The 144179-nt window shown below is 39.0% G+C and overlaps 2 protein-coding genes and 1 non-coding gene across 11 annotated transcripts; 1 reads left to right on the top strand and 2 right to left on the bottom strand.

The window, feature by feature from the left end:
* Window positions 1–37896: 37896 nt before the first annotated feature.
* On the bottom strand, window positions 37897–135880 carry SLC38A6 (solute carrier family 38 member 6). Of its 5 annotated transcripts, XM_055361790.2 has the most exons (17): window positions 135681–135813; window positions 134422–134552; window positions 132258–132331; window positions 101042–101094; window positions 97404–97443; window positions 86465–86543; window positions 79848–79930; window positions 79306–79364; window positions 72296–72361; window positions 72005–72058; window positions 70096–70175; window positions 69338–69438; window positions 64855–64979; window positions 63558–63702; window positions 63354–63448; window positions 42674–42791; window positions 37897–38054 (listed from the first exon to the last, which is right to left on the bottom strand). In XM_055361790.2, the coding sequence occupies exons 1-17, from the start codon at window positions 135783–135785 to the stop codon at window positions 37897–37899; spliced, it is 1566 nt and encodes a 521-aa protein (XP_055217765.2). In that variant the 5' UTR covers window positions 135786–135813. The 5 variants fall into 5 exon arrangements, with proteins under 5 accessions (XP_055217765.2, XP_004055309.5, XP_063553949.1 ...); XM_004055261.5 differs by lacking the exons at window positions 37897–38054; window positions 42674–42791 and adding an exon at window positions 58428–63141 and having other exon boundaries at window positions 135681–135880; XM_063697879.1 differs by lacking the exons at window positions 37897–38054; window positions 42674–42791; window positions 135681–135813 and adding exons at window positions 58428–63141; window positions 135376–135595.
* TRMT5 (tRNA methyltransferase 5) lies at window positions 135690–142053 on the top strand. 5 transcript variants are annotated; one of them, XM_019010013.3, is made up of 5 exons: window positions 135690–136039; window positions 137179–137834; window positions 139427–139551; window positions 140938–141589; window positions 141870–142053. In XM_019010013.3, the coding sequence occupies exons 1-5, from the start codon at window positions 135945–135947 to the stop codon at window positions 141953–141955; spliced, it is 1614 nt and encodes a 537-aa protein (XP_018865558.1). In that variant the 5' UTR covers window positions 135690–135944; the 3' UTR covers window positions 141956–142053. The 5 variants fall into 5 exon arrangements, with proteins under 5 accessions (XP_018865558.1, XP_004055310.1, XP_063553947.1 ...); XM_004055262.3 differs by having other exon boundaries at window positions 135900–136100; XM_063697877.1 differs by lacking the exon at window positions 135690–136039 and adding an exon at window positions 136095–136239.
* Window positions 142054–142630: 577 nt separating this feature from the next.
* LOC115930764 (U6 spliceosomal RNA) lies at window positions 142631–142739 on the bottom strand. The gene has a single exon (XR_004067362.1). It is a non-coding gene; the product is annotated as a U6 spliceosomal RNA (small nuclear RNA).
* Between the last annotated feature and the right edge of the window lie 1440 nt (window positions 142740–144179).

Here is a 144179-nt window from a genome sequence, read left to right as displayed (position 1 = left end):
TTTCGTAATCCCTGCTCAGCCCTTCTAAGGAAGGAAACCGCCTCTCATATTGTCTTTTGCCTATTTGCCTAATTTCTCCCTCAAAGAAAAGAAAAAGTAGGAGTTAAAGAAAAGGCAGAAGTGAAATTCAATAGTCAAACAGCCCGGCACCACACCCCAGGCCTGGTAGTTAAAGATCAACCCCTGACCTAATCGCTTATGTTATCTATAGATTCCAGACATTGTATGAGGAAGCACTGTGTAACTCCCTGTTCGGTTCTGTTCTGTTCTGATCACTGGTGCATACAGCCCCTGTCACGTAGTCCCCGCTTGTACAACGTATCACGACCCTTTCATGTGGACCCCTTAGAGTTGTAAGCCCTTAAAAGGGACAGGAATCTTGACTTCAGGGAGCTTGGATCTTTAGATATGAGTCTACCAATGCTCCCAGCTGATTAAAGCCTCTTCCTTCCTAAAACTGGTATCCGAGAGGTTTTGTCTGTGACTGGTCCTGCTACATTTCTTAGTTCCCGCTACATTTCTTAGTTCCCTGACCGGGAAGTGAGGTGATTAACGGATGGTCAAGGCAGCCCCTTAGGCAGCTTAGGCCTGTCCTGTGGAGCATCCCTGTGGGGGACTCCGGCCAGCTAAAGTGACACGGATCCTGAGAGCACTCCCAGTAGGCCATTGCCCAGGTGGAACGCCTTGCCAGAGCAGTGCGCGGCAGACCCCCACGGAGGATTAACACAGCGGCTGAACACTGGGAAGGAATCCATGCTTGGAGTCCTGACATCTGGAACATGGTAAGACCAGTCTTGGAACTTGCCCACTCCATCTGAGTGGAAGCATGGCCTGATCACCCACGGTGTGCCTTTATCAGCACTTTGGTGTTGGTTTTGATTTTGACTGGATTTGAAATGTTTTGGTTTTGATTTCAGTTCTGACTTTTGGATTTGAACTGTTTTGGCTTTGATTTCGGTTCTGACTCGGCTCAAATTGCTTGATGAATGAGTAACTCCTTATCCGTCCTTTGGTTTTAGTTTTAATTTTGATCTGGTGTGAACTGGTTGGTGAGTGAGTGACTTTTTGCCCCTTTTCCCTTCCCTCCTTGTGGTAAGAGTGTTGTTTTGTCTGCTGAGAGAGGAAAATGGGTAAAACACAGAATAAGCCTACTCAGTTAGGAACTGTGTTAAAGAATTTCAAGAAAGGATCCAATGGGGACTATGGAATTGCTATGACACCTGGAAAGCTTAAGGCTTTGTGTGAGATAGATTGGCCGGCATTAGAGGTGGGATGGCCATCAGAAGGAAGCCTAGACAAGTCCCTAGTTTCAAAGGTATGGCACAAAGTAACTGGTAAATCAGGACGCCCAGATCAGTTTCCATACATAGATACGTGGTTGCGGTGAGTTTTAGAACCCCACAGTGGTTGAGAGGACAGGCAGCAGCAGTGTTAGTGGCAAAGGGACAGACAGCCAAGAGGGGGATCTCGTTCCACCCGCTGAGAGAAGTCAGCTCCTAAGGTTCTGTCTGACCCAACATCACAGGATGCATGGCAGGCAGTGGCACCAGTGGTGACCCCCCTTACCGAGAAGAGAGACTCCCCACTCCTGAGCCCACAGCACCTGAGCCTCCACAGGACACACACACCCCTAGACCACACAGAGTAGACAAGAGAGGAAAGAGAGAGAGAGGCAAAGAGACAAAGAGAGAGAAAAAGAGAAAAAGAACAAGAGACAGAGAGACAAAGGAGTGAAAGACAGAGAGAGAAAGAGAGGCAGAGAGAGAGGAAGAGACAGAGACAACAGGAAAGTCAGAGAGAGAGACAGAAAGTCAAAGACAGAAAGAAAGAAAGAGATATACAAATAGTTAAAACAACAACAGTGTACCCTATTCGTTTAAAAGCCAAAGTAAATTTAGAACCTTTAATTGATAATTAAAGGTCTTCTCTGAGACCCTATAACACTTCAATACTACCTTGTTGTCAGTGTAAACAAGGGTGTAGCCCGAAAGCACTGAGGCCACTGACAACCCGTAGCCTTCCTGTAAAAATCCTTAACTCAGTACCCCTTGGATGGCCTAAATACATTCAATCTGTAGCGGCAACAGCTTTGCTAACAGAAGAAAGTAGAAAAATAACTTTTAGAGGAAACCTCATTGTGAGCACACCTCACCAGTTCAGAACTACCCTAAGTCAAAAAAAAAAAAAAAAGGGTAGCTTACTAACTCAAAAATCTACAAGTATGGGGCTTTTCTGTTAGAAAAAGATGATTTAACATTAACCACTGATAATTCCCTTAACCCAGCATGTTTCCTAATAAGGGATCTCAATCTTAATTAATTACCAAAGGTCTGACTAGACCTAGGAGGAGGAACTCCCTTCAGGACCAGATGATAGATGGTTCCTCCCGGGTGACTGAGGGAAAAAGACATAATAGGTATTTAGTAATTGATAGGGAAATTCTTGTAAAAGCAGAGTTAGGAAATTTGCCTAATAATTGGTCTGCTCAAAGTGCCAGCTGTTTCCACCCAGCCAGGCCTTAAAGTACTTATAGAACCAGGAAGGAACCATCCATACCAATTCTAAGTTAATTTGGACTAAACAAGGGCTTATTAACAGCAAAGGATAATTGAAATCCCAAACTTACAAGGTTTTCAACAAAAGTAAAGTTTGCCAGAAATTAACAGTGTAACATGTATTATCCTAACTTCTAATCTTACGGCCTTAGGCAGTCTAGTCCACAGACATGAAGAAAGTTCACTTTGGAAAAGAATGGTTATCATCTTTAGAGGAAAAAAAGGCGGGAGGCGGGGAGAAGAATTTATGTAAAAGAATGTTATATGGTAAATTATTTTCCTAAAATAACTGGTTATTTAAAGAAAGGGATGTTTGCAAGAAGTCAGAAAGTTGAGGCATGTTGAAGAATTGTCTGTGAAAGTCGTGAAAGAAAAAAAATGTGTTATAAAAAGGAATTTATGCAAGAAATGTTGTATAATTTAAAAGTAATTAGGCCTCCTGAATGTAAAACTATTGAAGAAACAGTTTATGTGCAAGGTGTATAAGGAAAGTAAAACATACTTTTAGTAAAAGGAATATAAGGAGGCATAAGAATGTGGATTTTTACCTATATTAAAAGGTTAAAAACAAATTTTTGTTTTGAAGGTTTAAGCAAGTTTTAAAACGTTAATCGTAACGAAAATTCTGTGTGTCAACATATTGGCTAAAGTTAAAGGGGTATCATCCAGTTTTTCTGTGAACTGGACATCAAAATAAAAACACGATGGGTTTTTCTTAAAGCACTGACGTGCTCTTTAACAAAAATTATAAAAGGTTAAAATAGTCTATAAAAATCTTACCTTATGGTCAGACATTAAAAATTGAATAAATATGTCTACAAAGTTTTATTAAAACTAAGTTTAACATTAATAACACTAACATAAAGGTGAAATTTAGCTTATCTGGTATAAAATCATACGGAAAGCATTGTCAAATATAAAATGGTGTTTGGCTTTCTTTGGTCTAAAAACTAATAAAAATAGGTGCCTTCTCAGTAAGAAGGCACCAAGGACTATAAAGTCCACTGCCAATGTCCCCACATTTAAAACAAAATGTCAATTTCTTATAAATTATATACTTGGTTTGTTTTCCACTTTCCTTTCCCTCAAAACTAAAAGGCTTTTAGCACATGTACCACCCCTAGAATTTCCAGTAAACCAGCACCAGCCTGAAGATCACATTCTCATCAAAAGGTGGAAAGAAGGAAAAATCGAGCCAGCCTGGGAAGGACCCTACCTTGTGCTGCTAACCACCGAGACTGCTGTTCCTACAGCAAAAAGGGATGGACTCATCACACCCGAGTCGAGAAAGCACCAACCCCTTCAGAGTCGTGGGCCATAGTCCCAGGGGAAAACCCTACCAAACTAAAGCTAAGAAAAATTTAACTCTTTCATCTATTGTATTACTCATTTTTCTTTTCTTGCTCTATTGCTGACCATCTAGACATAACCAAGTCAATTTCACCTCAAACTACTGCATTTAATGCTTGTCTTGTTATACACTGTGGGGACTTGCCAAGTCAAAGACAGCTCTCTACTTCAGAAAAGTACCTCTGTCCCTCCTGACTCTCCTCAGACTAGGCAATAATAAATTAGGACCATTTAATCTGAGAAGATTTTGATAAAAACTCCAGTGTCAACCAGGAGTCTTGCCCCCCAGTGTAGAGCTTTCATGCCATAGTTGGTCCAATATTCTGTGGACCACTAAAGAGCAAGGATGGACTGCCCCAACTGGTTTTTGTAATTTCTTAAAACCATACATTCATTTCACTAGAGGATCATAGAAGTTAAAGACTTAAAACAAACTTTGACAATTAAGACAGCATACAAAGATGCAAATGCCTGGTTGGAATGGATCAAATATTCTGTCCCCATGTTAAACAAAAGCAATTGTTATGCTTGTGCACATGGCAGGCCAGAGGCCCAGACTATCCCCTTTCCACTAAGGTGGTCCTCCAGTTGGCCAGGCATGGACTGCATGGTAGCTCTTTTCCAGGATTCTACAGCCTGGAGTAATAAGTCGTGCCAAGCTCTCTCTGCTATATCCCGAAGTTCAGCACCTTGCGGGTCAGCCCCTGAGGGCCATCCAGCTTCTGTCTCCCAACACTAAGTTCACTTCGTGTCTCTCATGACAGGGAGGAAACTCAGCACTCCTTGGAGACCTGAAGGGATGCAGTGAGCTTAAGAATTTTCCAGAGCTTACCAATAAGTCAGCCCTTGTTCATCCCCAAGTGGATGTGTGGTGGTATCATGGTGGACCTTTACTGGACACTCTGCCGAATAACTGGAGTGGCACCTGTGCTTTAGTCCAATTGCCTATCCCTTTCACCCTGGCATTTCATCAACCAGAGGGAGGGCAGGTAATAAAAGAAGGATGGATCCAGTTATCGGACACAAGAATAGCCATGCCACAAGTGCTAGGAACCGCAGTCGTACTGGCTGTGCATGAGACCACCCGCGTAGGCCGAGTCACTTGAAAAGTTGTTAGGCCAGTACTTCTACATCTCGTGTCTGTCAGCCCTTGCCAAAACAGTAGTGCAGCAGTGTGTCACCTCCTGGCAGCACAATGCTGGGCAAGGTCCAACTGTCCTGCCTGGCATACAGGCTTATGGAGCAGCCTCCTTTGAAGATCTCCAAGTAGACTTCACCGAGATATCCAAATGTGGAGATCTCATCCCTAGGTTTGGACTGCCTTTATGAATTGGCTCAGACAATGGGCCAGCGTTTGTCGCTGACTTGGTACAGAAGACAGCAAAGGTGATCGGGTGTAGATCAAGGATTAGAATGCAGCCCCCTTGCGACCACAGTGAAAAGGACCCCAGACTGTCATCTTGACCACTCCCACAGCCGTGAAAGTAGAAGGAATCCCAGCCTGGATCCACTACAGCCACATGAAACCCACAGCACCCGAGACCTGGGAGGCGAGACCAAGCCTGGACAATCCCTGCAAAGTGACTCTGAAGAAGACAACAAGCCCCGCTGCAGTCACACCCGGAAGCTGACTGGTCCATGCATGGCCGAAGCATGAGGAAACTCACCATGGGACTTATTTTCCTTAAATTTTGGACTTGTACAGTAGGGACTTCAACTGACCTTCCTCAAACTAAGGACTGTTACCAGTGTATACATCAGGTCACTACGTTAGGTCAAAAAGTTAAAACTGTCTTTTTGTTCTCTAGTTATTATAAATGTGCTGGAGCTCTAAAAAGAACTTGTTTGTATAATGCCACCCAGTACAAGGTATGTAGCCCAGGAAGTGACCAGCCTGATGTGTGTTATAACCCATCTGAGCCCCCTATGGTCACAGTTTTAAAAATAAAATTAAGAACACTCACCTGGTGAGGTCTAAACCATACTAAAAAGAATCCATTTAGTAAGTTTCCTAAGTTGCAAATTGTTTAGGCCCACCCAAAATCTCCCTGGGACTGGGCAGCTCCAGCTGGACTATACTGGATATGCGGGCATAGAGCCTACACTAAGCTACCTGACCAACGGGCAGGTAGTTGTGTCGTTAGGACCATTAAGCCATCCTTTTTCCTACTGCCCGTAAAAACAGGTGAGCTCCTAGGCTTCCCTGTCTATGCTTCCTGAGAAAAGAGCATAGCCATTGGCGACTGGAAAGATGATGAGCGGCCCCCTGAAAGAATCATACAGTACTATAGTCCTACCACATGGGCACAAAACAGCTCATAGGGATACTGAACCCCCATCTACATGCTCAACCAGATTATATGGTTACAAGCTGTCTTAGAAATAATCACTAATGAAACGGGCAGAGCTTTGACTGTTTTAGCCCATCAAGAAACCCAGATGAAAAATGCCATCTATCAAAATAGATTAGCCTTAAACTACTTGCTAGCAGCTGAAGAAGGGGTCTGTGGAAAATTTAACCTAACCAATTGCTGTCTGCATATAGATGACCAAGGGCAAGTAGTTGAAGACATAAAGATAGATACAAAGCTGGCACATGTGCCCATGCAGGTGTGGCATGGGTTTGATCCTGAGTCCATGTTTGGAAAATTGTTTCCAGTGCTAGGAGGATTTAAAACTCTTATAATAGGAATTATAATAGTAATAGGAACCTGCTTGTTGCTTCCCTGTGTGCTGCCCTTGCTCCTTCAAGTAATGAAAAGTTTTGTTACTACCTTAGTCCATCAAAATACTTCAGCACAAGTGTACTACATGAATTACTATTGATCTGTCTTACAAGAAAACCTGGATAGTGAGGATGAAGATGAGAACTCCCACTAATAAGTGAGATTCTCAAAGGGGGGGATAAGGAAGGAGACCACCTCTCATATTGTCTTCTGCCTAATTTCTGCCTCAAAGAAAAGAAAAAGTAGGAGTTAAAGAAAAGGCAGAAGTGAAATTCAATAGTCAAACAACCTGGCAGCACATCCCAGGCCTGGTAGTTAAAGATCGACTCTTGACCTAATCGCTTATGTTATCTATAGATTCCAGACATTGTATGAGGAAGCATTGTGTAACTCCCTGTTTGGTTCTGTTCTGTTCTGTTCTGATCACCGGTGCGTGCAGCCCCCATCACGTAGCCCCCTCTTGCACGATGTATCACGACCCTTTCACATGGACTCCTTAGAGTTGTAAGCCCTTAAAAGGGACAGGAATCTTGAGTTCAGGGAGCTTGGACCTTGAGACGCAAGTCTACTGATGCTCCCAGCTGACTAAAGCCTCTTCGTAAAACCAGTGTCTGACAGGTTTTGTCTGCGACCGGTCCTGCTACACTTCCACTGGCCTTGGACCATCACTCAGCAGCTGTGTTTTCCTGGGAGACAACAACCTCGACATTTCGAACATGGATTCTTTTTGCTTGGAAATGATGCCTAAGCATAATGGTGCTCACATTCTCAGAAAACAGACACCTATTCTAATCATGCATTTTCTCCTCAGGTCTTCTGAGGAAATGATCTCTTTCCAGACACTCATTTGCTTTTTCCAATCAAGGATCTTGAGGTAGTGAGTAGGAGGCAGTGGAGAGACCTGAGGAATGAAGATAGAGAAGTTAGTTTACCAACTAAGATTCTTCCTCAAATGCCTAAGATCATCTCCCTGGGGTTTTACAGTTAGGATTTTGAGCACTGAGTCAGAAGAAAAGTGCTGGCAAACAGAGAAGTGGAGTTTAGGGGAAGACCAAGCCATGTTCACGACAAGGCCTGAGTAGAGGAAGAAAGCCAAGACACACCGAGGCAGCAGGTGCAGGCTCAGAAGGCCGCCTCACAGCAGGGAGACCTCCCACACAATGAAGAGCACAGTCAGGGAAGGAGCAGCTGGCTTACTCACTGAGGGATTAAAATCGATCCCCATGGTCCAGAGACACAGAGAATTGCAACAAATGGAACTGCTCAAGTGCTTCAATCCCCAAGGGACTGGCACTCTTCAGCTTCCTTACTTCTCTTTTTCTTCTAGAATCCAGTTTGGATGCAAGTTCCTCTTGGTTTCAGTGAGATCCTAGGCCTTTAAGAAAAAAGTTTCAGTGAGGGGTCCCTAAGGCTTGCTGACTGTAAAATAAACAAAGCCCAGTGGTGAGGGACTCCTTCTTCCACACTTCTCTAAAATTTCAAGGCCCTTTAAGAACACTAGATTCTTTCATATACAACTTAAAACTCAAAGAAGCACTAACTGTCTTCATTTTTTTTTTTAAGATGGAGTTTCACTCTTGTTGCCTAGGCTGGAGTGCAATGGTGCGATCTCAGCTCACTGAAACCTCTGCCTCCTAGGTTCAAGCAATTCTCCTGCCTCAGCCACCCAAGTAACTGGGATTACAGGCACCTGCCACCACGCCTGGCTAATTTTTGTATTTTTAGTAGCGACGGGATTTCGCCATGTTAGCCAGGCTGGTCTCAAACTCCTGACCTCAGGTGATCTGCCTGCCTTGGCTTCCCAAAGTGCTAGGATTACAGGTATGAGCCACCTTGCCTGGCCTCCATCTTCAGTTTTACAGATGACAACATTGAGGTGCAGAGAGGTTAAGAAACATTTTTAAGGGTACCGAGGTGATAAATGGCAGAGGCAGGCCTGGAATCCAGGTGATTCCAGAGCCTGGGCTCATACCTCTGCAAGGGTGGATGCCCTGGGCTGGGGCATCGACCTCCGTATTGAATAACCCTGGAGAAGTGAAAGAAAGGGCAACAGAGCCAGCTGCAGAGGGGCTGGAGGAATGGGAAGGGGAAAGCTGCCATAAAGGAGTGTGTTCAACCAGCCAGTGAATGACAGGCACCTTCTGAGACTCTGTCCCCATGCTGAGCACTGAAGAGGGCACGAAGGAACAGAAGCAAGTGGTCCTTCAGCTGTGTGAATGAGGCCGGATGAGGGCAGAGAAAGGGGCAGCCCAGGGGCTGAGCTGGGGGCCCCGCTGTGTGGAGCAGGAGGACTCCCAGGGCCCTGCTCAGGGAGTAGGGACAGCCCCGTGGAGAACACACATCCTGGCTGAGGAGACGCTCCAGGACAGGGCAACATGGGGCACAGCACGATCAGTACATCTCACAGGGAACATGCTGCTGTTCACTTTAACAAACACTTTAGACACTGAGGTTAAAGTGACCTGTGCACAAAGGCTGGGCACAGATCTTTCCCTGAGTAACACAATGGTGTGCAGAGTGACATCTGGGCTGGTTTTCATTTCATTGTTTTTTCTTTTTTTTGAGACAGGGTCAAGCTCTGTCTCAGTGAGGAGCGCAGTGCAGTGGAGTGCACTGGTGCAAACACAGCTCACTGCAGCCTCAACCTCTTGAGCTCAAGCGATCCTCCCACCTCAGCCTCCAGAGTATCTGGGACTACAGGTGTACACCACCATGCCTGGCTAATTTTTTGTATTTCTGTAGAGATGGGGTCTCACTATGTCGTTCAGGCTGCTTGGGTGGTTTCATTTGTACTACTAAAGTAAATATTGAAAAATCTGTGACATAGAAAATAAAAATAAACACCGTGAGACTCTGGTGCAACTCACTGGACAATGACACAGAGCTTCTGACTGCAAAGTCTGCCGATTCTTTGTCTTAGGCACTCTGTCACCAAAGCAGCTCAATGGGGCTGCACCGAGGCCCCCATCCCCACTGCACTGCAACCTTGCCCCCTTGCAACTCTCTAGGCTTCCCTTTGCTGTGTGCAAGACTACCTGTCAACCTGTTCCTCCTCACAGGGGCCTTTATACACCCACCGGAGGCCCGGCCTCGCCACTCGGGAAGTGCCCTGGCAGAGAAGATAGCACTTACCCAGTTGACTATGGGTCTGGCTTTCATCCTCCATTGTAGCTAAGTATCTGTCTCTGAAATTAAAACAGTTTGGTGGATTCTCTCCCCAGGTTTTATATTCTTCCAGGATTGGGCACTGTCACTGCACTCTGGAAACCTCTGTGAACCTGGTCTGGTCTTGTCTGCACACAAACAGAAATGGCTAGATGGAACCAAGGCCAACGGAAAGGCTTTGGCCAAGCCCCAAAGAAAATAAAACGATTCGACCCCAAGGAGGCAGACAGTCCTGATTCCGGGCACACGAGGTAAACGCCAAATGGAAATCCAACTGTTGCGGAGAGTGATTGCTCAGATGGGGCAAATGTGCTGTGAAATCAGCCCTTGGAAAATCATCTGGAGTTCATCTTAGTGAAATCCAAAAACAATAACTGCCTCCCCCAGCCTGCTCCAGAGGGAGCCTCAGGAGCTCCCCTCGTCAGAAGCCCGGAAAGCCGCGGCAGGAGCGAGGCCCCGGGTCTTCCGACTCAACCCTTGTTTATTTACGAACCTGCCCTGCGTTTCTTTCCCACTTCAGTTCATCCCTCACCCCCGCTTCCCGCCGCCCCCGCCCACCACGGGAGGTCCAGGGCATTCATCATGCCTCTTGCATGACAGGCAGCAGAGACACAAATAAAAATGGGACCGTTAACTCCACGGCTACCAGGCACAGGGATGGGGGCCTAAGCTCACACATTTGGGGGCCTTAGCAAATAAATCCTGATGTGTCCCCCAAAGACTTCCTGCTTCACTGGGGGAAGGTTGGGCAACCTAAGATTTTACTCTCAGACATGGCAACAAAAGTTGCAGTACAGAGAATTAGAAGGGGTTGCTGATACTTCCTAGAAAAGAGACTGAGCCTGAGTTGGGCTTTTCATTTCACAGTGCACATTCGAAACCGCCAGGGAAGCAGCTCTGGTCGCTGGCCCCTGGCCCCTGGCCCCTGGCCCCTGGGGCCTATTTTTATTCTGGCAAAGTGGCCTGAGCTCATCTACATTCTTAGAGGTGCAGGAGTTCAGCCCAGGGAAAGACCACGTCCCCACCAGCCAGGAGGCTTCTGAGTCTTTCCCGCACCACACTTTCTATAATTGCTCCTACAGACAATGTTGGAGCTCTGAGTAATTGAGGAGTTAGTTGCCATATGATGGGCTGGGTTTTGATACTGCTAAAGATCAAGGGACATGCGAGACTTTTGGGAGGACTGATGGTTTCTGTCCCCAAACCTCACATCTGCCCTTGACACTCTCCTAGAGTCTGAAGCCAACCCACTCTGGGTCTGTGATCTCACTTGGAAAATTCAGATGGTGGGGCTGAAGCGAAGTTGGAGAGAGTGGAGGGAAGGAGCGGGAGGATGTTTGTAAGCTGCTTAGCAGATCAAAGTGACAACGTGTCACATTTTCCAAGCTGGTTTCCAAAGCACTATGTTAATGGATCTTCCAGAAGTCCATCTCTTAACAACCTGAAAGAGGTTTGGTTCTCAATGTTTTCTGCCACAACACACAAGATGACGATGGTCATAAAAGTGGCATACTTGTGTGGACTAGCCCACTCTTGTGCACAATTCCCCACCTACAGCTGCCTCCTACTCTTTTTCTTTCCCACCCAGGAAAGCAAATCGGAATAAAAGTGAGTGTGACAGGCATTATTATGGGGTATCCTAGAATCCACTCTAGTTAAAAAAACTTAGTGTATGAATCATTCACAGACTTTCATACTTGGCCAGAAGGGACATGACTTTTACATGGGACCATGGTTTTACTGGGACATGGTTTTTCATGGCAGAGAAAGAGACCCACAGCTAGCATCGAGCTTGCTGAGGGCTTGTGTTTGATCCCTGGTCAGCAGGGCTGGCTGTCCAAATTTCAGGGTCTGGCATGTGGGTGTGGGAGGAGAGCACATCATCCTGAAGCTGGTGTCCCCGCTAACTTATGTGAGCATCAGCTCTCTTCACCCCTGGTTGTTGTAGGCTGAGAAATCCCACATCTGGCAGGGTTCAGAGTAACTCAGGTATAATTACACTGTCAAGGCGACCAGGCTTAGGATCACAGGGCTCAAAAGAAGACATGAGACCTGAAAATGGAGCTGCACTGTCAGGCCACACAGAGAGTAGATGAGGCAGAGAAGGGGGCTGGCAGGAAGGGTCTTAGGACTTTGGGAGGAACAAGAGAGGATAGCATGTGGAAATAATGTCTGTGAGAAGAATTCTCAGAAAATGGGGTGGAAGGATTCTCTCAGCATCTAGAACCTGCTTTCTATGTCCCACAACTTGGGCCTCCAGAAAGCTGGTAACATCTTTCCTTTCCTTCCTGCCTCCAGCAGACAGTGCAGTTGAAAGCTCAAATTTCAGGGCTGCAAATTGAGCAAGGAGGGTAGTGACAGCAGTCCACCACACCACACACCAGCTGCCTTCTTCCTTCGAGGCCACCAAGCCCTGTTCCTCACACCACGGCCAGAGGGCCTTGGACCAACTATTACTTGGGAAGGCAGCTGCCCTCATCAACAGGCCCAGGGGTCTTTTAAGTGAGTAAGGTCTTCAGACGTGACTGAATCCAAAATGGGCAAGGGGAGTCAAGGTTTTACTCTTAGTTTCCTTAGCATGCTTTCCACAGGTGTTCCACCGTGGTGAGTGCAACAGACACAGCACAGCCCCCCTCACGAGTGGTTCTTCCTCTGGTGGAGGCAGGCAGGAAATAAATACAGAATCATCAAAAATAAGCTCCAAGATGGCAAGAGTTTTTGTCTGTTTTGTTTCCCCAGAACATAGAATGGTGCTTGGCACATGATAGGCGCTCAGTAAACAAATATGTTAATAACCAAGGGAAAGTGTCGGAGTGCTAGGTGCCGTGGCCAGAATGAGAGTGTGCTGGGACATAGATAGGCCAGAGGTTTTGCCCACAAGTTGCAGCTGCAGTGAGAACACGTCTGATGATGCACTGCTCAGCACAGGACAATTCCACGATGCATGTGTCAGTTTCCTCGGAATACCATAAGAAGCCACAGACTTAAACAGCAGAAACTTACTGTCTCATGGTTCTGGAGGCTAGGAGTCCAAAATCAAGCTGCTGGGGGGTTGTTTCCTTCCGAGGGCTGTGAGGGCAGGATCTGTTCCTGGCCTCTCTCCTTTGCTTGTGGATGTGGCCGTCTTCCCCTCCCTTTGCATCATCTTCTCTCTATGTGTGTCTCCATGTCCAAATTTCTCCCTCTTGTAAGGACGCCAGTCATATTGGATTAGGGCCCATTCTCATTTTAACTCTTCAAAGACCCTGTCTCCAGTTAAGGTCACACTCTGAGGGACTGGGGGTTAGGACTTCAACATACGAATGAAAGGGAGCCCAATTCAACCCATAACAGTAAGGATTAAATACATAGTAGTTATTAATGATAATAAAATCAATAACAAGGAAAAGGTAGAAATAAAAACCAAAACAAAGCCATTAATAACAAAGTCAAAACTTTCGCTTTACTAGCACCAAGCAACTCTTCCAGCAGCTCCATGTAGCCTATGGGACAAAGGCCAAGCTCCCTGGACCGGCAGTCAAGGGCTTCCACGGGGAGCCTTTGCCTTGTTTTCCACCTTCCCTCCCTGCCTAGGCAGTGTCTCCCAGTGCTCACTTCATCTCTTCGTGAACATTGCTGGGGCTGTGCTGCCCCTAGAAAGCCCTTTTTCCTCTTCTCTGCTTATCCAGCTTCAGCTCATCTCAGGAGCCCAGATGCGGGTGCTGCTCCTGCAGGAAGTACTTCCTAAACATTGTCTGCCAGTCATCATCCAAACAACCTCAAGACAACTCTGAAGAAAAAAGGGGCTGCTTCCAGAGTGGGGAGGCTCAGGGAACCCAGTAGGAAAATGGGGACCAGCAACAGCAGGAAGCCATCAAGCTCCCCTAGTCCTGCCAGAGCTGTAGCTCTGGAGGAACCTGCCAGTGCCAGAATCACAGCAAAACAGGGAGGAAGCAGGGAAAATAAATCCCGGCCTCACTTTTCCTCTGCTTTGTGACCTCCTGCCCGCTGCTCCACCAGCAAGGCCACTGGAAGCTGGGGCAAAGGGCCTGTTGCTGCAGCCTGCAGCCATTGCATCCAGGACACATGGCAGGGAAAAGTGGACACAGGGGTGAGTAGGGGGCAGACAGAATAATCAGCACATGTACTGCCTGTGTCAACCTTGCCCTTCTCTGAACCCACATGGTATTGTTTTTTAATCTGGACCACTTGTGTGCCCCATAGTCCGCCAGGGCCACCTTGGCTAGGAAGCTCACTTCCAAGTGTGTAGCCATCAACTATGGCTGGAGTATGAGGCCAAAAGCAGAGAACACATCAGATGCCTCCTCTGTGCCCTGCCTGCTTCCCCGACCTGCAGTGCTGAGTACAGAGCCAGGCTTGTAGTATGTGCTTAGTAAATCAGAGCTGAACACAAGTGGGGGTTTTGGAGATGAAGCGTGGGTGGGATCCATGCAACTACATATTGAAAAATCACTGGCTCTGGAAGAGCAATTGTCAGGCCCATTTCCTGCTGCAGACGGAGCCAGGAGACGCTCGGGGCTTGGCAACCTGACAGCGGAGGAGCAGCCAGGGAATTTAGCAGGAGACAGAGAAAATGAGCCCTGCGGGGCTGGCGAAGCCCCATCAAAAGCAGACTCAGGCAGAGTCTCCCTTCCCCGATTCAGGGGCCAACACCGGGGTGGGGTGCCGGCTCTGCTTGCTCAGGTCCTCTGTGAGCCAGAGCGTGTGGGAGTCAGGGAGAACAATGCATCATTTTGGAAGCTGATGCTTCAGTCTGAGGCCAGGCATAGCTTGAGGGCCACAGAAATTGTCGCCTGAGGAGAGCACAGATGTGTCAGTCCTGGCACCTGCCATGCCAGGTCAAAGCTGGCCTTTGGCCTCAGCGGGTTTGGGGCTGGGGATAACCCCTGTATGCACCAGCAGAGGGCACCTGTCTTAATTGCAACCTATCCATAGGCTGGCCACTGATGTGTGTGGTGGGCATTGCAGCCTCCACTCCAGCATGGTTTTCACCCCAGAGGACCTGCATAGTCACTTCATTTCCCTTTCCAATTCAGGAGTGAGTGTGTGACCCAATTCTGGCCAAAGAAATTTACAGGGAGTCCAGGTGCAGCAGCTCATGCCTGTATTCCCAACATTTTGGGAGGCCAAGTGGGAGAATTGCTTGAGGCCAGGAGTTCAAGACCAGTCTGGACAACAGAGCAAGATCCCATCTCTATAAAAAATAAAAAAAAAAGCCAGGTGTGGTGGTGCATACCTATAGGACTATCTACTGAGGAGACTGAGGTGGGGAGGATTGCTTGTGTCCTAGAGTTCAAGGCTGCAGTGTGCTATGATCACACTACTGCACTCTGGCCTGGGTGATGGAGCAAGACCTTGTCTCTATAAATAAATAAATACTTAAAAAAATGTATAGGGAAGTCTGCTGGGTGCCTTTTGAAAGCAGAATGACAATCCGTCTTCTTCCTCTGAACAATGTGTCTCAATATGATGCCTATGACTGCTGCTACTGCCATCTTGCTACTACCCAGAAGATGAAGCCAAACCTGATGCTCACAGGACTGAGAGGGAGAAAGAATGTCAGTCTTCGATGAGATAATATAGCCTCTAAAACAACCAGCCCTCAAACCACACTATTCCAATATTTCAGTTCTGTGAGACAATCAATGTTCTAATTGTATATATAATAGGCTAAATATTAAATTATATTAATATAATTAGATATAATACACTAAGTATAAAACATTATATATATATATATATATATATATATTTTTTTGGTAGAGATGGGGTTTCACCATGTTGCCCAGGCTGATCTTGAACTCCTAGGCTCAACTGATCCACCTACCTCAGCCTCCCAAAGTTCTAATTCTTTAAATCCGCATCAGTGGGATTCCCATTACTTGCAGCTAAGAGCATTCTATTCAATGCCACCTGAGAGATCATTAGCTAAGCCAGGTAGACTAACTCCCTCCAGGACCTGTTGAGGACAGGCAGCCCACAAGCAGCTCAGGAGATAACTTTAACAGTTACACAAACATGTATTTTAATAGCTATGTGATTGTTTTAACAACTTTTAATTTTTAAATATAAGCAGGATGTCAAACCCATGATACAATATTTCCTTCTGAAATCTGTTATTTAAGTAAAAGCATGAATTATTTGTAAAGGAGAATATTAAGTAAACTACAGTACTTAATGGGGGTCAAGACACACTACACGAAAGTACGGCACCTTGGCATTTGAGGAAACAGCAGAAGCAGGAAAGTCACTGTCAGACTTTCTCCCATCTTTCTCCCTTGAAGAAGGTCATAAGACCACCGTTTGAAAGATGCCTTCCCTATATCCAGAGGAAGTGAATGTCCTTATCTCTGAAGACACTGGGACACAGAGAATATGAACAAATGGGCCTTGCCAAGTCCCCCTTCCCTGTTGATTCCCATTAGATCAAAACTTTTTGTCCTCCAGTCATACTTCTTCATGACCATCCACACTTCATCAAACCTAAGCATAAAAATACACAGGTTTCCCTGTTTCTTTGGCTGTTTATTTCTGAAAGCTCCTGTGTCACATAAAATTTACATTGAATACGTTTGTCTGCTTTTCTCTTGTTAATCTGTCGTTTGTTATAGGGGCTTTGGCCATGAACCTAGTGATGGGTGAAAAAAGAAATATCATCTCCCCTGTAGCATAAATTATATGAAGTGAAATAATGGAATGTGACTGTCTGAAATGCTGGCCAAGTGGATCAAGGCTACTGTGGGGTTGACTGGCCAGTAAGGAGGCAGAGGAGCAGAAGCACCAAGAGCAAAGGACTTTCAATTCAGCAACTATGAATTGAGCATCTTTTATGTGCCCAGCCTGGGCCAAGTACAAGGGTTGCTGCAAAGAAGACGGTGACTCGTCCAGCGGCCCTGATGCTTCCATCTAACCAGGAAGATGGACATTAACCAAATAACTTCACAACACATTATTTAAATACAGAGGTGGTAAATCCATGTGGAAAACAGAGGGGTGTTAGGAGTGCATATAACAGAAACACCTGACTTCAACCAGAGGGAATGGAAAGGCTGTGGAGACAGAAGTGGAAAGCTGTCTGGGGCTGCCCCACATTGGCCTTGCTCAGCTCCAGGCCATCAATATGCTTAAACAGGCTTTTGCTCTGGGAAGCCAAGTAATTGTGTCCTCCCACCAGAAAACTGGCACGTTGAAGTCCTAACCCCCAGTCCCTCAGAATGTGACCTTAAGTGGAGATAGGGTCTTTAAAGAGGCAATTACGGTTAAATGAGGTCACGAGGGTGGAGCCTAATCCAACAGGAGTGTGTCCTTTCAAAAGAGGAAGACATAGACATATGCAGATGGAGGACCACATGCATTTGCAGAGAAGACGGTCTTCTCCAAGCTGAGGAGAGAGGCCTCAGAAGGAATCAACCCTGCAGACAACTTGATCTTGGCCTTCCAGTCTTCAGAACTGTGAGACAATCCATATTTGAGCCATCCAGTCTGTGGGACTTTGTTAAGACAGCCCTAGCAAACGAATATAGCGGCCTAAGTGAGGAGTTTTTGTCCTTTGCAATCGAAAGAGCCCTACTAATACTGGGAGCAAATAGACTCCATTTTGGGAAGGGAAGATCCTGGCTGGGCCTGAAGATGTCACTGGGGCTGTCTGGGCACAGGACAGCTAGCTCCCTTTGTGTCTGTTCAGCCTCATTGTTCTTCCCATCCCCCCACACGGGGAGATTTGCAGCAGACACCCGCTTCCCTGCTGCGTGGGGAGCAAGCTGGTAAGGAGAAACCCCCGCCCTGGGTGGTTATGGGCTCCCTGATGTTCTAACTGTGGATCAGTTATAACAGTCCTGCAGGGAAGAGGGGGTTTACTGCCAGGAAGAAAAACCCCAGGAACCCAGCCTTTCTGCTTCTCGGGACAGTGGGGGCCGTGGGGTGGAGTGAGATTCTCCAGCCATGACTCATGCTAGGTTTCATGAGTAAGGGAAGTTAAGAGAGTCATAATGACTGTACTGAAAAGCAGTTAAGTCCATTTTCACAGCAGCATTACACAGAATTAAAAACTGCACAATTTGATCCTATTTGCAACCACAGCTGCCATAAACTAACATATAAGCAAACTGAGCAGAGTGAACTCAGTGCCCTGATTCAGGCTACACATATGGGCCTGTATCCACAGTGCTTTGAGCTTCAGCAGAAAAGACCTCACCCTTCCATTCCATTCCTATTCCTCTGAACCACTGAAATCACATGGGTGTCTGCCCCTTGGGTGGGGACACCATCAGAGCTGGCTTCTGCCAGGGGAAGAAGAATAGGGGCCTCACTGGCCAGGCCTCAGAGATTCTGAGAATGAGACTCACTGTTGTACCGGTAAGAAGAAAACCCGCAGGCTGCTGGAAAGGTGAATTATTTGTAGCCATGGCTAGAGCTGACTTCCCATTCCCACACTTCCAGCAGAAGAAAGACTTGGACAGACAGCACTGAAAAAGTCCTGGAGAAGTGGCGGGCCCAACAGGGAGAAATGCAGGCTCTTTCACAGAGGACAGGAGATTGACAGGTGCTAAGTAGGGGGTGTGAGGCCCGCCAGGGGCTTGTGCTGCACACCCATAGTCAGAAGTGGAGGGAACCTCTTCCTCTCCATTAGCCAATGCTCTGGACACTGGGTATCTAGTACTTTCAATCCAGCTAGTTGGCACCATTGCTTCCATATGTGTGCTGGAATTTATTGAGTACCAAGTGTTTACAAAGTGCAATATTACCCACAGAAGAAAGCTTCAAAAACAGGAGCAGACTACTTTCGGTGGCTCTGCCTTTGACCTTTGTGCAGATCAGCAGCGGCAACTGACCTCCCTAGGCCCTTTTTCAGTGGAGTAAACAAGAGGCAGGGATGGTCACAGAAAAGGGAGTTAGTCATCCAACCCCTTTAGTTGTCCCTGAGCCCACCCAAGCCCTATTTGCTTTGTGCTAACCTGGCCTCCAAAGGCAACAACCAATATTTGCTGTGTGCCTTGCCAGGGAGACATACAAAGCAGCCCATGTTGGAGTGTGTGCCAGCAGGATTTTTTTCAACCTAACTGGAAGGAGACATGTGCACGTGAACTATTACCAACAGCACAGGCATTGTGGATAAGAGCCAGGTGAGGGACCTAGACTTCTGAGAACCAGGGAGAAGCCATTTGCTCTCCTACTTCCTCAAGTCACCCTTTGATGACACCCATCCCTGCCCCCCCATGAGGCCAAAAGGAGAAAACAGAGCACAATGAAAGAGACCATATTCTCTCAGCAGTCTCTACTCTCATACCTCTACCACCCTGTCCCAGAGTGGGAGGGAAACCTTGAACTGCTAAAGGAGCTCACTTCCCTTCCCTAAACAAGTCTTAACAATGAAAACCAGAACTATTTCTTGAGGGCCTACTCTGTGTCCTGCACTGTTTGGTTATTCTTTCCAATCTTCATAATAATTCTGCAATACAAGTGGTATTTCCCCATTTCACAAGTGTGAAAATACAGACAATGAAATTGTTAAGTCACTGCCAGGCAGGATGTAATGCAGGAGAGTCTGATGACAAAAGTTTCCTCCCCAGCCTGCCTTGAAATTGCTCAATGTTTCCATAATCAGTGATTACAACTCATTCGATTTCAGGAATAATAAATTTAGAGTGTGTCTGAAAAGGAGTTGAGCAGCTATAAATAAATACTTGTGTACGTTCTCTTGAGCGAGATCCAGGAAATGGTCAGGAGCCACAGTTCTTCTACCTGGAATCCATTTTTCATTCAGGACACAAATCGGCAGCCTGCTGATCTCTGTGCATCACAATGCAAGGAGAGTGAGGCTGTCAGCACTGTTTCCTTGAATCCTGCTGTGCAGTGGCAATTTATTCTAGGAAGCACGCTGCAGAGCATGACCAAAAATAGAAATGCAGGTTTTGCATATTTCATTTCCTAATGCTAGTAGCACTATGACCCTTCTGATAGAAGGCTGGGATGGCTGCTATGATGTATCAAACTTTATTGACACTTGATGTGTCCCAAGTTGGCTTGAAATGCCAGGTACCTCAAAGGCGACAGTTTCCTTGAGAAAAGCACTTGCTTGAGAGTATAATATTTGAAGCACATTAGCCTCACCGGATGCATTCAAGTTTCTAAACCTAAATAGGCACCAGGACTAATGTGCTCTTTAAGGCTTGGGCTGTGGTCAAGCATGGGTTTTGACTTCATGTTTTGAAACAATGAGGATAGCAAATTAAGGAGACAAAAGATTCATACAGGTCAATTCCTGACTCGGATGGTTTGGGCTGTCCATCCTGGAGACCAAGGCCCAGTTCTGACAACGGTTACATGCTGGAGGCTGAAAAAGCTGAGCTACAGAGCATGCAGAGATCCTGGAGGCAGCACCCTGTCCATGCCAAGGACACACAGAAAACCAAGACTATTTGTTTCTTCTTCCTCAATTTGTTCCCACTCTGTCCCTGCTGGTGTCTGACTTGCGACCATTAGGTATGCATCCCTTTGAGTTAATGCAGACCATCACAGGTCAGCAGCTGAATAAAGGTAGTAGATTTTTCATAAACCAATTATATTCCATTTTTAAAACTGCATTTGAAATCCTTTTCCACTATTTTATTATTGTGAAAATATGCTTTCTTTTAGAAAGCATGGGTAATATTAGGTGGGAATGCATTTTCTTTTTAATGTTCTCACTTAGCAAAATAAAAAGTTAGCACTTTGTCAGAGGTTACCAAAACTGGGGGGAATTTTACTGGTCTAGGAACCTCTGCATTAAGACATCATTCCCAGAAAGCTTGCATTTTAGGATGCAGACCTTCCATGGTAAGCCTGGGACAGCCCAGTGAGAATGAGCTCACAGGTTCCTTTTTCACTGAAAAGTGGGAGCCCAGCTTCAGTGAGCACAGGGAGAACCCACCCACTGAAACCCCCTGGAGGTGGGAGTGGGGGCGAGGGGCACTGGGCAAAGACACATTGTGATTATTTTGATCATTTCGCTAAGGCTCCTCCTGTCTTCCTCTTCCCCAAACAAAGGGGGAAAAAACCCATGAAAATAAATCCTCCAAGGAAAGAGAAAGGGAACTGGACAGGTTACGGTTTGAAAGTTTTATTATGGGTGATTAACCATCCCTCAAAAAAGATGGGTTATTATCAGGGCATCTCTTATCAGGGTTTTCTCTCTCTCCAAAATCCTGAACAAGAGGAAATTGCCTCAAAATGAAGCAAGAATGGGTCTAGATAGTATTTGCTGTTCCCCTACCTTCTCCATCTTTCGAGGCTCAAATTAATCTTCATTCTGACACCATTCCCGGCTCCCACAGGCAGGCCCAGTGGTTCCTTCCTTGATGCACCCACAGTACTTTATCCATACCTCTAGTGTTGTCCTTCTCATTAGGTATTTCTAAATACTCTATTTTCTTCTGATTACAAAACACAAAAGTTAAAAAGCAGACCCTTTGAAATAACAATAACACTATGTGCCTGGCCCTTTTCTAAGCAGATCACAGTTATTACCCTGTTAATTCTCTCCATAACCCAGTGTCTCAGCAACCCAAGTGTCTCCCTAAATTTATAGCTGGAATCTTTCTACCTCTGATGCCTGACACAGTGTTGGCCTCAGTCAATACCTAATAAATAATTTTGAGTTTACAAGAAAGACAACAGTTTGATTTGGATATTTCACATGTTGCCAAATTTAGGAAAATGGGTCTGTTCAGGTGACATTTGGGAGCTTTCTCTAGCTTAAAGAGCTAGTATTGTGGGCACCTTGTATTAGTCCGTTTTCACACTGCTATAAAGAAATACCCAAGACTGGGAAATTTACAAAGAAAAGAGGTTTAATTGACTCACAATTCTGCATGGCTTTGGGAGGCCTCAGGAAACTTACAATCATGGCATAAGAGGAAGCAGGCACATCTTACATGGCAGCAGGTGAGAGAGAGAGAGAGACAGAGAGAGAGAGGAACTGTCAAACACTTTAAACCATCACATCTCATGAGAACTCACTCACTAGCATAAGAACAGCGTGGGGGAACCACCCCCATGATCCAATCACCTCCCACCAGATCCCTCCCCTTGATACGTGGGGATTACAATTCGAGATGATATTTGGGTGGGGACACAGAGCCATACCATATCACACCTGTAATTTACTTGCACACATTCTCGTCTTATTGGGTGTTTGTATACATATGTGTGTCAATACACTCATAATTTACCAATTTATTAATCATTGACTGGCTGCTATGGGTAATTCTGAAAGTGGGTGGGTGTGTACAAAATTAGCTATATGTGTGTGTGTGTGTCCCAAAAGGATTGGCAAATTAGTAATTTATGTCTCTGTCAACATTTCTATTCTGAAACTAAAATATTTACTTACTTAACTAACTTTTGGCTTTACTAACAGCTGTTAGCACAACAAACTGGTGCTTGATGATGTAGGAAAAATAATAAAGCATGTGGTTATTCAACTGATTTTAAAAAACACATCTTTGCTGGGAAGGCAAATTGGAGCTGGAGGACATCCAGAGAACTGCAACATATGGTCAAGAAAATGGAATGGCTTCTATACAGGCAAAAAAATGTCTTTTTTTTTTTCCTGGAAAGACAAAAAAAGTTAAAGGGGAAAAAAAGCTATAAAGTTATAAAATTGTGAAAGACACAAAGAAGATAAACATGGAGAGTTGGTTTCAAATTCCAAAATAATGAAATTACTTGTCTTTTCTACCTTGGATGTCAGGTAAATTTAGATAAGTAAAATGAAATATTACTTTTTACATATTGGGTAGGAGGTTAAAAAGAAGTACTACTCCATACACAGTGATAACTGGGAGTTGATGATTGGTTTAGGAATGGGTGGATGAGGGAATCATAAGAAATTATAAGAGAAAAATAGGATGTTGGGGGAGGGTGATAGTTTCCTAAACTGATGATGCTGACATTGTGGCAGACAGCTATGCCTCTACCAATCATGCCTGAAACAAAAGACTATGTTGATGGACTATGAGTCAATAGATAAATATTTGTTTAAACTTACATTTCTATATTTCCTATTGTGTCTGTATAGTTTGATTTTCATTAGTATGATAAGTTTGATTTTCATTAGTATGTATAAATTATTTCCCTCTGACCAGTTTCATAGGCTCATTATTTTATAAAAACAATTGGCTTCCAATAAATGGTCTTATTTTGGCCAGGCATGGTAGCTCACGCCTGTAGTCCCAGCACTTTGGGAGGCCAAGGCGGGAGGATCACCTGAGGTCAGGAGTTTGAGACTAGCCTGGCCAACATGGTGAAACCCCCATCTCTACTAAAAATATAAAAATTGGCCAGGCAAGGTGGCAGGTGCCTGTAGTCCCAGCTACTTGGGAGGTGGAGGCAGGAGAATTGCTTGAACCCAGGAGACAGAGGTTTCAGTGAACCGAGATCGCTCCACTGCACTCCAGCCTGGGTGACACAGTAGGACTCTACCTCAAAAAAAAAAAAAAAAAAAAAAAAAAAAAGGCAGGAGTTCCAAGATGGCCTAATAGGAACAGTTCCAGTCTACAGCTCCCAACATGAGCAACGCAGAAGATGGGTGATTTCTGCATTTCCAACTGAGGTACTGGGTTCATCTCACTGGGGCTTTTCAGACAGTGGGTGCAGCCCACGGAGCGTGAGCCAAAGCAGGGCGGAGCATCGCCTCACCCAGGAAGTGCAAGGGGTTGGGATATTCCCTTTCCTAGCCAAGGGAAGCCGTGACAGATGGTACCTGGAAAATCGGGACACTCCCACCCTAATACTGCACTTTTCCAACGGTCTTAGCAAACGGCACACCAGGAGATTATATCCTGTGCCTGGCTCAGAGGGTCCCATGCCCATGGAGCCTCGCTCATTGCTAGCACAGCAGTCTGAGATTGAACTGCAAGGTGACAGCAAGGCTGGGGGAGGGGCGTCCACCATTGCTGAGGCCTGAGTAGGTAAACAAAGCAGTCAGGAAGCTCGAACTGGATGGAGCCCACTGCAGCTCAAGGAGGCCTGCCTGCCTCTGTAGACTCCACCTCTGGGGACAGGGCATAGCTGAAGAAAAGGCAGCAGAAACTTCTGCAGACTTAAACCTCCCTGTCTGACAGCTTTGAAGAGAGTAGTGGTTCTCCCAGCATGGAGTTTGAGATCTGAGAATGGATAGACTGCCTTCTCAAGTGGGTCCCTGATCCCCAAGTAGCCTAACTGGAAGGCACCTCCCACTAGGGGCTGACTGACACCTCATACAGCCAGGTGCCCCTCTGAGACGAAGCTTCCAGAGCAACGATTAGGCAGCAACATTTGCCATTCTGCAATATTTGCTGTTCTGCAGCCTCCGCTGGTGATGCCCAGGCAAAAAGAGTCTGGAGTGGACCTCCAGCAAACTCCAACAGACCTGCAGCTGAGGGTCCTGACTGTAAGAAGGAAAACTAACAAACAGAAAGGACATCCACACCAAAACCCCATCTATATGTCACCATCATCAAAGACCAAAGGTAGATAAAACCACAAAGGTGGGGAGAAACCAGAGCAGAAAAGCTGAAAATTCTAAAAATCAGAGTGCCTCTTCTCCTCCAAAGGAACGCAGCTCCTTGCCAACAACAGAACAAAGCTGGATGGAGAAAGGCTTTGATGAGTTGAGAGAAGAAGGCTTCAGATGATCGGTAATAACAAACTACTCCGAGCTAAAGGAGGATATTCGAACCCATCGCAAAGAAGCTAAAAACTTGAAAAAAGATTAGACGAATGGCTAACTAGAATAAACAGCATAGGAAGACCTTAAATGACCTGATGGTGCTGAAAACCATGGCACAAGAACTACGTGATGCATGCACAAGCTTCAGTAGCTGATTCGATCAAGGGGAAGAAAGGGTATCAGTGATGGAAGCTCAAATGAATGAAATGAAGTGAGAAGAGAAGTTTAGAGAAAAAAGAGTAAAAAGAAATGAACAAAGCCTCCAAGAAATATGGGACTATGTGAAAAGACCAAATCTACGTCTGATTGGTGCACTTGAAAGTGACGGGGAGAATGGAACCAAGTTGAAAATCACTCTGCAGGATATTATTCAGGAGAACTCCCCCAACCTAGCAAGGCAGGCCAACATTCAAATTCAGGAAACACAGAGAACACCACAAAGATACTCCTCAAGAATAGCAACTCCAAGACACATAATTGTCAGATTCACCAAAGTTGAAATGAAGGAAAAAATGTTAAGTGCAGCCAGAGAGAAAGGTCGGGTTACCCACAAAGGGAAGCCCATCAGACTAACAGCTGATCTCTCAGCAGAAACTCTACAAGCCAGAAGAGAGTGGGGGCCAATATTCAACATTCTTAAAGAAAAAAATTTTCAACCCAGAATTTAATATCCAGCCAAACTAAGCTTCATAAGTGAAGGAGAAATAAAATACTTTATAGACAAGCAAATGCTGAGAGATTTTGTCACCACCAGGCCTGCCTTACAAGAGCTCCTGAAGGAAGGACTAAACATGGAAAGGAACAACTGGTACCAGCCATTGCAAAAACATGCCAAATTGCAAAGACCATCGATGCTAGGAAGAAACTGCATCAACTAACGAGCAAAATAACCAGCTAACATCATAATCACAGGATCAAATTCACACATAACAATACTAACCTTAAATGTAAGTGGGCTAAATGCTCCAATTAAAATACACAGACTGGCAAATTGGATAAAGAGTCAAGACTCATCAGTGTGCTATATTCAGGAGACCCATCTCATGTGCAGAGACACACATAGGCTCAAAATAAAGGGATGGAGGAAGATCTACCAAGCAAATGGAAAACCAAAAAAGAGCTGGGGTTGGAATCCTAGTCTCTGATAAAACAGACTTTAAACCAACAAAGATCAAAAGAGACAAAGAAGGCCATTACATAATGGTAAAGGGATCAATTCAACCAGAAGAGCTAACTATCCTAAATATATATGCACCATACAGGAGCACCCAGATGCATAAAGCAAGTCCTTAGAGACCTACAAAGAGACTTAGACTCCCACACAATAATAATGGGAGACTTTAACATCCCACTATCAACATTAGACAGATCCACGAGACAGAAAGTTAACAAGGATATCCAGGTATTGAACTCAGCTCTGCACCAAGTGGACCTAATAGACATCTACAGAACTCTCCACCCCAAATCAACAGAATATACATTCTTCTCAGCACCACAGTGCACTTATTCCAGGATTGACCACATAGTTGGAAGTAATGTACTCTTCAGCAAATGTAGAAGAACAGAAATTATAACAAACTGTCTCTCAGACCACAGTGCAATCAAACTAGAACTCAGGATTAAGAAACTCACTCAAAACCCCTCAAATACATAGAAACTGAACAACCTGCTCCTGAATGACTACTGGGTACATAATGAAATGGAGGCAGAAATAGAGATGTTCTTTGAAACCAATGAGAACAAAGACACAACATACCAGAATCTCTGGGACATATTCAAAGTAGTGTGTAGAGGGAAATTTATAGCACTAAATGTCCACAAGAGAAAGCAGGAAAGATCTAAAATTGACACCCTAACATCACAATTAAAAGAGCTAGAGAAGCAAGAGCAAACACATTCAAAAGCTAGCCGAAGGCAAGAAATAACTAAGATCAGAGCAGAACTGAAGGAGATAGAGACACAAAAAACCCTTCAACAAATCAATGAATCCAGGAGCTGCTTTTTTGAAAAGATCAACAAAATTGATAGACTGCTAGCAAGATTAATAAAGAAGAAAAGAGAGAAGAATCAAATAGATGCAATAAAAAATGATAAAGGGGATATCACACCGATCCCACAGAAATACAAACTACCATCAGAGAATACTATAAACACCTCTACACAAATAAACTAGAAAATCTAGAAGAAATGGATAAATTCCTCGACACATACACCCTCCCAACACTAAACCAGGAAGAAGTAGGATCCCTGAATAGATCAATAACAGGCTCTGAAATTCAGGTAATAATTAAGAGCCTACCAACCAAAAAAAGTCCAGGACCAGATGGATTCATAGCCAAATTCTACCAGAGGTACAAGGAGGAGCTGATACCATTCCTTCTGAAACTATTCCAATCAATAGAAAAAGAGGGAATCCTCCCTAACTCATTTTATGAGGCTAGCATCATCCTGATAACAAAGCCTAGTGAAGACACAACAAAAAAAGAGAATTTTAGACCAATATCCCTGATGAACATCAATGTAAACATCCTCAATAAAATACTGGCAAACCAAATCCAGCAGCACATCAAAAAGCTTATCCACCATGATCAAGTGGGCTTCATCCCTGGGATGCAAGGCTGGTTCAACATATACAAATCAATAATCATAATCCATCATATAAACAGAACCAAAGACAAAAACCACATGATTATCTCAATAGATGCAGAAAAGGCTTCCGACAAAATTCAACAACACTTCATGCTAAAAACTCTCAATAAACTAGGTATTGATGGGATGTATCTCAAAATAATAAGAGCTATTTATGACAAACCCACAGTCAATATCATACTGAATGGGCAAAAACTGGAAGCATTCTCTTTGAAAACTGGCAAAAGACAGGGATGCCCTCTCTCACCACTCTTATTCAACATAGTGTTGGAAGTTCTGGCCAGGGCAATCAGGCAAGAGAAGAAATAAAGGGTATTCAATTAGGAAAAGAGGAAGTCAAATAGTCTCTGTTTGCAGATGACATGATTGTATATTTAGAAAACCCCATCGTCTCAGCCCAAAACCTCCTTAAACTGATAAGCAACTTCAGCAAAGTCTCAGGATACAAAATCAATGTGCAAAAATCACTAGCATTCTTATACACCAATAACAGACAGAGAGCCAAATCATGAGTGAATTCCCATTCACAATTGCTTCAAAGAGAATAAAATACCTAGGAATCCAACTTACAAGGGATGTGAAGGACCTCTTCAAGGAGAACTACAAACCACTGCTCAACGAAATAAAAGAGGACACAAACAAATGGAAGAACATTCCATGCTCATGGGTAGGAAAAATCAATATCGTGAAAATGGCCATACTGCCCAAGGTAATTTATAGATTCAATGCCATCCCCATCAAGCTACCAATGACTTTCTTCACAGAATTGGAAAAAACTACTTTAAGGTTCATATGGAACCAAAAAATAGCCCGCATTGCCAAGACAATCCTAAGCCAAAAGAATAAAGCTGGAGGCATCACACTACCTGACTTCAAACTATACTAGAAGGCTACAGTAACCAAAACAGCACGTTACTGGTACCAAAACAGATATAGATGAATGGAACAGAACAGAGCCCTCAGAAATAATACCACACATCTACAATCATCTGATCTTTGACAAACCTGACAAAAACAAGAAATGGGGAAAGGATACCCTATTTAATAAATGGTGCTAGGAAAACTGGCTAGCCACATGTAGAAAGCTGAAACTGGATCCCTTCCTTACACCTTATACTAAAATTAATTCAAGATGGATTAAAGACTTAAATGTTAGACCTAAAGCCATAAAAACCATAGAAGAAAACCTAGGCAATACCATTCAGGACATAGGCATGGGCAAGGACTTCATGACTAAAACACCAAAAGCAATGGCAACAAAAGCCAAAATTGACAAATGGGATCTAATGAAACTAAAGAGCTTCTGCACAGCAAAAGAAACTACCATCAGAGTGAACAGGCAACCTACAGAATGGGAGAAAATTTTTACAATCTGCCCATCTGACAAAGGGCTAATATCCAGAATCTACAAAGAACTTAAACAAATTTACAAGAAAAAATCAAACAACCCCATCAAAAAGTGGGCAAAGGATATGAACAGGCACTTTTCAAAAGAAGACATTTATGCAGCCAACAGACATGAAAAAATGCTCATCATCACTGGCCATCAGAGAAATGCAAATCAAAACCACAATGAGATACCATCTCACACCAGTTAGAATGGCAGTCACTAAAAAGTCAGGAAACAACAGGTGCTGGAGAGGATGTGGAGAAATAGGAACACTTTTACACTGTTGGTGGGACTGTAAACTAGTTCAACCATTGTGGAAGGCACTGTGGCGATTCCTCAAGGATCTAGAACTAGAAATACCATTTGACCCAGCCATCCCATTACTGGGTATATACCCAAAGGACTATAAATCATGCTGCTATAAAGACACATGCACACGTATGTTTATTGTGGCACTATTCACAATAGCAAAGACTTGGAACCAAGCCAAATGTCCAACAATGATAGACTGGATTAAGAAAATGTGGCACATATACACCATGGAATACTATGCAGCCATAAAAAATGATGAGTTCATGTCCTTTGTAGGGACATGGATGAAATTGGAAATCATCATTCTCAGCAAACTATCCCAGGGACAAAAAACCAAACACCACATGTTCTCACTCATAGGTGGGAATTGAACAATGAGAACACATGGACACAGGAAGGGGAACATCACACTCTGGGGACTGTTGTGGGGTGGGAGGAGGGGGGAGGGATAGCATTAGGAGATATACCTAATGTAAATGATGAGTTAATGGGTGCAGCACACCAACATGGCACATGTATACATATGTAACAAACCTGCACATTGTGCACATGTACCCTAGAACTTAAAGTATAATAAATAAATAAATAAAAGGTCTTATTTTAAGTGATGAATGATGCCTCCTAACAGAACAACCAGCAGAACACTAATTAATGCATAGGCTTCTTGGCTGGTCTCTCTTATAAACATTAGCCCAAGTTCTGCTTTCAGCCATCACACATCTCTCTCTCCTGTGGTTCCAAATCATGTAAGTGATCCTTCTGCTAATAAACTCTCTTTGGCCTTGGGCTGGGCACACTGAGTCCTGGCACCCACTCCCTGCATGTCCCCATAGGGACATGTTCTATATGCAAAAATGGTGACGATGAAAAAGGGCTGGGACTTCATGGATTTTGGTTTGGTGAGCTGTTACCATTCCTCTGGCTTCTCCTGACAGAGGCTTCACTTAGCAGATCATCACATTTCACCCTTCAGAGCATGAGACTTGTCCTAATGCTGCAGCACTACCCAGCAGGGAGCCAGCTTTCCCATGGTCACTGGATGTGTGTGGTGTTCCACAGAGCCAGGGCTGCGCCAAGATCTTCAGCTCCAAGTAAAATCTTGGAGACCTTTGCCTTAAATGGTAATTACTCTGGCAAAGGTCCTTTATACCTTGCCCTAAATGTTATCCCACCCAAAGTAGAAAATGACTTGTGGAAAGTCTTTCTTGTTTTAAAAAATAGCTATAGCTATAGTAAGGGCATAGCAGCTTTAGAAATGGAACACGTATATTTTTTACAGGCCATTATGAAATAAACTTGCAGTAACTAATTCTTTCTCACACTCATTTGCCTCTTTCAGAGACCCTGCAGGATTTAACATCCCAAACCAAATATACTGTTATGTGTTCCCAAACTATTTTTTCTCAGGGCTAAAGGGAAATTCCCATGAAGTGCTATTTTTCCAGAATGCAGCCCCCTGTCAATGCCAAAGAGAATACTTTAAAAATGATATTTCTCAATATTAGGGTACATTATGGATACAAAATCTTAGCCCAAATCCCCTTGGTCATATAAAACATGTCACATAATTGTATTTTCGGTTAGGAAGGAGTGTTACAAAATAAATATTTCCCCATTAGAACATACTGGGAAATGTTTGCTGACACCTACACTCAAACCCAGCACGTTCCCTTGGAAGAGTTTGGCAAAGAACAGGCCCCTCCTTAATGAGGTGCTGGAGTTGGTTGAAAATTCAATATTAATTTACAAAAAATGGTTGCATTTAAGAAGTCAAAACTGAGGCCTGCTTGTGGGCGTCTGTGCCTTCTGCATTCTGGGTCTGTGAAATGTCCTGGGTCAACCGAGGATCACTGTCCTTGATTGGATTGCATCAGTCTTTCTCTTTCTAAAGCAGTCTGTGGAAAACATCAAGAAGGGTTTTGTTTTGTTTTCTCAGAATTTTTTTCCTTTCTCTATTTCTCCTACTGGAAAACTCTTACCAAAATTGTCGATGGTTGTTTCATTTGATTTTAAGAGATGCATGGCCGCAAGGGCCGTGGGAGTATAAATCAACAGCTGTGATCACTGCTGGATCCTCTTGGAGGGTTTTCCCCTTTTTTGCCTCTAGCACACAATCTAGATAGTCCTTGAGGGGAGCCTTATCTGGCCTGGTTTGGGCTTTTCTCTAGCTGCCAGATTGAAGTGTGACAATCACAGAGGTGGCTGTGGGGCTTTTGCTCCTCTCCTCTTGTCCCCAGAAGATTTAGAGTCTGCATTCTCAGCTACTCGGGTGCTCTCAGTTCCAGATCCAGTCATTTCCCCTCCAGCTCCCCTGTTCTTAACAGAGTCCCTCTCCATACTCACTCACTCACTCACTCACTCACTCACTCACTCACTCACTCACTCACTCACTTTATTCACACAATACTTTGTCTAGATCTGTGACCTTAATTTGTAAGTGGAGTGATGGTTGCACATTAGTTATTATGCTGGTCCTTCCAACACAAACTGCATACATTTTCATCCTCTAAGGTCCTAGAACTATTTCTCTGCACTCTAATGCTGGAATTTCAAGACACCAAAACAAAACAGGTGGGATTTAGAGGCAGGCTGGCCTTGGAGGTGGTCTTTCAATCACAACCCGCTCTGACTGCTCTATTCAGATCTTGGGAATGAAGTTTCAACAACATCTGGGACTGAAGTCAGTTTACATATTTTGATACCATGTCAATCCAAAAGGAATTCTTTTGGAGGTGTTTGGGTTTGAGGTACTTGAGCAAATGATTCTAAAGTATATTTAAGAGAACAGATATGTGAGAATAGACAAGAAAATTTTTAAAAAGAGAATAAGGGCAGGGTCCATGCTTGATTAGCTATGAAAACACAGGAGTTCCCCTCCTGCTTACTATAAAGAAAGCTTAAAATAGTGTCTCTCCCACCCTAACAAGAACAACAAAGTCAGATGACCACAAAACCATACCTTTTCTTGAGTCCACCAGAAAGCTGAGATCACACGGAACCCAAAAGCCTGAAATCTAAGGAAAGGCTGCATCCCCAAGAAGAGATGGGACATAAACAAGGGTTTGTGGCTGAGTATGGGAAGAGACACTGGGTGCCATACAAAAATATAAAAAGAATTCATCTAAAGCTTTTAACAAATTACTAAAGGCCAGAAGCGGACTAGCATGAGTGTAGCACCCCTGAGGGCTGCAGACACAAGAGGAATTCGTGCCCACTTGCAGGCTCTTCTCCACTCCCTTCCACCTACTGATTGAGAAAGGACTGAAGGCAGGGTGGGAGAGCAAAGAAGCCTCCCTGCACAGTGCAGGCCCAGGAAAGAGGGGCAACATTGCTGAAGGAAAGGCATAAGGCTACAGCCACACCCTCCTCCCACCTAAGCCACTGCGGAGGGACAGTACAGCCTGTTGCAGTCAGGGCACAGGTGAAGACCTACTGCAGCTTGGGGGAGGGGAAAGCCAAAACACCCTTGATCCCTGGGGAAGGGGCAAGAAACAGTCCTGAGCCCCAGATCCAGACATTCTCTCCTGCACATGACACAAGGCAGGGTTCAGCTGCCACAGGAGGAGGAGGAGGGGCAGGATTTCTGAGAAAGCCTTACTCCTAAGATCCAGGCATACAGGGCCTGCCAAAGCCTGAGAGTGTACTAGGATCAAGCGCACCCCTGACTCCCCAGCACTAAGTAACAAGCAACAACATTCTACCCCAAGGCTGAAGACTTCTCGTTAAATATTAAAACTTCTGAAATCTTGAAATTGTTTAATTAATTGAATAATTTAGCCCTAGCATAGATTAAGGAGACATTAAGAAAAGTTCAGAAATACAGAGTTCACAAATTCAAACATACTTAAGAATTTAGTAACTTTGAAGAAAATGTTAGCTAGTACCTCGTACCTTAAAACAAAATTAGTTCTATATGATTATTTTATTAAAAAAAACACATAAGAGTACCAGTAAAACATGTAAATACTGTTACCATTTTGGGACGGGAAAGTTATTTTGAAGTATCAACCAAAGACAGAAACTATAAAGCATTGTTTAATAGACTATATACAAATGGGGAAAAAATTCAGAATAGAATAAACAAAGCAAAAACACAAATAAAAATTGGGGGAAAATAGCAATATACATGGCCATTATACCTTAATATATATGATGTATAGATCCACAGATGTTAGACAGATAGATTCCTTAATATAAAAGGAGAATCATTTGAACCTGGGAGGTGGAGGTTGCAATGAGCTGAGATCATGCCACTGCACTCCAGCCTGGATGACAGACAGAGACTCCGTCTCAAAAAAAAAATTATATATATATATATATATAATTATGAGCTCTTATAAATTAAATAGACAAGTATGTTCCTTTCCCTCAAAAGAATTATGAACAAAAGACAATAGCAGTCACTCACAAAGCAATAATTAGAAACAGCTAACAAATATTTGCAAAGTCATTGAACATAAGTAATAACTCAAAAATTTCACAAAGATAATAATCTAAGTTGGTAGTATGCCTGGAAATCAACATTGTCATAAAGGCATATGACTGATGGTAGTATAAATTGTCACAAGTTTTTTGAGGGAGAGGTTAAGAAATTTGGCAGTATGAATCAAAAACCTGAAAAACGTACCTACCCTTTGATATAGCAATTCTACATCTAGAACTTTAAGGAAATAATTAGTCAAAATCCAAAAGATTTATATGTATAGATATGCATAGCAGTGTTGTTTATTATAAATAAATGTTAGAAGCAACCTAAATGTCCAGTCATGGGAGATTGGTTAAACAGATTACAATAAATCCCTATAAGTTAATGCCAGGCAATAATTAAAATGATTAAATAGAGCAACATCATGGACATGGAAAAATGTTGACAGTATATATAAGTAATAAAGTAACAGGACAATATAAGCAGTATAATCCCATTCCCATTTTTTAATACATACACACACACATGCACACACACACACACACACACACACATTGTTGATAACAACAGAAGGAATAAACTCTGGATATCAGGTAGAAAATAGCCTTATTAGAAGGTAGCTTATAGACTCAACAATAAGGCTGGTGAACTAGGCTCGGCAACAGGGCAGGAACAAAGGGTGGTGAGGCAACCAAGAACATAGCCAGCTCATATCATGGTCCAGCCTGGTAGTGTTATAAACAAAATCCCACCATCCCCGGACACAAACCTCTGCATTGAGGGACTCCTGATTCACCTGTCCTCATGAGAAATCTCCAACAGCCACCTGTATAATTTCATTACTTCCTTGAAATTTGAGCCCAGCATGGGAGCACCTGATCAGTCAAGATTCAGTCATATAGTTATACCTCCCATGAAATAGAGAGAAGAAATATCTATCTGGTCCCTTTAGCTTGCTGGTAAAGACATATATTTTGAGATTCTCCTCCAATACTGATAATGTTTGAATGCTGGATAGTCAGAAAGCAAGAATGATAACTCCATAAATACACACACAAACACACACACGGAAAACTGGACATTCATAACATGTCATGATTAAGAATTCACATATTAATTAGGTCGGGTTTTTTGGTGATGGTTTGGGATTTTTTTTTTTTTTACATAAACAATCCTATTGTCAGTGAGTAGGGACTATTTCATTTTTTTCATTTCCAATCTGTATGTTCTGTATTTCTTTTTATTGCCTTATTGCACTGGCTAGGCCTTTCAGTAAAATGTTAAATAGGAGTGGTATGAGAGGATATTCTTGTCTCCTAATATTAGGAGAAAACATTCAGTCTTTCAGCATTAGGTATAATATTAGCTGTAGGGTTGTTTTTTGTTTTCATTTTTTTAGATGCCCTTTATCAGCTTGAGGAAATTTCCAATTCCTATTTTGCTGAGAATAACTATCATGAATGAATGCTGACTTTTGTCAAATGCCTTTTCTGCATAAATTAATATAATCATGCAGCTTTTCTTCTTTAGGCTGTTAATATAATGGAATAATTATTTTATTATTTAAAAATTAATTTAAAAAAATCAAACTTGCTTTCCCAGCATAACCCATTTGTTCATGTTGTATTCTTCTTTTCATAATTTCTAATATTTTGTTGAGTATTTCTGCATCAATGCTCATGAGAGATACTCGTCTATAGGTTTCGAAACTGTCCTTACCTGCCTTGATATCAGGGTAATGCTGGCTTCATAAAATGAATTGAGGTGTTACCCCCTCTTTTATTTTCTAGAATATATCGTATATAATTAGTGATAGTTCCTCTTTAAATGTTTGGTAGAATTTTCCATTGAAATATCTAGACCTATTCTTGTTTGTTAACTGTTGAATATTTCAGAGGCTTATAAGTACAATTCAATTTATTTAATATATATCACTATTAAAATTGTATATTTCTTCTGGGGTGAGTTTTGATCATTTGTATCTTTTAAGAAATTAATTCATTCATCTGTGTTGTCCAATGTATGGTCATAGAGTTGTTTATAGCATTCCCTTATTATCTTGTTATTGTCTGTGGGATCTGTAGTAATTTCCCTCTTTCATTCCTGATATTGGTAATTTGTATCTCCTCTATTTTTTGTCAGTCTGGCTAAAGGCTTATCAATTTTATTGATTATTTTATAAGAAATAGGTTTTGGTTTTATTGACTATTGTTTTTCTGTTTTTCAATTTCATTGACTTCTACTTTTATGAACACTTTTTTATGATTGCATTTTATCTCCATTATTTTATACTTTAGAAATTTTTTAGTTGTTGTCCTAGCATTTACACAATACATCTTTAATTGATCAGAGTCTACCTTCAAATAATATACTGCTTCATTCATAAAGTAAGGATCATAAAATAATTTCTTCTCAATTCCTCCCTCCCAACCTTTGTTTCATTGTTACGATACATTTTACTTTTACCTATCCTATACACACATAATACATTGCTACTATGTTTACTCTTGACAGTCATTTATCTTTTAGGATCATTTAAACATTTTACATGTATCTTAGTTTACCTTCATTTAATCAATTTCCAGTGCTCTTCATATTTTTGTGTCTTTAGTTATGCATTTCTATCTTGTTTCACATTTCTCCTACCTGAAGAACTTCTTTAACATTTCTTCTCAAGTATATTTATTGGCAATACATTCTTAGTTCTTGTTTCTGCATTCCTGCCCCTTCCTTGGGACAGAGAGGTATTTTGTTTTGTTCTTCCCTAAGTTTTACCAGTAGTCTAAAGGAAACAGTATTTTTCCCTTTCTCCTGTAGATTAAGGCTTTTTTTCTAGAAAGGAGAAAGGGTGGGGTTCATGCCCCTTTGCAGTGGCTATTTTCCCTTTCCCCCATACCTGCACTGTGAGGGATTCTTTCTCAGGACTTTGGCCAGTCTTTTCTGGTGGGATACAGTGCCTGGTGGAGTCCATGGAGAAAAGTCTCCAAGAAGGTGCAAACTCCCTCTACATATGCATTCCCCAGGGGCTCCATACTCTCACCAGTCCTCACTCATTCGCCACCAATTCTTTACCTACTCCTGCTGAGTTCTTCTATTGGCTACATCTGCTCCAGGTAAGCAAGGGCTTGTGTCCCATGCTTCTTCATAGGCCTCCTCCAGTCCTTAGATTTTTAGGCTAATTGGCTGCCCTGTGACCTCAGCTCTTCGAGGGTCCAAAAAAAGTAGTAAACTTGCAGTTTGTCTGGCTTTTTTTTAAAAGTTGAAGTGACACTCTTCCTAGACCTTCACATGCTGAGATTTTATTCTCTTTTCACCTGTCTAGCCCACAGGGCCATTTCATTCCTCAATAGCTTTTCACACCCACAAGAATGCCTTGTGGTGTAGAATTGGATAGAGATAGTAATAAGCTAACAAAAAAGTGTTCCTATTGCCCTGGAGGCATCATCCTCCCAGGGGAGAACTCTATTTTGTGAAAGGCCAGATGTCCAACTGAGGAATAAGCCTGGTCTCTTGGCCCACTCTGGGAAGGGCCAGTAGCGAGTCTAGCTTGCAGAGAGGGCAAAGACTCTAGCAGCATCCCCACGTTATGTCAGGATCTCCCTCTTTGGAGCTATGGGGACAGTGAAGATTGTGTTTTAGCTTGGGCAGGTGAAAATAACATGGTTGAGAAGCTTCATTTATTGGAAATAGGAATTAGGAGCCAGAAACAGAATCTCATCTTACTGCACACTGTGTACCTATTTAGGTGTCTGAGCTGCTCTGGCCTCCAGATTTGACTTCATTCCCAAACGAAAAGGAAGAAGGGAAAGAGATGCTCCATTCATGGGTTGTATGTATGGGGCCTCTACAGCAGGAGAGTGTGAAGTAAAAGTTGAAATTGATTGACTGTTTGTTTATGAAGAGCTAATGAAAACCTGACTGAGAATAGGTTGGTACACGGGTCTCTGTCTCTGCTGCACTGTGGTTTTCAAGGCTTCCTGGACTTGGGAGGAGGGCATAGAAAGTTGCTGGGCAAATCGCACAGTCTCCCCCATGCTAGACTCAGAGCCGCCTTCCCTAGTAAACATCACCATTTTCTTGCCTTCAAAGATTTCAATGCTTTGTGTGTATGTATCAATGAAATTGTTTACAAATATTGCTATAGAAGAGCAACCTTGTTTCCTTACTGGGTTATCGCAGTCCATTCATATCTGCACCCAACATGTTGCCTCAAAATACCCCAAAAAGGCAGCTTTTGTTACCTATGCTTTACGAAGAGGAAAACTGAAGCTCACAGGGAATGATCAGTCCAAAGTCACTCACCTTCTAAGAAAAGGAAATACCCTGGAGTAGCACTAGGGTACCCAGGTGGGTTCACATGATAGGGAGGGACACCGGTAGCAGGGAGCCACTTCCAGTGACAGATTTTCTTGCCTTTGTCACTAAAACCTCCTGTTGGCATCTAAGCCTGGATATCCATCAGGGTCCCAACAAGAAACAGATGACTTCCCAAAAGGAAAGCCTACCAGAAGGACTTACACACTGTAATAAGCAACATTTAGGGAAATCCCCATGGAATAGTAAGTACCGCTGTATTAGTTTGCTAGAACTGCCACAACAAAATACCACAAACTGGGTGGTTTAAACAACATCATTTATTTGCTCACAGTTCTGGAGGTTGGGAGGTGCAAGATCAAGGTGTGGACAGGTTTGGTTCTCCTGAGGCCTCTTCCCTTGGCTTGTGAACAGTTGTCTTCTTGCTGTGTCCTTATGTGGCCTTTCCTCTGGGTGCACATCTCCATGGTATCTCTTCCTTTTCTTACAAGAACACCAGTCACATTGAATTAGGGCTTAATGCCCTCATTTTAATTTAATTACTTCTTTAAAGACCCTATCTCCAAATACAGTTGCATTCTGAGGTCCTGGGGATTGGGGCCTCAACCTATGAATTTGGGGTTGGAACACAATTGAGTGCATAACAGCTAATAGCAATGAGGGGGGCTACCACCCTATGACTGAAGGGGCAAGAGGAGGTGGAGGTTTCCAGAACCCACAACCTGGCAAGCATGGCTACACATGGGGAGGGCCACCTGAGGTGTAGTCTACCCACAGTGGCCTGGCAGGCAGGGAGGAGGCAGCAGACACCTTGACCTCACTTTCCTCCCTCTGTAGGCTCCTACTGGTGCCGCTCTCTGGCTGAACCCAACAGGAAGCCAGGGGCAAGGGAATCCATTGCTACAGTCCACTAGGTGAACCTCTGGGCTCAGAGCAGGAGGAAATGGTAGAGGGCCAAGCTCAAACTATTTGGTGTGGCTTGCAAACCAAACTCTTAAGTTCTCCTCTGAAGTGATGGTGATTTATGAGAGGCACATTTGATTGCCAGGTTTTTTCAATTATTCCTGGATACGTTCAAAGGTGAGAGGACACGGAGAAAACACTGTGTCTATAGGGTCATTCTGAGGAAACATTGTAATAAAACAGCCTTTAGAGATGACTTCCCTAAGGCTAGGGTCAGGAGTCCCTTCCACAGGGCTCCAGTGGACAGCAGAGAAGGCCCCTGTCCTGGAGTGCAGGCAGAGGCAGCTGCATGGACAGAGGCCCAGAGGCATGATCCCTGCAGTCATGAGAAGGATGTGGCATAGTGACTAGAAAGGGCCTTGAGGAGAGGGGTAAAAACCTAGGGCAGGCCTGACCCTTCTCTACTTTCATCTGAGCAACGTGGAAGGCACCTACAGGCGTCTGCAGGTGAGTCTCTGCTTCAGTCAAGCAAACAGGAATTAAACTACAATGCTACTACAGGGTAATGAATGCTGCAGAAGCACACTGAAGGGGCACCTAAGCTCGGCATGAGAGCCCAGCAAAGGGTTCTGGGAGTGAGTACTCCTCTTGGAGGAAAAGTAAGAGGTGGCCAATGAAAAGGAGTGTGCCCTTCACTTGACTAAAACAGAGACTCATGGAACAAGAAAACCCATTTGCAGAGACCCATCATGGCAACAGGTCTTGGTACAAGTTAAAAAACAAAATCAAAGCAGTCAACAGGATTAAAGACATTCTCTGAATTTCCGGTGAGTAAGTAGGCTCACTGGAGCTGTGACAGGCAGACCAGTTTTACGGTTTCAGCCGCATGACAGAAGACAACAGCAGGGGATAGGGGTGGTTATCCAAAGATCTCAAACTTTTCAGTATGTTTTAGGTGAGGGTGGTGTGGGGGTGCTAATATTCATCCATCCATTGACGCACACTTTGGGGGACACTGTGTTAGGAAGTGTGGGGATGCAGAAAAGCAGAGGTGATGGTCACTGCCCTGCAGTTATTTACAGCCAGGCACCTGGGACTACACATAAACACGAGGCACTACAGCACTGCTGTGCACTCCCATGTGGCATCTTCCTGAGGCACAGCCTGTCTCTCCCATGTTACCGATACCACGTTCCACAGAAAATGTAGTACTACACAGCCTACCCCAGTGGTTCAGAACCTACGCTTGGAATCAGGATTCCATCCTGACTTTTAAAAGTTTGACGCCGGATACATTATTTAACCTCTCTGAACCTGTCTTGTCATCTGTAAAAGAGAAATAATAACGCCTTCCCTTTGGAACTGTGAGGGTAAAATGAGCTAGTCGCACAAATTAAGTACTCAGTAACAAAAGTACTTAGGGATTCAGGAGAGAAATTTTTTTTTGAGACAGAGTCTCGCTCTGTCGCCCAGGCTGGAGTGCAGTGGCGGGTATTGGCTTACTGCAACCTCTGCCTCCCGGGTTCAAGCGATTCTCCTGCCTCCACCTCCTGAGTAGCTGGGATTACAGGCACCCACCACTACGCCTAGCTAATTTTTGTATTTTTATTAGAGACGGGGTTTCACCATGTTGGTCAGGCTGGTCTCGAACTTCTGACCTCTGGTGATCTACCCACCTCAGCCCCTGCTGTGGGATGGGTAGTCAGGAAAGGCTTCATGGAACATGACTTACGCTGGACCTGGGAAGATGGGTCTGGGATTTCTATGAGTGATGAGCAAAAGGACGGGTCAAGCAATGACCCAAAGCACTGGTCAAACTAGAGTAATTCCTGTGGTCTCTGGGCCCAGATCCTTGTCCAATTTACCTTGGTTTCCATTCTTCAATCAAACTTCCTGGCTCAGACAACACCCCATCTATGGCCCCTGCTTCCAGGTCTGGCTAATTCCTCTCCTGCTCAAAACCCCTATGATTTGCTACTTGCCATGTGGCCCTCTAATTCCATCCCAAGGCTCCAGAGGTGCAGATCTGCAAACCAGCATGATTAGCCACCATTGCTGGCTTCCCATTCAGCATATAAATCTAGTGCCTGGGATTACCTCATGCCAGAAAACCGAAATCCAAGTCAGATGGTTAAGGCATTAATAGCAGTGAGTGTTGTAAAGACTCAACAATGTGAACCTTCCCAAAATGAACCATCCTGACCTCCCTCGCGCTGACAATGCGTGTGTGACATCATGTGTAAATGAGCCTTAAATTTGAACCAGGTGCCGAGAGCTGTCTGGCGTCTCCTGGCTGCTGTATTAACCACTAACATGCACAGGGGGATTCTGAGGCAGTAAAACGGAGCGAAACCAACAGCAGTGACCAGGGCCCGGTGCAGCAGCTGTAGCAGAGAACATTCAAATCACACCCACCCGACTGGGCCTGGGCCCCCGGGTCCTGTAAAGCGTATTTCCAGAGGGCTGGGGAGCCTAGGGAATTTGGCTGCCTTCACGCAGAGACAAAAGCTCCCCATGCAAATCAAACCACTTCGACTTGCTTCCCAGACTTGATTCTGAGCTGTTTTGATTTGCATCCATGAGGGTAGAACTCAAGTTCAGACTGAAGCTGCAGTTGGTAAGAACCAAAACCTATTGCATGCAGGTACAGGCAGTGTAAGATATATTTCTGGAAGGCAATTTGCAAAGGAGAGAGTCAGCTCCAAATTCTCAGGTGCTATGATTTTCACCAGGCTGGGACCTGGAGAAAAAAGTGTGCCTTTGTCCATTTGGCATCACAGAGTCCCTCAGCTGAGCCTCTCCCCACAATAGGTCACATAACACGCCAGCTCTAAATAACACGAAATCAAATTTGGAGGGATGGAATTAGGTGTGTATAGTGGGTGGGTGTCCTTATCATTGTTAGTCATAGGTATGAGAAAGTAGATGAAGAAGAGTAAAAGCGAGTTAGGAAGAAATAGTTCTTTAAAAAATTAAGCCTGCATAAAATTAACAGGTTATGTTGTTGTTGTTGTTATTGCCTTTTAATGCTTATTGTTCATGGTGCCCAATCTCAGGTTATTAACAGCTTGGCCATGTTAAAACCTGTATCCTGATCATCACTAGCAGGCCTACAGCAGAGACTGGAGACAGTGAGGATAAGAAAGAGGTGTACCAAGTGATCCTCTCTTGCTGGGGACTGTTCTAGAAGCTCTACACATGCTGGGGAAAGGAGCAGAAGCCAAAGAGAGGTGAAACTCCCATTCCATGGATCCCATAGGATTTCAGCCTCAAAGAAATCCTTTGTTATTCAGGGCGCACTCTTAAACCATCAACACTCACCAAGTATACTGCACTGTACCATGAAGTCTCTGAGGTGGGTGGGTAAAGTAGGGATGGGAGGCAGGTTCTGGATGGAGGATACAAAGGAGTTGGCAGATGTGGAACCTTTCCTAAAGGCTGTCACAGGGTGGTTAGACATAAAAATATACAAGAATTTGTATATTTTATCATTTAGAGAAATTAAATGTAGCATCAAGATGTTAAGCATAGGTTTCCTGAGTAATGGAGCAGTTACATTAAGTCATAGTCAGGTAAGTCCTTCTGGAGGAGGTTGAGTGTGGAAATAGGTTTTGAGAGAGAAGAAATGCTTTGGAGGGGAAAGAGAAAAACAACATGAATGGTTTGTACAAAAGTTTGGAGGCAGGAGGCTGGGCACAGTGGCTCACACCTGTAATCCCAGCACTCTGGGAGGCTGAGGTGGGTAGATCACCAGAGGTCAGAAGTTCGAGACCAGCCTGACCAACATGGTGAAACCCCGTCTCTAATAAAAATACAAAAATTAGCTAGGCGTAGTGGTGGGTGCCTGTAATCCCAGCTACTCAGGAGGTGGAGGCAGGAGAATCGCTTGAACCCGGGAGGCAGAGGTTGCAGTAAGCCAATACCCGTCACTGCACTCCAGCCTGGGCGACAGAGCGAGACTCTGTCTCAAAAAAAAAAAAAAAAAAAAGTTTGGAGGCAGGAACTCATAGGAAGTCTCTTAAGATGCCAGAGGTCTTGACCTGGCTCAGTGGCTCATGCCTGTAATCCCAGAATTTTGGGAGGCCAAAGTGGGCGGATTGCTTGAGCTCAGGAGTTCGAGACTAGCCTGGGCAACATGGTGAAACCCTGTCTCTACAAAAAGTACAAAAATTAGCTGGGCGTGGTGGTGCATACCTGTAGTCCCAGCTACTCTGGAGGCTGAGGTGGGAGGATTGCTTGAGTCCAGGAGGCAGAGGTTGCAGTGAGCTGAGATCACACCACTGCACACCAACCTGTGCGACAGAATGAGACCCTGTCTCAAAAAAATAAATAAATAAATAAAATAAAAAATAAAAATAAATTAAATAATTAAAAAAAAAGATGCCAGAGGTCTTAATAGGATCTGAGGGCATGAGGAATTTTCCAAAACTCCAGAAAAAGTTCCTCATATGCCCAGGAGCTGAGACTTAAGAACAAATCAAGTGTGGTTTTTAGATAACTAGCCCTTGAAGGCCTAAAGCGCTTCTTTTTAGCTTTTGGAAGACAACGATGGCACTAGTCCAATGCAGAGAGGCAATTAATCTTTCTCTACCACTTCTACTTGATGTAAAGTCCAAGCTCAGCCTGGGTCCAGCATTCTCTACATCAGGATCCTACCCTTCAGCTTTACTTCTCAAATTGCTATTACATCTGTGCTCCTGGCAAAATTTTTACTTGTCATCTCCAAAGTATACCTTGTATTTTCCTGTACATGTTGTTAGTATTTTCTTTCCAAACAGGAGTATCTTCCTTTCATTCTCATTTCTACTTTGGTTATCCTTCAATTTTACTTCAGTTGTTGCTTTCTTCACAAAGTCTTCCCCACTTACCCAGAAGGCAGTGAACCCCACCTCTATGAGCTTATCCAGCAGAGCTTTTAATGTTCATATTACTCACCAAGATATGTCATTCTTTCAACAAGCACGCACAGATGGCCTCATGTGCATGTGGCACATGCAACAGCCACACCCTGCGCTTCAGAGTATTACCATCCCAGGTATTGTATAGAGGTCACCTCCACTGGATTGTAAGTTCCAGTAGTTTACCAACTAAAGAAAAATACTGTACCTACCTAACAATGCTTTGTGACAGGGAAAATCATCTATTCACAAATGAGGCTGGAAATATAATTTGAGAATTTGCTCTCGCCAGAATAAAGTTCTAGATTGCTACAGTAGGGCTCTCTGATTTATTAAAAGCAAATTACTTTTTGTTTTACTATAGAAGTAACAACATTATGAAATGTTTAAGTAACTGAATGTGGGAGTGATTAGACATCTTTTGGAAGAGTTGAGTAGAAAAAAAAATTGAGGAAAGCCATTTTACACTGAAATTAAAATGTATGAATGCAAGTCTATTTATGTAGTCTCGTGAGCTAATAAATTGAGAACCATTCTGGATGAATGAAAGCAAAGAATTTATTTGAATGCAAATGAATGACAAATCTTTAGACAAAGACAAGGAGAGGCTCCAAGTATTTTGCTTCCCTGTGAAATGTAAATATTATTACGGTATAATCCTTACTGACTTTTGATATATCATATAAACTTAGGAAGTTATATAGTAAAAATGCCCTGTTTTTTTTTTCTGAATTCTGAAGTGTTGACAAAAATTTTGCAAATTTGTAAACCAGAACTTATTTAGATATTTTTCGCTCCCAAAGGTTAGGATTAGTAATGACTGGGGAAAGAATCAACTAAGTCATCAATGAATTTTGTAATCAAGATCTGTTTTTGTATCTACTTCTTTCCACCTATAAGATAACTGAAGTCAATGAGCATTAGAAGTGAAGAAATCTTTACTGAATTTTTGAATACAGACTGGTTATTTAGACTGGTAGTTTCCAAGTGTTGGTCTATGAGAAAGTTTTCACTGGTCTTTGATGAGATAAATAACTATGTAGCAAGTTTTTCACAAAGGTTATTATAACCTTCCTTAATTTTTTATATTGAAGGTGGCAAGTTTAATATCCTTAATCAATTTATAAAATAAAAAGTTTGCAATCTTATCAATGTCCCAAGATTCATTTTGACGTTCTAAAGTTCCAAAAGAAATCTCAAATCTGGGAAACACTGACTTAGACTACTGATGGTCTAAGCTATATTTGGATTTTTAAAAATTGTGTTTGTAGAAAGTCACAGAACACAGAAATGGATTTCTGAGATTGTTTCATAAGACATCCAAGTTTTCTCAGTCTAGTTGACAACTACTGGAACACATTCCTGCTCTACTTGAAGACCCATATACCTTTCCTTTGTCCAGAATTTCCTCTGAAATACTTAACAAAGGAGAAACAACAGTGCTGTGGCAATGAACCATGACTCAAGAGGACACAAGGCCGGCCAAAATACTGTCTGGCTGGTGTAACAGAACAGATTTAGGTGCCACATTTTAAATGAATAAAGCAGCCTTCAACACAGTCAATATTGACTATGTATCTGCTATGAGCAGAACCTTTTTGTAGAAAAAAACTCCAACAGTTGGATACACTTTATTTACATGGTAATTAAGCACATAGCCTTTATAGTCAAACTTCAGTTTCTATTCTTAGGATGGCATCTTAAGGATGTATAACCTTGAACAAGTCATTTAACCTTACAGTCTCTCTAAACTTTAATTTCTAATCTATTAAATGGGGAATATAACTGTGCTTACCTCAGATTACATGAGAATGTGCTTGGCATAGAACCTGGTCTATACACAGAAGTGCCAGCTCAGTAGTGTCATAGTATTTTATGAGACTAATGATCTTCCATTCATTTAAAATATGAAACTTTCTCAGATTTTAGCAGGTTGGAGAACTGGGTAAGAAAACCAGGGAATTATAAAATTTGTTTCTACTCTTTTTCCATGGGAGTGCCCTTCCCTAGAGGCCTCACTCCCTCTGATTCCTACTGCCACCATCTAAGTAGAAGTTGAGTTGAAGGCCGGGTGCGGTGGCTCATGCCTGCAATCCCAGCACTTTGGGAGGCCAAGACGGGCAGATCACCTGAGGTCAGGAGTTCAAGACCAGCCTGATGAACATGGAGAAACCTCGTCTCTACTAAAAATACAAAATTAGCCGGGTGTGGTGGCTCATGCCTGTAATCCCAGCTACTTGGGAGGCTGAGGCAGGAGAATTGCTTGAACCTGGGAGGTGGAGGTTGCAGTGAGCCGAGATCACAGCATTGCACTCCAGTCTGGGCAAGAAAAGCGAAACTCCGTTTCAAAAAAAAAAAAGGAAGTTGAGTGGCTCTGATCCCAAATACACACACACACACACACACACACACACACACAAACAGGTTGATCTATGGCACGTTCTTGGAGCCTGATTTCTGAACTACCAGGCTTTGTTACAGAGAACCTAGCAAGATGACCATAAGGGGAAATGTTAGAAATTCTAGAACTGCTCCAACCTCCAAGATCTACCTCTGTGGAGGTCTGGTCTCTTGTCTTTAAAAAGAGGCATTCCCCTACAAGTACAATTGATGACTAGTAAATAATGAGCCCTTAACGCAATGAAATGACAATATATTGCCAATGAGATGTCAAGGAAAGTTCAATACACTTTGAGAGTTAGGAAAAGTTGGTTCAATCACATCCCTCATATGAGGATCGTCCCACAACCCTCCTGATGTGCCCACGGACTCTGGGAGGACGCAAGCGGCTTACATTTTTTCTTGGCCATCTCTGCCTTTGAATTTCACTTTTTGAGGTTTCTGGATCACCTGGATAGCATAAGGCTGTATGTGTTCTGTCCCATGTGGGTCTAAAGAAGGGTTTACATGCACAATTCTGTTCACACAAGGTATTTTTGTGTCTACTGACTTTATTAGTTTCAGGAGACAGAGACAGGCAAATTAAAACTGAATATTAAACGCTTCTGTTCTTAAAATGCCCGTCAGCCACTTTTCCTCTAGACTCCCACCACTGGGTTAGCACTCTCTGCCTCTTTCCCTTTGCTTTTCTCCAGTTCCCAAATTCACGTTTTCTCTTTTATGCAGAGTGGTTTAGCTATCTCTGTCACTTCCTCTCCTCTTGCCAACCATTTTCATAGGGTCACATTTTTTTTGATTGAGGTGAAATTCACATAACATAAAATGACCCTCTTTGAAGTATACAATTCGCAGGCATTTAGTACACTCACATTGCTGTGCCACTGTATAAGATTTCACTGTTCATACCTAAATGACTTATCAAGATATTCCCGCCCCACCAAAAAAAAAAAGACATTAAGGATATTTCCCTTACTAAGAGAAGTTCTGGTGACAGCTGCATCAAGCAGCTTCTTATCCTTTTGGAGAAAGGGACAACATTTGTGAAAGAAGAAAGAAAGAAAAGAAAGAGAAGGAAGGAAGGAAGGGAGGGAGGGAATAATAGGCTTGTTCACAGAAAGTTCTGTGGACAGAATTGTGTCTCCTCCGACCCCTCAATTCATATTGAGGCCCTAACCCACAAGTATTTCAAGATGGGGTCTTTGGGAGATGATCAGGGTTAGATTAAGTGATGAGGGTGAGACCCTCATAATGGGATTAGTGGCTTTATAGGAAGAGGAACAGAGATCACTCTTTCTCCACCATGTGAGGACACAAGAAGGCAGCCATCTGCAAGCCAGGAAGAGGCCCTCACCGGGACCAAAATAATTCTAGCCAGCACCATGCTCTTGGACTTCCCAGCTTCCAGAGCTATGAGAAATAAACTTCTGTTAAGCCATCCAATCTATGGTATTTTGTTATAGTAGCCTGAGCTAAAGTAGATGGTGACATTTACAAAAAATAATTTTCAACTTTACTTACTGCTTCATGGAATGTCAGTAACTTACTTTGCAAATTATTCAGCAAATATAAATGTATTTACAGTTGACCTTTGAACAATGTGGGGGTCAGAGGTGCCCACCCACCACACAGTTGAAAATCTGTGTACAATTTTTGACTCTCCCACCAAAACTTAACTGCTAATAGCCTACTGTTGACTGTAAGTCCTACCAATAACAGTTGATTAACACACATTTTGTATGTTATTTGTATTATATACTGTTTTCTTACAATAAAGTAAGCTAGAGAAACAAAAATGTCATTAAGAAAATCATAAGAAAGAGAAAACATATTTACTATTAAGTGAAAGTGGATCATGATAAAGGTCTTCATTCTCATTGTCTTCATGTTGAGGAGGCTGAGAAGAAGGCAGGGGAGGGGTTGGTCTTGCCTTCTCGGGGTGGCAGAGGCAGAAAAAAATCCCCATATAAGTGGACCCACACAGTTAGAAAACCCATGTTGTTCTAAAGTTAACTGTATATTTACATATAAATATAATTTATATGTGAGTCACAAAATAAATATGACCAAATGCTAAGTTTCAGTGGTGGGTATATGGGCATATTATTTCAACTTGCATTCATGTTTAAAATTTTTCATCATAAAAAGATGGTAAAGAACTTACAGAGGAGAGCCTTTCCATTTAGCTAATTTATACTTAATTATTCAAACAAACCAAATTTGATAATTGATCCAAGGATTAGTTGGCCTTTCTGAGTTAATGATAATACAGGATCCTGGAAGAACAATATAAATGAATGGTCTGCTATGGGTTAAATGTTTGTTCCCCCCAAAACTCACGTTGAAATTTAATTGCCAATGTAATGGTATTGGGAGACGGAGCCTTTAAGAGGTGATTAGGCCATGAGGGCTCCACCTTCCTCGGTAGGTTTAATATCATAATAAAAGTGATTTCAGAAGAAAACATCTGCAAACTACCCATCTGAAGTGGGATTAAGAATCAGAATATATGAGGAACTCAAACAACTCCACTGGAAAAAATATAATAATCCAATCAAAAAATGGGCAAAATATTTGAATAGACATTTCTCAAAAGAGGACAAACAAATGGCTAACAGACATATGAAAAGGTGCTCAACATCACTGATCATCAGAGAAATGCAAATCAAAATTGCCATATCATCTCACCCCAATAAAAATGGCTTTTATAAAAAATACAGATAATAATAAATGCCAGAGAGGATGTGGAGAAAAGGGGAAAGGGGACCTTTATGCACTGTTGGGGGGAATGTAAATTAGTACAACCACTGTAGAGAACAGTTTGGAGGTTCCTCAAAAAACTAAAAATAGAGCTACCATATGGTCCAGCAATCCCACTGCTGAGTATATACCCAAAAGAAAGGAAATAGGTATACTGAAGAGCTATCTGCACTCCCATGTTTGTTGCAGTACTGTTCATAATAGCCAAGATTTGGAAGTAACCTAAGTGTCCATCAAGAGATGAACGAATAAAGAAAATGTGGAACATATACACAACGGAGTGCTATTCAGCCATAAAAAGAATGAGATCTTTTCATTTGCAACAACACGGATGGAACTGGAGACCATTATGTTAAGTGAAATAAACCAGACACAGAAAGACAAACATCAAATGTTCTCACTTATTTGTGGGATCTAAAAATCAAAACAGTTGAATTCATGGACATACAGAGCAGAAGGATGGTTACCAGAGGCTGACAAGGGTTGTGGGGTAGTAGGGGCGGGGTGAAAATGGTAAATGAGCACAAAAAAATAGAAAATATGAGTAAGACCTACTATTTGATAGCATAACAGGATGACTATAGTCAATAATTACTTAATCGCACATTTAAAAATAACTAAGAGTATAATTGGATTGTTTGTAACACAAAGGATAAATGCTTGAGGGGATGGATACCCCATTCTCCATGGTGTGACTGTTTCACATTGCATGTCTGTATCGAAACATGTCATGTACTCCATAAATATATACACTTACTATGTACTCACAAAAATTAAAAATAAAAATAATAAAAATAAAATAAAATAAAAGTGCCTTTGGAAGTGGGCTTTCTCTTTTCGCTTATCTGTCATTTGAGGAACAGTATTCCTCCCCTCCAGAGGGTGGAACATTCAAAGGCCATCTTGGGAGTGGAGACAAGGCCCTCACCAGACACCAAACGCGCTGGTACCTTGATATTGGATTTCCCAGGCTCCAGCAACACAAAATAGACTAAGCATCTCGCCTAAGAACATCACACACAATCACACCCTTTCCTGGAAACAGCAAACATGCAAAGGGGACAATTCTCACATGGGACTCATCAGAAACGCCACTCATGGGAAAACTCCCTAAATACACAAGATTTAACAAATATTTACTGAGCACCAATTACTGTGAGAGATGCTAATATGTAATGCCATAGTTCCTGTCTTTGGGTTAATTACAACTGAGTCAGAGAGGTAAAGTATTTAAATGTGAAAAGCTAAATAACAACACAAAATTGAAAGGGTAATTCCTACATAGTTGTTGTAAATATAGATCAGTATATCTTTTCTTTTCTTTTTTTTTTTTTTTTTTTTGAGACAGGATTTTGCTCTGTCACCCAGGCTACAGTGCAGTAGAGCAATCACAACTCACTGCAGCCTCAGCCTCCCTGGGATCATGTAATCCTCCCACCTCAGCCTCGCAAGTAGCTCGGACTATGGCCACACACCACCACACCTGGCTAATTTTTGTATTTTTTGTAGAGAGAGGGATTTGCCATGTTGCCCAGGCTGGTCTTGAATTTCTGGGCTCGAGTGATCCACTCACCTCAGCCTCCCAAAGTACTGTGATTACAGGCATGAGCCACTGTGCCCAGCCAATAAAATCTTTAATGAAGGTCAATGTAGTAATACCTACCAAAATTAAAAATGCACATGCCCTTTGACCCAGAATTCCAGTTAAATTGATAGAAATATATACTACAGATATATTAATATATGTGCTAAATGACATATATATATACAAAGATAACATTTGAAGCATTATATAAATTTGCAACATTTGAAAATAAAAAAATCCCTCAATATGCATTGATAGGAAACTAGCTAATTAAATTATGGTCTATGCATTAATAGAATACTATGCAGCTGTTAAAATATTTAGGGAGTTTTGTGTATACTGATACAAAATAATCTCCAAAACATAATGCTAAATCAAAAATAGACAAGCGGGACAACATCCAACAGAAGAGATTCTGCACAGCAAAAGAAATAATCAACAGAATAAAAATCTTAAGGAGAGAGAAAATATTTGCAAACCGCATATCTGATAAGGGGTTAATATACAAAATATAGAAGGAACTACAACAACTCGGTAACAAAAAAATTAAATTTTAAAATGGGCAAAGGACATGAAAGAAATTTCCCCAAAGACATACAAATGACCAGCCATTATATGAAGATGCTCAACATCACTACTTATCAGGGAAATGCAAAACAAAACCACAATGAGATATTGCCTCACACCTGTTAGGATGATCATTATCAAAATAACAAAAAACAAATGCTGGCAAGGATATGGAGAAATTGGAACCCTCGTGCACTGTTGATAGAAACATAAAATAGTGCAGCCATTAAGGAAACCAGTATAGAGATTCTTCAAAAAATTTAAAATAGAACTACCGTATGATACAGCAATCTCACTTCTGGATATTTAAACAAAATGATTGAAAACAGAATCTTGGAAGAGATATTTGCACTCCCATGTTTGTTGCTGCATTATCCACAATAGCCAAGAGGTGAAAACAACCTAAATGTCTATTGGCAGATTCATGGATAAAGAAATTGTGGTATACACATACAATGGAATATTATTCAGCCTTAAAGAATGAAGAAAATTCTTCCATGTGCTGCAATATGCATAATACTTGAGGACAATATGCTAAGTGAAACAAGCCAGTCACAAAAGGACAAAATACTACATGATTCCTTGGTACAAGATGGCGAAAGCAGTCAAACTCATAGAAGCAAAAAGTAAAATGGCAGTTGCCAGGGGCTACAGGAACAGGGAAATAGGGAGTTGCTGTTCAATTAGGCACAGAGTTTTAGTCATGCCGGATGAAAAAGTTTTAGGTATCTACCATACAGTGTGCATATAATTAACAACACTATATCGTACACTTACAAGTTTGTTAAGAGGGCAGATTTCATGTTAGGTGTTGTTTATTTTTTGTTTTAGCACAACTAAAAAAAGTCATAATGTTAAGTAAAGAGAAGTCAAAGGGGCAAAGGATTTCATGTTGTATGCCAACATTTGCGGGTGTATATCCGTGTATTCTCCTTGTGTTTGTGTATTCTCTCTCTCTCTCTCTAAGAGAGGCATAGAATATACTGGGAAGAACACAGAAAGTTGTAAAAGTGGTTGCTTCCAAGGAGGAAAACTGGATGCTGGGGATAGAATTGGATGGGAGGGTATTTTTGTAAATTTAAAATCCGTACCATGTGCATATTACCCACTCAAAAACTGAATACAAAATTACAAAAGTAGTTTATGAAAAAAATAGGAAAAATCTTACAAGGTACTAATGGTATACCAAAATAATCATATAGATAATAAGGGGTAGACTGGAGTGGAGAATAAAGTGTTTACAGAAGTGGGATTTGAGCTGGGTGTTGAAGAATGAGAAACATTTGGATAGGTGGAAAATAAGTCACATTCTGGGTATGTACCTGGAAGTGGGAGTAGGGAGAGGAGTAACCATATAGAAGAGGGTAATAAAAGGCAAATCAAGTGCTAGACAGAAAAAACAGTTTAAGGGTATTGTAGAACATACATAAGAAAGGGCTCAAATATAGCTTCGTGGATGAGGCAAGGGAATCTGGGATTAATGGGGGTAGTAGCGAGCCATTATCTGGGATTAATGGGGGTATAGCAGTGAGCCATTATTTGGGATTAATGGGGGTAGTAGTGAGCCATTATAGGTTCTTGAGCAAGAGAGTAATACTATGAAAGCAGGATTCCAAGGAAACCAGAGAACAGTAACAGGCAAAATGGGCTGGAAGACATACATCTGCTAGCAGGTAGATATGGCAATCCGGTAGTTGTGCATTGGAGTCATCTGGGAAGCTCTAAGAAGTATATCGATGCCTGGGTCGTAACCCTCAGAGATTTGGATTTAATTGGTTGGGGTGGAACCTGCATGTGGTAATTTCTGCAAAGTTCCCCAAGTGATGCCAAAGAACAGCCTGAATTGATAATCACTGCAATACTTCAGGCACAAAGAGATGAAGGCTGAGATTTAGATAGGAGTCTGGCAGGAGGCTGGGTCAGCATAAAAGCAAATCTAGGAGGCATTTCAAAGAACTGACATTGTGACAGATTAGAGGTAAAGAGTAGAAGGACACAGTCTGTTAGATTCCTTTATGCATTCATTCAACGAATATTAAGCCACTCCAAAGTACCAGGCACTGTCCTAAGCTCTGAGGATTTGGTTATAAATAAGACAGTTATGTCCCAGTTCTTAAGAAACTTTCAGTCTAGTGGACACAGACAACACATAAACAAGATTTCCAGCAGTGACCTGTATAACAGGGTAAAGTTAAAAGCACTACCATGTGTTGGGGGCCATAAGACGGTCATGACCATAAGACAGGCAGGGCAGACCTCTCTGAGGGGGTGACAGTTGACCCGAGGCTTAAATAAGAAGCCAGGCTTGCAAAGGTCTTTGAAAATTATGTTCTAACTAGGGAAAACAGTAAGTGTGAGGGAACAAGCTTGGTGTGTTCAAGTGGCAGAAAGGCCAGTGTGGCTGGAGGATGAAAGATAGATTGATGTCAGAGAAATAAGTAGGTACAGACAAAATTGAGCCTTGTAGGCCATGGCATGAATTTCATTCTAAGTGAGATGGAAAGCCCTTGGAGGAAATTAAGCAGGGTAGCAACATAATCTGATTTGAATTTTTAAACAACTATTTTGCAGTATGAAAGTGGACTATAGGTAGCAGGAATGGAAGCAAGAAAGCCAGTTGGAATGTTGGATGAAAACAGGGGCTGCTGACAGATATGAGAAAACTGTAGTGAGGAATGGATTTGGACATGTTAAGTTTGAAGTGACTGTGGAGCCCCCAAGCAGAAATGTTCTGAAGCAACTAGAAATACAGAAAACAGATAGGAGTTTAGGCTGTACCCACTGATTTGGGGGTCACTTCCAAGGGAAGTGAGGAAATGCAGGTTAGATGACACTACAGGAATATTAACAACTTCATCCAAAGTATAGATTAATAACAACTCAAGAGAAATACTGATAGCGGTGGGCTGCAGGGCCCTCTGGTTAGTTTTGTCTCATTTAACATTTTTATCTGTGAATGGGATGAAAAAATGTTAAGTATGATGAAGAATGCCACAAAAGCAGGGAATCGTGACTGATGCACTAGAATCAAGATTCAAAAAAAAGATCTCAACTGCTTAAGTGGCGCACTGAAGCTAACAGGATGAAATTTAACACATAGATAACAGATACATATGTATGTATGTATATGTGTACCTATACATATGTGTATATATATATGTGTGTGTGTGCATGTATATTCCCTCATATTTAAAAAATGTAAATCAATAGCACAAGTACAGGGTTCTAGAAACCTGGGTAATTTACCTAAAAAAGGCCTGCAGCTTTTCTGACCACATACTTTATAAGCCAAAAGTGTAATGTCATTGCTAAAAATGCTGATGTAAAGTCAAAATATGTGGATAATATTTACTACAAAACTACAAGAATTACTTTTTCTGGGGAAAAATACATCAGTGGTGAAAATAAATGCATTGGTCAGGATATTTCTAGAATACCGTTTTCTAGTCAGGCTGCTGACTAAATGTCTGAAGCAGAGACGGGAGAAGAGACAACATGGTTGGAAGTTATGTGATTTGAGGGACAGTAAAGTAATAAAAGTGTACGTATATTCAATGCTTAACGGCTTACTTGAGTTTTTCCCAAATATGTAATCTCACTTGAAGGAGAGTTTCCTCTGGTTGAGAGAAAACCCAGTCAAATATTGAGTCTTCAGCAAGTTCAGAGAATAGTAACTTGTCCAAAATTAGAAAGATATAGAAAGAGACAGAAGCTGGGATTCGAACACAGGTAATTTTGACTCCAAAATCTTTTTTTAAAAACATATGTATATATTAAAAATACATGTATAATTTTTCATTTAAGCAATTTCACTTATCAAGTTGGTCTGAAAATGTTCAGTCAGAAAAATAAAAGTTGTATCTGAACTTTTTTCAAGCAAGATGTATGTATGTCTTACATAGTTTCATGACCTTGGGATTAGCTCAACTTCTAGGACATAATATGTGCTAAGAATTTGCTGAATGAATTAGCCAGCCCTTTTGCTTGTGTTGTGTATCTGTCCACTGATGAACACTAGATAAACTATATACACAGTTGACTCTTGAACAACATGGGTTTCAACTGCACGGGTTCACTAACACTTGACTTTTTTCAATCAAATATGGATAAAAAAATATAGTATTTTCAGGATGCAAAATCTGCACATGTTTACACAGGGTTGATATTTTGTATATGTGGTTCTGCAGCAGGACTTGAATGTGCATGGATTTTGGTATATGAGGGAGATCCTGGAGCCAATCCCCCAAGGGATGACTGTACACTCAAACAAGTGAGAAACATTTCTCTGCAAATCTTTTTCTTTATAGCATCCCATATTACAATGTCTTTTCATCCATCTGTTTTTGTGTTTTTTTTTTTTCTCCCTGGCAACTCAATTTTCCTTTCTACCCATTTACTTTGTACCACAGGTGAATAAACCTCTTATTCCCACCTGCCCACCTGGCCATCAGCCAAGATGAGTCTTCCTGTTCCTTACAATTGCTTGTCCTGACTGACAGCTTGGCAAAGAAGGACAACAGATTACTGTGATAGTAAACACATTTAACAGATTGTTTAGGAAGGGTGACAAACAGAAAGGATTCTGATTGGAATAAAGAAACCATGTCCACAATATCTTTATTCATCCTCCATCAAAATTTTGTTTTCCTACTTTTCTTACCTCCTTATGGAAAAAATACAGGAAGATTATCAGAAGAATAAATTGTGTATTTGAGTTTTTTTTAAAAAAAATTTCTCAGTACAATAAAAAGATTCTGAAATGTTCTAAGGTCAAAAATTATGACACCTAAAATCTAGGCAGAAAAATTTGCAGGAAGTAAAGTATGTTTAACATAGGGCTAATTCTAACACAGCCACAGAGAGCTGTTAACATGCCAAAAAGAAAAACAGGTTAAAATTAATTCAGTTTGAGTCCCTCTGTTTCTAGCATCTATTTTCTCTCTGTATATACTGTATTGGCAGCGTCAGCACTACAGCCAGCCAGAGTGGAAGTACTCTCCATACCTAGCTACCCACAGATTACCCAGTAACCTGAGCCTGCAAACATGCAGGACAGAGAAGAGAGAAGAGAAAAATCTGTTTACCTTAAAGAGAGATCTTCCAAACTCATTAACATCTTATACAGTGTTTGCCATTTCATTTGTGTTAAGATAACCTTATTCCCAGGCCCTAAAATGAATCATTTCAGGGTGAAATGGCTGTAGCACTTCCAACAATGGGTGGAATACACATTTCAAATACAATATAGAACCGGTTTAAAGGACACATTGAGAAAGAAATGTCTCTTTTTCAACTGATCTCTGCTTACTTCACTACCCCAGGGATATGAGAAAAAATTGTAAAGTTCTTAAAGGTAGATGCTTTATATGTAGGTAAATATAGAACAGGAGATTTTGCAAAGATGAAAATGTTTTAAAAAGGAGCACATGAAGACCAATGCTTAGCTCATAACCCATCTGAAGGCATATATAAAGTTCACCGGAAAATGGATAATTCGTTTCTGCTTTTCCACTGATGGATTTACCAATATACTAAGCTGAAGTTTAAAACATGCTGTGGTAGGAAGAAATACTACAGTACAGTAGCAAACAAAGCCAGAGAGGTTGGGTTGATCTAGTAACATGCTACCCGTCAAATGCCAGATATGCAAGACCTCGATTCTATACCTAGATTGTATTGAATTTCAGATCCTGCTTCTAGATGGAAAAGCACACACACATACACACACATACACACACACACACACACACACACACACACACACACACACACACCCTCCAAAGATTTCCAGACCTTGGGTGTTTAAAGGGCCTTCACACAGTAAATCAACCTACTGCTGTCTTGTTTTCTCTGCAACCAGACTGAAATAATATAGCACCAGCAGAGGTGTGAATTACCCCCATTCATCTTAATGGAGTGTTAACTTCAAAGCCTTGTTTTAACCATTTAAATGCTAAGCTCATGAGTAAACATTCTGCTAAAAATAAAAAAGTACAATTTAAACATTCACCCTCAACATACGAAAGTAATTTATAGTCTTGGCACTTCGTCTTTTAATTTAGCAAACAAGTCTCCAAATGTTAGAAAAGTATCTATTTTCTGCTTTACTTAGTTTTATTTTAAGTAGTTATTACCTAATAAATTATGAACATTAAGCCCATAATGAGAAGGCCCATATTTCCCAGGAAAAATTCTGAGGGGCACCTGAACAAGGTTTTTTTGGTAATCTTGGTTGAAGGGGGCACTGCTCTCACCAGCCATCTTATTAACCTCATCTAAATGCACAGAGAAAGTTGTGACTCAAAACAGGCAACTAGATAAGGCAGAACATTAAAGTAAAATAAAAATGAATACCTGCACAAATAATTTTTCTTGCTACTAAGTTTTGTGCAGAGTGTTCAACAGACTGTCCCTTTGCCAAACCTCCCATGATCCTATCTCATGAGCAGGTGACAAATGTATTAATTGATGCCCAGCTGTCATCACTTAACAATTGCCCCCAGGGGCATCCTTGCATCTGTTGCAGATTTAGGGTTATTTTGGTATTACTGGAGTTAGACTTATTTAAGTAGCTGCACACCTATTTGTATTTGGATCCATAATGTCATAAACAGAAAAAGAGGGTACGAGTAGTAGGATATCGGATTGACTGGCTCTGGCTGACCTGAAGCCACATGGGAGGCCATGTCTGGCTGTGGCCTGGGACCATTCTAAGTGCCTAGTTTCAGGAAGGCATTATTATTATTAGTAGGAGAGTACAGCTGAGGTAAACTGTGGGAAAGCACTCAAAACGTGCACTTGGGGCCAGTTCCCCTGTGAGTGAAGGCTAGAGAAAGATTCTGAAAATAATTGTCATGCTTGTCATGCAAGATGAAGAAATTCAAGGTATGTTTCCATGTCCTTAGTGGAAAGCAAACACATTTCATTGGTCCAGATAAGGGAATGGACAAAGGGGATAAACATTTAATCTATCAAAAGAGTCTGTTTGGTCTGCACCTAATTTATACAGAGCATTTAATTCTATCAATATGACCCTGTGTAATAGGCATTAACTCCATTTTACAGATGTGAACATGGAGGCTTATAGAGGTTACGTAGTGTGCCTTACACTGAGACTTGAATCCAAGTCTTTCTAACCCAAGAGCTTGGTCTTTTACCATTACACTACACTGTTCTCCAGTTGCTAAAGAAGTATCTCGATCTTCTCAAAAGAGAAGCTCAGTTGTCAATTTTTCGGCTTATTTCCTAAGTGAGAAGCAAAGGTGCACCTGCAAAAGAGTGTATTTCCATATATGAAAACTGGCACTTTGCATGCAATTCTCTACTTTACATGTGTACTGGGGTAGGATTACATTTTTACTGATACACCCTGGCTTTAGTAGAATTTCATGGGAGGAGAGCCTTAAGTTCTGGTTCCTAACCTGAAATAAGCCATGTCAATGAGAAGCTGCAATGATTTATAACCTCCAAACAAAATATTATAGAAATGATCAACATTTTGTCTCTGCCAAGTAGAATGTTGCCTGTTTTAGTGACCAACTAAGAAAACTCAGAGAAAGGACTTTCAAGTACACAGGCAGTCATCACAGGTCTATCTCATAATGAACAGAAGAGGAAAGTTATAAAAGTTTTTAGATAGGATTTAGAGGGAGGGCAAAATCCCTCTAAATTCTACCAAGTAGAACAATCTCAGTTTTGTTATTAGTGACTGATGCTAACAAAATTAAAACATAGCCAAGAATCAATTTTGTATATAAATTTAATACACAGATTTCTTAAAACAAACAAAAGATTGACCCAATATATTTAAGAACATTTAAACACTTCTGCTCTTTGAAAGACACTGTTAAGAGAATAAAACAGCAAGCCACAAAATGGGGGAAAAAAAAATCTTTGCAAAACACATATAAAGAACAGAAATTGGCTGGGCATGGTAGCTCACGCCTGTAATCTCAGCACTTTGGGAGGCTGAGGCGGGCAGATCACTTGAGGTCAGGAGTTTGCGACCAGCCTGGCCAACATGGCGAAACCCTATCTACTAAAAATACAAAAATTAGCTGGGTGCGGTGGCGTGCGCCTGTAATTCCAGCTATCCAGGAGGCTGAGGCACTAGAATTGCTTGAACCCAGGAGGTAGAGGTTGCAGTGAGCCGAGATTACACCACTGCACTCCAGCCTGGGTGACGGAAGCGAGACTCTGTCTCAAAAAAACAAAACAAAACCCCAGAAATATAAAATCTAAAAAGAATGCTTAAAAGTCAACAATGAGAAAACAATTAAAAAATGGTGGTATGTGCCTGCAGTCCCAGCTACTCAGTATGCTGAGGCACTGGGATCACTTGAGCCCAGGAATTTAAATCCAGTCGGGGCAACATAGCAAGACCCAGTATTTAAAAAAAAAAAAAAAGGCAAAAGAGAGTTGAGCTAAACAGATACTTTACCAAAGAAAATAAACAGATGGCAAATATGCATATGAAAAGATGCTCAATATCATATTAGGGAACTGCAAACTAAAACAACGAGATACCACTACATGCCAATTAGAATGGTGAAAATCTAAAACACTGATACCACCAAATGCTGGTGAGGATGTAAGACAACAGAAACTCTAATTTACTGCTCTCTGGAATATAAAATGTTACAGCCATTTTGGAAGGTAGTTTGGCAATTTCTCATAAAACTAAATATATTCTTACCATACAGTGTAGGAACTGTGCTCCATGGTATTTACCCAAATAAGCTGCAAATTATGTCTACATAAAAACCTACACAGGGGCTGGGCATGGTGGCTCATGCCCAGCACTTTGGGAGGTCGAGGCGGATGGATCACCTGAGGTCAGGAGTACAAGACCAGCCTGGCCAACATGGTAAAACCCCATCTCTACTAAAAATAGAAAAAATTAGCCAGGCATAGTGGTGGGTGCCTGTAATCCCAGCTACTGGGGAGGCTGAGGCATGAGAATCGCTTGAACCCAGGAGGTGGAGGCTGCAGTGAGCCGAGATCACGCCATTGCACTCCAGCCTGGGTGACAGATTAAGACTCTGTCTCAAAACAAAACAAAACAAAAAAACCTGCACACGAATGCTTAGAGCAGCTTTATTTGTAATTGCAAAGACTTGGAAGCAACCAAGAGATCTTTCAACAGGTGAATGGATAAACAAACTGTGGTACATCCATACAATGGAATACTATTCAGTGCTACAAAGAAAGGAGCTATTAAGCCACAAAAAGACATAGAAGAAACTTAATTGCATATTGCTAAATGAAATAAGGCAGTCTGAAAATGCTACATACTATATGATTGCAACTATATGACATTTTGGAAAAGACAAAACTATGGAGACAGTAAAATGATCAGTGGAAATGTACAAAGACGAGCAGGTACTATTCCTACAGAAACTACTCCAAAAAAATTGAGGAGGAGGGACTCCTCTTCAACTCATTCTATGAGGCCAGCATCACCTTGATACTAAAACATGACAGAGACACGATAAAAAAAGAAAACCTCAGGTCAGTATCTTTGATGAACATCGATGCAAAAATCCTCAACAAAATACTTGCAAACTGAATCCAGCAACACATTAAAAGTTAATCCACCATGATCAAGTACACTTATATGGGATGCAAGGTTGGTTCAACATATGCAAATCAATAAATGTGATTCATCACATAAACAGAACTAAAGACAAAAACCACATGATCATCTCAATAGGTGCAGAAAAGGCTTCTGATAAAATTCAACACTGCTTCATGTTAAAAACTCTCAACAAACTAGGTATTGTAGGAACATACCTCAAAATAATAAGAGGCATCCATGACAAACTCATGGCCAACATTATACTGAATAGATAAAACCTGGAAGCATTTCCCTTGAAAACTGGCATAAGACGAGGATACCATCTCTCACCACTCCTATTCAACATAGTATTGGAAATCCTAGCCAGAGCAGTCAGGCAAGAGAAAGAAAGGACATCCAAATAGGAAGAGAGGAAGTCAAACTATCTCTGTTTGCAGATGACATGATTCTATATCCAGAATGGTCTCCACCCAAAAACTCCTTGAGCTGATAACTTCAGCAAAGTTTCAGGATATAAAATCAATGTACAAAAATTACTAGCATTCCTATACACCACCAATAACCAAACTGAGAGCCAAATCAGACAATCCCATTCACAATTGCCACAAAAAGAATAAAATACCTAGGAATACAGCTAACCAGGGAGGTGAAAGATTTCTACAATGAGAATTATAAAACACTGCTTAAATAAATCAGAGAAGACACAAACAAATGAAAAAACATTCCATGCTCATGGATAGGAAGAATCATTATCATTAAAATGGCCATATTGGCTAAAGCAATTTACAGATTCAATGCTATTCCTATAAAACTACCAATGACATTCTTCACAGAACTAGATAAAACTATTTTAAAATTCATATGGAACCAAAAACGGGCCTGAATAGCCAAGGCAATCCTAAGCAAAAAGAACAAAGCTGGAGGCATCACATTAACCCACTTCAAACTATATTACAGGACTACAGGAACTAAAACTGCATGACAGTGGTATAAAAACAGGCACATAGACCAATGGAACAGTATAGAGAACCCAGAAATAAGGCCACACACCTATGACCATCTGATCTTCAACAAAGCTGAAAGAAACAAGCAATGGGGAAAAGACTCACTATTCAATAAATGGTGCTGGAATGACTGGCTAGCCATATGCAGAAGATTGAAGCTGTACCCCTTCCTTATACCATATATAAAAATCAACTCAAGATGGATTAAAGACTTAAATGTAAAACCCAAAACTTTAAAAACCCTGGAAGACAACCTAGGCAATACCATCCCAGACATAGGAATGGGCAAAGATTTCATGACAAAGGTACCAAGCAATTGCAACAAAAGCAAAAATTAACTGACAAATGAGATCTAATTAAACTTAAGAGCTTCTGCACAGCAAAAAAAACCAAACAGCCTAGAGAAGAGGAGAAAATATGTGCAAACTATACATCCAACAAAGGTCTAATATCCGGCATCTATGAGGAACTTGAACAAATTTACAAGAGAAAAACCACCCCATTAAAAAGTGGGCAAAGGACATGAACAGACACTTCTCAAAAGAAGACATACATACATGCTGCCAACAAGCACATAAAAAAGCTCAGTAGCACTGATCATTAGAGAAATGCAAATCAAAACCACAAGGAGATTATCATCTCCCATCAGTCAGAATGGCTATTAATAAAAAGTCAAAAAATAACATGCTGGTGAGGTTGTGGACCAAAGGGAACACTTATACACTTTTGGTGGGAGTGTAAATTAGTTCAACAATCGTGGAAGCAGTATGGTGATTCCTCAAAGAGCTAAAAGCAAAACTACCATTCATCCCAGCCATCCCATTACTGAGTATATACCCCAAGGAACATAAATTATTCTACCATAAAGACACATGCACGCAAATGTTCACTGTAGCACTATTCACAATAGCAAAGACATGGAATCACCCTATATACCCATCAATGACAGACCGGATAAAGAAAATATGGTATATATATATATACCATGGAATACTATGCAGCCATAAAAAAATAAGATCATGTCTTTTGCAGGAACATGGATGGAGGTGGAGGCTTTTATCCTTAGCAAACACACACAGGAAAAGAAAACCAAATATTGCATGTCTTCACTTATACGTGAGAGCTAAATAGTAAGAACTTATGAACACAAAGAAAAAAACAACTGGGGCTGGTGGGTAGAGGGTGGCAGGAGGGAGAGGAGCAGAAAAGGTAACTAATGAGTACTGGGTTTAATACCTGGGAGATGAAATAATCTGTATAACAAACTCCCGTGACACGAGTTTACCTATGTAACAAGCTTTCACATGTACCCTTGAACCTAAAATAAAAGTTAAAAAAAAAATCAGTGGCTGCTAGTGGCTGCCAAGAATGAAACCTAAGGTAAACTATGAACTTTAGTTAATAATAATAGTTAATATTGGCTCATCAAATGTAACAAATGTACCACATGAACGCAAGAGTTAATAATAGGGGAAACTGTATGTTGGGGTAAAAAGGTATATGTGAACTCTGTACTTTCTGTTCAGTATTTCTGCAAACATAAAACTACCATAAAAATATTAATTTAAAAAACAAAAGATCAACCCAATATATTTAAGGGCATTTCGAGTTTGTTTCTTTTTTTGATTAAAACTGCTACACTCTTACTTCCCCATACCCACTGCCATTTTGTTCTGCTTTTCTGTTAATAATTTTTATTAAAATGTTATTTTTCATCCAGGGTGTCTTCCGGAATAATTCATTCTTGCATCTAGGGGTATATTATTCTTGTAAGAAGTAGGAAAATATTTCTTTTATTTATTAATCCAATCAAAAATGATGAGTGCTAAACTAAAATTCCCAACCAAAATTCCAAAGACGAGCAAAACGAATGCCTGTGGAAATAAGAAAAAAGATAAAAGATAAGAAAGATAAAAGAAAAAAGACAAAAAATACAATTAGATTATTTGTTAAATCTCTACTCTCTGCAATAATGTATTCTATATTTTAAAATATATTGACTTTCTTGATGCAGGTAAAATAATATAAACTGACAAACTATTTCTTAAAATAGAAGTCTTGAAAGAAAGAAACAAAAACAACCTACCCCAAACTTTTTCCATGAGAGAAAATCCTCTCTGCTAAGTTTAAGATAAAATAGTCCTGGGAATATAAAAATCAAACATGTTGATGTACTGGCACCTTTAAATTGGAGGGAAAAAAAAGAGAGGATATTGCTGGATTCAGATGTGAGGCTGGGTAGCAATTTTATCAATTTTATTATGTGAACTTTTTGAAACAGAAAACTTACCAACTACACCAAATACATTTCTAATGTCAGGAACATATATTGCAAGTAAAACAATGATAATATTGAGTGCTAGAGTGATCAAAAAATGGCGAATCCATGAGAATGGAAAATTGGAGAAAAACATCATTGTTACAGCTTTTCTGGCCTGTATTACAGAAAAATAAACATATAGCAAAGAGGAAATGTCAAAGTCCAAATATTTGCTGAGAGAAACATATACAACAACCATGATATTTTTGCCTCCTACATCATTTAGATTTCAAAAATACAGCATAAACTATTATTATAAAGTATTTATACACATAAACTGTTTATATACTAATCCTTTCTGTGTAAGCTTCATAAAAATACTTAGCTTTAATGCTAGAAAACATTTTCACATGCAATTTTTTTAGGTTGCATAATTTTTTAAATTACCAACAATAAAAATATGAAAAAAGTCTCAAGGAATCATTTTCATTAAATGCAACAGATTAAAAAAACAGACAATTTATAATAGAAAAAGAAATCATGCCATGGGAAAGAAATACCACTTATTTTATTTTATATTATATGTTTCACAGCCTGCAAATATGAAAAAATAGTTCACTACACTTCCCATTGCTAAGAGCACAGCAGGCGGTCACATGCCAAAAAATTTATCCAGTCCCTGCTGTAATCTTGGCACTGCAGCCCACACAGGGAGGAGGCTTGAAGCCCCAGCTCTTACAAAACTCAGCATTAGAGATTCAAGACATCCATGCAGATGCATTTATACCCAAAGCCTTTGTTCCCATTTTCTCAGAAATTCTTAAGATTCTTAAGTATAGCAACCAGATGCAATGAAAATCTGTTTTGCCCCTTAAATTACAATTCTAGAGCCAATAAAATATTTTCACCAAGATTGAACTAGAATGCTTATGTGAAAATAAATTTACAATAAACCCAGAAGGAGCTTATTTTTCCTGACTTGACTTTTTCCTCTTCATGCACATTTTTTTGAAAACAGAATACAGAATTAAAGGGGGGAAAAACCCAAAACTTTAGAAGAACTATAGTTTCTAAATTGGAAACAATGCTGTGGGAGAATGTAAATCTAAACTAAATCTCAAAAAGCACAAATTAGCTTAGTGGCTCACTGTTATTTTTATGCTTTTATGGGGCCATATGCAAGTATGAAGTCTTTGATCAATTACTTGACAAGTGAATAAGATATACAAGACTAGATGTGATCCAAACATTCTATTCTGCAAAGAATTAACGTTTCCCTATTAGGAAGCGTCTATACTAGGCAACAAAACCCTTTAAGAGTACTTACAGGGAAGTGGATTAGAGGGACTGTCAAAAGCACAGCAAATAGTATGCATAACTTCACAGTCATGACAACAACATCATGTGATAAGTATTTACTATAACCTTTTAGTAATTCTGACTCCACTTTGTCTGTAAATAAAATAATAAGGATCACGTTATAAAGTACTAAGGTATCAATAGTAACAAAATTGTTTTCCTTTGCACTAATGGATGATAACAGATTTTAGATTCCCATTACCAAATCCTGGCCTTTCCCCTAGCCTATGAAACACAGAGACATTAATTAAACATCTTCTTGAAACCTAACACCCTTTTTCCTTTAATAAAAACCAGAATAAGCAGAACCTCTCAAATTATGACAATGAATATGTATACTAAATTATCTCTTTGGAACTTTTCCATAATCTAAGGGTTTGAACACTTGTGCTGTTTGTTTATAAAGTGCTTTCACACGTGTTGTTGAATTTAGTCCCCATGATAACAATATTAATACGCAGGTAGGTCCAAAAGTGTTAAATGATTTGCCTAAGATCACATAACACAAAGGGGCAGTGCCATACACCTACTTCTTTTTGGTGCTAGAGCCAGCATCTTTTCCTCAATACCACAACGTTTTCTAGAATCTCAGAGTTTGGTGCATGTTACATTTCATCTGTGGATTCATGTTTCATGAAAAAAAGAGAAGTGTTAGGGAAATGTCTTACTTAGTAGGCCAGTGTGTGGTGGTCAGCAATAGGATTTATACATGCCGACCAAGCTTTGCTCCACAGTGTTCTTGCATTCTCACAATGTCTCCCTAACCTCAACCCAGACAAGGGGAAAGAAGACTGAGGGTGCTCAGAAACAGTGGATATCAGTGTTTTGTGGGAAAATATCAGTTTGTACTTAAAATAGAATGGTGCTTTGTAATTTCAGAGTGTTTCAGAAAGGATACTTTGAGGGAAACCAAAAACAAAAGGAAATATACCTCTGTTCTCAGGGAACTTTAAGAAGAGATGAGATGAATACACATAGCTATGATAGAAAGTGTGATATACACATGTAAGTGGCCAGAGAGTTCTAAACAAGCGCTATGGAGATTCTAAACCGTGATGACACAGAACATGTTTAAATCCCACCAGTAACTAGCAACTTACACTGAGTCTCTCAGTTCCTACATCTTTAAAATGGGGATCGCCATATACTAAACTATAGGGTTACTGAGAACATTACATGAGTCAATGAATGTGTGCTGATGTTCAAAGATGTGGGGGAAGAGATTCTCTAGAAGCAAGGAGCAGCACAAACAAAGCAAAGTGAATGTGCATCTGAGAAAATAAGTGGTCTAGTAAGTACTACAGTGGATGAAACAGTGTGTGGGTGATAGGGCTGGAAATGCATTTCAGACCTAGTAATACAGTTCTGCATGAGATGTGGCCTCAACCTGGTAGGCCACAGAAATGCAATAATGACTTACAAAGAACAGCGTATTACGATCTGAACTAAGCAGGAGTACGGATTGGAAGAAAAAGAGACCCCAAACAGGCATAACAGCTACTGTTACAATCACTGAGAGGTAAAGAGAATCTGAACTAGACTAGTGATAACAGAAACAGGAGAGAAATGAATTGTCCAAAGTATCAAAAACATACTTTACACAATGTGGGATTTGGACTAAGCAGGAGACGAAGAAGAGCCAGGAAATCTGGATTCTATTTCCAAATCTGTGAGATACTTGTGAGTCTTTGGAGAAATATGGCAAACTATTTTATTTCCATTTTCTGAATCATAAAATGCGCTATTAACACTTCTTGCTTAACAACCTCATAGACTTTTTAAATGGCCTGGTTATTATGCAACATTTGGGCACTGGCCTGGCTCACCAGGAGAACCCTTTTCTCTTCCTTTCACAGCTGTAATCAGAGCAAGTATCATTAATCTAGGTACATACCTATAAGTCCCTTTAATCTGACAAATTTAGAAATTAAACTTTAGGAGCTCTGGATAAAAGGATCCAAAGCAGCTCCTGAATCTTGAAGAACTAGATTTATTACAAATTCAAAATAGATGTCACATGTCCACTTTCTACTTTCCCAGGATGAAAACACTTCTTCTGAGCCAGTCACTCTGTGTTCTTAACTGAGCCATAACATATGTGAGGGATAGAGTGGTGCATGCTTCCCTGGATTCAGACGAATCTCTACAAATCTCAGAAAGGGCCTAATGGTGATCTGTACAAGTTATATATGCCATTGAAGTCAGGAGGCTGTCCTGTTCAATACACATTGTCAGACAGGGTATTAAGTTTACAAAGATTATCACAAAGTAGCAGAAATAACACTGGATTAGTATTCAGGAAACCTGCCTTTAATTCTGTGACAGGTCACTTCACCTCTCTGGGCTTTAGTTGCTCATCTGTAAAATGAATAGGAAGCCTTAAGTTGAGGCTAGCCCTTATAAGATCTCAGGTGCAACCAGCAATTTCTTCCTATGACACAAAGCTCCTGTTATCCTGATAGAAAGATATGATCAAAGGTTTTTCTTGGTTATGATTCACAATCCAAGAGCAAATCAATATCTGCCTCTTCTGTCTTTGGAGAAGAACTTACTACTTTTGTATCATTTATTCTATTTATCTATCTATGTATCTATATATGTATGTATGTATGTTTATATGTATGTATGTATGTATCTATCTATCTATCTATCTATCTATCTATCTATCTATCTAATCTATCATCTATTCATCCACCCATCTATCTGCCTACCTACCTACCTATTAATGAATCATATACCTACCTACCATGTGATTTTCTTAGATGTGTATTTCTCCATTATATAAAATTTGCATACTGTGAAGAATTTGCATTGGTGGAAAAGGGATTAAATCAGAGACAACATAATGGTTTTACTTGATATTAGACAAATCCCTGTCTAGGAAACATGCCATCTACATGATGAAAACCTTTAGCCTTTGTGTTCAAGCAACAATGTTAGATAGATAGATTATACATAGATACATACATAGATGGATGCCTAGAGCTTAAGTGAGTCATATTTTTCTAAAAGATCACCTTAACAAAAACTTGGAATAAAGGAAATCTGGCTTCTATAGCACAATTTCTGAGTAGACAGCACAGTAATAAAGGCATTGGCTTTGGAGAGAGACAAAACTAGATTCAAATCCCAATTCCACTATTAACTGGCTTCAAGTATCTGGTCTAATTACTCAACCTAAATGAACCTACACTGAGCTTGCAGAATTGTTATAAGGATTAAGTTAGGGAGTATATATAAAATACCTGACACTGTCTTAAATGTTAGCTCAATAAATGTATTAGCTTCCATCCTTCCTCCACATCCCTTTCAATCTAATACAGCTACAATTTAATACAGTTTCTAAGCACCTAATGGTGATTCATGTAACAATTTCTCAGCCAGCCTGGATATTGGCAAGCCTTCTGAGGTTTCTTCCAGATAGTTCTATTTATCCATAGGGAGAAGAAGGAGGTCAGTTTTTTTGGACTTTTTCTTATTGCTGAAGATCCCTAAATATAATAGTGTTTGTGCCAGGTAGCAATTTTAATAAAAGAAATATATAGCTATTCCACTATACAAAATATTTTTGGATCCCAAGAGACCCTGTTACAGTATCTTATTGACACAGAAAAGTCTTATTGAGTTCAAGTCTGTATAAAAACTAACAAACCCAACATCCAAAAATAAAGTTTATATATTTAAGTAATTTTGTTTTATTAATGATGATCAGAAAAGCTTGACAATCTGTTTTAACTTTCTTTGTAGCATCTCTAGCAGGGCACCATGCTCACATTGGAAATAATGCTTTTCCACAGAACTTTACTTTTTCTTGAGGTTCTTATCAGAAGAGGAAAAAAAGTCAACATACAAAGCAGACAGTTTTTGCAAAAGAAATAAAACACAATTTTATTTTTGTTGCATAAATTTAAAAGAACCTGTAAAAATAATTAAGGAGGAAGGTCATGGTGCATCATAGAATGCACATCTGCTGAATCCTGTGATAATTAGATCTGAAGGCAGAGATGTCTGACATCTAAGTATACAGGTACAGTTCCGTGTAAAACCCTTTCCTTTCTCAACTTGTTCTTTTGCAATTAAGATGACTGACTCACCCAACCCCCACGCTTCTGAATTAGACTAATATATTGAATTCAAAATTTAAGAAAAACAGAATCATTAAAATTGCACATTTTTTCTTATAGAAAGAATCATGTCCCTAAGCCTGAAGTTTTACTTAAGTGTTTAAGAAAATTTTCATAAGAAGTCATTAATCTTAAACCTGAACTACCTTTCTAAAAGAAAGATAATCCAATTGTTTAGGCCTCAAGAGCCACCACAGTACTGCACTGTAATTTGGTGACCTGAGCAAATTAACTTAGTAATAAAAGGCATAAGTAAAGTCTATACATTGGCGTGAGGCCATCTATGTAACTATTATTTTGTCATCTATAATTTTAAAATGTACTTACCATAAAAAGTGAGGTACCCAAAGAGTGCAGATATAAAATAAATGAGAAAACTTAAAGCAATTGCTGTATTGGTAACATTCTGCATTCTTTTCTTTGAAGGACTAAAAGACAAAAATGACAAAGGTAGAATAAGTGATCTGAATTATATGTAAAGAAGCAAGTATGTCCTAAGCTGGTCGAGAGAACTCCTCATTCAAGAACAACTCCATCAATAACTATACACTAGAAGTCTTCATTTGAAATTAGTACACAAAGATTACACTTCTTCCTTTTTTTTTTTTTTGAGACAGAGTCTCACTCTGTCGCCCAGGCTGGAATACAGTAGCGTGATCTCAGCTCACTGTAACCTCCACCTCCTGGGTTCAAGCGATTCTCCTGCCTCAGCCTCACAAGTAGCTGGGATTACAGGTGCCCGCCACCACGTCCGGCTATTTTTTTTGTATTTTTAGTAGAGACGGGGTTTCATCATGTTGGCCAAGCTGGTCTTGAACTCCTGACCTCAGGTGACCCACCTGCCTCGGCCTCCCAAAGTGCTGGGATTACAGGCGTGAGCCACTGTGCCCAGCATCAAAGATTACACTTCTAGGAAACATTCTTAATTTGGACAGAACTAACTCTTGTTTGTTTTGTTTTAAACTAACACTTAGGATCCACTGATGAGAGGAAAGGATTAATAAAAGAGGATGTCATTCAATCCGAAAGCCTTAGAGGTAAAAAGATACACAATATATTTAAAATATTCCAGGATTCTACAGTACCTTTGAAGTTCACAGTATATGGGCAATATTGAGGTATGGCAGAGAAATGAAAAAGCCATGGTTGGTAAGGCATAAGCACTCTGAAAAAAATTTTAAAAAGACAAAATTATTAAATGCCACTCTACTGAAACCATTATTTCATTTGACAACAAACTCAGTTCTTCAAAAAATCAATTTGATTACATTTATTTCATCTTTAATGAGTCCTCTCTTTATAAGAATTTTTTAAAAGAGAAAAACACTTGTGATCCAGCAAATATTTTATTTGATAGTGGGCTTGCCTGTACTAGCCAGAATATTTTTTGTTTGGCTGCCCATACCATGCTGCTTTTACTACAATCACCACTTCTACATTATCTGGATAAGATTTTAAAAATTACATAAGATAAATAATATTTAAATGAGATAAAAATAACATTTTAGGAATGTTCTTTTTTAATTCTCTGTCTTCTAAATGTACGCACAATTTAAACGTATCTTATTACTCTAAGCAGCACTAATAGTTAATGCTCTTGAACCTGCTTTCATGAACTCAATCCAAGGGAACATTGAAAATATTAATCACATTTTAATATTGCCAGCATCTTTGATTAGGATCTCTTTCAATGGGAATGAATATCATTTATTCTAGACCTACAAACTCTTAAGAGATCTAATGTAATATACAAGTATAAGGTTTTGTTTTGTTTTTATTATTAGAATACTTAAGAGTCACAGTAAAGCAAAAAAAGTTACCATTTAAGTGAAAATACCATCTTTACCAAATAGACGATGGTGATCTATTTTCTCCTTTCTGCTCTAAAAAAATTTCCACTTAACTAACTTTAGGCTCTTAAACAAAAGAAATTCCAGAAATGAAGACCTATCTTGGGACATAATGCCTAGAGTCTTAAAATATCTGAAGGGGGTTAGGAGAGAGGAAGCTGTAGTGTTTCCTGAGGCTGGACTAGGAAAATGAGAGTTTAATTCACAAATTCTCTATTTCATATATTGCTCAATTTCCTGGCTTGTCAATTATCCTACCTAGATCTTTAAGGCACCTGGAGGTCTTTACCATGTAAAAGATGTGGTAATCTCCCTTTTGGGACTAGAGAGATATTTCTCATTTAAAAACTAGAGATAAAAAGGAAAATTCTGCATGGTGGAGTAACCAAGCTAACATTCTACACTAATAAGAGTTTTACGTGAGCAGGGGGGATTCTAGCATCTGGGACCTATACAAAATAGCATTTCAGCAGAGTCAGAAAGTATAGACAAATAAGCCTGCAGCAACAGGGAAGACTTTGAGCTCTTCTAGAGTGGTAAAGCAGAGACCATCCATGTCACAGTTCTTGTCTCCTCTGCTGATGCTCAGGGGCTCTTACAGGCATTTCCAGTATCCTATGGCTCTTAGGGAAGGCAAATGGACTTGGTCTCCTAGTCTCTACTCCTGGCATCATGAATTTCAACTTTGGAATGTGGGCCAGAAGATATATTGGCAGTGCTCAATCCCTAGTCCAATGATGAGGCTGTTTAGCTACAGACCAAGGTTCTACTCACAGGGGAAGAGTTTTTGATATAATTGGCTATTTAGCTTTACAAGTCCAGAGGGCAACAGGAAGTCTGTATACACAGAGGACCTTATTGGCCAGACCAGACACTCGGTAAATCTGTTCTTTCAGGCAGAGGCCCATTTAAAACAGGCTCCATTTAAAGGCATACCAGGAAAAAAAAAAAAAAGGTGGCTGTTTCATAATAGGCCACCCTGTGTTAAATAATAGTAGTCTTCTGGTAGGCAATCCTATACTTAGCACTTTCATGAAAATTAATTAGTCACAGGTTCAAAGACCTAAGAGACCCTGTTACACAAACCTCTTAAAACTTGAAATGTGAAAAATCAACTAAAAGTATCTGTTAATAACTTACACACCTCTTTGGAGAAATGAAAGAGCTTTGGCTTACAATCATCTGTAGCATTTGAAATCTGTTTAAGAGCATTGAGGGGAAAAAGAGAAACCAACAGCCATTAAATTTCAGAATATATCAATAAAAATGATGAATTTATTATTACTAGGCTTTCAAATCAAAGTATTTCAAAACAAAGTTCTAAAATGCAATATAGCCATTACTTTTTCATCAATCAGAAAAGAATCATTAGTCTTTCTTTTCTTTTTAGTTAAAATAAAAAGGAAGAAACTGAAAAGAAAATATAAGCTATTACCTGGAAGCCTTTCTCTACATAATTTAATGTCAGAGGACAAGGGATGGACCATTTTTTAATTATTACCTAAAAAAGTAAACAGAATCAGCACTCAGATCATTTCTTATAAAATTAATAAGAAACTGAATTGAAATAGGTCAGTATCATTTCAATTAATCTCATACCATATCAAATAAGATGCTAATGGAAGAGTCTCTGCTTCTGTGACTTTTCCCGGTTAGAATGGGGTCAACATTTAACATGGTCACCTGTGGTAGGGAGGCGGTTGGAGACTGCAGGGTGTTAAGTAGAGATCTCCCCCATTAAAGACTAAGGGTACTCCTGTACTCCTGTGTCAACTTTCAAAATTCCAACAGCATCAAGGCATTTTTTTTTAAGTGCAACTCAAAACAGGAACATGATGTTTTCAGTGACTGTCATACAGGAATGTGGTTATTTGTAGAGTAGGTATTAGTGAATAGAGAAACATTTAACAGCAGTTTATGGAAAGGCCACAGGAAGAAATAAGTACAGACTTTATACTCAGGAGGAACTCAGGGATTTCTGATGCACACATTAAGTGCTGCCCCTCCTTACTTTTACAGATCTGAATTATTTTTGGTGAATGTGGAGAAAGCTGGCTGGAATAAGAGCATATAGCTAGGGAACTCCAGCTGGTAAAAATAAATAAAAAAAAAACATTAAAAGAAATCCAGAGGGGTGCTGTTTCCCAGAATTAATCAATGAATATGTTTCATGTTTTTACTCTTAATTGTGGCCATCCTGTTATCAGACCTATAGCTGTGGCTCTGTCAATATTACCATTGTTGCTGTCGTTTCAGGGCACATAATTACTCTGTAAATGTTTGCTCCAGGGTGAATCCCAGTGCACAAAGGGACAAGAAAGAATAAAGGAAGTATTTGTTCTTTGTAGGAGACCAATATGTAAACACAATTTCTATTCCTACTTGGTATTTACCTAGTTTTGGATTTTGACTAATTTAATCAAAATTTTACACAGTGATAAAACAAATATAAGGAAAACATATACTTTTAGGATTAAGTTAATGAGTGAACTAAAGAATCACTCTTAATTAAAAACCTCACCAAGAAAAAAATTACTGTAGAAGGATAAACTAGACAAGCTGCTTTGACATTTCTAGGTAAGTTTTCAATATGACATAAAATGAAACGGTCAACTTACCAAGAGGAAATAACAAAATCAAAAGCAATAATCTCACCATCATTATCTTGATAGGTTTTCAAAGAAAAAAAAAAAGCAACAAGAAAAAACGATGAGGATGGGGTGAGGGTGAAACTGCTCCAAAATCAGTTTCTTTTCTTGCTTTTTTTTTTTGTTTGTTTGTTTTTATTATACTTTAAGTTTTAGGGTACATGTGCACATTGTGCAGGTTAGTTACATATGTATACATGTGGCATGCTGGTGCACGGCACCCACTAACTCGTCATCTAGCATTAGGTATATCTTCCAATGCTATCCCTCCCCCCTCCCCCCACCCCACAACAGTCCCCAGAGTGTGATATTCCCCTTCCTGTGTCCATGTGATCTCATTGTTCAATTCCCACCTATGAGTGAGAATATGCAGTGTTTGGTTTTTTGTTCTTGCGATAGTTTACTGAGAATGATGATTTCCAATTTCATCCATGTCCCTACAAAGGACATGAACTCATCATTTTTTATGGCTGCATAGTATTCCATGGTGTATATGTGCCACATTTTCTTAATCCAGTCTATCATTGTTGGACATGTGGGTTGGTTCCAAGTCTTTGCTATTGTGAATAATGCCGCAATAAACATACGTGTGCATGTGTCTTTATATAGGCATGGGCAAGGACTTCATGTCCAAAACACCAAAAGCAATGGCAACAAAAGCCAAAATTGACAAATGGGATCTAATTAAACTAAAGAGCTTCTGCACAGCAAAAGAAACTACCATCAGAGTGAACAGGCAACCTACAAAATGGGAGAAAATTTTTGCAACCTACTCATCTGACAAAGGGCTAATATCCAGAATCTACAATGAACTCAAACAAATTTACAAGAAAAAAACAAACAACCCCGTCAAAAAGTGGGTGAAGGACATGAACAGACACTTCTCAAAAGAAGACATTTATGCAGCCAACAGATACATGAAAAAATGCTCATCATCACTGGCCATCAGAGAAATGCAAATCAAAACCACAATGAGATACCATCTCACACCAGTTAGAATGGCAATCATTAAAAAGTCAGGAAACAACAGGTGCTGGAGAGGATGTGGAGAAATAGGAACACTTTTACACTGTTGGTGGGACTGTAAACTAGTTCAACCATTGTGGAAGTCAGTGTGGCGATTCCTCAGGGATCTAGAACTAGAAATACCATTTGACCCAGCCATCCCATTACTGGGTATATACCCAAATGACTATAAATCTTTTCTTGTTTTTTTAAGACAGGGTCTCACTCTGTCACCCAGCCTGGAGTGCAGTAACACAATCTCAGCTCACTGCAACCTCCACCTCCCAGGCTCAAACCATCCTGCCACCTCAGCCTCCCGAGTGGCTGGGACTACAGGTGCGTGGCCATCACACCCAGCTAATTTTTGTGTTTTTTGTAGAGAATAGATTTTGCCATGTTGCCCAGGCTGGTCTCAAACTCCTAGGCTCAAGTAATCCGCCTGTCCCAGGCTCCCAAAGTGTGGGATCACAGGCGTGAGCCACCGCACAGGCCCAAATTCAGTTTCTTATATTTTCCCCCAACTAACAGTGGTAGTGTTGGCAGAAAAAATCATTTACCGAGGACTTGCTGTGCACCAGGTACCTTGATAAACTCTGTATGTGAGCTGCCTCATTTATCAGTTGTTATTTCTTAAGCTTTCAAATCAAAATATTTCAAAGCAATGCTCCAAAATGCAATATTATCATTAATTTTTATTAATTTGAAAAAAATAAGAAGTAGCCTGATTTTATATTAATAGACAGTTCAGTTACTACAGCTAATTTCTCTGCAAAGATCAATCCCAACTCCAAGCCTGCATGGTGGTATGGGGTGGATAGAGATGATGTCCCACAAAGCAGAAGTACAGAACAGGAGTGAAAGGAGACCCAACAACAAAGAGGAAAGATTAACAGGAAGTCCTTGCTTAGGTTGGTAAGAAGGTAAGTCTTGGGGTTGGAATGACAAAGGGAAAAAGGAGACTAAGTATTAAAAATATTTGTTCACTTGCACAAAAGGCCTCCCTTCCTTCTCTCTGCTCTAAGCCCTTTGCATCTTTTGTGGCTCAACTCAAGTTGTATTTCCTCTAAAATCCTTCTTTACTCCAGCTCTCAGTGAGCCTTCTCTCCTCTCAACTCTTGAGACTCTTATTCTGAAGCAAATATATCAATACTTATTTATATATTGCACACATTGTTCTCCATGTTTGAAAAGAAATTTATCTCCCCTACTAGATTGACAGATCCTTAAGACTAGTGTCCAGGTTAAATTTCCACACCCTAAAATGCCTAACATAGTGTTCAGTAGAAGGAAAGCTTCTGACTAAAAACCATTTAAATAATTCTCTATTTCAGGCCAATGCAGTGGCTCACGCCTATAATCTCAGCACTTTGGGAGGCCAAGGTGGGAGGATCGCTTGAACATAGGAGTTCAAGGCTAGCCTGGGCAACATAATGGGACTCTGTCTCTACGAACATTTAAAAAAAAATTTATCTGGCCAGGCGTGGTGGCTCACGCCTGTAATCCCAGCACTTTGGGAGGCCCAGGCGGGCGGATCATGAGGTCTGGAGATCAAGATTCTGGCTAACACGGTCAAACCCTGTCTCTACTAAAAATACAAAAAATTAGCTGGGCGTGGTGGCGGGTGCCTATGGTTCCAGCTACTCGTGAGGCTGAGGCAAGAGAATGCTGTGAACCTGGGAGGCGGAGCTTGCAGTGAACCGAGATGGCGCCACTGCACTCCAGCCTGGGTGACAGAGCGAGACTCCATCTCAACCAAAAAAAAAAAAAAAAAAAAAAAAAAAAAAAAAATTATCCAGGCGTGGTGGCATGCGGCTGTAGTTCTAGTGATTCAGGAAGCTGAGGCAGAAGAATCACCTAAGCCCGGCAGTTTGAGTCTGCAGTGAGCTATGATCATGCCACTGCACTCCAGTCTGGGTGACTGGAGAGAGTGAGATTCTGTCTCTTAAAAAAAAAGTTGTCTAGCTGGATTACCGACCTATTAAAACGTTGCTTAGAATACTAATCTGTACTTAAGATAGAACTTTTAGAACGAATGGTAATCCGTTTGTGCTCTAAAATACACCAAAAAAAAGTAAATTTACCAAAAAAAGGTAAATCCATCTTGTTGGTATCATTCTGAGACATAGATATAATTTATTTTTAAAATTGCAAAATATTTTAGAGGGGGCAAAAATTTAGGTTAAATTTTTTTAATGAAAATACAGATCTGGGAGAACAGATAAAATATAGGTTTTAGTTTATATTATTCAAAGAATATAAGAAAATAATAGTTTCTGAACTGATTTTTTAAAAATGTGATATAAATGCTATACATATTTACAAACACATACTGACAAAAATAATAAATGAAAAACTGGTATCCTTCCAAAATTCTGGGTTAATATATATACGTTTCCTTTTCCTAACCACTATGTATTTTAAAAGATAACATTCAGAGAATCTAAAATAAATATGGCAGCTGGGCACGGTGGCTCACGCCTGTAATCCCAGCACTTTGGGAGGCCGAGGTGGGTGGATCACTTGAGGTCAGGAGTTCAAGACTTGCCTGGCTAACATGGTGAAACACCATCTCTACTAAAAATACAAAAAAAAAAAAAAAAAAAATTAGCATGCACCTGAAATCCCAGCTACTTGGGAGGCTGAGTCAGGAGAATTGCTTGAACCCAGGAGATGTAAGTCACAGTGAACTGAGATCGTGCCACTGCACTCCACCCTGGGTGACAGAGCAAAACTCTGTCTCAAAATAAATAAATAAATAAATAAATAATAAAATAAACATGCCAATTAAAAAGAGTATTTAAAAAAGCATACAGAGTATTCTTCATTGCCCCACTGTAGATTAAACTGTGCTCACAGGTAAAAATCTGAGCAGATGGTTTATAAGGCATTACAATAAATGTAGAATATGGGTATTATTTCCATATGGCTGCTACATTAGAAATCTGCATTGAATTAAAGAGTATCTGTCATGACAGAAACAAAACTACAGTAGACATATCATATCAATACATTTAACCTGCTTTAAGCTATTGGCTATGAAAACTAAATTACTCCTATCTATGCAATGATTGCATTGCCAATTATCTGTGGGAGAAAAATTCAATATGTTATCTATACTGATTCTCTTTAATATCCATACATTCATTTGCATATGTAGGCCACTTCTTTTTTTTTTTTTTTTTTTTTGAGACGGAGTCTCGCTCTGTCGCCCAGGCTGGAGTGCAGTGGCGCGATCTCGGCTCACTGCAAGCTCCGCCTCCCGGGTTCACGCCATTCTCCTGCTTCAGCCTCCCGCGTAGCTGGGACTACAGGCGCCCGCCACCACGCCCAGCTAATTTTTATTTATTTATTTATTTATTTATTTATTTTTTAGTAGAGACGGGGTTTCACTGTGTTAGCCAGGATGGTCTCGATCTCCTGACCTCGTGATCCGCCCGCCTCGGCCTCCCAAAGTGCTGGGATTACAGGCGTGAGCCACCACGCCTGGCCATATGTAGGCCACTTCTAACCACACTTCTCAACAATCAAATTATGATGGAAATATTTAGTTTTTTTCTTTTTCAACATGGAGCCTACAAAGTGTATGTTCAATTCACTTATCTGTAAGATATAAGTCAGACAACTGGGGAGAGAAGAAGAGGAATGATTTTAATGTTGTTAAATTCAACAAATGATTAAATGTAAACACTGTTAAATGTTTTTAGTTTTAAGAGCATTCAATAGAGGATAAATGCTTATATATACTAAAATCAGGGTCACTTCCACTTTGTTTAAATAATTTAAAGTTATTTTATCCCTGTGTCTCAGAAGATAGCTTAGCCTAAGTTAAATGCACCCTAGGTTGTTTTGACAGCTTTGAAATCTGGATCTTTAATATGGCTTAACTACTGATGTGCTGTTCTGCTCTTACATATGGCTGTTTCTTTCATGCATTTTCAAAAACAAGAAAGAGTTGAACCAAGCTTATGAAAAGCTCACTTGGACATGTATATTCTTGGAAAGTTAAAAATGTTTATTTCTACTTAAGGTTTGACATTTAGATACTGATTATGGAATAAACTGCTATACAAAGAAAAAAGACTTAAAAAATTTCACACAAAGGTACTATCTTTAGAATGTTAAGATGTTTTAGAAGAATTAGAAGGAAATAAATTTAAATTCTTATCTTTATATTATTTTATAATATCAAAATAAGTTAAATTTACCATCTGATATTTTTATATAATAAAAATGAGCTAATTAAAAAATAAGGAATATATCCCACATGTGAAAAAAATATTTGTAGTAGTGTTTTTATGAGAATTTATCTATGCTGAATAAACCAGACAAAATAGGAGAATTCAGTCAACCCAGTTCTTACTAGATCTCCTCAATGTAGTACCAGAAGCTCTGTTTTTTTCATTAATGGAATAAAGTTTCAAAATTAAGATGACTAGTCTCAAACAGATTTTACAGATTAGAACCAGACTGATTCTTCATACAACATGGTACAGGAATAAATTTACACACCTACACAAAGAATTACACTCCATCTAAGATTTTAACAGAATTGGCACGCTCTCCTCTCTAGTTAACCACAAGAAATGCTGAATTTGAAATGCTGTTCTAGCTAAGCCTCTTCAAAATAGATACAATGAAGGAAATAATTTAATGGAACAAAAGTGCATTTAATAACACAATGAAATAAAATGAGATACCCTTCCCAACACAAAACAGTTAAAAGTAAAAAAGACTAACACAATGAGTCCAATTTTAGTGAGGAGATAAGCAATGTATTATATTTTAAACTTACCACAAGAGCAAAGAACATCATAAAGAAAAATGATAAACTACTTGTGTAGCCAAGAAAGCCTGTAAAATAACAGTAAAATAAAAAGCAATTTATAAGGAAAGTGATTTTAACGTACAACTAAAGCTATACATCTTAGGCATGTTTTCTATTATAGTGGTTGGTATCTGGGGCTTAGGGCTCAGAATAACAACATTCCAACTATCTGTCACAGATCATTTATGTAGCTCTGTACAGCAGAATTGGAACTGGCTTACCACTAATGGTACGCTGTAAGGAAAGGCTGCTCTTTAATGTTCCGCTGTAAAGATTTTATTTTAGTGGGGCAGACAAAATACTACTGCAAACCAAGTAATAGGTTAACTAGGCAGGGCTGAAGGCTGAACAACCTAAAATAAGGCCAAGTTTAAAATTATTCACAACCACCATCCTTCTGCCAAAAATGTGGTACTGTGAAATTTTAAAGCCCCTTAATATTTGTCTCTCTTTCCCTCCCTCCCTTCTTTCCTTTTTCTAAACAAATAATGTACTCTGTAAAGACTTACCTATTTTGGGAAGAAGTGCAAGAGGGAACACAATGCCAACACATATGATTATTAGTAGTGTTTGTCCATCAAGATACCAATATCTATTATAAAAAAAGTTCTACTTTAGGCATGGGACTCCAGTGTTTGTTCTGACACACACACACACACACACACACACACACACACACACACACACACACACACACAGAGTTATAACCATTACAACCAGCCATTAGGAAAAGCCTACTTCCTTTCATTAAAATGTTCTTGTGGGATCCTATTTTTCTTATTAATGAATTTACATTTAGAAATGAATAAAAACAAAGAGATGCCATTTCCAACTACCGAATTAATAAATATTTAAAAATAAGATAATAGTCAACATTAGTGAGGACTGATGAGGTGTGTAAAAAGCTGGTGAAAATGCAAATTATATAAATTACCTTTCTGGAAAGCAATTTGGCAATAGATATAAAGAATTTTCAAATAATTATATACTTGAAAACACTTATAAAAGACTATTAAAAATAATAAGAACATACACTTTTTGTAAATTTGTATTTTATTTAAGTTCCGTAGAACATGTGCAGAATGTGCAGGCTTGTTACGTAGGTATACATGTGCCATGGTGGTATGCTGCACCTATCAACCCGTCATGTAGGTTTTAAGCCCTGCATGCATTAGGTATTTGTCCTAATGCTCCCCCTCCCCTTGCCCCCACCCACCGACAGGCCCCAGTCTGTGATGTTCCCCTCCCTGTGTTCATGTGCTCTCATTGCTCACCTCTCACTTACGAGTGAGAACATGCGGTGTTTGGTTTTCTGTTCCTGAAGAACAAAGACTTTTATAAAAAGATGTTTACTGAAAACATTTAAAATAATAAAAATTGAAAACAAACCTCCAAGACCATGATAATTTTGAAATAACAATATACTGAATATTCAGTAAACATCATGTATTTGTGTGTATATAGCATGATAATTTTGAGGAAAAACATGGATGCATTAAAAATGGAAAGGAACTAAAATATATTGATAGCCATTATCTCTGGGTGGTAAAATAATAGGTCATTTTTCTTCTTTATAGTTTTCTATATACATTTTTCCAAATTTCAGGAAAGGGCATTAATCACCAATTGTAAAATATTAAAATTTTCATATAAAGGCATTAGAATACAGAATGAGAAAAAGGTAGGTTAACGTGATTTTGTATTTGTTCATTGAAAAAAACAAAACTGGATGCACATATAAAGCCAGAAGGATATACTTAAAATACCAAAAAGTAGATATTTTTATGTGATAGCAATATGAGCAATATGTGAGATACATATGTAGACATTTTTAAAAGTTAAAGTTAATTCCCAAGACCTCAATAGATTTGTATGTAAAGGAGAAACAATTCATGAAAGAAATACAACTAGTAAATACACATGAAGAAAATCCAATCACTGGTGCTAATTAAAGAAATAATGAGACTGTTTCAATTAATCTAGCAAAATTAGTAAACAAAAATATTCAAGGATGTGGCACAATTGGACTTCATACATTGCTAGTGATCGTGCCAATTAGTACTATCTCTTGGAAAAACAATGATTATATGTAGCAAGAGCAATAAAAATGTAGTGGCAATCTAAGAAAATAAAATAGAGAAAATTCTATGTATGTGAAGCTGTTGAATACATTATTATAATATTGAGAAGCTGGAGGAAAACTCTATATACCCAACATTTGAAAATATTTAGAACAGCATACTCAATGGAATGTTACGTGGCTTTAAGAAAAAACACAATGAATAAAATGGAAAATGATGATGATATAATTATTAACTATAGTTTTGAAAGCTTTTGGGAAAAATTCAAAAGAATTAAAAGGACAGTGACTAGGTTACAGATGTTATGCATGATTTTTGCTTTTTTTTCTAAATTTTCTTCATCGTAGCTGTCAGATATTTACACTTAAGTGTATACACATACATACACACGCACAATAGTAACAAAGTAAAACTTATGCAAAAATGGGAGCTCGGGGCATCAAAGACCAATAGGGACTTTTTCAAATTGTTTGGTAGATAATCTCAAAATTCCCACTTTGCAATAATGCATCCTCTTTCATTCTCTACCAGATACCAGTCTCCCACTGCCATGTTAAATTAGGCAAAGGTCTTCTACATGGATTTCAACCAGTGGCTTCTAACATGAACTTAATTGTTACTGTTGGGTGCCGACAACTTCCTCTTTAACAGAACAAGAGAAGGAGCAGCTGCAGAAACAGCACCATGATGACACTTTTCCCTTCTCCACCCTAATTTGTATCATTAGGAAATACATATGCCAGAAACTATAACCTATGCATAAGTATTTACAGCTTTAGTGGACCTGAAGCTTTGCTCTCTCCATTTGCACATGCCCCTCAATTCCTGGTATGCAGGAAGTACTAAAAGAGTACACATATCAATAATACAAAAATGATACTCAACGTGTTTATCTTCTAGTCACTCTTGAGTAAGAATCAAAACAGAAACTTCAAAAGATCTTTCATTGAGGAACACCTGGCAACCAAATTTCTGAAGCTGGCAAAAGGCCCAGGGCTCTATGTCTGAAATGTGTTTCCTTCTGGGACCCAATATTAGACCCAGACAGTTGCAGTGCCAGGAGGAAAAATGCCCAAAGGAGTACCAAAGTAGATTCCATCTGTTAGTTTTGCTGTCTCTCGTAGATAACAGTACTGCATTATACACTTGAAAATCTGTTGAGAGTGCAGATTTCATGTCAAGTGTTCTTACCGTAATAAAATAAAACAAAAAATTATTATAAGCCAATTTCACTCTTTAAAAGAAAAAAAAATGTCATGAAGCTAAAGTTGTACAAAAGGGAGCATTTAATCCCCAGGACCAGGACTCTTTTCTCTTGCATAGCAATAAAGGAACACTTTTTGAAATTCTGTACACTAGTTACTTTATACTATTTCAGATCACAATTCATTTATGTCCATAAAAGTCATATAACTGACCAAAGCACTGAACTGTGGGACTGAAGATAACTTTACCTCCTCCCAGCAGTAACTCAGAATCACAGTTATGGAATGTTAGAGCTGGAAGAGACCTTAGAGATCATCTGGCTCAACAACTTCATTTTATATGTCTGTAAAATCAGCAAAAGGAAGGTGACAGTAGCAATGGAAATACTTTCAGATACTACCTCATTTATTTCAAGATCATGCTTTGCATTCTCCTTTTCATAAGATTGAACTTTAAATTCTTAATATAAAAATAATTATACTGTAAAATGTAATTTCTCTATCCTTGTCTTGGCTACTGGTTATCGTTAATCATTTCTTATCCTTAATAATTCATCTTAATAAAGCCAATTTTAAATACAGTGCTTTTCTTTACCATTCATTAACAATAAAGGCAACACAGTAAAGCACAGTAAAATTAGTTTAGATTTCACGTGTGTGTCACAGACAAATGAATTGTGTTTCTCAATGGATATTTTCTAAAGAACAGAAATTATTAAACTTACAAAATAAAACTGCTGCCTGAGAAAAACAAACTAGTAAAAAGAAATCTCAAAAAGTACATATTAAATACATTTATTTTGTAAATAAGCATTTCAGAAGAATGTACTAACTTTAATTTTTTCCTAAGGGGGGAATAAAGAATGATCTAACAGAACTCCTGTTTTCCTACTGTGATCTAAATATACATTCTCTTTAAGCCAAAAGAATTAGAGTAAAAACCTTTATACTTCCTAGAGAACTTGTTTGATCTGTGGATTTAATCCTGTATGATACAAATGTTCCAAGTATGAAATATAGAGTATAAATCCTTAGCTGTATTGCAAATGCTTTGGCATGCAGATGTTTTTTTCCATATTTTAATGAAAACCAGATTTATTTATAAGTCGCTTTAATTTCATTCTCGAAAGGAATGGAACAAGAGTATCATATGTTCTGAATTAGGATCTTACTCACATCCCATATCAATTATGTAACTAAAATGCAAGACAACTTAATTGTGTCAATCATATTCCCCTGACAAGATCATTAAATGTTAACAGAGAGCTTCCAACTTTAACAGCCACAGATTTTAAAAATGTAAGTTATTCTATGAAATATATAGATATATCATGAAAGTTCAGTATAAGTATTATAGCTTCTGACTTCTATTAGAATATTATGAACACAGTTTCATTCTGATATCTTTATAAAGATTTATATTTCAAAGGTACACCAAGCTCGCAGATAACCCAGAAAATTAGCATACCTGAAAGATCTTAATTAAAATTTATTGTACATCAAACCCTAAAATAAAAGCTTATCAATATCATGTTGATCTCATAGAAGAAATACTGCCATGTAAGTCTATCTAGAAAAAAACTGTCCTTTATGGATAGTAAAGTCAATTATCATAATATTTTGTTTCTTACTTATTTTCTAGCATCAAGCTTTCAAGACTAATGATTTATCTGCATTCAAGTAAGTTAATATAATTAGCCAAAATAAATGAATATATATTACATTTAAAACAAGATAAGGTTGTTAAAAAGATGTACAATTTTAAAATATAACAGAGATGATGCAAACTGACCACAGTATTTTGAAGTATATGATTTTAAAAATCCATTTCTAACATGTAAAAATAACATTTTAATCAATTTTCTATTAATATGAATGAGATGGAAGTTTATTTTAATTTTTATTTAAAAAACAAAAAAATCAATGCAACAATGTAAATCATTTGCCAATTATTTAAAATGAAGCTACGGTAAAAATATCACTTTTAGAGAAAGAAGACCTAAATTTCAGTACCAGTTCTGCCACATACTACTTTAATTATTTCTAAAATATTACATATATTTATAATCCCTCCTCTTTCCACCAACATATGACAATAAAAGAATATAAATAGGAGCCACCAAATTCAGGATCAAGAAAAAAGAAAACACTTGTGACAACTGTTGGAATTAACACAGTTATATTAATTCAAATGTGTCACATTTGACTCTGAGCTTCCTGGCAGTCAGGGCAAAAAGGGAAACACCACCTTTAATATAGTAATTATTAGAATTCCTTAATTCTCCACACTGTGCTGTAAGTTTGTGTACACACATGCTTGTTTATACACATGCTATTAGCATGTGTATATATATCTTACTTGATCATCCCAGCAACTTTATTAAGAAGGCAATATTGGTACCCCCATTATATCACATAAAAAAACCTAAGGCTCCAAGTACTTTATATAGTCAAAAGAAGTTAAATTAAGTTCCTGACATTACTGAATATTAAATGAATAGAACACATATCTCCTTACTCTTAGTCTAGCCCTCTTTATTCTACCTCATATTGCCTTGAGTTCTTAACCCTAAAATATAAATTTCTCACATAGAATTTGAGTAATAGAAGGTGCCCTCAATGTTTTTTACAGCAAATACAAAAATGAATTTCACATAGCTATTTCTTATAGGAATTGTTTATCAACCTAAGCATAAAATCAAAATGTAACTAGATAAAGCTGTAGATAAAATAAGGTAGTTTTGAGTATCAGATGTGATAATGCATGTGGAAACCTCATTAACTGTAAAGTATCATACAAAGGAACAATATCTTCTGATGAAGAGAAATCATTTAGGACTTCTACTTGTCTTTTTTTAACTACATTTTCTTGATGGTTTCTATTCAGATCTAAAGTATACCACACTTTTCTTACAAATATGTATTTGCAGTTGTCTAAGCAGAATTCTTTAATGGAAGCTGAATTGTAAAAGCTAAAAACTAATTTTTGAAACCTTTCCTTGCATTCCAGAACAAGTTCAATTATTGAAGCAGAACAACCCAGTATTCAAATCTAAAAGTCTGACAGGTTTTGTACTGTGGTTTGAAACTTAACTATGTGAAATAACTTGATGGCAATTAAAATGATTTATTCTGTCTTTTCAAGTTCCTTTTTCTAGAATGTTCTTGTTCTACACAGTGAAAAGTACAATTAATTTTGTTTTTTCCCTATAAAGAGGTGAGTCAAAAATGTAAGATGCATTTTTTAAAGAAAGATAAAAGAGATACAATGTAGTTTAGTATTGTTTATAATATTGTTCAAAAACAGGAAATGAAACAATTAAGTCCTTGCAAATAATTTATTTTTTTGCCATGGTATATAATAGGAATTTCAAACAGGTATAGTTGTAACTGCCACATTTTTTATCACTATGATTTGCTGAGAAATGACAGCAATATCATTCACTCCCCTCCTTTGTTTAAGACCCGTACTGTCAGTATATTCAACCTTCTCCCATCCCCAACCTGTGTCTTGCATATCCCCAGAAATTTACCCTTTACTCCTCCTTAAGAGCATCTCAATCTCAGACCTGTCTTAGCCTATCTCCCACCCCCAAGGAATGCAAGGATTATATCTGGTGCTTCATATGGTTCACAGAACAGCGCTTTCATATGGGTAATCAAACATTGGCTGAGTAGTTTCTATTCTATTAGTGCTTCACTTCTGCCTAATTTGTAACTGTCTTGAGGGCAAGGACTACATTTATTTTACCTGCCACTACAAGTATTGCCATTTACAGCTTAATACATATTTATCGAATTAATACATGAATGGACACAATGTAAAATACTTTTTCTTACCTACTATAGTCTCCAGTCAAAAATTCTGCAATAGCAGCAGGAAGCTCTGTTTTAATAATTAAAAGATAAGATGACATAGCTGCAAAAGAATAAAAAGTGTTCCTATTAGAATTCTATGATTCTTAACCATTTAAACAATAATCCATCTAGGAAAAGAGATGTCCATTAGAGCTATGACAACATATGGAAGATTAACATATAACACACTATACCAAAGATACATACGCACACACACACACACACACACACACACACACACACACACACAGAAAAGTAACTGTAGAGAAGAATAACAATTGTTAAGTTCATTAAGTATCTTTTGTTTACATTTCAAGTCCAAAGCAAACTAGGTAAGAGAAACAGTCTTGATTACAGGCTATTTTTAAATGAAATTTTGTACAAAGTTTTACAAAAACTCTCTTATATGTTATCACTCCGTCTAAGGCATTAGAGGTTAGTTTAGCAACAACAGACATAGACACAGAAGTTTAATAGGTATGGCTAGTAACTGGATTATTTGTTCCTTCTTACAAGAGAAAGATGCCTCCCCACAACAGAGAAGTCTCATTCCCTCTGTCCCTTTCTTTTCCTCTCTCTACTACCCACTCCTGCATCATGAACACATATAATTATAGGATAAAAAAGAATACATAATGAATTACATTTAAAATTAGTCTCTAAAAAGATTAGAGAAAGTTCAATATAAACCATTAAGTATATTAAAAAGACAAAACTTCCAACTTTTATTCCATTTTATTAACAGGGTTCATCTATATTATGTAATCATAACCTGAAGCTAGCATTATTTCTCACATTTAATTTAACAGAGTCCGATAAATAACTACCTTTTACAGCACTTTAATAACGATCCTAATTCTGATGTAGCTATAAAAACAAATTCTATAAAAATACTAGGAAAAGTTTTAATATGGTTACAGAATACAGAACTCATTCATATGTAAATACTTGAGTTTAAGCTTAAATATATAGAAACTCAGATGATTTGTAGTCAGAACTTCAATTTAACAGAGTAAGATTCTCTTTCCTCCCAGAGATTATGTTTGTGTGTATGTGTTGGGGCCAAAAAGGAAACGCCCATGAAGAATAAAGAGTGTTTGGGAGGCCAAGGCGGGCGGTTGACGAGGTCAGGAGTTCAAGACCAGCCTGGCCAACATGGTGAAATCCTGTCTCTACTGAAAATACAAAAATTAGCCAGGCATGGTGGCGGGTGCCTGCAATACCAGCTAACCTGGGAGGCTGAGGCAGGAGAATCACTTGAAACTGGAAGGCGGAGGTTGCAGTGAGCCGAGACTGCACCACTGCACTCCAGCCTGGGTGAAAGAGCAAAATTCCATCTCAAAAAGAAAAAAAAAAAAAAAAAGAATAAAGAGTATACTTTGTGTGCACATTAATTTTATTACTTATTTATATATCAGGAAACATTTCACTTTCTTCTTACAAAACTTACAAAAGCTAAGAACAAAAATGAATGTCAAGTTTCAATGGCAAAAATCTGGGGAAAAATTGATTAAAAGGCTCAAATAGTTTAAGAAGAATGTATATTTCTCAATCAACATTATTTGAAAGGAGCTGAACTTCATGATTACAATGCTATGTGACCATTTAACTTGAGGAAAAAAAAGGATACATGCTAGTTTGCGTGTAAATTTGTATGGAGATAGATAATACTATAGACACAAAAACATACACACACTCAATTTTTTTTAGTAAAATAACATGTATTTATGTCAAAATAAAATTTAGAACAGTTAAATAATCACTTCTCTGTGATGAAAATATACATATACATATTTTTTCAGTTTACAACGATTTCTTTTTCCCTAGCAGAAGTACAGCTATGTCTCAGTGGGTTGACTAAAATCCACTGAGACATTTCTGCAAAATCTTTTAGTTATGGGGTATTACAACTGATTGTATGTGAAAATGTGTTCTGTATTGTTCATATTCTCATAAGGAAAAATGCTATCAATTTGGCACAGAACAGAAGGAAGGTTTAGACTAACCTTCTCCATTCAAGGATTTGGAGTTTTTATAATATTTTACCGATTCCAAAGAACTCTACACATATGGTGCAAAGATAAAAACTGTGAACTGAATTTTCTGAAACCGGCCTAGACTTACTTAAATATATCTTGTGAGAGAGACAGAAAAGAAAAAGGACAAAATACTTTGAAAACAAGGAAAGCAGACTTCCTATAAAATGTAATTTATTATCTGCCCATCTTTCTTTCTTGCTTGGATTAATCCAACACCACATGCATTTCTAAAGTTTCAGACATTCATCTCTTTCAGTAATTTTCTATTATTTCTTTTGGACCTTTAGCTGTAGAAAGCTTCAGTGAATATGAGATCCTATTTCTTTCTAATATAATATCTGTCATTCTTTCCAGAATTTCTACTAGCCCCTGGCTAATCATCTGATCACTTTTATCCTTTGTTGTACCCTCAACTCTTTGGTTTTCAAATGGGAGTACTATTTCATTAGATTCCAGTCTAAAGAATCATGTATATTTTAAGAAATATGAACTCACCAAACATGTGTTTCTCTCTCAAAGAAGACCTCACATACAAGATACAAATATAATAAAACATGCAAAACATTGCTTCTTTTCTAGAGAATGTTAGTATATATTTTAAGAGCTATACAACCACAGAACTTACTATAGGGGAAAACCCACACGGATTAAGCCAGTAAAACAAAGGCCACCACCATTCTATTCACTATGAAAATTATTTTTTTCTTAATCACAAGTAAACTTTCATGTAAGAACTAGCACTTTAACACATTATATTATATATAATACAGAAAAGAAACAAAAAGATTACCAAATACACATTAAGTTAGGAAATATATCTTAATTAAATTCATACAAAAGAACAATCAGCTCAATAAAATGAACTGGAAAAGTTTTAAAGATATACTATTGATAGGAGCGCTCATATTGCCTTTGTTTTTAACTAAAAGGTTTACTAGATCAAATAGCTGTCTGCCACAGTTTTTGTCTCATGTCTTTTATAAATGGCATAAGAAAGTGTTTAAGCACTTATCTTACAGACCAATCATAAGCAAAAATTTGTAAATGATTTTGGGTGACATGGACACCTAGTATAGATTCCTAAAACAAGACACACCATGTTCTACTCTAAATTAATAGCTGCAACTGGGTCATCCACAAGAGCCATGCATATAGTTAAGTGGCCCCAAACCACCAAAGCCAAAATCAGTGCCAGAAGATATACCTTGATGTCAGGTATTCAGCCATTATAAATCACTTAGTTTTAGCACATTAACTAAATAGGTATTCTTTTCTACTTAATTTTAAACATAACTAATAGAACTCATTTAATAGAAACTTCTCTGGGAAAAAATAAAACATCTGTCAACGGAAAACACAGAAGTTGAAAGCACTCTTTAAAAACAACATGGAGAAGCAACAGTAATATTAAAAAGTGACTAAAATGGGGTAAAATCTGATTAGGTAATAGCAAGTTGCAAGGTGTTAATATCTGTTGATCTAATTATAAAGTGAAATACATGAATTGGGCCCGGGAGGTTGAGAGGAGAGATGTTAGAAACACAGAAACAGGGAAGGGACTCTGGGCAGAGATCCATGAAAACAGCTAACATCTTTGTTTTTTAGATGCCTACTGTATGCTTGGTAGTATTCTACACGAGTTATTTCCTCACTTAATCTTTACACAAACCTGTGAGGTACATATTACTTATTTCACAGAATATAAGGAAACACAAAGAAGTAACTTGCCCAAGCTAGTGATGGTGCAAACAGCCAGCCTGGGTTGAGAAACTCGTTCTATTAACTAGTATGCCATGAGAAAGTGCAGGAGCAAAGTGAAAAAGTAAACCAACAAAACAAAGACAAATAAGGAAAGTCTACCAGAAGTACCACTCTTCAGAATTATTTTTCTTTTTTAAATCAGTATTTAAACAAACTACTTTTGAATGCTGAGATTAACAGTTGACTTCAAAGGAAATGAATCTCTATCACAGAGAACATTAGTCAGAAGCTTTAGTAACACTTAGAATTTTCATTTCATCTTGAGATATATTTTCAATGTATTTCATTTTTCAGTATTGGAGCTGCTCTGGTGATGTGATTAGTTCAAAATTCATGGAGTTTCATGACGAGATTCTATTGCATCTACTGCTATGACTCTACTGTATTTACGGCTGTGATTGTAGTTCTGAAGAGGAAGTTTCCTATTCTCATGTATTTGAAATATTAACACTCCACTGAAATCTAAAAAATAAAAATCAGTCTCTGTGCTTCCAAATACTGTATTCTTATGAGTTATTTTTCGCAGCACTCTGAAAATGCTTCCCAAGTTGTCATTATTAAGCATACAAACTTAAAAAAACAAACCAACCCTAATCGGAGTTTGGGCCTAAGACATCATTACAGTTTATGAAGATAAGAATCTTTTTGTTAAACATGTAAAATATATGTATGAGGATAGAATTACTTACAGCTATTTTTAAAACAGAATTAGGTTTTCAGCACTTGGGGGAAGTTCAGCAATTCTTAAAGGACTACTCAGCCCTAAACAAACGGATGTGCTACGGGGAAAAAATAAGTTTGCCTTTCTGTCTCAGAGAGATTCAATTTTATTTCAAACATGTTTTTAGTCATGGATACTAACTGGTTTATTCTATTCAATGTGTCTTATTAATCTGGTGGTCCCACAAAATATCTAAATGCCACTGAAGTTCTATATGCACTCAAATAGTACAGAACACATGCATAAATGAAAATCAAAATATATGGGGGAAAATGCTCCCCCATGACCCTAGAAAAAAATGTATATCTTTGTCTTATCATTTTCAGGATCTTAAATTTGAATAAAAAATGACCAAAATATCTACTGTTCTGAAAATTTTATAATTTTCAATAGAAATTACTATGAAAAATATTTTCAAAACCTTAAAAAAGATACATTACCAGTAAATGTTGTCAAATGAAGTGCTTGTGAAAAAGACTCTCCAAATTTCCTGTATCTCTCCTATTCTAAGGCAGTGCTTTCTAGAATTTCTAGACAAGTCTCAAGAAAGCTGCAGTTTCACCACAGATAAACTGACCAGCAGATGGCGATGTATCTGCGCGCCAAATCCTAGTTTCCCAAGAGACAATACAAACTAGTATATCTGAAACACTCTTAGTACTTTACTAGCCTACCAAAAAGTAAATAAATAAAATGCATGAATGAATATACAGGAAGAAAGCAAATCCAAGTAGTTTCCAGCATCTAATATTGTGAATTGTTCAAATACTGAGAATTTGAGATTTTTATAATTCTCAATTGAAAATGATCTTATTTATACCTTTCTGAGATTTAGAAATGGGGTTACCAGAGTCCATAGATTACCAAACTGAGGTGTTAATAAAGGCTGCAAGAGTAAGGTGTGTGGATTCTGTGCCAGACTGAAACATCTGGGTCATTCTAGCAATTTCAGTAGGTTTCAGTAAGACTACTAATGTTTATGGTTTTCCTTTCACAATATGTAGTAATGATTAAATTTTTAATCTCCTTTAAAGAACTGGGGCTTTGAAGAACTAAGGAAAGCATATGCTATTCATAGTAATCCTTCATATTTATAAGAGCAAAATAAGAATATGACATCCTCTTAGGAGCTACTCATCTTTCCACATTTTGAATTGGGCAAGTTGTGAAACCAGAAATAACATCAATTGACTTCACTGTTATCATGTGCTTGTAAGAGTTAATAAGACTTTTTCTGGCTTGACTAAGAAGATGGTTGGGATGTAGTGTTTGATTTCTAGTGATATTCTAGCCTACTGAATGGTTTACTTCAGGAGTTCAAATGAATGTGAAACCAACTACTTACCTTAGTTTTTAAGAAAAGAATCACATAATACAACACTGTTACAGGAACTATGTGAAAACTACCTTATACTTATTTTCTACTACAGTTATTAATCTTTTATCTTTAGTTAGGCCGCCAAATTCAAACTCTCTAAGCCAGAATTGTCCCCTATAACAGCATTAAATGTTAAAACTTCCAGACACGTCTTTTCTGACTTTGGGTCCCAGTAGCAGTGGCTCTCAACAAATGCTACTCCAGCACCTGAGGAAATGGGCTGCAGAGGGTTACCTCTGGCTCTAGCCAATGTTGAGCCTGTTATTCATTAGTATTGGGAATATATCAGGAATTGCTTTTAAGTAGTAATTTACTATATGGTTCCCAAATTTCCAAAGCCAAGGATTTCTATAACCTTAGAATAAGAGTGTTAAATTTAGTGTGTTGCATTTTTTCCATTATAAAATTTAGAGATTTATAGACAGTAGATTTTTTCAATCAGTTTGTCAGACCACACTAGAGCCTTGTGACTAATACTTGGTGCCTGATTAATCTTGGGGGAGAAAAACGATTTTCTGTGAAGTTCTAACAGTAGACGCTTTCCTAAAAACTATATGCTCACTTACATATACTGGGCTTTCTCTTCCTGGTCAATCAACTCTCTTTTTGCTCTTGAAGGAGTACTAAGCCAGGTCACTAGCTTTTCCCTCTCTCCCCTCTTAGTCCTTTCTTTCTTCCTATAATAAATGTTATTTACTAAATGTATACTATGTGCTAAGTACTAGGGATGTAAATAAACGAGCACATTAATTTGATTTATGGAATATGGAAATGTGGGAAATAAACTGGGTCTTTGGCGAAAGACACATGAAACAAATATTGATCAAGGGCAATTCATGGTCATTTTGCTTTTAAAGGCCTTCCATTTCAATTTTTTTCATGGATTCACCACAGGAATTGTATCTCATGAAAACTGAGAAGTATTTAAATGTTACAAAGAATAAGAGAGTTAAGAAACATTAAGATATGATTTTCTTAACCTGAAAATAATAGATATTTTACGTGTGTGTGTGTATATATATATTATTATTATTATTATTTTTTTTTTTTGAGACAGTTGCCCAGGTTGGAGTTCAGTGGCGAGATCTTGGCTTACTGCAACCTCCGTCTACCGGGTTTAAACGATTTTCCTGCCTCAGCCACCTGAGTAGCTGGGACTTACAGGCACACAACCCCACGTCTGGCTAATTTTTTGTATTTTTAGTAGAGACTGGGTTTCACCATGTTGCCCAGGCTGGTCTCAAACTCCTGAGCTCAGGCAATCCTCCCACTTTGGCCTCCCAAAGTGCTAGGCTTACAGGCGTGCGCCTTCACACCCAGCCTATTTCAATATATTGTTAACCCATTTTACATAAATGAGATCTAACTCTCCCCAATATTTTGAACTTTTAAATTTTTATATAATTCTAAACTAGAAGTCATTCTATGGTCTTTCAAGTTTCTTTTTTTATCACTTACATAGTATATTCAATTGTCTCTTTGAGGCAAAATCTTAGGCTTTTAAGCAGAACTTTAAAAACTGTCTAATTCATTCAACAAATACTACTTATTGAGCTCTTCTCAGAAACTAGGTAAAGTTAGGAAAACAAATAAAAACACATAGTTCCTGTCCCCAAGAAGTTAGAAAATCTTCAACATTTAATCTTTTCACATTTTTCAAACATTTACTATATCATAGCAGAAAGAATAAAGGCCAACTGAGCAAGGTTTGAATCCAGGCTTCATTATGGGATAAATGTGAGCAAGCTACTTATCTCCACTGCACACTGATCTCTTCTCTATAAAATGAAGATAATATCTATATTGAAGAGTTGTTATAATTAAAGTATCTAGTAGAGTGCTTGACCTAAATAGAATCTATTACATTATTTTTCAGTTTTAATGTAAACAACCACTGCAAAAGTCAGATAATTTATACTAACAAACATTCTTTTAAAAAAAAGTTATCTGAACTACATTATTTGCAGACAGGCACTTAAGATGTGTAAAAATTCAATCTGATTTACACTTAATATAATCTTTTAAATATCCAATATATTTCCAATTAATAAAGAAAATAATCAAAATCCATTTTAATGAAGTAACATTGGTCATTGTACGATTGACTTATTTATTATAATAAAACTGTATATATATATACTTATTTAATATAATGACACAGTATATTAAATATCCTCCCAAATAAGTATGTTATTTGCAAGCATACATGGACTAGAAGTTCCACAGATTCTGTATATATCAATCAAGAAACTACTTTTTAAGGCTAGGGTTCCTAGACTTTAACCTAAGAGGAGGTTCTAAAGGGTAGTCCTAAGAACTGAAGTTCCCTTTTGCTTAGCGACAAAAAATAGCATCCATAAATGCTTTTAGGGCAATAGTTATTGATTTGTTAAAGATACCTAAGAAAGGGCCAAATCATCTTTTGAACCAAGTATAACCCTCTCATTGAACTTTCCTGTAATAAAATATGTTAATATGTTAAAATAATTAATGTGCCTCCCAATGTGCCAAATTTGAATTTAAATTTTGGGGTAAGAAGGGACCTTAAACTCCCTGCTTCCCACTCTACCGTCCAACAATTTAACAAAGAGGGAACTGAAGCCAAGACAGTGAGAGTGAGGGATTTCCACAAGACACATGGTTACCCAATGGCAGAGACTGGAGTAGACAGAATTCAAGGTATCTGACTTCCAATCTAGTGTTCTGCTCACAAGAGCAAGCTTCCAATTCTATTATAATAAAGAAATGGTTTATGTACATCTGGCTAAGAAAAAAGACAGAAAAAACTCTGAAAATATGTATTTGGTTATTACTGACTGGGCACTTAGTACACTTTTAACCAATGTGAAGAAAATCATGAGGATATCATTCTAAAAACTAAATAAGCATTAGTAGCTTTTCTAAATTTAAGGGACATTAAAAACTGCTGTGACCACTCTAAATCACCTTTTTTAAAAAAAGTTCTAAAATAAGCAAGCAAGCAAACCAACAAAATTAAGAGTTGGGAAAACTCATGATTTATCCACCTCCAAATGCAAGAATCCTTTCTAGAATTCTGGCAACTGACCAACCAGCTCTGTTTGAATGTTTTCAGGGCTAAGGAGCATTTTCAAAGGGATGTAGGCCATCCTCATCATCACACAGCTTAGTTACAAGGGTACTCCGAATGAGAAAACCCAAAACAGCTTCTCTGTAGATTTCTATACATTAGCACCAGTTCTGCCCTCTGGAACAATACTTGAATTAGTCTAGTGTCTTTTTTATATTTCATGTTCAGTCTTTCAAATACCTGAAGCTAGACGCCAGTCTAGCATTTCCCTTTTCTCTTCTTGATAAATATATTTAGAATATTTAAAGTACTTAGAAAGAGATTATACAAATCATTTCAGCTCTATTCTGCTCAACAAGTTTATCAATTCCCAGGTGTAATAGGTGCTGGGAGTACAAAGAGAAATGAGGCATACTTTTGAGCTAAAGGAACTTAACAATATAGTGGGGTACAGGAGCATACATCCAGAGAAGTTAAATCTAGTAGCAGCAAGTGCTACAGTATAGCCATCTCCAATAACAGTTATAAACAAGATTAGAGAACAAGGAAGGAATCAAGGTGAAAGGGACAAAGAATACAACAGTGGGCCTTGTGCCAGGGTCGCAAATTTGGATCTAAATTGCTGAACTGAACAGTCTACATAAACTGTTAAACAATGGTTCAATCTAACCTAAACAATATGTGATAGTTCTTAGAATCTATACAGAGAGGATAAAGAGGGATTAAAAATATAAAAGTATACATCATATTCAGAAACATTATCAGTGCACAGTTAAGCAATACTTAGTTGCTAAATAAATTATTCCAAAATAAATCTTAAAATCAATGACTATAATAAATTCATAAATGAAGAGACTGGTTTTCTTGACTTTCTACTGTGAAGTGTGAAGTAGTGTGTGTTAGGAGAAAATTATTTGGTATGGCATGCAAGAAAGCATTCTTTTTATTCATATTTTTTCATGAAAATTCAAAGAATTAAAACAGGATTCCAAAACAATGGCAGCACAATTCACTGGTGGAATGTCAATTTTTCCTTAACCAAAAAAACCTATTAAAGATGGAATTTGATTGAACAATACTTAAAGTAATATAGCTCAGACCTCTTGATTATGAGAGCTGAAGTTTATTAAAACTGTCATCTTTGAATTAAACTGTTACATGTAAAAAATAAGATTAAAATGTCCTGACTATACAATCCTGTATAAGATCCAAAGTACATGTCAACCTTTTCCGTGTATTTTCCTTTAAGAGCATTTATTTAGCACTCCAGTCAATGATAAAAGAAAACGAATATATTGTTCAGCACTACGCAACTTCTTTACAACATATACACACATGATACCCGTATTTTGGATTTAAATGTTTAATACATTTACTCAGTAACTGTCTATAATTAACAGTAGTTTTATTTCTACATAGTTCTCAATATTGAGATCATTTCTAGAATTGGTTATTAATAGGAACAAGATACAGGATAAATGTGAGAATGCTTATTTATCTCAGATTTATTTATGTTTTAAACCACTTGGTCATTTTAAATTCTTGGTTACAAGAGGACACTGTTGTCCATACTTGCTTGTTCACAGCCCACGGAACACTAATCCCTCTAAAGTAGTATCTGCCAATAGGGTGATTAGAACAAAAGTAGAGGGAAAATATTTTAAAATCACCAGGAGAGCTTTTCCAGACTGTATCCTACCTTCAGAATCACAGAAAGCCAATGTTTTAGAGGTGTGTTGCAGACCTAATAACACGACTGCAATCAGGGTTTAGCTGGAACTGAATTTAGGAGCTACTGTCACAAGTGCTGCTAAAAAGGATCCAAAAAAAAAAGAGTAAAGAGGTCAACAAACAGGCTTCTGAAGATAGCTATGTCTACAGAAGTTCCCAGCTAGATCTGTAGTAAGATAACAATTCAAAGGACATTATTGCTATCACATTTATGTATAAACAGTGCACTTTCAATTGCTTACCTCCAATATTCTGAATTATTATGGTGCCTGCCACCACCAACTGTAAAAGAACAGAAATATTCAGAAGATAGAAGGGGAAACAATATAAAAGGATCAGTATTTTATTAAAATCCAGTAACTATTACTAAAAAAGCAGATGCAGAAGTTGTGAGGAGAAACTAAAAAGAAATCTGCCAGTCATTTGAAATACATAAAATTAATAATCATCACATTAAAAAGTATTTCTTTAATAGTTCCAAAGTTACTATAAAGAAGTTTTTGAAATTTTTCTTGGCAGTCACTTTTAAATTGTTAAAAGTATTAAAAGCTAGTAATCGATGATTATCAAGTATAAAAATTAAAAGTGTGGGAGTGGTGTCTCACTCCCTTCTTGCTGGTTTTATCACACTGCTTAAATAAGTAGAAAAAGACCGGCTGGGTGTGCTATGCCAATGCTATATTGCCTAAAAGGAAATGATATAAGTTTTCTGGCTATATCAGCTTGGCATATACCAAGACTTTGAGCATCCCAGTCCCAGAGATTAATAAAGTCTAGAGCCCAATTACTCTCAAACCCTGAAAATACAGGCAAAATGTTCCAAACTCAATAATGTGAATTAAGCTGAGTATAAGACAATGGGAGTTGGCAAGAACTGTAGGATATTGGAGAATTCCTCCCCCTTCAATGGGGCAGGTGCTACTCAGCTCTAGCCAGTTGATAATATGTGAGAATGTGGATCCAATGTAGCCAGATCTTCTGATTTTTCAAAGAAAGTCAGAAATTAAATTTTTTCATACTTTAATGATGCTTAGTTGGTAATCAGTTAAAAATAAAAAATATTTGAGCCATATAAAATGTGCCTGAGGACTAAATTCAGTCTGCAGGCTTGTTAGCTTATCATCTTTGATGAGATTCCTGGGGAACTCAAGGTAATCAGATATGCTTAGAGGAAACAGTAAAACACTGTGCTTCAATGTGGGCCTTTCAATCACTCAAGTCTTAATGGATCGGAACCCCAATGTATGCCTGGAGCTGACTAGCTGTCTAGAATCATTCAGTTCTACATGAATTGGGAACAGATAAGCTTTCATGCCCATCTTTGTTAGGAATTCTATCAGTGGCACAGCATTTGCCTACACTGAAAACAATCTAAGTTATTAGGACCTAGGAGCCTTGAGGTTTGCAGAGGAGGGCTAATGATTTGAAAATCTGGCAAAGTGTCTTTGGAGATGTGGTGATTGCCACTTGAACGCTCTCCAGAAAAAATTCTGCATTTCAGCCTATGTAAAACTTAGTTCCAAAATGTCAAAGTTATTTGTGAAAAGACTATTTTGAACTTGTGTATACTATCTTCAGTACAAATGATACCTACTGTCAGTAGTAGGTATACATGAAATTTGGTTTTATTTTCAATTAATATATTGCAAAAAACAGTAATATTAACTTATTGATGATTATTCTTTCATTCTTTGGCTGAATTTAAGCATTTAATATCTTGAAAGCTAGAATATCTATCTATCTACCCACCTGCCTACCTACTTATATTTTTAATGCCTAGCACAGTACATGGTACAAAGTATTTGATCAATAAATATTTGTCTGGTGAATAAATACCAATTTATAGACATTTAAATAAATCTTTAACAAGTTCAAAACATTTCAAAAAATTTCTTTATCATAATATTATCCCATATTATAACTATATAATATCTGGATAGAAGGAAATGGTTAAGTTTCAACCCAACTGTGGAAGTGGGGAGAAAATTTAAACAAGCAACCAAACAACAATTCCTCATTCAGAGTATGCTTTGTCTAGTGTTCCTGCCTACTATGAACTTTTTTGGTGCATGTATTAAAATGACAACACAACTACTCTAAGAGTTTTAGGAAAAGAAGACTCTCAGCAGTCCCTACTCTTTAAACTTTGCTGCTATACAAGCAACGCAGGAAATATAAACATGAAATGACAGTGATGTCAGTGTTGATACTTAGAGTTATGTTTATAGGTTATGTTACATTAATTGTGGAATTTTCTCATACAAAAAATATTTTCTTCTTTGTTTAAACTAGATGGAGGAAACTGATCCCTGGCTACACCAAACATCCTAATCCTCTAGAACAGAAACATTGCTACTAAGGAAGATTAACAAAACCTTTTACCCTCAAGTAACATATTCTGTTTTGTTTAAGTTTCAGGTTACTAAGGTCCAAGCCATGATGCTATACAGTATATGATTTAAGCATTCCTTTTTGTACTTTAAAAACATAGTTAGGGCCAGGCGCGGTGGCTCATGCTGTAATCCCAGCACTTTGGGAGGCTGAGGCAGGTGGATCACCTGAGGTCGGGAGGTCCAGACCAGCCTGACCAACATGGAGAAATCTGTCTCTACTAAAAATACAAAATTAGCCAGGCCTGGTGACACATGCCTGTAATCCTAGCTACTCAAGAGGCTGAGGCAGGAGAATCGCTTGAACCAGGGAGGCGGAGGTTGTGGTGAGCTGAGATCATGCCATTTCACTCAAGCCTCGGCAACAAGAACGAAACTCTGTCTGAAAAAACAAAAACAAAAAACTCCACCAAAGTTAACTGGAATGTAAATACAGGTTTTCTTTCCATTGTATAGCTATATATATTTCCTCCAGACTCACTTTCAGAAGTTAGTTTAGCCAGTTACAGATAGAGTATCCTTTTAGAATAAAAATAAAACAAAAAATGGTAAGTATGTGAAGTAATGCAAATATTAATTAGGTCAATTTAGCCATTCTACAATGTTTACATATTTCAAAATGACATGTTGTCCATAATAAATATATACAATTTTTATTTGTCAATCGAAAACATAAAAACACAAACAACAGATTTACAAACAAAAGAATTCCTGTTTGGAGCCAAAATGAATATGAATTTTAGAAGTATAGTAGTTCTTCAGAAATTAAAAAATATATATATACTACAGCACTAACAGTAACATTCAACTCCTGATTATTGGTGGAAGACAATTATTTTTCTCTACCTATTAAACTAGTGTAGTATCCCTATTGCAAGTGGGTGCCCCATAAATACTGCTGTTATTTCTCTTATTCTGAGTAAGAAAAGCAGTAGATCTAGAGTTCTAGGATGTGGTACTGGCTGTATATAATAGTTGACAAATAGGTCCCTTAATTTCTCTGGTCCTTAATTTCCTCACCTATAAATGAGAGGATAGCTAGATAATCTTTTAGCAATGTTCAATTCTTAAGTGATATGATCTTCTGATTACTGGTTTTGTAAATAGCCATGCTACAATTTGAATTCGATGTTGCTTTTCTTTTCTTGTCTTTATGAGGGTTTACTCATATGAGTACATAATCAAAATTAATACAACTTAAAACAGGTCATCATTACTCTTTTAAAGTCATTCAAGTCATTGTGCTACTTTATTAGGATGAAAACATATTAAAAGATTCAAGCATTGAATTAAATGTATTGATGCATTTTTAGGAAGGACACAAAGACTTCTCTTTCTCTGCCTGCTCCTATCATTCTCTCTTTTCTCACTTTAGTTTCCTTTTATTCCTCTAATGTATTCCTCTTGTACATACTTGTCTCTTTTAACTTGAAACAAAAGGAAAAATGCCACTTTGGGTTTTGGACACAATGAGGAGGAAAAAAAATTACCTTTCCAGGTAATCCAAATGCAAAGAGTCCAAGATCTTCATAAGATATTACAGCTGTTAAGAGAAATTACAATGTTCACTTTTACACAAAACTATTTATGTGTCAGGTCCTAAAGAGAAGAGCAGGTCCTACTACAAACTAAGTACAGTATAATTCTTATGATCCAGGCCAATCAGGACTAAACACAAAATGAGAAAATTCTCCCTAACATCCTCAAATAAAGGCAATACTAAAAAGGATGGTTGGGCTTAATCAGCTGTTTTATGTAAAAATCTCTGGTAATTTTCATCAAATCTTTCATTTTCATCCCAAAACATAAGCCACAATACCTATGATTTTCAAATGTCTTTGTAAAACATGTCTTTTTCTCAGTAGTGACAGTTTTTACTTTTTAAGAAAATCACCAAGGATTCTTTTATTATGTTTCTCTAACATATCTCATTTCTGACAGATTCTTTCTCTCAAGCTGTACATATTAAAAGTTATTTCCGGATGCAGAAGATGGGTCATTTCTGCATTTCCAACTGAGGTACCGGGTTCATCTCACTGGGGAGTGTTGGACAGTGGGTGCAGGACAGTGGGTGCAGTGAACCAAGCATGAGCCGAAGCAGGGGGAGGCATCGCCTCACCTGGGAAGCGCAAGGGGTCAGGGAATTCCCTTTCCTAGTCAAAGAAAGGGATGACAGACGGCACCTGGAAAATCGGGTCACTCCCACCCTAATACTGTGCTTTTCCAACAGTCTTAGCAAATGGCACACCAGGAGATTATATCCCGCACCTGGCTCGGAGGGTCCTATGCCCACAGAGCCTCGCTCATTGCTAGCACAGCAGTCTGAGATCAAACTGCAAGGCGGCAGCGAGGCTGGGGGATGGGTGCTGCCATTGCCGAGGCATGAGTAGGTAAACAAAGCGGCCTGGAAGCTCGAACTGGGTGGAGCCCAACACAGCTCAAGGAGCCCTGCGTGCCTCTGTAGACTCCACCTCTAGGGGCAGGGCATAGCCAAACAAAAGGCAGCAGAAACCTGTGCAGACTTAAATGTCCCTGTCTGACAGCTTTGACGAGAGTAGTGGTTCTCCCAGCATGCAGCTGGAGATCTGACAAGGGACAGAATGCCTCCTCAAGTGGGTCCCTGACCCCCGAGGAGCCTAACTGGGAGGCACCCCCCTGTAGGGGCAGAATGACACCTCACACGGCCGGGTACTCCTCTGAGACAAAACTTCCAGAGGAACGATCAGGCAGCAACATTTGCTGTTCACCAATATCCGCTGTTCTGCAGCCTCTGCTGCTGATACCCAGACAAACAGGGTCTGGAGTGGACTTCCAGCAAACTCCAACAGACCTGCAGCTGAGAGTCCTAACTGTTAGAAAGAAAACTAACAAACAGAAAGGACATCCACACCAAAACCCCACCTGTACGTCACCATCATCAAAGACCAAAGGTAGATAAAACCACAAAGACAGGGAAAAACAGAGCAGAAAAACTGGAAACTCTAAACTAAAAATCAGAGCACCTCTGTTCCTCCAAAGGAAAGCAGCTCCTCACCATCAATGGAACAAAGCTGGATGGAGAATGACTTTGACGAGTTGAGAGAAGAAGGCTTCAGACGATCAAACTACTCCAAGCTAAAGGAGGAAGTTCGAACCCATGGCAAAGAAGTTAAAAACCTTGAAAAAAAATTAGACGAATGGCTAACTAGAATAACCAATGCAGAGAAGTCCCTAAAGGACCTGATGGAGCTGAAAACCACAGCACGAGAACCACGTGAGGAATGCACAAGCCTCAATAGCCGATTCAAACAACTGGAAGAAAGGCTATCAGTGATGAAAGATCAAATGAATGAAATGAAGCGAGAAGAGAAGTTTAGAGAAAAAAGAATAAAAAGAAATGAACAAAGCCTCCAAGAAATATGGGACTATGTGAAAAGACCAAATCTACGTCTGATTGATGTACCTGAAAGTGATACGGAGAATGGAACTAAGTTGGAAAACACTCTGCAGGATATTATCCAGGAGAACTTCCCCAGCCTAGCAAGGCAGGCCAACATTCACATTCAGGAAATAAAGAGAACGCCACTAACATACTCCTCGAGAAGAGCAACTCCAAAACATATAATTGTCAGATTTACCAAAGTTGAAATGAAGGAAAAAATGTTAAGGGCAGCCAGAGAGAAAGTTGGGTTACCCACAATGGGAAGCCCATCAGACTAACAGCTGATCTCTTGGCAGAAACTTCACAAGCCAGAAGAGAGTGGGGGCCAATATTCAACATTCTTAAAGAAAAGAATTTTCAACCCAGAATTTAATATCCAGCCAAACTAAGCTTCATAAGTGAAGGAGAAATAAAATCCTTTACAGACAAGCAAATGCTGAGAGATTTTGTCATCACTAGTCCCGCCCTACAAGAGCTCCTGAAGGAAGCACTAAACATGGAAAGGAACAACCAGTACCAGCCACTGCAAAAACATACCAAATTGTGAAGACCATCAAGGCTAGGAAGAAACTGCATCAACTAACGAGCAAAATAACCAGCTAACATCATAATGACAGGATCAAATTCACACATAACAATACTAACCTTAAATATAAATGGGCTAAATGCTCCAATTAAAAAGACACAGACTGGCAAACTGGATAAAGAGTCAAGACCCATCAGTGTGCTGTATTCAGGAAACCCAACTCATGTGCAGAGACACACATAGGATCAAAATAAAGGGATGGAGGAAGATCTACCAAGCAAACGGAAAACAAAAAAAGGCAGGGGTTGCAATCCTAGTCTCTGATAAAATAGACTTTAAACCAACAAAGATCAAAAGAGACAAACAAGGCCATTACATAATGGTAAAGGAATCAATTCAACAAGAAGAGCTAACTATCCTAAATATATATGTACCCAATACAGGAGCACCCAGATTCATAAAGCAAGTCCTTAGAGACCTACAAAGAGACTTAGACTCCCACACAATAATAAGGGGAGACTTTAACACCCCACTGTCAACATTAGACAGATCAATGAGACAGAAAGTTAACAAGGCTCTCCAGGAATTGAACTCAGCTCTGCACCAAGTGGACCTAATACACATCTACAGAACTCTCCAACCCAAATCAACAGAATACACATTCCTTTCAGCACCACACCACACCTATTCCAAAACTGACCACATAGTTGGAAGTAAAGCACTCCTCAGCAAATGTAAAAGAGCAGAAATGATAACAAACTGTGTCTCAGACGACAGTGCAATCAAACTACAACTCAGGATTAAGAAACTAACTCAACACCGCTCAACTACATGGCAACTGAACAACCTGCTCCTGAATGACTACTGGGTAAATAATGAAATGAAGGCAGAAATAAAGACGTTCTTTCAAACCAACGAGAACAAAGACACAACATACCAGAATCTCTGGGACACATTCAAAGCAGTGTGTAGAGGGAACTTTATAGGACTAAATGTCCACAAGAGAAAGCAGGAAAGATCTAAAATTGACACCCTAACATCACAATAAAAGAACTAGAGAAGCAAGAGCAAACACATTCAAAAGCTAGCAGAAGGCAAGAAATAACTAAGATCAGAGCAGAACTGAAGGAAATAGAGACACAAAAAACCCTGCAAAAAAATCAATGAATCCAGGAGCTGCTTTTTTGAAAAGATCAACAAAATTGATAGACTGCTAGCAAGACTAACACAGAAGAAAAGAGAGAAGAATCAAATAGATGCAATAAAAAATGATAAAGGGGATATCACCACCAATCCCACAGAAATACAAACTACCATCAGAGAATACTATAAACACCTCTACGCAAATAAACTAGAAAAGCTAGAAGAAATGGATAAATTCCTTGACACATACACCCTCCCAACACTAAACCAGGAAGAAGTTAAATCTCTGAATAGACCAATAACAGGCTCTGAAATTGAGGCAATAATTAATAGCCTACCAACCAAAAAAAATCCAGGACCAGATGCATTCACAGCCGAATTTTACCAGAGGTACAAGGAGGAGCTGGTACCATTCCTTCTGAAACCATTCCAATCAATAGAAAAAGAGGGAATCCTCCCTAACTCATTGTATGAGGCCAGCATTATCCTGATACCAAAGCCTGGCAGAGACACAACAACAAAAGAGAATTTTAGACCAATATCCTTGATAAACATCGAAGAAAAAATCCTCAATAAAATACTGGCAAATTGAATCCAGCAGCACATCAGAAAGCTTATCCACCATGATCAAGTGGGCTTCATCCCTAGGATGCAAGGCTGGTTCAACATACGCAAATCAATAAATGTAATCCAGCATATAAACAGAACCAAAGACAAAAACCACATGATTATCTCAATAGATGCAGAAAAGGCCTTTGACAAAATTCAACAGCCCATTCATGCTAAAAACTCTCAATAAATTAAGTATTGATGGGACGTATCTCAAAATAATAAGAGCTATCTATGACAAACCCACAGCCAATATCATACTGAATGGGCAAAAACTGGAAGCATTCCCTTTGAAAACTGGCACAAGACAGGGATGCCCTCTCTCACCACTCCTATTCAACATAGTGTTGGAAGTTCTGGCCAGGGCAATCAGGCAGGAGAAAGAAATAAAGGGTATTCAATTAGGAAAAGAGGAAGTCAAATTGTCCCTGTTTGCAGATGACATGATTGTATATCTAGAAAACCCCATCATCTCGGCCCAAAATCTCCTTAAGCTGATAAGCAACTTCAGCAAAGTCTCAGGATACAAAATCAATGTGTAAAAATCACATGCATTCCTATACACCAATAACAGACAAACAGAGAGCCAAATCATGGGTGAACTCCCATTCACAATTGCTTCAAAGAGAATAAAATACCTAGGAATCCAACTTACAAGGGATGTGAAGGACCTCTTCAAGAACTACAAACCACTGCTCAATGAAATAAAAGAAGATACAAAGAAATGGAAGAACATTCCATGCTCATGGGTAGGAAGAATCAATATCATGAAAATGGCCATACTGCCCAAGGTAATTTACAGATTCAATGCCATCCCCAACGAGCTACCAATGACTTTCTTCACAGAATTGGAAAAAACTACTTTAAAGTTCATATGGAACTGAAAAAGAGAACGCATTGCCAAATCAATCCTAAGCCAAAAGAACAAAGCTGGAGGCATCACGCTACCTGAATTCAAACTATACTACGAGGCTACAGTAACCAAAACAGCATGGTACTGGTACCAAAACAGAGATATATACCAATGGAACACAACAGAGCCCTCAGAAATAATGTCGCATATCTACAACTATCTGAACTTTTGACAAACCTGAGAAAAACAGGAAATGGGGAAAGGATTCCCTGTTTAATAAATGGTGCTGGGAAAACTGGCTAGCCATATGTAGAAAGGTGAACTTGGATCCCTTCCTTACACCTTACACAAAAATTAATTCAAGATGGATTAAAGACTTAAATGTTAGACCTAAAACCACAAAAACCATAGAAGAAAACCTAGGCAATACTATTCAGGACATAGGCATGGGCCGTTAAGGACTTCGTGTCTAAAACACCAAAAACAATGGCAGCAAAAGCCAAAAATGACAAATGGGATCTAATTAAACTAAAGAGCTTCTGCACAGCAAGAAGTGAACAGGCAACCATCAGAGTGAACAGGCAACCTACAGAATGGGAGAAAATTTTTGCAACCTACTCTTCTGACAAAGGGCTAATATCCAGAATCTACAATGAACTCAAACAAATTTACAGGAAAAAAACAACCGCATCAAAAAGTGGGAGCAGGATATGAACAGACACTTCTCAAAAGAAGACATTTATGCAGCCAAAAAACACATGAAAAAATGCTCATCATCACTGGCCATCAGAGAAATGCAAATCAAAACCACAGTGAGATACCATCTCACACCAGTTGGAATGGCAATCATTAAAAAGTCAGGAAACAACAGGTGCTGGAGAGGATGTGGAAAAATAGGAACACTTTTACACTGTTGGTGGGACTGTAAACTAGTTCAACCATTGTGGAAGTCAGTGTGGTGATTCCTCAGGGATCTAGAACTAGAAATACCATTTGACCCAGCCATCCCATTACTGGGTATATACCCAAAGGACTATAAATCATGCTGCTATAAAGACAAACGCACACGTATGTTTACTGTGGCACTACTCACAATAACAAAGACTTGGAACCAACCTAAATGTCCAATGATAGACTGGATTAAGAAAATGTGGCACATATACACCATGGAATACTATGCAGCCATAAAAAATGATGAGTTCATGTCCTTTGTAGGGACATGGATGAAGCTGGAAACCATCATTCTCAGCAAACTATCACAAGGACAAAAAACCAAACACCACATGTTCTCACTCATAGGTGGGAATTGAACAATGAGAACACATGGACACAGGAAGGGGAACATCACACTCTGGGGCCTGTTGTGGGGTGGGGGAGGGGGAGGGATAGCATTAGGAGATATACCTAATGCTAAATGACGAGTTAATGGGTGCAGCACACCAACATGGCACATATATCCATATGTTAACAAACCTGCACGTTGTGTATATGTACCCTAAAACTTAAAGTATAATTTTAAAAAAAAGGTATTTCCCCTTTTTCCTAAGCAAAAGTTTCTAATCAATATAAGGTAACCAATGTCAACATGCAGATTAATGTAATTTTGGTCACTAATTTATGACCCTCTAGCTATCTGACATCTCTCTGTATGTATTTTAAGTTAATCTGTGTAGGCTGATCAGGGGTAAATTTGTGATCTTAGGCATTCTGAAAGATTTTAAATTGCTTAAATGCTCTCAATACTAACATTGCAAGTCCTAGCAGTTTAATCCACCTGCCTTATTGTAGCTTTTGAATGGGCAGACTAAATTTAAAGAAGTAACCTTTTTTTCTTGAAAAACTTTTGAACGCTTATGGTCTCTAAGAATAGAGTCCTCTTAGAATAGGTAAAGCTTAGCACATTTCATGGTTGTCTAACAACTACCTATGCTGGATTAATTCAAATGGAACAATTACTCAAGAACATCCCTACTTCTTACTATACAGTACTTGCATACCACATTGTCCAAATGTTTCATTGGCAATGGTTTCTAAAAACTGGATATGTAAATAAAGTTAAAGTATAAATGTATGATACTTTCAGAGATATTCACTTCTCCAGGTGCCTAGAATGATGATAATGTGTTCACAAAAAATAATACTCTTATCCCATAATTGGCTGGGCATATACTTTCTTTTATCATCATAAAAGAGTATTCCATTTTCATGTCACATGTTTAATAAATGTGGTCACAGAAAAGATGGAAATTAAATGGCTCATAAAATAACCAAAACTATGTCTTTAGATCATATAGCTTTATGTTTTAACTAGTGGTGCTACTATTTGTATAATCCTATAGTTTGTAAAGTGCTTACACTAAAGAGAATAGCAGATACCAAGGCTTGGTACAGCAATATATATCTTTTATTGAGTTAAAGATATGGCTCATCATTTCTCAAAGCTAGTTCCAATAAATCTTCTCAAGATATACATGGGTTTTCTTTCAACTGCCACTGTATAAACAAAAGAACTCCTCGGTACTTTCATAATCAAAGACCTACATGTATGTAAAAATAAGCATTTTTTAAGCCAGATACAGTCTTTACCTATCATTACTACAAAGTTAGAAAGAAATCAGTGGAATGCTGAAAAAATAATGAGATCTACTAATTAAGAACAAAAATTTTAACTTTATTATCAGAATTGATCAACGAATTTGGAAACTTCATGAATGATACAGCCCTTTTCTAAAATGTATTTACATACTGCTAAACAATGCACAAGGGCAATTTAGCTTTGAATTTGAGATATATAATTTGATTTATGAGTAGCAAACTTTATGCTTTAATAATAAAAGACTAATAATTTTACAGGGGTGGATTTGAGACATATTTTAGAATACAAAATTAAGTTACAAAACTAAGAACTAGAATTTTTTCCTCCTATGTGAAATGTCAACATTCTTTTTTTTCAAATCACATATTCTAAAGTAAAAGCTATCACAAAAATTAGTAATTATTTTAATCAACAAATCTTTAATATTCTTAAGCTTAATTGATAATGTTATACATGGGCAACATTCCTTATATTTAACATCCCAAAGCCTTGGTATATATATTTTAAACCTGAAAATTATGTACATGTTATCTTCTAATTTGGCATTGAGAAGGTAATTTTGTTCCATATTATGTTATATGAACCAAGTCTCCAGAGCATCTCTGATATGTCACTTTGAGGCATGAGATTAAAGAAATATCGGTATTCATTTTCAGCATCCGTTTCATATTACAATTAAATATGTACATTCTTATTTTTTTGAGACAGGGTCTTACTCTGTAACCCAAGCTAGAGTGCACTGGCACAACCATAGCTCACTGCAGCCTTGAACTACTGGGCTCAAGCAATCCTCCTGCCTCAGCCCCTGGAGTTGCTGGGACCACAGGCACATGCAAATACACCAGGCCCAGGCTAACTTTTCATTTTGTACTTTTTGTATAGGCAGGGTTTCACTATGTTGCCGAGGTTGATCTCAAACTCTTGGACTCAAGCCATCCTCCTACCTCGGCCTCACAAAGTGCTGGGATTACTGGTGTGAGCCACTGCATCTGGTCCGTTCTTTCTTTTATTTTATTTTATTATTATTAAAGTTTTAGGGTACATGTGCACAATGTGCAGGTTAGATACATATGTATACATGTGCCATGCTGGTGTGCTGCACCCATTAACTCGTCATTTAGCATTAGGTATATCTCCTAATGCTATCCCTCCCCCCTCCTCCCACCCCACAACAGTCCCCAGAGTGTGATGTTCCCCTTCCTGTGTCCATGTGTTCTCATTGTTCAATTCCCACCTATGAGTGAGAACATGTGGTGTTTGGTTTTTTGTCCTTGGGATAGTTTGCTGAGAATGATGATTTCCAATTTCATCCATGTCCCTACAAAGGACATGAACTCATCATTTTTTATGGCTGCATAGTATTCCATGGTGTATATGTGCCACATTTTCTTAATCCAGTCTATCATTGTTGGACATTTGGCTTGGTTCCAAGTCTTTGCTATTGTGAATAGTGCCACAATAAACATACGTGTGCATGTGTCTTTATAGCAGCATGATTTATAGTCCTTTGGGTATATACCCAGTAATGGGATGGCTGGGTCAAATGGTATTTCTAGTTCTAGATCCCTGAGGAATCACCACACTGACTTCCACAATGGTTGAACTAGTTTACAGTCCCACCAACAGTGTAAAAGTGTTCCTATTTCTCCACATCCTCTCCAGCACCTGTTGTTTCCTGACTTTTTAATGATTGCCATTCTAACTGGTGTGAGATGGTATCTCACTGTGGTTTTGATTTGCATTTCTCTGATGGCCAGTGATGATGAGCATTTTTTCATGTGTTTTTTGGCTGCATAAATGTCTTCTTTTGAGAAGTGTCTGTTCATATCCTGCTCCCACTTTTTGATGCGGTTGTTTTTTTCCTGTAAATTTGTTTGAGTTCATTGTAGATTCTGGATATTAGCCCTTTGTCAGAAGAGTAGGTTGCAAAAATTTTCTCCCATTCTGTAGGTTGCCTGTTCACTCTGATGGTGGTTTCTTTTGCTGTGCAGAAGTTCTTTAGTTTAATTAGATCTCATTTGTCAATTTTGGCTTTTGTTGCCATTGCTTTTGGTGTTTCAGACACGAAGTCCTTACCCATGCCTATGTCCTCAACAGTAATGCCTAGGTTTTTCTTCTAGGGTTTTTATGGTTTTAGATCTAATGTTTAAGTCTTTAATCCATCTTGAATTAATTTTTGTATAAGGTGTAAGGAAGGGATCCAGTTTCAGCTTTCTACATATGGCTAGCCAGTTTTCCCAGCACCATTTATTAAATAGGGAATCCTTTCCCCATTGCTTGTTTTTCTCAGGTTTGTCAAAGATCAGATAGGTGTAGATATGCGGTGTTATTTCTGAGGGCTCTGTTCTGTTCCATTGGTATATATCTCTGTTTTGGTACCAGTACCATGCTGTTTTGGTTACTGTAGCCTTGTAGTATAGTTTGAAGTCAGGTAGTGTGATGCCTCCAGCTTTGTTCTTTTGGCTTAGGAATGACTTGGCGATGCGGGCTCTTTTTGGTTCCATATGAACTTTAAAGTAGTTTTTTCCAACTCTGTGAAGAAAGTCATTGGTAGCTTGATGGGGATGGCATTGAATCTATAAATTACCTTGGGCAGTATGGCCATTTTCATGATATTGATTCTTCCTACCCATGAGCATGGAATGTTCTTCCATTTCTTTGTATCTTCTTTTATTTCATTGAGCAGTGGTTTGTAGCTCTCCTTGAAGAGGTCCTTCACATCCCTTGTAAGTTGGATTCCTAGGTACTTTATTCTCTTTGAAGCAATTGTGAATGGGAGTTCACTCATGATTTGGCTCTCTGTTTGCCTGTTATTGGTGTATAAGAATGCTTGTGATTTTTGTACACTGATTTTGTATCCTGAGACTGTGCTGAAGTTGCTTATGAGCTTAAGGAGATTTTGGGCTGAGATGATGGGGTTTTCTAGATATACAATCATGCCATCTGCAAACAGGGACAATTTGACTTCCTCTTTTCCTAATTGAATACCCTTTATTTCTTTCTCCTGCCTGATTGCCCTGGCCAGAACTTCCAACACTATGTTGAATAGGAGTGGTGAGAGAGGGCATCCTGTCTTGTGCCAGTTTTCAAAGGGAATGCTTCCAGTTTTTGCCCATTCAGTATGATATTGGCTGTGGGTTTGTCATAGATAGCTCTTATTATTTTGAGATACGTCCCATCAATACCTAATTTATTGAGAGTTTTTAGCATGAATGGGCTGAATTTTGTCAAAGGCCTTTTCTGCATCTATTGAGATAATCATGTGGTTTTTGTCTTTGGTTCTGTTTATATGCTAGATTACATTTATTGATTTGCGTATATTGAACCAGCCTTGCATCCTAGGGATGAAGCCCACTTGATCATGGTGGATAAGCTTTCTGATGTGCTGCTGGATTCAGTTTGCCAGTATTTTATTGAAGATTTTTGCATCCATGTTCATCAAGGATATTGGTCTAAAATTCTCTTTTTTGGCTGTCTCTGCCAGGCTTTGGTAACAGGATGATGCTGGCCTCATAAAATGAGTTAGGGAGGATTCCCTCTTTTTCTATTGATTGGAATAGTTTCAGAAGAAATGGTACCAGTTCCTCCTTGTACCTCTGGTAGAATTCAGCTGTGAATCCATCTGGTCCTGGACTCTTTTTGGTTGGTAAGCTATTGATTATTGCCACAATTTCAGAGCCTGTTATTCGTCTATTCAGAGATTTAACTTCTTCCTGGTTTAGTGTTGGGAGGGTGTATGTGTCAAGGAATTTATCCATTTCTTCTAGATTTTCTAGTTTATTTGCGTAGAGGTGTTTGTAGTATTCTCTGATGGTAGTTTGTATTTCTGTGGGATCGGTGGTGATATCCCCTTTATCATTTTTTATTGCATCTATTTGGTTCTTCTCTCTTTTCCGTTCTTTCTTAAGAAAGCTTTCCTTCCAAAAATCTAGAGCAAGAAGGCTTTTCAGTGTTACATATGGGGATATATCAAACACCTGCTTTTCAAATGACCTATTTTGCATCAGTTTCTCTGTCAGTGAGCAAGTCATCAAGGTAATACCCATCAAAAAGGCTAACTGGAGTTTGTCTTATTTTTATGCAACAAAATGAAGTATAGATGGTATATTTAGCAAATGTAGCAAGCAAATACCTTTACTGTGAGCCAAAACCATAATACTGAAAGATTCCAAAAAGAATTGGTCTTTCAATTACCTGAAATTTACAACTTATTTTTGATTAAAAAAATTAAAACACAACAGTTACTGTTTGAGAAAATGTAATCAAACTAACAGTTTAATGAAGACAGTTTGAAATGCAACTCTGACAATAATGGTATACATATTAGTAATCTCAAACTTGCTCTCTGAGTCTATTTTTTTTAGTTTTATAAAAATATCTCTAAATGCAGCAAACTTCCAAATTGAGAAGAAAAAACCATTAGGCTCTTAAATGGAGACTGACTACAGTGGTCAAATCCTAATTCTAGCTTTCCGGTCAGCATATCTAGCTAGTCATTCCTTTCTGTCACTGCCATCAGACTTCTTTTATGTTGCAAAAATTAGAAGCACTTTTCCATTCCTGAGACAACATGAATATGAGTAATGGCTTCTTGCTTAACATTGAGGCTTTACTAAATAAAATGTGTACACAGTCAGCCAAATGTTTGATCTCCACATACTCACTTTTTAACAACAAAAAATCTGCAGCATCTCAGCATATAAGCCAAATCAACACTAGGGAAATACTTTTAAAATTCTGCTCTGTCATTTGGGCAATTTCTTAAAATGCTGAAAACAGTGTAAACTGGTATTGACTTGTTGAAATGCAAATTGAACAATGAACCTTTAAAATATTTAAAATATTTGACCCCTAAGAACTTGTCTTAAAACTAAAATCAAGAGAAATCATTATATGCAAAGATACTCAGGGGGTATTGTTTCAACTGGAAAAACAAAACTAACCTAAATGCTCAACAATGAGAAAGTGGTTACATAAATTATGGTAGGTATTTTTGATAGAATAATATGTAGCCATTTAAAACTATATTTAAAATATTAAAATGCCAATATTATTTTAGGTGAAAAAAATACATAAAAAGACTAAAATGAATTACAAATGGTCACAAACTTTTTTCTTTTTCTTTCTTCTTTTTTGGCAGGGAAGGGTTTCCAATAGTCTATAATGAATATAATACAAGTGGTAGAATTTTATTTTTAAAAACCATATTTTTGTACAGTTCCATTTTCTCTACCAAATATCTGGTAGGTTTTATTTAAGCTGTAATTTTAATTTTCTCTGGTGTTTAGTAATTGAAGTACTGCTTGGTCTACTAACAGGAGATTTTTTTTCAGCTCTTTCCTACCATCAAAGTTTTATGAAAGATGTTTTGAGAGATACAAAAATAAGATGTGGTGATGTCCAGTTACATTAATAGCATATTCCTACAGAACAGGAATAACAGTAATTATGACAATTACAAAATTAATTGAGTCTTTTACAAGAATTGATACAAACAGTACTTTGCATGACTGACCTCAAGTAAACAAATGACTGAAAGCAATCATTAGCAGTTTATTTTAGGAAACTCTTTTTGATATTAAAGAAATCAATGCTACGTTTTGTGGGAGCACAAAGGCTATAAATCTTAAGTAAATTCGGGGAAAATTTCTTCCTTAATGTACCATCAAGGCACACTTTAATGCTATAATATTTTGGCGAGAGCAAGAGTTTGGCCTCCACAGGAATCGTTTAGAAACCTGCTTCCCATGAAATAGTGGAATATTTCCAGCTAGTCATTCCAGTGTTCTGTTTTGCATTTTTTCCTCAATGAAATAGGACAATTAATAAACTCTGGACATAGTACAGAGCCCAGGTTTCAGCAGCAGCAATATTATCTTTGGATCTGGGTTGAGGGACATGAGTTATTCAAATACAGTTCAACTCTCAGAAAGCTGGCCATTGGGAATGTACCCTTATTATTTTGAAATTCTTGTCTTTCTTGTGTTTTCTATCATTTTCCTCTGATCTTTTTTTTTTTGTATTATTTGCCCATGCAGGTCATTCATTTTTTGAATATTCACTATGCAATTTCATTGACACTTCTGATCTTTCTTAGTATGTGTTTAGATGCCAATGTGCCAACTGAATGTGGCATGATTTTAAAACACTCAACACAGAAAACAGAATGCTAGAATACTAGGAACATTCTTTCTCATGGCACAGAGGATGTGATATTGCATATATAGAGATGATTCTGGGATCTCAGTATACTACTTAGCTCTTCAGTGAACAATATTTACAGTTATATCCTATAAATGGTAATAGTTTTCAACTTTTGGCTTCAACCTATGGATAAAAACAAACAAATATAATTATAAAACAGAAAGTAAATATTGTCAATCTGACAATGTAAAGGTACAGTAGACAGACTATAGGAAATAGGAATAAGCAAGGTGAAAGAAAGAACAGAAGCGCTAGTATAATAAAGGCAGAAGATAAAAAGATATTGACTAAAGTTGATGGAACAAAATTAAATGTTTATATGTATTTAATTTAGAATTACAAAATAATCAATGAAAGGACAATCGAATATAAACTAATGAATATTAGAAGGGAGAAGGGGAGGGATTAGTGTAGCTGAGCTTTTGCTAACCTTCTGCAGCGAAGAGTCAATAGATAATCTCTTAAATCAATAAATAACCAAAAGCTATTATTTAGACTTAGAGAGGCAATCACCAAAAAAATTAAAAACAAAACTCTTTACATGTTGCTAACTCTGGGAAATGGGATAAAACTAGGGAAGAATGGGTGGGGAACTGTTCTAAGTTCTGCATAAGTGTGGGCACACATGCACACATACATGTGACCATATATTACTTTTGATAAAAATAAAAAGGAAAGATTAATGTAAAAATGTTTAACCCCGCAGAGATTCACACCCATCCTTCACTGCAACTCAGTAACAAAAAATTCAGCTTCTGCTTAAGGGAACACTTAATCTAATGTCAAGGCAAACACTACAAAGGAATCACTACACAAGGGGAGCACACACATAATGTTGCCAGGGTTTCTCAACCTTGCCACTACTTTTGGGCCCAGATCATTATTTGTTGTTGGGGGCTGTCCTGTGTATTGCAGAATGTTTAGCAGCATTCCTGGCCTTTACCCACTACCTGCCAATAGCCCCTTGCCTCACCCTGCCCTCCCCAATCCCCAGCTGTGACAATCAGAAATGCCTCCAGACATTGCCAAATGCCCCATGGGAGAAAAACCAAGTCCAGTTTAGAACCACTCATTAATAAGAAGGATGAGACAAGTACACAAATTCACTTTAGATAGACCCATACAATCAGCCCACTTAGTTTAACTGTGGGTTTACTGAACTATGATCCCTGATCAAAAGAAGAAAAACAGATCAAAATATAGTTTGGACAGCTCACTACCATTCCAAACCATAAGAAAATGTCCACAGTGAGCTTTGAAATGGGAAACATATCTATTGCCTTTCAGTCAGTTTTAGTTCTGTGATTGTCAGTGAGAGTATCTCATAGTGCTGAATGGAATTCATTACATCCCTAAAACAACTCATGTCCTTCATAAGATACCCAAACGATGCTGAGGGAATGGGGAGAGATGGCTGTCAGCTCTTTATTGAGAAATGGTATGTGTCAGTGTCCAGTATGTCATGTAGATATTGAACACTGTATTTGATAAGCTATGTAAAGAATTTTTTTTCCCTTGGAAATGGAGTTTCGCTCTTGTCGCCCAGGCTGGAATGCAGTGGCGGCAATCTCGGCTTATTGCAACCTCTGCATCTCGGGTTCAAGCGATTCTCCTGACTTGGGCTCCCGAGTAGCTGGGATTACAGGCGCCCGCCATCACGCCCGGCTAATTTTTTGTAGTTTTAGTAGAGATGGGTTTCGCCATGTTGGGCAGGCTACTGGTCACGAACTCCTGACCTCATGATCCACCTGCCTTGTCCTCCCAAAGTGCTGGGATTATAGGCGTGAGCCACCGGGCCTGCCAAAGAATTTTTAAAGATACGTTTGACTACACATAATTTTTGCCTTGCATGTTTATTTTGGAACTTATGTACTCTCTTTGTAGCTTTAATACATCCATCTATTCATCACCCATGTATCCAGCTTTTATTAAATACTCTGTGTGTCAAGCACATGGCAGATGCTACAAACATTGGTTAATGGTTTGAATATATATTAAATTTTCCAGAAATACAATTACCATGTAAATGCAGAAAAGACTATAATTTGTTTTGTTTGGAACTCTGCAAAAAATTGTTTCCTAAATGGAAAGTCACATCACTAACATTTACTTTTTGTGTCTTCTTTATTTCATTGTTATGGCATTATATTACTTAAGTAGTGTATTAGTTTCCTAAGGCTGCTGTAAGAAATTATCACAAACTTCATGGCTTAAAACAACAGAAATTTATTCTTTCTCAGTTCTAAAGTGCAGAAATCCAAAACCAGTTTCATGATGTCTAAATCAAGGTGTCCACAGGGCCACTCTTCTGAAGGCTCTAGAAAGAATCCATTCCTTGCCTCTTGCAGTCTCTGGTAGCTGCTGGCATGCCTTGATTTGTGGTCATGTCATTCCAATCTCTGCCTCAGAGATCATGTTGCCTGCATCTCCTCTATGATATTCCCTCCATGATACATGTGACTGAATTTAGAGTCCACCAGGATAATCTCTCCATCTCAACATCTTAACTCAGTCACATCTGCAAAGTTCTTTTTTGTCATATAAGGTAACAATTACAGGTTTCAGGGACTAGGATGTGGCTACCTTTTCGGGAAGCATTACTCAGCTCACTGCAGTAGGGTATAATACCTATGGGAATTTCATTTCATATAGTAAAGGCAGCATTTAGAAAATGTTATAAAAAGAAGGTATTCAGAATCAGTGCTCCAGAGGGTTTCAAAACCTTTTTGCCTTAAAAAAGAAAAAAAATGAGGAGCACACAAAGGCCATTTCCTCCTTCTTTATTCCATTATCATTACTAGAAATTACAATCTTCATAAAATAATTGTAACCTTCTTTAGGAAAAGGAAGACAGAAGACTACGTTCTCTTTGCCAGAGAAAGAGATTACGTTCTGGGCACTAGAAAGGACCAAAATTCTCTTTGGAAGCAACCAACAGTGGATTCCAGTATCTACTTTGACTCTTTTTCAACAACCTCAGTGGCTTCTCACTGCTTCAGCAAAAACTACAAATTCCTTGGGATCTGAGACTTGTCTAACTCTCCAGTTTAATTTTCTCCTTTGTACTTTATGTACTACTAATAACAGTAAACTATTTTTGGTACTTTGAATACAATAGGTAGTATATGACTTTGTATCCTTGCACATGCTGGAATATTCTCTCTTGCCTTGTCTGCTAGTCAAATTCCTTTTCAGCTTAGTTGTCCATGAACATCTACTGACCCTCACCCTCCAACTAAGGGCAAGTTGAAACGGGAGAGTCCCCTGATCCCCCACGAAGGGCAGGGCCTGCGACAGGGCTGTGGCTTGTCTGTTCTGTTCGGCTGCTGCACTCTCAAACCCCTTACAGGAGGCGGAGCTCGCAGACCGGCAGGTGTAGGGGGCGGGGAGAGCGCTTTTGGGCTCCAGCCCCACAGCAGCATCTAGGAATACATGCCTGCAACTCCTGAAGCCCCAGTGGGCGTGCTACAGTGCTCTTTTAGCTCTGCCTTCCACAGACTGCTTAAGTATTAACCAGCCCAGTGCCCTCTTCGTACCCGGATTCTTTTCCTGTGTCCAGGAAGAATCAGGTCACAGATGGATTTGAAGGATGGTGAATGTGGGAATTGTATTAGGTGATGGAGGTGGCTCTCAGTGAGATGGATGGGGAGCTGGAAAGGGGATGGAGTGGGAAGATGATCTTCCCCTGGAGTTCTGCTGTCCCATGGCCAATCTCCTCTCCAGCTGTCCCCAACCGACCTCTCCTTGACGTTCAAACACTTCTTCTCTTCTCTCCTTTACTGTGCTCCTCTTCTGCTCCTCTGTGTCTGCTCTCCTGCCTGTGGACCTGGAATTTGGGGTTTATATGGGTACAGGATGGGGGGATGGCAGGCAAAAGGCAACATTTGGACATGAAAACAGAAATGCCTGTTCCCAATTAGGGCCATGGGTTTCCAGGCTTGGGGGATGGGGGCCTTTGCTGGGGAACCACCCTCTTCTACCCAGTATTTCCCTGCCTCCTGTCCATATCAAAGTCACTCTCTCTTCTAAGATATCACTATACCTTATACATATTTAAACTGTTAAATTTATCATACTACATTATAAATTATTTGCTTATGTATTTGTTTCCCCTATTAGACTATGAGCTTTTTCAGGGAAGTAACTGGCTCTTATTTATCTCTTTCTTATTAGTAGACAATAGTATTGAATGAATGAACTTCTAGCCTGTGCTTCAGTTCTAAGCCTTGTCCACCTACATATACTTAAAAGTCCAAAACTGAACTCATTTTTATTTTGAACAACCTCCTCCTACTGTGTTCCTATCTTCATTGATGACACTGGATCATTAATCCAGTGGCTCAAGCCAGAAACCTGGGAGATACACTAGACATCTACTTCTCCTTTATTGTCCACATTTACTCAGATATCAGCTCCTCTCAACTGGAACTCTGCTGCACCCCACCATTTGTTAACCTGTTTCTTTCTTTTATTCACCTTATTACTACCTTGGTTCAATCCCTATTTTATTCTTAGACTTTTTTAACAGCCCGGCCTGACTGCTAATCTACTCAAGCACTGTTAATACAAATTAAGAGTTAGACCGACAAATGAGAAAGACAATCCCTTTACTCAGAGGAATAAGAAAAGAGTTTCCATCCTGAACACAATCCAGAGGGCAAGCATGACCTGGAGCGAGGACTGTGCCTTTGTGAAAAGAACAACTCCAGCCAGGCAGTGGCTCACATCTATAATCCCAGTACTTTGGGAGGCTGAGGTGGGCAAATCGCTGGAGCTTAGGAGTTTCAGATCAGCCTGACCAACATGGTGAAACCCCATCTCTACAAAAAGTACAAAAATTAGCCAGGTGGGGTGGTGCACACCTGTAGTCCCAGCTACTCGGGAGGCTGAGGTGGGAAGCTACTCAGGAGGCTGAGGCGGGAGGATCACTTGAGCCTGGGAGGTGGAGGTTGCAGTGAGCCAAGATTATACCACTGCACTCCAGCCTGGGCAGCAGAGTGAGATCCCATCTAAACACCCCCTCCCAAAACCACAAAAAACCTCACAACTCCAATCTGTAGATGGTGCTTAGATCTGCTGCTTAGTTATGTCCTGGGAATTCCCTCCACTTCTTTCCTGTGCCTGATTCCTTGTTTCTTTGTTACTCTCTAACTTTGGTAAAGGGTATACTCTATTGTTCACTAAGTAAGGGTGAATAAAAATTTTTGAGACCTTGCATATATGAAAATGTCATTGTTCAAACTTCACACTTAAGCAATAGTTTGGCTAGTTATAGATTCTATATTAAAATCATTTCCCCCCAGGAATTTTGAAGGCATTGTTTTATAGTCATCTAGTTTACAGTATTGCTCCTAGGAAGACTTTCACTACTGTGGTTCTTGATTCTTTGCAGGAATTTTTTTTGTGTTGTCTGTTCCTTCTCTCTGTAAGCTTTTAGAATATTATCTATATAACTGGATTTCTGATCATTCACAGTATGTCTTGGGTAACAATTATCTTACAAGTATTATACTGGACACCAGGAGGAAAACTTTTAATCTTGAAACTAATTTCCTTCAGTTACATCAATTTTTTTGTATTATTTTGTTAATAATTTTCTACCATCCCTTTTACTTTTTTCTTGTTGCAGAATTTCTATTATTTGCATGTTGGACTTCCTGGACTGATCTTCTAATTTTCTTATCTTTTCTCTCCCATTTTCAAGCTTTCTCTTTTTTTCCACCCCCAGGAAACTTCTGTAACTCTCCCAACCCAACAACTGAACTAATTTTGACTTCTAGGACTTTTGGTTTTCTGAATATACCCTTTTTATAATTCCTTATTTTTGTTTCAAGAATGCAGTATCTTCTTTTAGTTCTCTGAAGTTATTAAATGTAGCTTTTTAAGTTTTCATCTGGTCTTGTATTGTCTGTTTCCTCTTTTCCTCTGAGTTTGTTTCTTTCCTTGTGTTTTCTTTAATAATTTTAGGAGCAGTTTTAGGTTCACAACAAAGTTGAACAGAAAGTACAGAGTTCCCATATGCCTCCTGCCCCCAACACATGCACAGCTTCCCCTACAATCAACATCCTGCACCAGAGTGGTACATTTGTTACAATCAATGTATCTATATTAACATGTCATTATCACACAAAGTCCATAATTTACATTATAGGGTTCACTTTTAGTGCTGTACATTCTATGGGTTTTGACAAATATATAATGACACGTGTCCACTTTATAGTATCATACAGATTCATTTCACTGTCCTAAAGGTGAGGGTGCTCTGCCTATTCACGCTCCCTCTGCTAAACTCTGGCAACCACTGATCTTTTTTATTTTCTGCATAGTTTTGCCTTTTCCAGAATGTCACATACTTGGAATCATACAGTATGTAGCCTTTTCAGATTTTTTTGTTTTATTATATATATTTAAGGTGTACAACATGATGTTTTGATATACACAGAGAAATGATTACCAGAGTCAAGCAAATTAACGTATCTACCCTCTCACATGGTTATCTTTTCTTTCCTCCTTCCCTTCCTTCCCTCTCACCCTTCCTCCTCCCTTTCTTCCTTCCTTGTGGTAAAAGCACCTGAAATCTACTCTCTTGGCAAATTTTCAGTAAACAATATTAAATATAGTCATCATGCTGTACATTAGCTCTGTAGACTTATTCATTCTACATAACTGCAACTTTATACCCTTTGATGAACATCTTCCCATCCCCCACATAACCACTGTTCTACTCTGTTCATATGTATTTGACTTTTTTTAGATTCCACATCAATGTGAGATCATGCAGTATTTTTCCTTCTGTGTCTGGCTCATTTCATTTAGCATAATGTTCTCCATGTCTATTTATGTTGTTGAAAATGGCAGGATCTCCTTAAGTCTGAACAATATTGCACTATACGTACATATCACAATTTTTTATCCACTCACTTACTGACACTTAGGTTGTTTCTCTAACTTGGCTATCGTTAATAATGCTGCAATGAACATGGGAGCATAGATATCTCTACAAGGTACCAATTTCATTTCCTTTGGGTATAAACCCAGAAGAGGAATTGCTGGATCATATGGTTTCTTTCACTTGATAGTATGCGTTTAAGATTCCTCCATGACTTTTCATGGCTTGATGCCTCATTTCTTCTTCTTTTTTTTTTTTTTTTGAGATGGAGTCTTGCTCTGTCACCCAGGCTGGAGTGCAGTGGCACGATCTCAGCTCACTGCAACCTCCACCGCCTGGGTTGAAGTGATTCTCCTGCCTCAGCCTCCCGAGTAGCTGGGATTACAGGTGTGTGTCACCGCACTTGGCTAATTTTTGTATTTTTAGTAGAGACGGGGTTTCACCATGTTGGCCAGGCTGGTCTTGATCTCCTGACCTCAGGTGATCCGCCCACCTTGGCCTCCCAAAGTGCTGGGAGTACAGGCGTGAGCCACCGTGCTGGGTATTTTTTTTTTTTTTTGAGACGAGGTTTTGCTCTTTTCGCCCAGGCTGGAGTGCAATGGCATGATCTCAGCTCACTGCAGCCTCCGCCTCCAGGGTTCAAGCGATTCTCCTGCTTCAGCCTCCCAACTAGCTGGGATTACAGGTGCCCGCCACCATGCCCAGCTAATTTTTTTCTGAGACGGAGTTTTGCTCTTGTTGCTCAGGATGGAGTGCAATGGCTTGATCTCAGCTCACCGCAACCTCCACCTCCTGGGTTCAAGCGATTCTCCTGCCTCAGCCTCCTGAGTAGCTGGGATTACAAGCATGCACCACCATGCCCAGGTAATTTTGTATTTTTAGTAGAGACAGGGTTTCCCCATGTTGGTCAGGTTGGTCTCGATCTCCCGACCTCAGGTGATCCGCCCGCCGTGGCCTCCCAAAGTGCTGGGATTACAGGCGTGAGCCAAGGCTCCGGCACCTCATTTCTACTTAGTGCTGAATAATATCCCATTGTACAAATATATCAGTTTTTAAAATTCTTTCACTTCTGAGGAACATTTTAGTTGCTTCCAGATTTTGGTAAATATAAGGCTGTTATTAACATCTTTATGGAGGTTTTTGTGTAGAAATATGTCTTGAACTCATTTGGGTAAATACCAAGGAGCACTACTGATGGATCCTATGATGAGATTATATTTAGTTTGGTTAAAAAACTGCCAAACTGTATTCCAAAGTAGCTGTACCATTTCTTATTCCCACCAGCAATGAATGAGAGTTCCTGTTGTCCCACATCCTCGCCAGTATTTGGTATTGTCAGTGTTTCAGATTTTTGTCATTCTAATACATGTGTAGAGGTATCTCATTATTGGCTTTTGTGTGTGTATGTGGCTGTTTTAGTATATATCTTTCACATTAAAGGTTTTCCTGAAATATCTGGTGATACTTGGCTATTTCTTGACGTAAGTGTGATGCATTAAAAGACTAAATACAAGCTCTGTGTACACAGAAGAGGCTTATTGAGTGGTATGCTTAACTATATGATGATTAAACAGGAGGTACTCAGCTCTTTCTTGAAGGGCTCTCAACTATTTTTACCTGTAGGTCTTTTCTCTTGGGCAGGAGAAATTCTGTTGAAAATATTCCTCCAATCCCTTAAGTGAAAGTAGAAGACTTGCTGCCAGCAGTCTCAGAACTCCTACTAACTGGGACTCTCCTTCAGTTAGTAGACTTTCACTTAATCTCCCTGTTTTCAGTAAGGTGATCTTGGCCTTAACTACACCTAATATCTATGATTGCTGAGTCCTTTTAGTTTACCTTCTCCAGAAAATAAGCTTCCAGTTTCCTATAATAGTGGGGAAATGGCAGCACAGTGTTATGAAAGTGGACTCTGGAGTTAGCTTGCCTAAATCGAATATTAGCTCTTCTAACTAGCTAGCTGTGCAACCTTAAGCAAGCTAGTTAATCACTCAGTGCCTCAGTTTCCTATCTCTAAAGTGGATGTGACAATTTCTACCTCACACTGCTATTGTGAGAATAATATATGCAAATCTCTTAAAACAGCACCATGAAGACAGTATGCTAAAAAATGTTATCTGGCCAGGTGCGGTGGCTCACGCCTGTAATCCCAACCGTTTGGGAGGCCGAGGTGGGCAGATCACCTGAGGTCAGGAGTTCGATACCAGCCTGGCCAACGCTGTAAAACCCCATCTCTACTAAAAAATACAAAAATCAGCCGGATGTGGTGGTGGGTGCCTGTAATCCCAGCTACTTGGGAGGCTGAGGCAGAAGAATCACTTGAACCCGGGAGGCAGAGGTTGCAGCGAGCAAAGATCCACCACTGCACTCCAGCCTGGGTGACAGAGCAAGACTCTGCCTCAAAAAAAAAAAAAAAAAAGTTTGGAGGCAGGAACTCATAGGAAGTCTCTTAAGATGCCAGAGGGCTGAGACATGAGAACTGCTTGAACCCAGGAGGCGGAGGTTGCGGTTTGGCTAGATCGCGCCACTGCACTCCAGCCTGGACAACAGAGCGAGACTTTGTCTTAAAAAAAAAAAAGTTATCTTTAAAGAAAAAAAATATAACAGAGGGAGCAACATTATTATATTTCCCACCTCACACTCAGTCCCCAGATGAATATATGTTCACTGAGTAGAATACAGGCAGGATTACCCGGCACTATTTAAAGTTATTTTCTCCCCCACTTTTGAACTGTATGAATTAAAATGACATGAACTTAAATACCTGTTATGATTTAACTCTACTGTAATCCTGGGGAGGGGTTATGGCGTGATCTACACAGTAGCAATAAGGAAGGAGAATTAGGCAGATCCGAGAAATATTTACAAAATTAATTTGTAACTGGGTGAATGTACGAGGTGAAGGAGATATAAACTGGTGGTACCATTCACGGAGGTACGGTACAGGAAGAGGAGCACATTTGAGCCATTAAAGATGAAAGATAAGTTTAATTTTAAACATGTTGAGCTCGCAAAGCCTCTGGAACATCTAAATGGAGATCTCCAATATCAGAGGTAGCTGATATGTTTCGGCAGCATGGATGAGAGTCGTCAACCTATTTTTGGTAGCTAAGCTATAAAAGTTTATAATGTTATTCAAAGATAGTAAAGTACAAGTACGGATAAAGATGGAGCCCTGGTGGGGTAGAGACTGCTGGTTGTCTCTTCCCTTCTTCTACCTGAGTAACAGAACCCTGACTTTTAGTTGGGCTCATTGCCACCTTTAATAAACGCTACATTTTCTAGGTCCCTATGCAATTTAGTATGGCCATCGGGCATATTAAGTTCTGGCAACAAGAAAATGGAGTCTTAAGTGAGATTCAGCTGGTAGGCATCCCTTTCTCTCTTTCTGCTCTCTAGAACATGGATGCGATGTCTGCACTCCACAAGTAGTCCTAGACCTCAAGGATGGGGAAGGCACACACAAGAATAATGGAACAGAAAGGTAGATCCTCCTTCCTTGATGACACTGTAGATCAACCGTTGCTGTTTGTAATTTTAAATGAGATTGTATAAAAAGACCTCACAGAAGAGGTAAGATTTGTCAAAGCCTTGAAGGTGATGAGTGAGCAAAGCCATGTGGGAAACTGGGGGAAGAAACGCCCAAGAAGAGCACAGAAAGCACAAAGGTATGGAAGCAGGAGACTACCCAGCATGACTGGGGAAGAGTGAGCACAATTTTAGAGCCAGACTGTGTGGGTTTGAATCCTGGCTCCTATACTTCCTAACTGGGAAGTTACTTTCACCTCTCTTGGACAAGTTACTTTAACCTCTCTGTGCCACAGTTACCTCATTTCAAAAAATGGAAATAATATTGATACGTACCTCATAATATTATTATGAAGATTAAATGAATATTCATAAAGTCCTTAGAATGATGCTAAGTGCTATATAATTATATGTTACATAAGATAAAAATTAAAAGTGTGACTGAAACCAGTGAGGGAGTACTGGAAGATAAATCAAGGAGATAAAAAGGGCAGAAGACTTGTGTTGGGCTTTGTAATGATTTTTGCTTTTACTTTGATTGAACTAGGAAGCAACTGGAGGATTTTGAGCAAAGGAATGCTATGACCTAACTTACACTAACAGATCATTATGGTTGTTTTGTTAAGAATAGACTGCAGGAAGTAAGAGTGGAAGTAAAAACAAAAAAGATAAACTATTACTTTTGATGGTGGTAATAGTAACTGAAGATGGGTGGTAGCAATTAAATGAGAAAAATATCAGATTATTAATTTTTTGGCCAGGCACGATGGCTCATGCCTGTAATCCCAAGCACTTTGGGAGGTCAAGGCAGGAGGATTGCTTGAGCTGGTGTTGGAAAACAGCCTAGGCATCGTGGTAAGAGCCCATCTCTGCAAAAAATTAAAAAATGAGCCAGGTGTGGTGACGCGCATAGCCTGTAGTACCAGCTGCTCAGGAGGCTGAGGTTAGTTAGGTGTGGTGACGTGCATGGTGATGTGTGCCTGTGGTTACCAGCTACCCAGGAGGCTGAGGCAGGAGGTCGAGGCTGCAGTGAGCTATGTTCACGCCACTACATTCCAGCCTGGGCCACAGAGCAAGACACTATCTCGAAAAAAAATTTTTTTTTGAAGTGAAGGGAACAGTATGGCATGGATTGAACATGCAGGATGAGGGGAAAAAGGGGAGATACAGAATAACTTAAAGATCTTTGGCCTAAGCAATTAGAAGAAAGACATTACCATTTACTTAGATGGGAACAGTAGAAAGTGTAGATTGGTAGTATAAAGATGGGGAGTTTTACAAATCTGAGCTGTTAGACATCCAAGTGGAGATGTCACGGAGGCAGCTGGAGATGAGACTGAAATTCAGGGGAGAGTTCCAGGCCAGGGATATAAATTTCAGAATCACCATGAGCCCGATAATGAGTGTAAAAGAAAAGAGATCACTCACACCTGTAATCCCAGCACTTTGGGAGGACAAGGTGGGCGGATCACTTGAAGCCAGAAGTTTGAGACCAGCCTGGCCAACATGGCAAAACCCTGTTTCTACTAAAAATACAAAACTTATCTGGGTGTGGTGGCACACACCTATAATCCCACCTACTCAGACGGCTGAGGCAGGAGAATCGCTTGAACCCTGCAGGGCGGAGGTTACAGTGAGCCAAAATCACACCATTGCATTCCAGCCTGGGTGACAGAGTGAGACTCTGTCTCAAAAAAAGAGAAAAGAAGGGAAAAGAAAAGAGATCAGAGGAATAGTCCCAGGGGTACACCAATGTTTAGAGGATGGGGAGATTAAGAGAATTCAACAGAGGAGAAAAGGAGTGTTTGATGAAACAGGAAGAACTAGGAAAGCGTGACTTGTCTTTCAGAGAGCAAGGAGTTATCAGCTCTGTCACATGCTGCTGACTGAGAACTGATCATTGGATTTAGCAATGTGGAAGTCACTGCTACAACAGTTTCAGTGGAAAAGCCTGACAGGAGTGGGAGGAGAGGAACTGGAGACATCTGGTTTAGATAATTCTTTTTTTTTTTTTGGAGACAGGGTTTCACTCCCGTCCCCCAGGCTGAAGTGCAACAGCATGATCTCAGCTCACTGCAACCTCTGCCTCCCTGGCTCAAGTGATTCTCCTGCCTCAGCTGCCCCAGTAGCTAGGACTACAGGCTCATGTCACCTCACACAAATTTTTGCATTTTTTTTTTTTGTAGAGATGGGGTTTCACCATGTTGCCCAGGCTAGTCTCAAACTCCTGACTTCAAGTGATCCTCCTGGGTCTGCCTCCCGAAATGCTAGGATTACAGGCATGAGACACCACACCTGGCCGGTTTAGACAATTATTTTAAGGAGTACTGTCATGAAGACATGAGGCATATTCAAAAGATGCGAAGTAAAAGAGATTTTTATGATGACAGAAATTAGACTATTTGTAAAATGATAGGAAGGAAATGGTAGAAAAGGACCAAGAAATAAGAAAGAAGGGAGAAAGTGGCTGGAGTGATGTAGGCAAGAGCAGGTGGGATCATAGCACAAGTTGGGGGTAGGCCTTAGAAATAAACACAAAGAATTCATCCCCAGGAACAGAGTATATAGGCACAGATAAATAAGTGGTGGCAAGAGCTTATAAAATTCTTTTATGATTGCTTCTATTTTTTCAGTGAAACAGAAAGCGAAGAATATCAGTTATGGGTGAAATCAAAGAAAAAAGTGTCGAAGGTTTGACAGAAAGGAGAAGATATAAAAAAGCAATCTCCTAGATAGCAGATGAATGAGCTAAATGAAGTGATGAACCAAAGAAGTGAACCAGAATTGTGTGATAGCATCATAGGTACACCAGACATTGAATTATAGTGATATCAGTCTGCATGGTTGTGCTTTTCCTCAGGAAGATTCAAACGCATGGGTGCAAATGTGAAGCAGGCAGAGTTATATTTAACTATGGTTGGAATTTTGCCAGGGAAATATGATGGTTCAAGGGATAGGCAAGGGATTAAATAACATACTACAAAACCTCGACTGGATAAAGAGGGAAATAAGAATGAGTGTGGGGGGTCAGTGCAAAGGTGGTAGAATCAATGAATTGATAGAAGTCTTGGTAGGGGTGAAAACTGTCAGAGTTGAAGTACTTGAGAGGGTGAGTTAGAAACATAGGAGATGGTGGTGGCAGATGGGCAGATACTAACAAATGCTATTTTGGTAATGACAAGATCAGTGGTATGACCATAGGAGAAAATAAGTGGCCAGTGTAGGTAGAGAATATGATCATTAGAGAAGAAGAGGTTCAGGAACTGAAAGCATTAGAAGGATTAGCTACATGCATATTGAAATCATCCAGAATTGTAACAGGGGTAATACTGAAGAAACTAAAAGGTGAGTAGAAGCTAAAATTTAGCTAAAACTTTCATGAAATGACAGGAAATGGTCTAGGAGTCTATAGATGACAATAGTAAGGACAGCCGTAGATGGTATACATTCATGAGATTAAAAGCTGGGGGGTTTAAGGAGAGGAAGATGGTTGAGAAGCAGAAATGTGGGACAAACAGGACACCTATACCATCTTCAAATTAGTATGAGAGACATAAAGAGAAAAGACTGACCACTTGAGAGAACTACAGGGAAGCCTCAGAGGAGGTTCTCGTAGTGTAAGAAACAGACAGAAATGTTCAGAAGAGAATTAGAGACATGTGAGTTTTGCTGATGATTGACTGTGAGTTCCAGAGAGCACAGTGGAAGGGTTTCAGGAGTTAGAGAGCAGTGGAAGACGAGGTCAGAAACAGATGACAGCCATATGGGATGAGTCTGAGAAATGAAAGATAACCTAATATACTTGAAATGACTAACACAAATTGAGATGGATGGTATAATGTCATAATCCAAATGGTCTCACGGCAAATAATGGTGACAATGCAGTGAGTAGTACGGATCAACGACTAGGGAGTTGTGGTTCGGCCAGAGGTATGCAGAGTTCTAGGACTCTCACTCTCTCCAGTTGACAGTGACATGGAAGCCAGTGGAGGGAAGCTGTGGGTTTAGTATCAGAGCATGAGAAGTATTCCAAAAGAATGGCAACAAACCAACTATTTCTGAGATAGTAGTGTGTACAACACCCTGCAATCTTTAGGGATTTTTGCCCCAGTGGGCATTTTTGCCCCAGGGAGCACTCATTTGCCAAGGACTTGACATTTCATATACATTATTTTATTTCATTCTCAGAACAATTCCAAGAAGGAAGTGTTATCATTGCCATTTTACAGATGAAAAACGAAGGCTAGAGAGAATAAGGTTCTTTACATTCCACCTCAGCTCCCATGAAAAGTCCTGATAGACCCCAAACTCTCCATAAAATCTAAAGTAGAATTTCATGTGAAGAAATCCTTTACTTTTATAAAGATGAAAATTTCTCTTTACCCTTTACCTCTAGCAAATAAATGAAGAAGTTATTTCATAAAAACTCATGATAGCTCTTTCTCTTACCAATGAATTCAATCTGAGCATAATAATCTTTTATGACAGTCCAACAAACTGTTGGGAGAGAGTTAGTTACGTATTATACTCTAGTCTTTATATATGAATGTATGTATTGAAAAGAAAAAAAAAAGGAAAAGCCTACCTCCACAGAGAATTTTACAAAGATTGAAGGAATTCAATCAACGGAAGACGGGTGAGTCAATGTGCAGGCAGAACCATGAAGTAGTTAGTTCATGGGCCCAAGTAGGCTACAGAAATCAAAGAAAAAGAGAAAAGAAAGAGAAACAGATATATTCACTTCATACGCCCCAGAGTTACAGAAAAGAACAAACACAGTGTCAGAATCTTAAAGTTAAATACATGTGAACCGAAGGAGTAAAAAATTAAAATTACTTAGAAATCTCCACACACTGAATACTACTCCCACATAACCGAAATAAAACATTTTACTTAAATTAAAACTAAAATGAAGTTTTAAAATGAAGCTTGAAAGACATAATTGCCACGTAGTTGACTAAAGTATTAATCTTTTAACAGAATGAATTGAAAGAATCTACCAAGATGTTAAAGTATCACAATTAATTAAAATTTTTTTCACATTCAGCAAAATTTCAATACATGCAATTAAAATTCAAGTTTCAGCAGGATTTACAAATATATTTATCTAAAGCTATTATTCCTAAATTCAGGATGCTTTTATGAACAACCTGTTACTTTAGGATTAATATTTATACTGCTTCCTAGTATTTTCATCTGTCTGCACATTCACCCAAGCCCCTTGAGAGCAGAGGCATGCACTGGATGGCCAAAGCACTGTTAGAAGTTGTGGCTATAAACTATGAATCCTAAACTAGATTTGCATAAGAATCACTTGGAGGACTTGTTAAAAACATATCTGGCACTGGATGGCCAAAGCACTGGTACAAGTTAGAGCTATAAACTATGGATCCTAAACTGGTTTTGCCTTGTTAAAAACATATTCTTGAGTCTCACCTCAGATTTTTGAAATTAGAATCCCTGAGGCTTAGAGCTCTCTGTGTATAAAAAGATCTATGAGTATTTCTGATGATGGACAGGTTTTAGGAAAACAAACTACAGCAGTGGCTTCAGAATTATTCTGAAGAGTCTTAAAATTCTTAAGAAACATCACTGGGCTTCACTCACCTGTTTCAGCACAGAATAGTCTCACTGATATAGTTTGGTTTGTCAGACCCCTCCAAATCTCATGTTGAAATCAGATCCCCGGTGTTGGAGGCAGGGCCAAAGGGGAGGTGTTTGGGCCCTGGGGCCAGATCCCTCATGAATGGCTTGGTGCCTTCCTTGGGGTAATGAGTGAGTTTTCACTTTTATTAGTTTCATGAGAGCTGGTTGTTAAAAAGAACCTGGCATGCCCCTCCTCTCTCGCTTCCTCTCTTGCCATGTGATCTCTGCATATCCTAGCTCCCCTTCACCTTCCACAATGAATGAAAGCAGCCTGAGCCCCTTACTAGATGCAGATGGAGCAGAAAAGCCCCTCATAAGAAGGGCCATGCTTCTTGCAGAGCCTGTAGAACTATGAGCAAAATAAACCTCTTTTATTTATAAATTATGCAGCCTCAGGTATTCTTTTATAGAAACACTAAATGAATTAAGAAATCCATTTTTATCTATTTTGTGTATCTACTTTTCTTCTTAAAATCTGAACATCACAAGGCCAGATAAAGCAAAACGAACTCATCCATATAAGAATTAAACCCATGATTTTGGCATCAAAGCTGACCTAATCCAAAGACAAAAGAGACTAGACAGATAAAAAGACCAGGACTGATGAACATAGAATATTTGTTAATGACAAAAGGAAAATCTTAGAAAAGCACTTCTATAATTCATACACTTTTATTTACCAGATCCTAAAAGAACTTATTCAATACATGACTGAATTGCATAATAAAATTCCAAACGCGAAAAAGCATATACACGAATATATTGAATTAACTGCACATACTTATTTCTCTTAGGAAAAAACTACCCTATTCTAGACTTGCAATTAAAAATACAAAATGTGTCTAAATAAATTAAAGCTTTGTGACCTTACTTCCTACAATCCCAATTCTGCCATCCCTACCTCTGACTAGCAGGCAGATGGGGGCAGGGAAGGCAACAGTAGCTCTGAGAAGGTGTTCTCTCCTTGAGAAAATGATTTCTCCATAAGCATAAGGTTTGGATTCTTTGAACACCTTTTAGATCCTCCCATGATCTACTCTACTCCAGAAAATTAGGTTGTGTTGTGGAGGAAAGCAGGTAAAAATGCTAGTTACCTCCTCCCATCCTGTGCTTGGATATTCCCCCACAGTATTGGGTCTGTATATCCTGGTTTTTCAAATTCTCCATTCCAATCACCCTATCTAATAAAAATGTATGCTCACTGGATATTAGATTTGAGACATCCAATTCTATATGTAGATACAAACTCAAGAGACTCCTTTATTAAATGAAGCAGCATAACATTTTTACTCACCTGTCTGAATACACATACTAAGCAGAAGATGGACCGAGTAAGAAGCCAGGAGAGCAACTGTCAGCAGCAAGAAGCTAAAACATAAAAGAACACCTGGTCAAATCCTCCCAAAAGTTTGTCTTTTGTATGGTGTCTCATTACAAAAACAAACTGCTTAACAGTCAAATATTCACAGGAACTATCTCTGAGTAGTAGAATTCTGTTCATTAAGGAAATTAAGAAGATACTTTTCTACTTTTTTATATTTACCAATTTTATTTAAATGAAAATATACTGATTTTAAAATCAAAAAAGAAATAAAAACCAAACTTTTTTAAAAATACAAGCAAACTTCCTCATTTTGCAGTCTTGTCTGCTGACTGCTGAATCAGCCATTAAATAATCTTGTAATATTTCCTTTTTATGACTGGTTTTCTTCTTATTTTAAGTCTAAATAGAAGTTTTACTTATGCAGTCTCATTGTCTTCTCTTTTTCCCTTCCTCCCTCTACTTCCAGTGATATGGACCTCCTTATCATACCTTCGTCTTATTAAGGTGTACTTAAGATTTATTTAGACTGTATTTTCTAGCATCTATTAAATGCACACACCCTCCAAACCAAACTAAAATAATGTAGTTAACACACCTCTAATGATGCAATTTGAAAAATGTGCAAACAATGTAATGACTGAGGTCCTCTCACCAACAGTGTGAAAGAAAAAACTTAGATAATTTCCTATTCATTTTTAGGAAGACACCGGCAGGACAAGCTTCTATACAGCTATCCCCAATGAACTGCCCCAGTCATTGAAGAAATTTTCTCTCTGTGGTCCAGTTAATACTTGTTAATAAATAAAATTGAGAGGTAAAAGTACAAATGTCATTAAACTGACATCAGGAACTTCACAAAATAACACTTTAGCATCACCAAAAATGATGGTTGCTATGACTGGGTGAGCACACACTCAGCAGTATATATCTGCATGTAAGACCCCGGTGCATAAATTATGATTTTTCAAAGAGAATCAAAAAACAAGTCCTCTGACTATGTCTTGCTTAAGGTGTCACATATAGTTTTTAATTTTAAAAATAATGAAAGTTTGTGAGTACATTCCATAATAAAAGCAAGTTGGGGTACTTAAAAGTTGCTTTGCTTATCAAAAAATTTGGAATAAAAGCAGGAAATAAACCTAAAAGAGACTCCCTAGGCATTTTAAATTTCCTAGTAAATAGATCTGTTTCTACTGACAAACAAAGCCAACTTGTTCATTCATTCTATTAGCCATGTGGTGCTAGATGCTAAGAATAAGGTCCAGTTATAAAAGATTTTTCTATTTTTTAAATTTTTTAGACAGGATCTCACTCTGTCACCCAGGCTAGAATGCAGTAGCCCAATCATGGCTCACTGCAGCCTCAACCTCTCAGGTTCAAGCAATCCTCCCAAGTAGCTAGGACTACAGGCGCACTCCACCATACCAGGCTAATTTTTGTATTTTGGGCAGAGATGGGGTTTCACCATCTTGCCCAGGTTGGTCTCAAACTCGTGGGTTCCAGTGATCTGCCTGCCTTGACCTCCAGTTGTAAAGGATTTCAGTTTAGTGGGAATATTAATTTCCAAACATATCATTGTAACAATTATAATAACAGAATGAATATACAAAGTACTATGAAAGCACAGAATATCCAGGATTGTCTTCTATTTTGGGCAAACTGGCCTACAAGCCAAGTCCTGAAACATAAAAAAGAACAGGCACAAAACACGTCTGGCCTCAGAAAGTGAAATAAGACTACTTAACAATACAAAGAGACAGCGAGGAATGAAAAGATTATGTGTTGTATTTGCACTCACAAAATTGCTATTTGGAAGTTAATCTGCATGGCTTTGATTCACTTTGGCCAAGGAGATACAATGAATATGCCACTCTTAAGTGTCATATTTCATTATAAATGAAATGTGGATCAAGTTCCCATTTTTAAAAACTAGTCACATTTCTGTGTATTTACGAAGCTATGTAGTAGCCCTCCAAGGTACACACTAGCAACAAGAATAACAAGAAAAATGCTAAAACCCCAGAAATAACTAACTAGAAATTGTATAATAGCAGCTTCTGGAATCTATCTCTCTACTTCTCCGTATATTATCAAAATGGAAAAAAAAAAGTGATGGTAAAATATGAAGACTCACCTAAATCCAAAGACACCGGTATTAGCCATAACATAAGCTAAGCCAAGGATGCCACTTCCCATGATGGCATTCATCAAATTAAACACTGATAAACCAAATGAAACACCTGGGGATCGCTGTCTGTGAAGTTCCTGTAAGCACACAAATTTAGTAGTGTTAAATGTTTGGATGGTGAAGTTAAAATTTCGTGAAGAAATTCCATAAACGAAAGATTATGGATAAAAGCTGCAAACCACCAGGCTTTGTATGACACACTCGTTGCTTAACCAACACTAATTTCCTTTCCTTTCCTTCCCACCTCCCACTACTGCAGCTCCAGGAATCTAGGGTTTCTTAGGAAAATGATTTCCACCAGTACACAAGACAGGTAGAGTTCAGGAAGGGCCATGACTAACCTTGTGACTGCAAGAGATGAAGATAGGATAGGAATGGAGTGGGGAGAGAGAGGAGAGATAAGGCCTCAGCTCATGTGATTACTAAAGAATTGCTGAGTCAACCTGGGACTGCTGTGGGCAGTTGTTCCTCCTCAATTACTAGGACTGCACAACTAATCTCTACTTATATATCTAATGAATTAGTTCTACCAAACTGGAAGAAGGATGGTCAGGAATACCTTACAATGACAATATTATAAACAGAAGCAATTCACGTTGTTCTGGCAGTATCCCTGAAAACAACCCCCTCCCCACAAACAGCACTAGGAACAAAGTCCTGGGAACAGTGTCTAGGACTCGAGTTAAAAAGCGGAGTGCCCACTGCACAGGCTTTAGGGTCAGGAACGTGCTATGCACTTACTACCAAGCCACTTCCAGTCTACCGCTAAGAATTTCTGTATTAAAATGTTTATTACTCTCCCTCCCCCCATGACTAAGTCGGAAGAGGAAAATCCTGTGACTCTTGCAAAGACCTGACGAGACTGGTGGAGAAAATAAGGTGACAAAAATACTAACTAACAGCAGTGAGTACATAATCCTAGGGCCGCTCATCCCATCATGTTCGCAGCTTCCACTCAACGCTGCATCTCTTCCACCCGACTCTTTTCATCTTTTCTTTCTAGAGTATGCTAGGCTGCTATCACGTTCATAACTGCGCCAATCTCATCTGAATCTCGGCGGCTGCCTTCAGACCCCATCCCCCAGGGTTCAGGCTCCAGCATCTCCCCTGTCCCGGGGCGGTCCTCCTTTTCTGGGTCTTATTTGGCAGGCACTTGAGGGAAGCCGGAGGGCGTCAACGCGGGGAAGCGAACACAGCCCACTTACGTTGCTTAGCAACGGACTCAACTCTTCGGCCTCCGCTTCTTCAGGCTGCTGGACAGAGACATACCAGCCCCGCTCAGCGTTGAAGCTCCCCCAGGACGCCTCCATGCTGCTCTCCAGCTGACTACCAGGTCCATCTACGAGCCTCTACCCCTGCCCTGCGCTCCAGTCGTCGGTCGCGCCAGAGGCGGAGCTTTGAGCCCGGCCCTTCCGGCTTTCCGTACTTCACCAGGGCCTGGAAGGAGAGGAGCGAGTCGACGTGATCTGATGACGCTCGCCCTCTTCGCGGCGAACAGTGATGATGTCATAGAAGACCCGCCCATCCACCCGCGACCCACATCCGATCGGTACCGGAGCGGGAGGTGAGGGGTCGGCTCGCGGATCCAGCTGCAGAGCGACGTGGGGAATTGGAATGGTGCTTTGGTGAGGTGGCGGCCGCGTTAGGGGCTAATGGTCCAGGGGAGGTACCAGCCCGCCCAGGGCTGCTCTCTGCCATGTGCTGCATGGGCACAGAAACATCGCGAGGTCACCCACCTGCCTAGGTGCTGAGCTTAGTTTCGAGGTACTGGATAGTAAGGAATGTTTCAAAAGCCTTTCGCCACATTTTACTGGTGGGAAAACCGAGACTCATAGTAATTTATCCAGGGTCACCCAGCTGGTCAGCTGCTAGACCCAATTTGATCTCTGACGGTGAAGTTAGACTTCGTTGCTTTACAGGATTCTGGGACAGGGCCCTTTCCCCTTACAAGTAAATTCTTTGGTATTTTAGAAGACAGTGAATAACTGATACTATGCATATAACAATCGGCAAAGCTCTCGTCCTCAAAATACAGAAGCCTCTAGTTAAAGGCAGGACATGTGGCAGTAAAGTATCGAAAACAAACAACAGAGCAATATATTAAGAACACAAGCACCGAAGTCAGTCAAAACTAGGTTTTAATCCATGTTTAGCCACTTATCAGCTGGGAGACTTTGGGTGGGTTACCTTACGTCTGAGCTTTAGTTTACTTATTTACAAAATGAGGGTGCAATACTGCACACGTCCCAAGATTCATAATGTACATAAAGCATTTAGCGCAGTATCTGACACAATAAGCACCCATGAGACTATCCTAATAAATATCACCACTAGTAATGGTCATGTATAATGACTATTTCATTTACAGATGACCATTTAACTCATACTTCAGTCTTCCAATCCCAAATGTATTATCTAGAAAATTGTGGGTGAAGAGGATCATTGAGTATGGCTAATGGATCACTAAGCCCTCTGAACTGGGAGCAGGTGGGTTGAAGGTGTAAATTTAATATATACCACTATTATCTACCACTAATACGACTTCCTGAAAAAGTCATCCTAGTCTGGAAAAGATAGTATACTTCCCACACATCACTAAACGTTTTATTTGTCAGCATTTAGCAGGTTATTTGAGATAGTAGTAGAATTTAGATTTTTATTCTCAAAAGCTGTCGTGTGTGAATTTTTTTTTTTTTTTTTAAGGATCTTATGGAGGCCATTTGGATTCTCAGGAAGACTTCTGAAACTGGAAAGCCATAGCATAACTGAATCAAAATCGTTGATTCCAGTAGCTTGGACATCCCTGACACAGATGCTTTTGGAAGCACCTGGTATTTTCTTATTGGGTCAAAGAAAAAGATTCTCAACCATGCCAGAAATAGAAACACATGAGAGAGAGACTGAATTGTTTTCACCACCTTCTGATGTCCGAGGCATGACAAAACTTGATAGAACGGCTTTTAAAAAGACAGTCAACATTCCAGTGCTTAAAGTGAGGAAAGAAATAGTCAGTAAATTGATGCGATCCCTAAAAAGGGCAGCATTGCAGCGCCCAGGCATAAGACGTGTGATTGAAGATCCGGAAGATAAAGAAAGTAGACTAATCATGTTGGATCCCTATAAAATATTTACTCATGATTCCTTTGAGAAAGCAGAACTCAGTGTTTTAGAGCGGCTTAATGTCAGTCCACAGATCTCTAAATACAATTTGGAACTAACATATGAAAACTTTAAGTCAGAAGAAATCTTGAGAGCTGTGCTTCCTGAAGGTCAAGATGTAACTTCAGGGTTTAGCAGGATTGGACATATTGCACACCTAAACCTTCGAGATCATCAGCTGCCTTTCAAACATTTAATTGGTACGTGTGTCATAGTAATATTCATGTATTTGAAGGGAATTTGCAAATTGTTAATTTTGGCTTTAAAAACTATTTTTTTTAATGCCAAGTTACAGAGGCAGAACATTTTATCATGTTAACTTTAAGCTAGATCTTGAGCTACATACCCTCTTTTGAGGGCCATTTTGAAATATCTTCTTTAGTCATAGCAAGTTCCAAATACTGGTCCAGGCTTTTGTGTACAACAATACATCAGTGTAGATTAAACTTGAATCACATGCTTTGGCAGCTACATTGAGGAGAGATCTTTTTGGTATACAAGACTTGTTAGGCCTTCAGGGCTATGTTAAATACTAGGTTTCATAAATTTGGGTACTTTATAGTCAAAAGTGCAAGATGTTTACTTATGCTTTCATTGATTCAACCAATTGAGCCTCTTCTATATGTCAAGCACCATACTGTCCTGTTACGCATTTCTTTTGTTTTTATTGATGAAGGGAGTAATAATGGATGGTGGTAACATAAATACTTAAGCAGATCCTTGTAATTGTGACTGGGTACAAATGTCAAGTCTAGGCTTTCCTATGAGTCACTGCCTACCCTAACTCAAACATTCCTCTGGCATTCCTATTTTATAAACCTTCTTTCATAGAGGCACTCATACATTAAAAGTGAAACATTTTCATACAGTAGTAATTTTAAAGCTTTTACTATAGACCTTCAGAATAGTTTTTAAAAATTTATAAATTTCATTCCTCATTTCAAACTAAATTCTGTACCTTAAAAGTTGAGTTCAGATACGTGAAGCAGAAAGGGTAAGAACAATGATTAATTCGTTTATTGATAGTATATTAAAAAACAAGTATCTGATTATCAGAAATGGGACAAATGCTGGTTGTATTTCAGGATATTGTATAATTGGGTACTGTGTGCTGATTTACAAATCAAGTTATGCAATGAGATAGCATATAGATTTTTATAACTTTTTTAAAGTGCTAACTAAAAAAATAGATTCATCAAATGGCCATGAGTATGCCAGTTCTGTAGCTTTTTTTGCTCTGAAGTAAATGAACATTTAATTTAGATAGGACTCTAAATAATCTATGTTTCTTTTTTTTTGGAAACATTGTTTTGCTGGCATATATTTCTAAAGTGGGGGCATTTGTTCCAAAGCCACAGTAAAACAGACATTTGGCTTGAGGCCAGTGGAACTGGCAGATGTTTTACTGTTTTCTGAGGCCATTTGTTGCCAGGGTCCTTTACATCTCTTTCCATTCTTTCCCAATTCCTTGTGATCTACCTTTTTGGTTCCTTGTTTATTGGTTCCTTTGAAAAGATTTAGTAAAACATGGAAAAAACATTAGGTAGACCCAAACTCCTCAAAACGTTTTCTTTAAAAATGTACCCAACATTTTGTGTGTGCATATTAGCAACCGTCAGACATTAACTTTAGTCATCTGTTGAATTTTTTAAATTGCATGCCACATTACACACAGTAGGTGCAGTCTTTATCAACCAAAAGAAATACAACTCATTTCTGTTTCATATTAACAATGTTAGCTTTTATTTTGCAACCAATAGGCAGTATTATGGATTTTCATTTTTTCTTTTAGGCCAGGTTATGATTGACAAAAATCCAGGAATCACCTCAGCAGTAAATAAAATAAATAATATTGACAATATGTACCGAAATTTCCAAATGGAAGTGCTATCTGGAGAGCAGAACATGATGACAAAGGTATATTTTATTATCTCCAAGTAAGGTGTATATCAATATTATGTTTAGAGTCAGAATAGATGACAAAGATTTAAAATACTTGTAACATCCAGTGTTGGTGAGTATGTGACAATGTGATCACTTATGTATGCTATTGATGGAATAACACTGATAAAGCCTTTTCAGAAGAATTGGTTAAATTCTCATATAGTGATACAATGGAATATTTCCATCATTAAAAGTTTTTTAGCTCCATATTTGTTAAAATAAGTTGTCCATCGATAGGTTGACAATGGACAATTGCCAGAAAGCAATATAAGTGACAAAAAGCAAGTTATAGAAAAGTATGTATAAAATAGTTCTCGAGATATATTTAAACCTTCTAGGTTATACCCAGAAAGACTTTTAGTTGGCAGAAATTTGCAGAAACATTTCCACCTCTGTAACCTTAATAATTTGGCCGGAAGCATCTGATATGGTTGGGAGAAGGAAAAAAAAAATACATACAAATTGGGAATTAAGGTCCTGGAAAGCAGAAGATGGAAGATGTATCTATCTATGAGATTTATAGAACTTATGAACTTTCTGGCCTTTGATTCTTCATGCATAAATTAATGAGTTTAAGATGATGGCTGAGGTCATACTTCATGACTGTAACTTAAGTTTTATTTTCTGTTTTTTAAGGTGTCTACTACAATAGACCCAAAAGAAACGTTAAAAAGTCTTGTGTTCAAGAATTAGCTTCATTGTATATATTTAGTTTACCCATGAAAACTCAAATTTGGGAAAGAGAATCTGGGAATGATTCATTCTATACACTGGCTCTAATTTATAGACATCAAATTTGCAAAGTTCAAGTAGCTGTCGAAAAACATAGTAAAATACCTCAAAATTGAGTGACACATCTACCATGGCTCCCTTTTACAAACACAGAACTAAATAAGGAGGGAAGCTTGTTTGCTGCATAGAAGTACTGTCTGCAACTTGGCTACCCACCATGAAGATATGGGTGGTGTGTTGTTTCAAAATTGTAGGTCTTGCCTTGTCTATCTGGTGACATAAGAGTATAATTAAGCCAGTTAATTGGCCTGTTGAAAAATTCCTCATGTGATATGGTAACTACTTTATGGCCATGGCCCTATAGGATTGAGATGGAGAGCCATTTGGCTTTAAAGAGATGACTTTTTCTCACGAATAAGTCTAATGCAGTATATTAACTGGCCTTAGGAATAGCATAAACACCAGGAGTCTAATTAAAATGCCTTTAAATGCACTGTTGTTTGGCTCTTACAGTGGTAAATTTAAATGTGTAAGTGTTTGCCTGTGTGTATACACAACCTATCCAATATCAATGGTTAGGATTTAGGACCAAGGAAATTAACCAAAAAGCATAACACCTTTTTTCAGGTTCGAGAAAACAACTACACCTATGAATTTGATTTTTCAAAAGTCTATTGGAATCCTCGTCTGTCTACAGAACACAGCCGTATCACAGAACTTCTCAAACCTGGGGATGTCCTATTTGATGTTTTTGCTGGGGTTGGGCCCTTTGCCATTCCAGTAGCAAAGAAAAACTGCACTGTATTTGCCAATGATCTCAATCCTGAATCTCATAAATGGCTGTTGTATAACTGTAAATTAAATAAAGTGGACCAAAAGGTGAAAGTCTTCAACTTGGATGGGAAAGACTTCCTCCAAGGACCAGTCAAAGAAGAGTTAATGCAGCTGCTGGGTCTGTCAAAAGAAAGAAAACCCTCTGTGCACGTTGTCATGAACTTGCCAGCAAAAGCTATAGAGTTTCTTAGTGCTTTCAAGTGGCTTTTAGATGGGCAGCCATGCAGCAGTGAGTTCCTTCCCATAGTGCATTGTTATAGCTTTTCCAAAGATGCTAACCCTGCTGAGGATGTTCGGCAAAGGGCTGGAGCTGTGTTAGGCATTTCTCTGGAGGCATGCAGTTCAGTTCACCTGGTAAGAAATGTGGCCCCAAACAAGGAAATGCTGTGCATCACCTTTCAGATTCCTGCCTCTGTACTCTACAAGAACCAGACCAGAAATCCAGGTGAGCAGTTTCTGGGAAATTAAATGTAAACCTTGCCATTCAATTGTAACTAATTCCTCCCAGTTTTACAAATTTTAATGCAGTATTAGTTCAGTCTAATAGAAAGCTACTGTGTTAGTTCAGTCAAATAGAAGGCTATTTCATTAAAATAGTAAATCTGCAAGAATGTTATTTCATGTTTAAGTTGACTAGATTAAAAATGCCTATATTGTTTGTTTTTTTAAGAGTATTTTCAACTGTTAATATCTTACCTAAAATAGGTTTTCTGGATTTATTACAGAGAATCATGAAGATCCGCCTCTTAAAAGGCAGAGGACAGCTGAAGCCTTTTCAGACGAAAAAACACAAATTGCTTCAAACACTTAATTGGAAATGTTTTCTCCATCTCCCTACCAGACTTACATGTAGTGAAATAGAATTTCTATTATTTAATAAAATTTTAGGGTTCGGTTTTTACTATTGAACCCTTGTACTTTGCCTTATTTTACAAATTGAGGATTACCAATTAAACTTTAACTGAACTAAGGCTACCAAATACATTCCCTGTTATCTAAATTATAACATACAATTATTTTATAACAAAATATATCTAATTTTTATTGGATAAATATGAATAAATATTTTCTCTCAGGGAAAATAATTTTTGAAAGTAGGGTGATTGAGTACTAACTAGGAAGGTATTAACACCACTTTGTAGTTGTCCTTTACATAACTACTCCTTTACTGCCAATTAACTATCACTATAAAAGTAATAAAAAATGAAATTATTTAGACCGGGGCAGGCAAACTACATCCTGCAGGCCAAACCTGTCCCACCACCTGTTTTCATATGGCCTGTGGCCTAATAATGTTCTTACGTTTTCCATTGGTTGAAAAATAATCAAAAGAACATTTTGTGACATGTGAAAATTGTATGACATCTATTATGTATCAGTTTTAAAAATTAGAATTGTATGAAATTAAGAGTTTCAGAGTTCATGAAGTTTGATTGGAACATACCATGCTCGTTTGTTTACATATCATCTGCAGCTGTTTTTTGTTTTTAATATGGAACGCTTCACGAATTTGCATGTCATCCTTGCGCAGGGACCATTCTAATCTTCTCTGTACCATTCCAGTTTTTTAGTATATGTGCTGCTGAAGTGAGGACTGCAGCTGCTTTCTTGAACAATAGCAGAGTTGAGTGGTTGCAACACACACTGAATGTGACTGTCATCACTTCACACTGCTGTTTGACACATCACAAATCACTGATGTGGTTGTAACGACAGCATTTTGAGTGCCATGTATATCACATGAACCCACATTTTATTTTTTATTACCAGAGCATATCTATTATAGCAAAACAAGAAAAGTGGACTTTGTTGTTATTTTTAAAGTACAGTAGGGTGTGAATTATTTTGATGTTGAATTAGACGACAAAGCATCTATATAGCTAAGCTAAAAGAATAACCATTGACAACCACTCATCACAGTATTCCCAACTCACAGGCAAGCAACTGTTAGAAAAATTAGAAAATTTAAAATGGAAATAACAAAGCAGAATTTCTTCACAAAATGAAAATGAGGCTGCAACGACATTAAGTCTCTAAGTCAATCATTTGTTAGCCAAGCAAAGCCATTTATTGATGGTGTGAATTAATTATGTTTGGATGCAGCAGCTGAATATATCCAGAGAAAATAAACTTGATTAAGATTACTGGCCTTTGGCAAGAACAGTTGCTTAAAGAGTTAAGGACATTGAAAGCGACATAAATAGTCACTTAAAAAAGGAAATGATTCTGGATGGTTCTTTGACTCTATTTTTATTTTTACTTAGAGACAGGGTCTTGCTCTGTTGCCCAGGCTGGAGTGTAGAGACACAGTCACAGCTCAGTGTAACCTTGAACTCCTAGGCTTGAGATCTTCCCATCTCGGCTTCCCAAAGTGTGAAGGTTACAGGCGTGAGCCCTTATATGTGGCCCTCGTGAATGGTTTAGCACTATCCCCTTGGTGGTGTCCTCACGATAATGAGTTATGAGATCTGGTTGTTTGAAAGTATGTGGCACTCGACCCCCACACTCTCTTACTCCTGCCTTCGCCATGTGAAGTGCCTTCTCCTATTTTGCCTTCTACCATGAGTAAATCTTCCTGAGGCTTCCCCAGAAGCAGATGCGAATGCTATGCTTCCTATAGCCTGCAGAACTGTGAGCCAATTATACCTCTTTTCTTATAAATTACCCAGTATCAAGTATTTCCTTATAGCAATGCAAGAATGGCCTAAAACACAAGGCAAAACAACTTTAATATGGTACAGTCATTTTGACAATATTTGAATCACAATATTTGATGACAATATCCTTACACATTTGTCATACTATCAAAAGTTAAAACAAGAAACAAGATTTCCATTCCCACAAATTTTAGTGAGTATATTTTCTGAGTTCAGCATTTTTAGGGACCTAGGTGCAAGTGCAAAGGAAATTTCCCTGTTTCAAAATCTATTTAACTGCAATTGAGGTGATTCAACCTAATTTTCAGTAAGAAGTGATTAAAATAATGACATGCTAAAAGGCAAATTTCAAGGGAAGAAATGTAAAAGAATTTTACA

This window comes from Gorilla gorilla, chromosome 15 (genome assembly GCF_029281585.2).
Source record: "Gorilla gorilla gorilla isolate KB3781 chromosome 15, NHGRI_mGorGor1-v2.1_pri, whole genome shotgun sequence".
Taxonomy (NCBI): Eukaryota; Metazoa; Chordata; class Mammalia; order Primates; family Hominidae; genus Gorilla; species Gorilla gorilla.
This window is presented reverse-complemented; position numbering and strand designations above follow the sequence as displayed.

Coding starts and splice junctions, on each gene's coding strand:
- SLC38A6 (XM_055361790.2), bottom strand. CDS start 135,785: ATGGAGGCGTCCTGGGGGAGCTTCAACGCTGAGCGGGGCTGGTATGTC. Junction 86,544..97,403: donor AATAATTCAGAATATTGGAG/GTAAGCAATTGA, acceptor ATTCTTTTGCAG/CTATGTCATCTTATCTTTTA. Junction 79,365..79,847: donor TGCACTTCTTCCCAAAATAG/GTAAGTCTTTAC, acceptor GTTATTTTACAG/GCTTTCTTGGCTACACAAGT.
- TRMT5 (XM_019010013.3), top strand. CDS start 135,945: ATGACGCTCGCCCTCTTCGCGGCGAACAGTGATGATGTCATAGAAGAC. Junction 136,040..137,178: donor GATCGGTACCGGAGCGGGAG/GTGAGGGGTCGG, acceptor TTTTTTTTTAAG/GATCTTATGGAGGCCATTTG. Junction 139,552..140,937: donor AGCAGAACATGATGACAAAG/GTATATTTTATT, acceptor ACCTTTTTTCAG/GTTCGAGAAAACAACTACAC.